We start from the raw sequence: 144,179 nt of genomic DNA on the forward strand, positions 1-144,179 counted from the left end.
CTGATGAAGAAACTGGCTCAATGAGAGAACATTTTGTCCATTAATTGAATTAGTGGCCTAGGACCTCATTATCTCAGGGTATGGCTACACTTACAGTTGTACAGTGCTGGGAGGTACAGCTGTGTAGGGAAAGCGCTGCAGTGTGGCCACACTGACAGCTTTTGCAGCGCTGTTGGGAGTGGTGCATTGTGGGCAGCTATCCCAGCATTCAAGTGGCTGCAACGTGCTTTTCAAAACAGGTGGGTGGGGTGGAGTGTGACAGGGAGTGTGGGGGGGGGGCAGAGAGAGAGAGAGTGTGTGGATTTTTGGAGCTGACACTGTTCTCAGCTCCCTGCCTTCCAGTCCTTAGAACTTGCAAGATACACAGCACCTACCTTCAATCATTTTAAAAGTTTTGACCCCTTCCCCCACCCCTCTCTTATTCACTAAATGCAAAATATGCACTCCTAAATAGCCTTCAGACCACATAAGCAGCTGCTCAACAGGGACTCCCCTCTCTCCTCAAGCAAACAGCTGAGAACATTCCAAAGCAATTCCCCTGCCGTCGCTCACTGGAGCAAAGAGCAGCTGTGTTTGTTTTTTTAGATAAGTAGCTCCGGGGAGCTTGGAGTTCAGCCATTCTTCCAGTTTGTTGTGGACAGGAATTCTGGGATACCTCCTAATACCCTGGAGGCCAATAACAGCGCTTTTGGTGGCCACACTTGTTGAGCAGCGCTGCATCACCAGCACTGCAATCATTACACCCCAAGCAGACCAGGTGTACAGCCAGCGCTGCAGCCAGGGAGTTGCAGCACTGGATGTGCCTTGCAGGTGTGATAGTTACTAAGTTGCAGCCCTGTAAACCCACCACCAGTGCTGCAACTCTCCAGTGTAGCCAAGCCCTCAGTTTCTCTCTCAGCCTAGGATCAAGTTCTTAGATCTTCAGCTCACCCTCTGTGAGGTCCTTTCTGGCAAATCTAAAACAAAGCTATCTATATAGTGTTGTAGGAAGGTGGCAGCTCAGCATTTATCTGTGAGGAGCAATTGCACACATAACCATGATTACACATGCATTTAGACACTTTAGGGTCAATTATGAGAGATATACAACACCTTGCATTTAGATAGAGTTTTTGATCCATACAAGCTGTGACAAAGTTCCTCCTCTACCTTGGTGGGTCCTGCACTTATTGGCAGATTTGCTCACCTCAGTGATCTTCCCCTCTTGTGGAACTCACAGTCTGGGTCAGCTCCAGTGTCTGATCAGGAGTTGCGAGGTTTGGGGGGAACCCGGGCCCACCCTCTACTTCGGGTGCCAGCCCAGGGCCCTGTGGATCGCAGCTGTCTATAGTGCCTCCTGTAACAGCTGCATGACAGCTACAACTCCCTGGGCTACTTCCCCATGGCTTCCTCCAAACACCTTCTTTATCCTCACCACAGGACCTTCCTCCTGGTGTCTGATAATGCTTGTCCTCCTCAATCCTCCAGCAGTTCACTCTCAGCTCTGCCGCTGCCGCCGCCTCTCCTCCTCCCTGCCTGACTGACTGGAGTGAGCTCTTTTTTAAACCCAGGTGCCCTGATTAGCCTGCCTTGATTGGCTGTAGATGTTCTAATTAAAGTAGCTATTTCCACTGCCTTCTAGAAAGATCTTAATTGGCCCCAGGTGCCTTGATTAACCTGGAGCAACTGCCATTTGGTTGCCAGGGTATTAGGGATTTGGTTAGCCTGGGGCTAACATACCTGTTTCTCAGTACTTTACTGTAGCCATCTGGCCTTGCCCCATCACATATCCCCCCCTCTTCTCAACACCATAGAGTTGGGCAACTTGGGACCCCAGGCAGTGTGCTCGGGAAAGGCCATCAGCGTTGCCGTGGTGGCATCCAGCCCTGTGCCGTATGCGGAACTGGAATGGTGGGAGGGATAAGAACTACCTGGTGACCCTAGCATTCTTTTCCTTATTTCTCTGCATCCACTGATGGGGTGCATGGTCTGTCACAAGAGTAAATCGCCGGCCTGAGAGGTAATAACGCAGTGTCTCCATGGCCCATTTGACAGCAAGGCAATCTCTCTCAACTACTGCATACTTCTGTTCTCTTGGGAGCAGCTTTCTGCTTAGGTAGAGGATCGGGTGTTGTTGTTCTCCAATCATTTGCGACAGAACCGCCCCCAACCCCACCTCGGAAGCATCTGTTTGCAAAATAAATTCCTTGGTAAAGTCCAGGGCTTTGAGTATGGGGTCATTACAGAGAGCTGTCCGAAGGTCTATGAATGCCCTCTCTGCTGTGTCGGTCCACTTCACCATGTCTGGACCTCAGGCCTTCACCAGGTCCATTAGAGGACTTGCCCTACTGGCAAAGTGAGGAATAAAACTTCGGTAGTAGCCTACCACACCCAGGAACGCACGAACCTGCTTCTTTCGGGTCGGCCGGGGCCAGTTTTGAATCGCCTCTAGCTTATTAGTTTGGGGCTTCACTATACCCCTTCCTACAATATATCCCAGGTACTTAGCCTCTGCTAGTCCTATGGCGCATTTAGCGGGATTAGCGGTGAGGCCAGCCCGCCTTAAGGTGCGTAGTACAGCCTCAATTTTCTCCAAGTGGGCTCCCCAGTCTGGCGTATGGATGATGACATCATCTAGGTATGCGGCTGCATAACTAGTATGGGGGCGCAGCAGCTTATCCATGAGGCGCTGGAATGTGGCTGGGGCCCCATGTAGCCCAAAAGGGAGGACTGTGTACTGGAATAGCCTGTCCAGGGTGGAGGACACTGTCTTTTCTTTAGCTTCTTTGGTCAGGGGAATCTGCCAATACCCTTTTGTCAGATCCAGTGTAGTCAAGAATTGGGCACTAGCCAGTCGGTCAACCAGTTTGTCGATGCGTGATGTGGGGTATGCATCAAATTGGGATACTTCATTCAGTCGGCGAAAGTCATTACAGAATCTTATGGTACCATCAGGTTTAGGCACTAGAACTATTGGACTGCACCACTGATTGTAGGATTCTTCAATAATGTCTAATTCTAACATTTTCTTTACTTCAGCCTTGATTTCCTCTCTTTTGGCTGCTGGGATTCGGTAGGGTCTCAGTGTTACCTTGGCTCCGGCGATCGTGCGGATATGGTGATAGGTCTCAGTCGTCCGCCCCGGTTTTGTAGAGAACACATCTCGATTGCCATTAATCATGTCAGCTGCCTCAACCTTTTGATTTGGCGTCAAGTCGGGTGATATCCTCACTTGCTCGTGTAAGTTATCCTTCTGGGGAAGGGTCTCCTGGGTGACTAAGCATGCCTCTCGATCATGCCAAGGTTTTAGAAGATTGATGTGGTAAATTTGCTCAGGTTTCCTGCGGCCTGGCTGCTGCACCTTATAGTTTACCTCTCCCACGGCTTCAATCACTTCGTAGGGTCCCAGCCACTGGGCCAACAGCTTGCTTTCTGCTGTGGGCACCAGGACCATTACTCGATCCCCTGGTTGGAACCGTCAAAGCTTTGCTTGGTGGTTATAATGGGTTCGTTGGGTCTCCTGTGCTTTCTCCAAGTGTTCCCATACAATGGGTGTAACTCGAGCTATCCGATCCCTCATCTGTAGTACATGCTTGACTATGTTCCTTCTGGGATTTGGCTCCTCTTCCCAGGCTTCTCTGGCTATATATATAGTAGTTCAAATGGAGAGAAACCTGTGGAGGCTTGTGGGACTTCCCGGATGGCAAACAGGAGGTAAGGCAATAGGGTATCCCAATCTTTCCCATCCTGGCTCACCGCTTTCCTGATCATGGCCTTGAGGGTCCTACTGAACCTTTTCCACAAGGCTGTCCGTCTGTGGGTGGTATACAGAGGTCAGTAGGGCTTGTACATGGAGCAATGAACAGAGATCTTTCATCAGCTTGGACACGAAAGGTGTCCCTTCATCAGTCAGTATCTCCTTGGGCAGCCCAACCCAGGAAAAGATCTGTAGTAGCTCCTTAGCTATTGTCTTGGAAGCTGTGTTGCGTAGGGGAATGGCTTCTGGGTACCGGGTTGCATAGTCTAGTACAACCAGAACATGTTGGTGGCCCCGAGCTGTCTTCTCTAGGAGCCCAATCAGATCCATGGCTATGCGTTCAAATGGTACCTCTATTATTGGAAGAGGTATCAAAGGAGCCCACAAGTGTGGGCGAGGGCTATGTAGCTGACACTCCGGACAAGAGGTGCATTATCGCCTGACATCTTCATGTACTCCTGGCCAGAAGAACCTTCGCAGGATCCTGGCCTGGGTTTTCTCTACCCCTAGATGTCCTCCAAACAGGTGACTGTGGGTGAGGCTCAATATGGCTTTTTGATGTTTTTGTGGCACCAGAAGTTGATGTATCTCCTGCTCCTGCATTTGCACCACACGGTACAGGAGATCTTTCTTCACTGTAAAGTAGGGTCCTGGACTCTGGACCTTCCCCTTCACTGGTGTCCCATCTATCTCAGCCACCTTTTTCCTGTTATCATATCTAGGGTACTCTGCCTGGTCCCTCCCGAAAGTCTCTCTCCCAGGACTAACCTGCCTGAGCTCCCAGGGGCCAGCTTCTGTTTCTTCCAATGGCTCATCACCATCATGGCTGGGGCCAGCCTCCGGCTCACCTTCCATGTTGGTAGTTTCTCTGATGGCTGCTTGTGTCCATCTGCCTACTAGCGCAATCTTCTGGCCCTGGGTCAGGATCTGAGTTCCCAAGGCCTTCGCAGCCTTCCTTTCTTTTTTTGTCTTCCAGGCCTTTTGGGGGCTGAGAATAGATCCTGAGAAAACTCTGAAAACATTGGGGGTTGACATTCCCCCAACGATGAGTCACTGCCAACAGGGTCCCCATCTCCCTCCAGCCTCTCGAGGGGGAAGTAAATTATCAAACCCTGGATAGTCCCTCCCAATGACTACAGGATATGGGAGTTTAGGAACTATGCCCACTGTCACCTCAATGGGGTTCCCCTGAACCTCTTATCTCCACTGAGATGGTGGAGTAATGGCTCACGGCCCCATGCACGCATGTCACTGCTACGCGTTTGGCTTGTAGCAGTTGGCTACTTCTTACCAGCTTGCCCGATATAAGGGTGATAGCACTCCCCGAGTCCACAAGCGCTGTAGTCTCTACTCCATTTATCTTCACTGGCCTGGTGTAGTTATGCGGGGCTAATGCGATGCCCGCAAGGTGGATAAGGGAGCATGGGACTTCCCAATCCCCCAAGTTGCATTGCATAGGCTCCTCGGTGCTGGGACACTGTGCTGCTATGTGTCCCCACTCCCCACATGCATAACATCTAAAATTGTTTCTAATCATTCCCCTATCATGTGGGTTAGGGGGTTTAGTCTCAGGGTTTCCCCCACTCAGGCCAATCCCTTCCTTCTGGGGTCTCTGCTGGTTTTCGGCCCCCCTCTTCCTCCACCTAGGACTCCCCAGGGGTTTGGCTGCCCCACCTTCCAGGGTTGGGGTTGGGTGTTTGCTATGAAAGGGGCTTTCCTTGGGTAGTCGGGTCAATTCCCTGGCTGTCATGCATCTTTCTACCAGCGTGATCATCTCATCATAGGTGGACAGATCGTTCTGGCCTACCCATTTGTGGAGATCTGGGGGCAGTGCCCTCATGTATCGGTCGATGACCAGAACTTCTAGTATCTCTTCCGGACTCCGGGACTCTGTTTGCAACCACTTTCGTGCAAGATGGATGAGGTCATACAGTTGGGACTGCGGGATTTTGTCTTCCTGGTACCTCCACTCGTGATACCGCTGGGCCCGCACTGCAGTTGTTACCCCAGATCTGGCCAGGATCTCTGCTTTCAGCTGGGGGTAGTCCGCTGCAGCCTCTTCAGGCAGATCATGGTAGGCCTTCTGGGCCTCCCCACACAGGAATGGGGCAAGGATGCTAGACCACTGATCTCTAGGCCAGGCCTCCCGTAGGGCTGTCCTCTCAAAGGCCAGAAGGTATGCCTCTACATCATCCTCCCGCGTCATTTTCTGCAGCCAATGGCTGGCCCATATGAGCCATGTCCCATCATGGCCACGGTTCAGCTCTGTAAGGGTCTTTACCTGGTTTACCAGTTCCCGCAACATAGCCCGGTCTTGAGAAGCCTGGTCCATCAGCAGGCGATTAGTCTCTTGCTGCAGCCGCACTGCCTCCTGTTGGGCGGCTGCCTGGACACGGGAAGCCTCCTGCTGCGCCGCTGTGACTTGTATCAGTGCCCGCACTATGTCATCCATTGTGGTGACATAAACTCCCCCCTTTTTTTTTAAATCACCCTCCTTTTTTCCACCATGCTGAGTACACCAAATATCCCACACCTCACACCAGTTGTGACAAAGTTCCTTCTCTACCTTGGTGGGTCCTGCGCTTATTGGCGGATTTGCTCACCTCAGTGATCTTCCCCTCTTGTGGAACCCACAGTCTGGGTCAGCTCCAGTGTCTGATCAGGAGTTGCGAGGTTTGGGGGGGAACCTGGGCCTGCCCTCTACTCCGGGTTCCAGCCCAAGGTCCTGTGGATCGCAGCTGTCTATAGTGCCTCCTGTAACAGCTGCATGACAGCTACAACTCCCTGGGCTACTTCCCCTGGGCCTCCTCCAAACACCTTTATCCTCACCACAGGACCTTCCTCCTGGTGTCTGATAATGCTTGTCCTCCTCAATCCTCCAGCAGTACACTCTCTCTCTCAGCTCCTTGCCCTCTTGCTCCCAGCTCCTCTCACACGTTCCTTCTCCTCTGGCTCCTCCCTGTCTGACTGCCTGCCTTGATTGGCTGCAGGTGTTCTAATTAAGGTAGCCATCTCCACTGCCTTCTAGAAAGATCTTAATTGGCCCCAGGTGCCTTGATTAACCTGGAGCAACTGCCATTTGGTTACCAGGGTACTAGGGATTTGTTTAGCCTGGGGCTAACATACCTGTTTCTCAGTACTTTACTGTAGCCATCTGGCCTTGCCCCATCACAAAGCCAATATGCTTTAGTGAGGTGAGTAGGCATTATTATTCCATTTTTACAGACAGAGGAAACTGAAGCACAAACAGATTAAGAAATGTGCCCAAAGTCACTCAGTGGCAAAACGGGGGCTAGAAAGCAAGTCTCCTGACTCCCCTCTGATAAAGTCTGATCCAATGAACAGACTACGCTCAGAGACATCCTAGCATGTGAATTAAAAATCACTGAACCCTATTGATATTCATTTACAAAATATAGACAAGGCATACCACAAGTTTCAATCCCTGAGAAATAGGTACTCTAGATGATGGGCACACTACTGGCTAAGCCTTAACACTTGAGAGCATCCTTACAGTGATTAGAAGAATGGTTCTGGAGAATAACTTTTTATTTTCCTGTTTCAAAAAGTTATCTAAAGTACTTGTAGACCTTTTGCAAATCAAACAAAGCACCATTCTGTCAATACTATCAATTCAGTATTGTGAAAGTCAGTACCCCCTTCTCAGAGAAGGCACCTTGTTTAATTAAAGGGCCAATATGTTTCCATTTGCAGTTACTGCTAATGTTTCAAGTGCAGTAGAGCAGACTTCTATGCAATTTGCTTTTAAAATTTCATCACTGCAAAGGAACAGATCTTTGGAAAGTTGTTCTACAAAACAAATTAACATTTCAATGCATGTAAGATTTTAATCCTAATCATTTTACCATTCCACAGTAGGATACAGTTTAGCCTTATATGGAATGTGCTAATATTTTTTTAAAATAAATAAAGAAGTTTTGAGATATTGCCATGGGGAGAGATTAACTATTTAAAGAAAGTTAAATATAGGGAATTGAAAATTCAATTTAGTATAGCAAAGATGTTAAAAGTAACAGATTGAAGTGATGTATTTTCACAGAATACTTTTGTTAAAGAATTATAACATTTTAAATATCCTTCAAAGAGATTAAGTTGTATAATGATCAATCTAACATGACCACTGTTAGAGCTTTTTGCCTAATTTGTACAGCTACAGAAGTTGGGTCTTTTGCTTGCAAAAAAGGATTCAGAAACATCAGTAGCTTTTTCTTCTCCAAAACTTTATTAGGTAGACATTATTAGATGACACTGTACGACCCTCAGCATGCAAGTAAAGAAAAACTCCACTGTGTATACCTTCACACAATCCATATGTTAACACACTCAGAGCACGGTTTCCCAAGATTAGGTCTAGAACAGGTGAAGTGCATTCAGATTCTTTTTAACATCCTCCAATTTCATCATGAGGAAATTTCCTTTCAATTCCTCATAAATAAGGGATATTAGAATATTGATGAAAGTCAAAGGGATGCATTCAAAAGCACTGAAGCACCCTAAGCTTCTGATTTATGAACTTCACCCACAGGATATACACCAGATTCACTGGACACTCTTTACTGAAAATGCCTACAGTAAGTGTGATTGGATTTAGCAAAGTGGAACAGTACAATGACATACCTATACATGAATATTAGTGAGGTACCATTTTGAAAATAAACTTAAAAATTTCACTTAATTTCAAAAGGTCCTGTCCAGCAGGATGACACTTTTCCTTGTTTCCATGTTTTTGTACATGTGCATATACAACCTGTGTTTAAATGTTTTTGAAGAACAGGATTCATTGTAATTATTAGTTATACATTCATTAGAACAAGTTTAGTCAGACACTACTATGGCAGATTGTACAGATGATGATAGAGGACAAACATTGTCTATAGGCCACCTAAAACAAAAGGCACTCAAAAGGAGAGCAAAAAATATTCGTTACAAAACATTGACACAAACTGAAGCAATCGTGGAGGAAGCATATTCAGTAATAGCCATTGATATAACTCTAAAGTATCAGTCTGGAAGGTAGATTAGTAAAAAAAATACTGCTTAAAATCATCTATTGAGATTTTTTTTTGTCAAATTACTGTAGCATAGAGATGTTTAGATTAACATTCACAAATTTAGTATAGACATAATCACTCTTGCTAAAATGTTGTCTTAAATTTTGCTGAATAATGTAATTTTCAAATAGAAACACAAGGTAAGCATTGTCCATTATCTTTCAGTATTTTGCATGGAAACAGAGAGGAATGTGCTTTTGCGGGAACAATTTGTTACACAAATACTACATGTTTCTCTTATGATAGCTGAAGTCTTATGATACATGATCTCTCATTCTGTAGGCTATAGAGTACTTAATTCTGATAAATTTAAGATAATACAAGAATAAAGCTATTGGTATGAGAGGGTATCAACAAGGGTTATGGCAATTCAATAAGTCTCACTGAAATGAGACTCAGTCAAATTCCCTGTTCTTAGTAACTTCAGAATTGTAGTGTGTCTGACTGAATCCTAGTGAAGTACTTGTATGTTTCTTTATATAAAAAGTCAAACTGCAGGTGGAATTAATAATTTCTTCAAATATTTTCCTTACTGTAATTTAAGCTAACTGCACTGAATGAAACATATTCTAGAATTCAGAAATTTCAGTAACAGGAAAGGCTCTACAAAACAAAATCCCTACAACCTTATCTTTGGTCAAACTAAACAGAGTATAGAAAACAGTTTATAAATGAAGCCTATTTATGACCATAGTTTCATGAAGAAATAATTTTCCAAAACAAGCATCAGTTTTCATCTAAAAATCAGTTTTCCTGCAGTAATTTTCTTTTGACAATTGACATTTTATTGGTCTAATTTTTATTTAGATTTTCAACCGTTCAGAAGAATCTACAAAAATTCAGAAAGAGAATATAATCCTTATTCTGACACCAGATTTGAGGAAAGAGACAAAAAAAAGGGATCAGTAACTTTTTATGGTACATATGTAAGTACTTCACGCGATCTATAATATAGTGGGTAAATCCTGGCCTTCAATGAAGTCAGTAGGAGCCAGGACTTCACCCAATATTCTCACAGAAGGAAGGAATCTCATCCTCCTTTTTGAGACAGAGGGACAACTAATGCTGCTTACTCAGTATGGCCTGTATCTGTTTCAAATTAATTCAAGTCTCTTCACACAAAACTAATAGCAGAACTAATAGAGGGGTAGGGGGCAACTGCCCCTCCCTCCCCCATGGGTCTTTAGGTGTACGTGTGGTGTCTTTTCAAGCATATTATGTAACTGACGAAAGGAGGTGTATGACAACATTTTCAGAGGGAAAAGTTTCAGCCCATCATCATGGAGGGTCAGATATTAGCCAGGATGTCTCTTCAAGCATCCTTGGATGCCACAGACACTGCAAGCGCACCCCAAACTCACCCAGCAGCATCTGATCCTGTCTCATGTGGCTGGGCCTGGCTGGCCATTTCAGGAATTGCAACATGGCACACAGGTTCAAGTGGTATAGCAACCCTGTGAGCCACATCACGACACTCATTCAAATTTGGCCTGGCTGCCCGTCTGTTGTGATGAAAAGGTGACCAGGCCAAACCTAAATGGTGCTCTGATGACCTGTGTGCTAGGTTGTAATACCCAGAGTAGAGAGCTAGGTTCGGCCCTGTGGGTCAGCAGCCACCACTGCTATGTGAGTGCGGGGCAGGCTTGCTTTCCAGCCCTCCCCCGCCCCCATCCCCAAGGCCTCCTTCCTGCATTGCGCCAGGATTAGGGTTCTGGTGCCGGGATGGAGGGTGCAGCTGCAGGAAGTAGGTACTCCCTTGGCAGGGCAAAGAGGATGCAGCTACAGAGAAGGAGTACACGCACTGAACAGGGAGTCTCCACAAATAACCTAGTGCCCTCCAAGGTTGTAAAACCTGGCTCCACCACTCTCTGAAAGGTTGTGTCAAAACTGACAGGTACTTTTATTAGAAGACAAAATGAACACTGACAACACATATTTAGATGCATTTCTGGAAGGGGGCGGGGGTGAATAGTAGTTTAAAAAAACAGAAAGACAGGATTAAGATCAAGCAAAATTAAACAGATGAGAGTACCTTTCTTGTTCCTAAAATGTATTATGTTGAAATATCCCTGTTTCAGAATAAAAGACTTTTGGCCTAAAGATGTCTATATATAGCAATCAACTTGTCAATATTTCCTATATGGCTTTTTTATAAAGGAAAACTCAACTGATTCAAGCAATAAGGCACTAACATAGGTTAATAAAAACATGCTGTCAATACACAATACACTAAATCAAAACTGAAAAGCAAGTGTTAATATTATACTCACTTTTCCAATTTGTAATGGCCTTTACGTTTCTCTCTCTGTTGACTAGCTAAGAGACATATTAGAGTCCTAGTCATGCATGCATCTTTTCATTTTAAAATTTCTAGACAATTACTTACTTGATGAATCCAAATTCCCTCTTGCCCCAGCATTCCTATCTACTTCATATGAGGGGAGAAAGATTTGTCACCGGTTTTGCTGGAAGTAGGATCAGCACCTGTGTTCTGAACCACGCTAGAAGCAGGAGTAATGTTTTTATTTTCTCACCATATATTGTACTTATCTATATCAGATAAAATAGGTTATTTTTTGTATTTCAATTATTTAATTGCCATTAAAGATAAGACGTTTGGCCCTGAACAGTTCAAGATTGGACAAAAAAAGATTTTGGGCTGTCAAATTTTGGAATTTTTTTAGAAATTTAATTTAAAATGCCAATGGAGACATTGGTAGTTTGTTTTTAAATTTTCCCAGAGAATATAATAGGTCAGATCCTCAGCTTTTATAGACCTGCCTAGCTTCACTGAAGTCTATTGAGTTACATTAATTTATACTAGCCTAAGATCATTCTCTTTTTAGGAGCCATTGCTATTAAACTGAACAATATTATATAATGATAAAATTCTTATACTATAATTCAAATGTAATACTATTTATACATGCTAAACTGCATTAGCTAATAGTAATACTGTACCAATATTGTCTCAAGTGGTCAATTTTAAATGCAGTTATTTCCTTCTTTAGCCACTTTAACAATCAATCAGTTTGTGAGCTGGGAATATGGTTAAATAAAATATATAACAACTGGCAATAAGGTAAACATTCTATTATGAGGTGGCACAAACAGAAATGTAAATTTACCTCCTTGTACTTGCAATTTCTGGATATGAAGCAGGAGAATGTAGATTGACATGAAAAATTCTTAACTGCAATTCCCATGTTAAAAAAAAAAAAAAGTGGGGAGGGGAGACATGGCTCAGGATTGAACCTGCTTGGCTTCCCCTGGAGCTTGAATCAGATATGAGCACATTTCTTGACTGCATTAGCAATTTACAAGCAGCAGTGTTAGTATTTAACAGCTTGTTTTGACTGCATGTTTTTCATTTCACCTTTTTTCCTTTGTAAAATGAGGCAATCATGGGATCACATTAGTAACTTTATGCTGAGTTAGCGACAATAAATAATTTTAAAAACTTCTAACAAAGTATTTTTGTCTCACCGTTTTCCACAAATTTCCTAATTGCTCATGCCAGGTCTTCTGTAACATTATAGTTGGAAATGCACAGGGCTGGCATGCACTGATGTTTAAAAGGATCTTGCATGTACTTTTTGTTCAATTTTTTTTATAGTGTAAAAGTGGGTCTCTCTCTAATAATTTACAAATAAACCTCTGCCATTTTGACTTTGATCCACACAATAATTTCAGATTTACTGTTCAGTTTTTCAAATGAGCCAAACAGAAAATGAAAGGTTTTCTGCTGCACTGTATGCAGTACTTTTTTTTTTTCCTAATTACTATTGAGAACAGGGCCTTTAAATTTTATATAATAAGACTTGCAATATTTTTTAAGGGGAAAGATGAGCCGTATTTACACATTCAGTTTTACTTTTCTAGGAAATAAGTAACTGTATCTTACTTACACACTCTCATATCTCAAATACATCATGCATTCTATGATCAAGTTCCTAATCTACCGTAGGTATTGGCAAGTATTTTACTGCCATATTAAAAAGAGCATTAATGATTAAATGCCTTTCACTGCTAATGTTTCCACTTTTTATAGGAAGAGAATATAGATCAGGGGTAGGCAATCTGTGGTACGCGTGCTGAAGGCGGCACGTGAGCTGATTTTCAGTGGCACTCATACTGCCTAGGTCCTGGCCACCAGTCCAGAGGGCTCTGCATTTTAATATAAATTTAAATGAAGCTTCTTAAACATTTTTAAAACCTTATTTACTTTACGGACAACAATAGTTTAGTTATATATTATAGACTTATAGAAAGAGACCTTCTAAAAACATTAAAATGTATTACTGGCACGCGAACCCTTAAATTAGAGTGAATAAATGAACAATTTTGCTAAGTTCAACTCAATGGTATGAAAACTTACAAATACAGTCACACTTTAAACTCATATTCATTCTTTTTATGTATTTTGATTTTTCTTCCCTCTTAACAAGCCAATTACTCCTATGTAAGTGTAGTCAAAATGTTGAATCATGACATCACTGTTTTCCATGTCAGGCTGGTTTCTGAATCACAAGACTACTTCACTGCAAAACAACAAATGATAAAGCTGGGTTCTGAAAAAGTTTCCCTGATGTAAATATCTCTACTACAATAGGTAAAATGCCAAAAAATATTAGCAACTCAAAAACTGCTAATTGTATATGAGTACTCTTTTTCAAGTTTGTCCCAGTGTGAAAGTCCCTCTTTAAAAACTCTGGATGTTTGCTGATTGCAGTTCCTAAAATTTACTGATGTGGGTCTGCTGAATAAGGCTGGCTTTAAAAAAATGCCTAAATTAACACTATAAACTAAGTGGTTTACTAGTATCCCAAAGAGGAAAAATGGCTATGTACTATTACAAGTCAACATTCCCTTAGCATGGGACCTTCCAGAGAAAGCAATTTGAGACCAGATCAACTCTTCTACCAGAAAAAAGTTTAGTCTCACTTCCTCGCAAAAAAAACCAACCAAACAAAAACTGGTGCTATGAGGCGCTCAGAGGTTTTGATAGAAAAGAGATGGGATGCCTTACAAGGAAGTAGAGGAGAGCACCCTTCTGAAAAATTCTGCTCTTACAGAAGACGTAAAATCCTTAAACATAATTTCATGTAACTTGGTCAAAACATTGTAGGCCAAATTTACCATGGCATAAAAATGGATGCAACTTCAGTGACTCCAATGGAGTTGTGCCTGCAGCAAAAACCAGCAGCAAATTTGGCCCACTGCAACTAAAAGGCTACTGATGAAGAAATCATGTAATTCTCTTCCAACAAAGTGATCCTTTAGGATGCTTCCCATCAGCAAAATTCAAAGTGATCTAATCTAATATAGATTTAAGTTATGATGGTCCATGGTTCACATCCACAACTTAGAACTACACAGCCATAACCATGGCCAAGAATTATAAATGGTATAAGGTACACTTTAGAAAGAAATGCCACAAGATTTAAAAGTTCAAAGTCTGGAAAAGTAATCCGTTTGGCCACTGAATTTGAACCAATTTCCCCAGATACACTTGGCAAAAGAAACTATTAAAAACTCTAAGAATCATTTCATCACTACAGATGTAGAGGACTAATAATTCTCTGCTTACAATAAACAGATACACTGTCCTGTCTTTAAAAAAAAAAAAAAATGTCCCTCTGACAGCTGTGACTCTTTGGAAAAACGGACAGCTCACTGACTAAACAAAATTCATAGTGGCAATGCAAATACTTTCAAGTATTATTGGCAATATTCACCTCACATTATAGAAAAATTAAAATGTCATGTTGTCCAACCTTCCAAAAGCAAGGTGAACAGATGCAATCAAAAAAACACCATGTCATCAAGAGCTGTGCAATAAGCAACTATTTATACAGTATCTCAAAAAATGAACTATGGATAGATCCTCAGCCCCTGCTGTCCTAAAGGGAGATCAGAGGTGATCTGAAAGTGCATTTTTAATTATTTTAAAGATATGACTATACTGTGCTATAAATAAGTGATAAAAATTGGAAACACATTGTAAATATAATTTGTGATACTGAAAAGGAAATGTTATAGTCAACTGGAGGACAGGATTGCTGTACATTGATTGACTCATAACTGTAGTCCCACCTTTCAGTTGTGTAATTCATTGCACTCTTATTGGGTAAGGTAATAGGATTTGCACAATAACTAGTTATTTTCCAAACATACAATATGCAGTTCCCTGCATAATCACTGCAGTTACACAAATACCTCCACTGTGAAAGGCTACCACACCTAGAACTCCATAACATGCCTGCCATAAATATGGTTGTCTCAGCTTCTGGTCCCCTTCCCACCCTGTAACCTCACCTAGTTGTATTAAACACAATTTAAATTACACTCAGTGAAAGAATGGAGGGGACTAAGTCTTCCCCCAAGGGGCAAAGAGCAGCATGGGAGAGAGAAATTATTGGGAAAACTACAGTTAGTTAGATTGGCAGGTAGCAGTGTTTATTGTGAACATATGGATGGGAAGTTCCTAGGGCACTAGCCATTCACAGTAAGTATATTCAGAGTAGCCAGTCAGAATGCAAGATTAAGAGGATACTTTTCAGTACAATATTAATAATTTCAGGGGGTTTTGATAGCCCAGTATATAGTTATTACAGAGTTAACTCCTCCTGAGTTTTTGCCCTCAAATGTTATTTCACGCAGGAGGGCTACTACCTTGAAGATAAGTACCTTAAAGTTACAATTTAAGTACACAGGGCCAGATTTCCTCCTCTGATAGGACAATCAGAGAGGGGACAAAGAATGAGGAAGTCTTTGAGATGTCTTGTGGGTGGTAAGTTGTTCCTCTTCATGGAAGAGGAACAAAACTGGCATCCAAAAATCACAGATTCAAGAAGATCAGCAGGAGGCCAGAGCCCTCTACACTGAAGTCCTGGACCTCTGCCCAACTTGGTTTTACCAGGTTACACAGTTGGAGCCACTATAATAGGGCTTATACAGCTGGCAGCAGATGTTGGGACCTACTTTAAAGGGAGGCTTCCAATTGCAGAGGGGTGGCTGTAGAAAAATAATTCAGGCTAAGGCTGTACAGATCTTTGTACAGGAATCTTTACAGTGGGCAGCAATCATGTCCTCAACTGGCCTGCCCCTCCCCAATTACCCTATGGAATCTCAAGCTGAATGTGTCTTTTGGTGTGAAAGAGCTCCTCAAAATGAAAAACAACCTTTTACTGTCTACTGTAGCTAATTCCCAGTGCCTACTGGATCCGTGGGTCCAGCATACAGTAACATGAAACCTGTCTTAAGAATCATTCAAATGGCAAACAACTTAGTGTTTTAATGAAAGTGGTTTACTGAAAAAGGCGGAACAGAACTGTTGTCTAGTAAAGAGTGGTGTAATATAGGTTTTATTCTAAATAATTTACAAATAAAAATATTTTGTAGGAGGATGAATGAAAAACCATTGATCAATTTCCAAATCATAGTAGCTAAATAAATTCTATTCTAGAAATGTTGGTATAGTTTGTGTGTATCAGAAATAATTTAGAAAATATTGACTTTTACTTTCAAATCAAATATTAAATTTATTTCCCAGGAAATTAAAAGACTGTTTAGAAGTCAAAATTTTATCAACAAAAAATAGTTTAACTTAAGTATAGTGTTCAAATTTTTAAGGTATTTTTTATTTAAGAAAAGTGAAGAAAAGAACTACAAAGTAGGCAAGCAATCTAGGATTGAATCTCTCTCCTTTTATACAAGAAAGCACAATCAATTGTTCCTATCATTCTTTTGGAGAGAGAGCATACAAAAGATAAGCATACTCTCTCATCTTTATAAATTAATTAGGTCAAACTTGGCTAATTTTGTTATATGTAACAAACAAAATGGAAAATCATTTCCATTTGATTTTGTCTACCTTGATTAAATTAACACCCCAGATGACACAGTATTGTAGGAATTGAGAGATGTTATTTTGTATTTTTTTTAAAACCTTAATGGCATGCTTTTTGTGTTCACAAATTTTTTTTTGATTATAATAAGAAGTGACTGGATCTAATACCTTACCCACACTGATGGCAGTAATGTGAAAATGCATGCTATTCATTCCATTCTCTTATCTTAAAATCTTACTTGCATTCCCATAAGAAGATCTGAAGTTATTACCTCAAACCTTCCATAGTGAAAAAGCTACAAAAATAGGTTACACATTGTAAGAATATTTCAAACATTTATAAAGAACCAGGAAGAATAATTGAATCATTCCACGGTGTAACCAACTACAGAAAATCTCAAGTACTAAGATATTCTTAAATGAAATAGTTGATTTGACACTGTTTTACAGACTGCACTGCAAACACCAAAACTCTCTATACATCCCTACGGTTTGAAACTTTTCTAAATAATACAGAAGTATCCCCAGAAAGTTATTTGACTTTTAAAAGAAAGGAATAAAAATCCCTGAGTAATCCAAAAACAACTGATATGTATGACCTCAGAAAACAGACTCTCTTAAAACAGACTAGTTTCAAGGCAGCTAACAACTTTCAGGTACAACCAAAATAAGGGACAGATGTATCATAGCAGATACCGTTTTAAAGCTACATAATCTATGTATTTTAATTGGAAATACTATACTTTGAAATTAGGTAACTGCCTCAGTTTTTAATATGAAACTCTTAGAAAAGGTCCTATTTCCACAATTGCAAGGTCAGCATACCTTTAAACTGAAATAGAAGATGTACTGAGAGGTGCTGTTGGAACGATCTTGGCTACTATTATATACTTGTACACAGTGTTTTGGTAAGAATAAAACCAAGCTGGCTAATGCCTGTAAATAAGCAAACACTAGCCAACTATGGTAAGCTGACATTTGTGTTGCCAGGTAAACAAAATCCACTACAATTTCTTCCACTGAGGCTTTGAAGTTGAAGTACACTCCTGCAAGGGTAAACATGGATCACTAAATGGCTACTGTTATATTCAGGTTTCAGGGTGTGTGTTTTTTTTTTTTTTTTTTAAAGGATATCAGTGCAAAATACATACTCTCAAAATTGTACGCTGTATTTGGATGCAATTTACAATACCTACAGGCTTTCAAGGAGACTAAATAAAACCGCAGCATATACAAATACCGGTCCCGCCTCTATCCAATCCCTCCTGCTTCTTTCCCCCGATGCGCCCCCCTGGGACTCCTGCCCCATCCAACCCCCCTGTTCCCTGACAGCCCCTGGAACTCTGCCACCCCATCCAACCCCCCCACTCATTCCTGACTGCCCCCTCCAGTACCCCTGCCCCCATTCAACCCCCATTCCCCGCCCTCTGGCCGCCCTAACTCCTCTCCACACCCTGGCCCCTGACCCCGAACTCCCCTGCCCTCTATCCAACCCACCCTGCTCCCTGCCCCCTTACTGCACTGCCTGGAGCACGAGTGGTTGGCGGCGCTACAGCCGTGCTGCCCAGAGCGCCAGGACAGGCAGCCGCATCACCTGGCTGGAGCCAGCCTCACCACCGCGCAGCACAGAGCACTGGGTCAGGCCGGGCTCGGGGGAGGGGGAACCACAGGGGAGGGACTAGGGGGCTAGCCTCCCGGGGCAGGAGCTCAGGGGCCAGGCAGGAGGGGCCCACGGGCCGTAGTTTGCCCACTTCTGTCTTAAAACAAAGGTACTGTTGTCATGGTACATCACCCAAACCAAGGAAGAGAAAACAAAGTGTGGAATACTAGTAGGATCGTTTCTAACTCCTTGCCTCCACTCTGTGCCTGTCCCCACCCATGAGACATTGGGTCTTTTGGGAATTGAGCAGTCTAACAACATAAACATGTGCTGTTTGGGTAAATAATATTTCATACGACTGAATCTTCACAGTGTAGCTAGTTTGTAGTGTATGTGCCAAAATACAACTGAAGATACAAGTTAGTTCTAGCTCCACCATGAAAACAGACTCTCCTACCAATTTCCCCATCTCACTTTCAGTGAGTGCCTGAAGACAGAAAGGGCCAGTCATATTTGTTTGTTTTAGCTAATGAAACATTTCTTTTTTGCTGGGAGGGGCTGAAATTCTGAACTGTCCTACAGAATTAGTCTCCCCAAAATCATTGCTTATATTCCTAACATAATTTAAATACTACAACAAAGATCAACTTGGTTCCAATAATTTTACTCCTTACTTCCCTTTGAGGCACTGATATTTTGGCAGTGGCAACCCCTGCCACATAGGTGATTAAACTCCCTAATCCGCTGGTAAAATTGGCAGACAACACAAACAGCAGTCATCTTCCAGCATCTGATTTTAGATATTGGTATGTGAGACAGAACACTGTGTGATGAAAAATATTTACAGAATTAGACTCTGAAACCAGACAAGGCTATTCAGTGTACAGTAAAAGTTCAAACACCTTTAGGTATTTCCTCTGAAAGGCCTATACAGAAGCTAAATGGAAAACATGTTACCAATGAAATGCTTTCTTCACAGGACAATCAGTAGAGTTGTGGCTACAATGCAGACTCTGATTGTCTACGAAAGAAACTTAGACCTAAAACTTTAAAATTAAAATAAAACACACATTGAAAAAGCAGCAGTTAGGGGGGCCATTTTGTTTGGAGTGCACCAGAGTAGGAGGCATTCTGGCCAGCAGTAGTGTACTGTGTGGAGGGAATATGGCAGAAAGTTCCCATTTTTCTTCCAGGACTGTGGCTTCAAAGCTGCTAACCAGTACTATATTGCTCTGTTGCACATTTTTTGTGTAGCCCTTACATGGCCAGCTCAGTTCAGGTGAGTAAGGTCCATTCTTACCAGGGCATACCTGTCCGTGACCTTTTCCTCTGCTTTTTACAAAGGCAATAGATAGGAAACACAAATAAACCTGCCAAAAAAGAACACACAAAATTAAAAGAAAATACTATATAGTTATAAATAGTAAATTGTAATTTCTCAATATGTGTGCATCTCCTCACTCACATACACCACCTAGTATCCAAATATTGCTCCACAAACTCCTGTGAAACTTAAATGGTTAAGACATTTAGACTAGCACAGAAAATACTGAACTGAAATAGTCTCTTTTTGGTAACTACACTAACATTTCTCTATCTTTCATTAATTTTGGGTTTAAAACTTATATTATACTTCGGAAATTGCAGTTTAAACTCTCACAATACCTCAAAGGACACAAATAGTACAGAACTGTTGAACCCTGGCAATCTTAACTCCACATTAAAGTTTTTTGCGGTGAAATTATAAATCATCAGGAAGTCTTCTAAAATACTTTCAGATTTATTCAAAGAAACCTTAACCCTCTGATTTTATCTGGCATAAAAATCCTGTGGTATAAAAGAAGGATGCCATTCAATTTATGGTTCACTTTTAATTTACTTGCATAACTACTGGCTCAATGATAAAACACAGTGTTTATTTTGTAATTTACATGATACAATTCCTGCTAATGCCCCTATCTCTCAGGAACAAAAATAAATGTCTATTCCATAGTGTTGATTATACAAGACATGAGAATTCCATCATAGATTTAAAGAGAATATTTTAAAAACTTACATACTTTTAAATTCACAACTAAGTTAATAAATCAGTTTTCATACAAATGTAAATCTAAAACCCCTAACACTAAGTTACACTCATTGTTAATTACTTTCAGTTCAGTTTTCTTTTCTATTTGCTCACTTTCCAGAATCCCAATTTCTGACTATAGAAAACCTTACATGGATGATATAACCTGAACTACCATGCAACATGAAAGTAATGTCTTGGGCCACAAGGATATTGTGATTTATATTATATTAAGTGGTTGTATGCAGTGTTCCTAGAGCCATGTTGGTCCCAGGATATTAGAGAGACAAGCTGTATGAGGTAATATCTTATTGGGCCAACTTCTGTTTGTGAGAGAGAAGTTTTCAAGCTCCACAGAGCTCTTCTTCAGGTCTAGGAAAGGTACTCCAAGCGTCACAGCTAAATACAAGCTGCTTTGCACAGATATTAGGACTGTTTGTATTGGCTGAGTAAAAAAATCAATTAGTTTTTACCCTCTGCTTACAGCTGTTTTTTCCCCTGGTCCCTGCCTTTTTTTGATGGAATGTAGATTTCAAGTATTACATGTCTTCCTCTATTAGTAACTTCACTTTCCTGAACATTAGGTGGAAAGGTATTTTAATGGAAAACTTATTGATTTGCTTCCTGGTTAATTAAGTTTAAAATACAATGTTTTCATTTTCCCTATGGAAAAAGTATGGTCTCTGGATCACCAGCTGTCTGCATCAAGACACAATGAGTGCACAAAACATCTGCAGTTCACTGGCTTTCCAGTGACACCATTAATTTGAAAAGTGGAGGAGAAACAGCAACACCTTTCAGCTGAATGAGGGCAATAGCCCTTTCTTCTCTTCTAAGGGATGTAGTTCATTAATATTTATAAAGCACTTTGAGTTAGTCAGAGAGAAGGTGCTACGGAAATACAAATATTACTTGGAGTGCTTTTCATGCCTTGTCTAGACTAGGATTTAAAAAAGTGTAGTGTTTGCCTGTGTTATCCAACATGTTCCAACACATTGATATTTTGCCTTAAGACATTCTAAATTGGTCAAGTTGAAGACCAGGTTCCTCACTAGGCTTTAATTCAATCAATCAGTTTAGTATGTGTTGAAGGCAGCATGTCTTGTCTTCACATCAGCAAATGTGTGCCAATATTACACTTTTGATCCTAGCCTAAGCAAGATTTGAGTTTATCTTAAAGTCTTTCTGTAAAAAGCAGACTGTTTAATAAACCTGATTGTGTTTTTTAAGTGAAAAAGAACAGTTTGTTAGAAGAGGTACTTTTCAATCCAAATTGAAAGAGTAGTCCATACAGGCTTCTTAGAAAAGATGTGCTTTTCAGAGACTAGGGCCGGCTCTGGCTTTTTTGCCACCCCAAGCAACAAAAACAAACAACAACAAAAAAACACAAACCTGCGGGGCGGCTGAAGTGGCGAAGCGGAAAAAAAAAAAAAACCACACACAACCTGTGGGGCAGCCGGAGCCAGGGTGCAAACTTTCGGCTAGTGGGACTCCGAGCTGCAGACGTGCCCCGGGCAGTGGAGTGCATGCCCCAGCTAGCAGGGGGGAGAGAGAGAGAGAGAGAAGGGGCGCGGCCAGGGCTTTCTTCAGCCAGGGTGCTCACCACTTGACCTCTCTCGCCACGCCACCTGCTGGGAGGGCTCTGCACCACTCTGGTCAATGGGGAGGGAAGGACCCAGGCTGCCAGGCAGGGCGCTCCCCTCCTCCGCACCGCCTCCCCCTACAAGGCAGCCAGAGTGGCGAACAAAAAGGAAAAGGAAAGAAAAGAAAAAGGCCGTGCCACCTTAGGATTGGGCGGAATGCTGCCCCAAGCACGAGCTTACTTGGCTGGTGCATGGAGCCGGCCCTGTCAGAAACTGTTGCTCTATCATACCATCAAGAAAACCTACTGAAGTCATTACTCCAGGCTCAGTATTTAATAATGAACTGTCAAATACAGATGGTGAAATTACTGGTGTAGAGTGGTTTACAACTACCCCATTAAGATTACTTTTACAGCAGCGTTGGTATCAGACGTTGCTATAATTACTTCAATTTCAGAGATTAACTATATATAATCAACATGTCTCTTCTAAACCGCATACACATTACTCTGCAGGATCATCTCAGTGATCTGATCATAGCTAAGGCCTAGTTTTACACTTAGAAGTTCTGCCACTATACCTATACCAGTATATTGCTATACAAACCCCGATTAGTGCAGAAAAAGTGCTTTCACCAGTATAGCTTGGTGAGCAAAATAAGCTTTACAGGCAAAAGCATTTTTATGTCAGTATTAATGCACTGACACTAGGGCTTCTGCAAGCATAGAAATGTCACAAAAAAGGTCAAAACAAAAACACCAAGCACCAAAGCACTTCTAGTGTAGGCATGGCCACAGTTATATCAGAATAAAGGTGCCTTATATCAGTATACAGCTTATTTTGCTTTCTGACCCAGGATTAAGATGTATTGGTATACACACTTTCATACTGGCATAACTACATCCACACTAATGGAGGCTTTGTTACTGTAACTATACTCATATAGTTCAGGTGGCAAAACGTTCTAGTGTATACAAGCCCGAAGTACTGACTCACTGAAAATAATTTGTTCTTTTTAAATAGCTAGTTGGCATCAATCCTGTACAGAAAAAAATAATTATAATGCATTGATATTGTCATATAGAAAGCATTATTAAAATGCAAAGTGCTTTACAAACATCAGTCACACAAAACACCCCTGTGAGGTAGGTAGGTAGATATTTGTGCCTCCATTTATCCATCTCTAAAAATGGCATTACTGAGAGACTGAACGAATTGCTCAAGATCACGTGTCACGTCAGTGGCAAAAATCAGGATTAGAACCCAGATCTGCAGCTTCTGATTCCTAGTTTTGTGTTAACCCTTCGGTATGATCACTAAGCTTCAACTGAATTATACTATCAGATTCAAGATTACTGACTACTTAGACTTAGAAATTCCATTTTTTAGCAGAATAGTCATACTGCATGAGTTCTTACCTATTACAACAGCTATAGCTCCCAGTGCCAGTCCCAATACCAGTATTAAAGGTGCAATGAGTAATTTTCCAGCTGAAAAACAAATCATTAAAAAAATTAAAACTATTTATTTTATTTCATAATCATCCTGGCTATCCAAAACCACCTTAAAATAATCTAACCTCATAGGTACTGCTGAAATAAAATTGATTTTTGGAAGTTTTACTGGAGTTCCCCTTTGTAATGATATCCTTCAACTCCAGTGAGAAGCCATTAGTGATAAGCCAATCTGTTGCTCTTCCTGCACTCTAACCACTTTTACACGCCACAATCTACCTTTGTGTATCTCAGCTTTCAAAGTGAGCTTGCATCTTTTACCAGTTCTAATTTTAAGACCTATCAGGATTAGAACAGAACAATGGGCATATATATTCAGTACTTTTAGTATCTCCTGGGGAGGCTCTAGGAGTCCTACTACATCCATCCCACTACCATCCCTAGGAAGATGTCCCACCAAAGCATCTATAATTCTTGAGATCTATGGAGTTAGGCCCAGATCCAAAAATGGGATCTCAGTTAACAGTCAGTAACAGCAGCTCAAAGAGACGTTACCAACTGATAGCTAGCTTATTTACGGTCTGATCCTTTGCCCTTTGAAGTCAATAGTAGTGCTCCCACTGACTTTCATGATGCAGGACCAATTCCTAAGAGCATGTAAGCCTGTTTCCAAAACAATACCTAAAAGAAATGGTGTGGCTCTCACAGGACTGGGTGAAAAGAGCTGTGTGGAGTAGAAGCCATAGGAACATAGTTACCCTGTATGGGTTGTTCTTTTTAGGTTTGTATTTTTTAGTTTACAGCAGAGGTATGCAACCTGCGGCACACGTGCCAAAGGCAGCATGTGAGCTGATTTTCAGAAGCACTCATACTGTCCGGGTCCTGGCCTCCGGTCCGAGGGGCTCTGCATTTTAATTTTAAATGAAGCTTCTTAAACATTTTAAAAACCTTATATACTTTTACATACAATAGTTTAGTTATATATTGTACACTTCTAGAAAGACACCTTCTAAAAATGTTGAAATGTATTACTGGCATGTGAAACCTTAAATCAGAATGAATAAAAGAAGACTCGGCACACCACTTCTGAAAGGTTGCCGACCCCTGGTTTATAGCTTGTTGAACTGCATGGAAGGACTGAGCAGCCAAAAACTTGCCAAACTGATGCCAATTTGGATTAAACTAGAACCCATGCAATACAACTACCTTGTCTTGCTAACATAGACTGAACTCTTGAAACAGGAATAGTTTCTGTCCATGTGTTTGTATAGCATGTAGCACAAAAGGGGCTCTGGTCTCAGCTGTTTGAAAGTAATTGCCAAGTATTTTGTTGTTATTAATGGTAGTTCAAATGGAGATGTGAATTTCAATAAATTAGGTTGTATCTTTAAGAGATCACCTTTGAAAAGGGAGGAAAATTAAAAATAGATACCCCAGAAATACAGACTGACTTAGATTAGGTTTTAGGGAATGATTTCATCATTCAAGAGAACAATGACGTAAGCTTCTCCAGAACCAGAGCCACTAATTTGAGCAGTTTGAAGGGAAAACAAGATGTTTCACAAACATTTACAACAGTAACTGAACTGGTCCTTTTCACACTTCTGTGTAATTAAAAAAGACTTAAAAACAGAGTGTGTTGAGTGGGAGAGAAGAGTTCTGAAATTATACTTAATTATTAAAAGAAAAGTTTATTATTTGTATTACCATAAAACCTAGATGCCTACCCATGGATCAGGATGCCCATTGTGCGAAGTGCTGTACAAAGAACAAGACAACAGTCTCTGCCCCAAATAGCTTACAATCTAACACAAGAGACAGCCGATGGATGCAAATAGACAAGTAAGGACCACAAGGAAACAAAGCAATCAAGGATAAGCATATAGATAAATAACAAAAATTGATGGTTTTTAAGTACATTTTTTAAAAGTAAAAATATTTAAAATGTTTGAAGTTATGACAACCTATATTCAGGCCTAAACTTATGAAATCTATTAAAATAATTACATTTAAAAGTACACAAGCAGTACATTTTTGCTACTGAAGTTTCAAAGAACGTCAAACCACTGAACTGGTAGAACTTGGACATCACTGGCTAAGCACCTGGAATCAGAATTTGTTGTAGTGCTAAACCAGAAGTAGCCTCTTCTACAGGTGCAGAGAGAATATTTTCTTCATTTCAGTTCAATCAACCAGTTTGTTCAAAGGTGAGAAACCAGTTGGGAGTTGAAAAAAGTAGGAAAGCTTTTTTTCCCCTCTTCTAATCTATGAATAAACACTAGCTGTGAGAGGATGAAATTTAATCGTTCTAAAATCTTGAAGGATAGTGACCAGAAACAATCAGTTCAATTCAGTAACTGCATGCAATAATTCCTTTAACATATATTTTGATAAACTTTCTTATTCTGTAACCAGCATAGTTACGGTAGTTTATTAAATAAAAACAATATTAAAATGCTGTCTGTGCATTTATAATTGAATTCCAATTACCATGCAAATATAGTTTAACACAAGTCACAAGTAAAAAAATCAATTTAGTAAAGAAATGTGTCATTCACCATTTTATAATAAAAATATAAAAATTAAGAATCTGAATAAATGTATGTTAATCTTTTGTGACAGACTGTACCCTATTGTTCACCACTTTTACAAGACTATGATACATTTTGTATTAACTGTGCATTGTGAGATACTGTTTGAAAACTCAAAATCTACTAAATATTATTGTCCTGGTAAAATGTGTCCAGCAACATCGTATGTAAAGATTTTACTGTATGACATTGCTGAGACATGCTCCAAATTAGAAAAACAGCCCAAACCAGTTCCTCAGAGACAAAAGGTTAGCCAGCACATCAGTCAGGTGTCAACATAACCAAGTGAACTATTACCAGGTTGAGAGGCCATTCTTTAACAGGAAGAAGGATGTGAGGAAGAAATTTACATTTTGGCAGTGGAACGGATGGGAGTTTCCATGTAAGCAGACCGGCTGTCACCTGAACCCCAGCTAGAGAGGATTCTCAAAGAGTAAAAGATATAAAAAGAAGGAACAGAGGACACAAATAACCTCTTTCCCCTCATCTCCACTCACAGCATCAACAATGTTTGAAAGACAAAGGATGCATCAGTGAACTAAGGGAGTGGTCCTGACTAAAGGAGTTCAGCCAGTGAAAGCATGTGGTGAAAAAAACCTTTGCTTTGAATTCATTTAGCTTCATAAGTTAGCTATTAGTTTGCGTTTACCTTTTATTTCTTTGTAACCAATTTTTATGCCTCATGACCTGTAATCACTTAAAAGGTTACCTACCTTTTCGGAACTGTTGTTCTTTGAGATGTGTTGTTCACGTCCATTCCACATTAGGTGTGCACGCACAAGCATCAGAAACTTTTCCCTTAGCGGCACCCGTCGGGCCAGCGGGACCCCCACTTAAGTGGCACCACTGCGCCGTGCATATATATCCCCGCTGGCCTGACCCCCTACAGTTCCTTCTTGCCGGCGACTCCAACAGAGGGGTAGGAGGGCGGGTGGGTGGAATGGATGTGAACAACACATCTCGAAGAACAACAGTTACGAAAAGGTAGGTAACCATTTTTTCTTCTTTTGAGTGCTTGTTCACGTCCATTCCACATTAGGTGAATTACAAGCTTACCTTTGGAGGAGGGTAGGTGTCACGGAACAATTGATCAGAGGACCGCACCGCCAACCGCCGTGTCTTCTCGGGCCTGCTGGTTGACCGCATAGTGGGTCATGAAGGTATGCACTGATGACTAGGTGGCTGCTCTGCAGATCTCCTGGATTGGGACTTGTGCCAGGAAGGCCACTGAAGCTACTTGCGCCCTGGTCAAGTGGGCCGTGACCACCAAGGCCGGAACACCTGCGAGGTCATAACACGCTCAAATGCAGTCTGTAATGCAGGAGATTCGTTGCGCTGACACCAGGAGGCCTCATCCTCTCAGCCAGGGCCACGAACAGCTGCATGGATTTATGAAAGGGCTTGGTGCGCTCCAAGTAGAACGCCATCGCTCAACGGACATCCAGGGTGTGCAGGCTGCGGTGACTTGGGTCCACGTGGGGTTTGGGGAAGAACACCAGACAACAAATGTCCTGGCCTAGATGGAATTGTGAGACCACCTTTGGGAGGAACTTGGAGTGTGGATGGAGCTGCATCTTGTCTTTATGAAACACTGTATATGGTGGCCCTCAGGTGAGTGCCCTCAGCTCAGATACCCTTCTGGCCGAGGTGATGGCCACCAGGAAAGCCACCTTCCAGGAAAGGTGGAGGAGGGAGCAGGTAGCAAGGGGCTCGAACAGGGACCCCTATGAGCTTAGAAAGAACTAAGCTGAGATTCCATGGAGGGACTAGGGGGCATGAGTAAGGGAACACCCTCTCCAGTCCTTTAAGGAACCACCCCACCATTGGGTGGGAGAACACCAAGCCCCTGAAAACCCTGGGTGGAAGGCAGAAATGGCCACCACATGCACCCTGATCGAGGATGGGGCCAGCCCCTGCTGCTGCTTGAGATGCAGTAGATACTCTAGAATGGGTGGCACTGGAGCCTGGCATGGCTAAATCTGTTACAGCCCACACCGGCATGAGAACTTTTTCCACTTGGCCAGGTAAGTCTCCCCAGTAGAGGGCTTCCTACTACCAAGTAGAACCTGCTACACAGGAAGGGAGCACTGGGTCTCCAGAGCATTCAGCCACAGAGCTTCCATGCTGTCAGATGCAGTGATTGCAGGTCAAGGTGGAGGAGCCACCCTCCATCCTGCGTGATGAGGTCCCAGTGTAGGGGCAGGGTTACCGGGGCTTCCACCGACAGCTCCAGGAGCGTGGTGAACCAGTGCTGACGGGACCAGGCCAGGGCGCTGAGGATGACCATCACCCTGTCCCTGCACACCTTGAGCAGGACTTTGTGTACCAGAGGAAGTAGGGGAAAGGCGTATTTCAATTGCTCTCCCCACGGGATCGCGAATGCGTCTCCTATTGATCCCGGGCTGAGGCCCTGGAACGAGCAGAACTGCGGGCATTGAGCATTGCCCTTGGTGGCAAACAGGTCTACCCAGGGAAACCCTCACTTGCGGAAGAGCAAAAACACGACGTCGGCTCTGAGCATCCACTCGTGCATGTGATACGACCTGCTGAGGTGGTCCACCAGTTCGTTCCGCATCCCCAGGAGGTAGGACACCTTGAGGTGGATGGTGTGGACTATGCAAAAGTTCCAGAAGAGGAAAGCCTCGTGGCAGAGTGGCGAGGAACAGGCTCCACCCTGCTTGTTTATATAAATATAGCGGTCGTGTTGTCCGTCAGAACTGTCACGCTGTGACAACTCAAAGTGGCCATGAAAGGTCTGGCAGGCTAAATGAACCACCCTGAGCTCCTTCACACAGATATGGAGCGACCGCTCTGCTCCCGACCACAAGCCTTGAGTCCCCTAGTTGAGCACCCCATCTGAGGTCTGATGCGTCCATCACAAGCATCAGGTCCGGCTGTTGTGCAGCAAAGGGGATGCCTTCACAAACCACTGTCTGGAATCGCGACCACCACAAGGAGTCTAGCACGTCCCCCGGGGCTGTCACTACCAAGTCCAGAGAGCCCCTGCCTGGGTGGTATACACGGGCAAGCCAAGCGTGCAGCGTCCTGAGTTTTAGTCTGGTGTGCTTGACCACATGCATACATGCTGCTATATGGCCCAGCAGCCTCAGGCAGCATCTGGCCATTGTAGGAGGAAACTGGCACAGGGAGTTCACTGCTTGCTGGAAGGCCAGGAATTGTGATACTGGAAGTCTCACCTTTGCCTGTACCGTATCTAGGACCGCCCCTATGAATTCCACTCTCTGCGTTGGAATGAGGGTGGATTTGGGGACGCTGACCAGGAGCCCCAGTGTGGGGAATAGGCTCAGAGCCACCTGCATGTGGGACTGAACCCCCTCTTCAGACCAGCCCGCCAGGAGCCAGTCATTGAGGTACGGGTAAACTCGAATTCTCTCCCTCCATAAGAAGGCCGCCACTACTGCCATGCATTTTGCGAACACTCGTGAGGTGGCAGCTAGGCCAAACGAGAGAACCGTGAACTGGTAATGTTCCTGGTTCACGGTGAAATGCAGGAATCGGTGACGCGCTGGATGGATGGCGATATGAAAGTACGTGTCCTTCATGTTGAGGGCAGTGTTTCAGTCCCCCGGATCCAGGGAAGGGATGATGGTGCCCAGAGAGACGATGCGGAACCAGGCCTTGACCAGGAACTTGTTGAGCCCGCGTAGGTCTAGAATGGGTCAAAGGTCTCCTTTGGCCTTGGGAATGAGGAAGTATTGGGAGTAGAACCCTTTCCCCTTTAGGTCTTTCGGTACCATCTCTACCACTCCCACATCTAGGAGTGTATGAACCTCCTTTCCCAGGAGATGCTTTTGAGAGGGGTCTCTGAAGAGGGATGGGGAAGGGGGTGGGGGGTTTGGCAGGGAGAACTGCAGCATGTATCCATTTTGCACCATGCATAACACCCAAACAATCTGATGTAATGCTGGACCACGCACAGGAGAAACGAGACAGACGGTTCAGGAAACAAGAGGACGGATCTGGTGGTTGGTCTGGTACGCTGTCCTCGAGTGCACCTTCAAAAGCCTGGTTTAGGGCCCGGCTGGGACTTAACGTTGGCCTTGGCTCTGGCCCGGCCTATTGGAGCTATTATTATTATGTCGCCTCCTGTCATCCCCGCTTCGCATGCGGTAGGGCTCGTGCCTAGGATGAAGCTGGTAGGGACACTGAGGAGGCAGCTGGGGGTCCTAGAGTGAGTTCTGGACCTCAAGTGGCAGACCTGACTCCTGAAGCCATGTCAAGTGTTGCATGACCACGCCAGACGCGACTGTCCTGGCTGCCACATCCACCGAATCCAAGGACTCCTGAAGAGAGGTCTTCGCTACGACCTTGCCTTCGTCCACCAGTGCCGTGAACTCCTGCTGGGAACCCTGTGGGATGTTGTCCTTAAAACTTCCCCACTGCCGCCCAGGAGTTGAAGTTATGCCTGTTGAGAGTGGCCTGCCGGTTAGCAATCCTCAACTGGAGGCCCCCTGAGGAATATACCTTTCTGCCAAACAGGTTCTATGCGCTTTGCTTTCTTGGCCTTGGGGGACGGGGCCTGCTGCCCATGGCTCTCTCATTTACCACTGAGATTACCAAGGAACATGGGCTTAAGTGGCAAAACAAGAAGTCATACCCCTGTGACGGGGCGAAGTACTTGCGCTTCACACCCTTGGCTGTTGGAGCGCTCGAGACCGAGGTCTGCCATATAGTCTTATAGTTCAACTGTATGGTCTTCATGAGCGGAAGCACTATTCTGGATGGACCTTCTGGGCTCAGAATGTCCACCATGGGGTCCCCCTGCTCAACCATCTACTCGGCCTGCAACCCCAAGTTATGAGCAACCTTATGCAGTAGCTCTTGATGGGCTCTGTGGTCTATTGGCAGAGGCCCTGATACCTCTGTGCCTGCCACCACTTCATCTGGGGATGACGAGGTCAGCAGCTGCTCAGCTTCCTCCTGATGGTCCCCTTGGTCTTCCGCCCCCACAGGAGGGGCTTCTGGCTCGGGCCGGGACAGCTGACCTTGGGGCAGCACCGGACTCAGTGCCAGTCTCTCCGGTCTCTCGCTCAACGAAGGTGCAGGTGGGTCTGGACACCCAGCTTCCCGCACGGAAAAGCGTTGGTGTGGGGACCAGGACCGTTGCACCAAGTAGCTGGCCTTGGAGGGAATCCCTTGCCACTGGTGGTAGACCCAAGGGGTCCAGAAGGGCCAGTGTCCTGGCGGTCCCTACTGGGTTTGCCACCCAGCCTGGTGTTCTCTGTTGTCCGGTGCGGGTAACTGTATCGGCCTGAGTCGGCAGTGAACTCCAGTGACGCCGAATGTGAAGGCCACGGCGGTGCTGTCGATCTGTGCCAGCAGGAGGTCAACAAGCTGCTTCTTGCCAGTCGGGAACGGGACTGGTACCGCTGCTAATGGGACAGGGACCGGAGCTCCCGAGATCTGGACCAGGATCAGTGACTTCTGGAAGCCTTCGGTGATGACCAGCTCACCGTCTCCTGGTGCTGGTCTTTGGGTGGTGCCGGAGAGCGTTGGGTCCCTTGCACTAAACCCGTACACTGACTTTCCTCTGGTACGAGACATCCCTCTGCGTCAGGGGTAACTGAGAACCCACAGACTCAAAGCTTGACCAGGACCAACGCCGGAAGCGATGCCGGGACGGTGACCTTGAACGGCACACCATTGCTGGCTTTCCCCTCGACAGCACCCCGGGCCTAGGTGCCGGAGGCTTATTCCTGGTCGGGAGGGGCTCACCGCCAACAACCCAATGAGGTTCTTCGCTGCCTCAAAAAGGTGTCAGGCGTGGAGGGTTGATCTATTACTCCCTCGAGCCTGTCATCCTCACTGAGTTCACCTGGGGCTAGACTCAGTGGGACTTGTGGCGCCGGCCCCACTGTTGCTGGTACAGCATCCATCATGCTCTTCCCCGTGCCCGGGCCCTTAGGTGGCGCCGGTCTCCTTAGTGGGGGAACATCCGTGCCCTTCCTTTGGTTTAGCCTTGGTGAGGATGAGCGGTGCCGGGGCCTACTTCACTCGAGGCCGACGGCTTGTGGTGCTTAGCCGGTACCAGGTCTCTTGAAGGAGGCTGAAGCCAGTGTCGGGCGCTCTAGCCCGATGGCTGAACAGCAGCCTCCATCAACAACTGCTTCAAAACGAAAGTCTCTCTTTCTTTGTTCTAGGCTTAAATGCCTTGCAAATCTTACATCTCTCTGTTTGGTGTGCTTCCCCTAGGCAACCTAGACAGGAGATGTGGGGGTCACTAACCAGCATAGGCTTGTGATACATGGCGCAAACCTTACACCCATGTGTGACGTTGCAGTCTATATAATTTTATAAAAATATGCTAATGAGTGAATATAATGTAACTGGAATATGCTTCATGCAAAAGGTCTTTTGTAAGGTATCATTACAAAGCTTATAATCTACTGAGTGTGATCATTCTATTTGTATAAATGTACCACTCTTGTACCTGAAACTAGAAATATGAAACATAACTGAGAGCCTATTGTAATTATGCAAAGTGTGGGCCATTAATGGTGGTTTGGAAACTTGATGACTCCCAGTAACCAGGACAATTGTCTGCAGATGGGTATGTTTTACATGTAAGTCTTCCTATATACGTGTGTGCTGGCAAGTGGGCAATGAAGTCTTGCAGTGACATATGATCATGTCAGCTAAACTGGAATCCATCTTTAACCTGGTGTCTTCCCATTGAGAATTAGGGGGTGGAAACCCAGAGTGGGACAAAGGATTTCCACCTTATGAAAAACATATATAAAGGGGTGGAACAGAACAGAGGGGGGAAGGAGCCATCATGAAGAATCCCCTAGCTACCACCTGAGCTGGAACAAGGGCTGTACCAGGGTAAAGAATAGAGCCCAGGCCTGGAAGGTGTCCAGTCTGAAGAAAAAACCTACTGAAGCATCTCTGAGGGTGAGATTATCTGTATTCAGTTTGATTAGACAGAGATTTGTGCATTTTATTTTATTTTGCTTGGTGACTTACTTTGTTCTGTTACTACTTGGAACCGCTTAACTCCTACTTTCTGTATTTAATAAAATCACTTTTTACTTATTAACTCAAGAGTATGTATTAATACCTGGGGGAGCAAATAACTGTGCATCTCTATCAGTGTTACAGCTTTATACAGGGTAAAATGGATTTATTGGTGTTTAAACCCATTGGGAGTTGGGAATTGGAGTGTTAAAGACAAGAACACTTCTGTTAGCCGCTTTCAGGTAAACCTGCAGCTTTGGGGCAAGTAATTCAGACTCTCAGTCTGTGTTGGAGCAGATGAGAGTGTCTGGCTCAGCAAGACAGGGTGCTGGAGTCCTGAGCTGGCAGGGAAAGCAGGGGTAGAAGTAGTCTTGGCATATCGGGTGGCAGCTCCCAAGGGGGGTTCTGTGATCTAGCCTGTCACACCTTGGGCCTGGGGCATGCCCAATGGCAGGTGCTGGAAGCCCCCAAGCACCTAATCTATTAAGTATCCACAATAAGAGAGTTCTAACAAACTGATAGCAGTTAAGTACTCTAAGGCTAAGGGATTGCTTCTCCTAAGAGGGCAAGAGGTTGTTCCAATGCCACCATGGATGGTAAGAAGGAATGGGAGGGGGGTCGGGCCAGTAGGGACATATATGCACAGCGCAGTGGTGCCACTCAGGCAGGGGCCTGGCTGGCCCGATGGGTGCCACTAAGAGAAAAGTTTCCAACGCTCGTGCATGCGGTGCGCACACACCTAATGTGGAATGGACGTGAACAGCCAGTCTAAGAACTTGTTTTATCTAAACCTGTGTGTGTTTGGATTGAAGTGCCTGGAACCTGAGATAACAGGGTTTGTGTATATCATTTTCTATTAATGAAACAATGGACTTTCTATGAGCTTGTACTGCACGGAAAGAAAAAGAGTTGGGCAGTACAAGGCACACATTTCTGGGGACAAGTCTGGGACTGAAAAAGTGCTGGTTTCACTCTGCAACATAATTTATAACTCATACAATTCCACTGGGAGTGATTTTCCATGCTAAAGGCTGTATGTGAACAGGCAAGGAGTGGCTGTTCTCACAGCAAAGCAGTGTGAAAGGCACCTGAGATTCCGGGAGGGTTGAGAGGACACAGCTGTTCAACTATGCAGATTGTCACATCTATATAGTTACTTCAAATGTGCACAGATGGAGTGTATTCTCCTAGTTAACAAAAAGTAGCAAAGGCTATATTTAATTGCAAATTAAGATTTCACTGGTTACCAACCTATCGGTATCAATCATTCTTTAGGAAATAACTAAAAGGTACAAATGCAAAACAAGATTAAAATCAGTTATTTAAATCAGCAAGCAGAAAATCTTGATTTAAATCAATTTTAATCAAGACTTCCCATTTGCTGATTTAAAATTATAATTAAAATCAGTGATTTAAATCAATCCACACCAGATGATATTGGTCGGCATGCTTGGCAGCAGGAAAAAAATAAGTTACTTTTTAACACATCACCATTCATGGGGTTTAACTGAAGAAACTATTTGTATAAAATGTATGAAATATCTAAATTAGAACACTAAAAAAAGTGACGGAAAGCAACAGAACACCTCTGTTTATCAGAAAGAATGGAACTCATTAGGGCAAGAAACTTAAGTGATGGGGGGAGGGCAGGAGGAGAATTCTCACCACCAGAGAGAAATACCTAGATTACTGCTTGTAATCTGTGCCTTCAAATTCAGTTAATAAATCCCTTGTCCTGCCAGTGCAGGACTGTCCATTTTCTACTACAGGAGTAGGCAACCTATGGCACCTGTGCCAAAGGTGGCATGCGAGCTGATTTTCAGTGGCACTCACACTGCCCGGGTCCTAGCCACCAGTCCAGGGGGCTCTGCATTTTAATTTAATTTTAAATGGAACTTCTTAAATATTTTTAAAACCTTATTTACTTTACATACAACAATAGTTTAGTTGTATATTATAGACTTATAGAAAGAGACCTTCTAAAAGCGTTAAAATGTATTACTGGCACGCGAAACCTTAAATTAGAATGAATAAATGAAGATTTGGCACACCACTTCTGAAAGGTTGCTGACCCCTGTTCTACTACTAGCTGGTATATCCACCCATCCACTTTAAGCTGAGGAGAAGCAGATATAACAGTCTACAACAGAATATTTCTGACGACTCATATGAAACTGAAGCATAAATTGTAATGAATTCCACGGCTAAAAAGGGGTCTGCCATAGCCACCACTAAAGAACTAGTTTATCATTGTAAACAGAATGCACTAATGACATTTTATAGGTATGGCCTCTACATAGAACGCACTGGGCAAGATACACAGCTGGTGTAAAGCCATTGCCTTTAGTGGAGCCTCTACCAATTTACAGCAGCTGAGAACCTAGTCCAACTAATGTACAAGGATCATGATGTTGTCAATCACTATTATAGGAAACATTAAATGCTGAGAAATACTGAAGACTAAGTAAACAACCAAACTTAAAAAGAAAAACTTTTAGAATTCTACACCTTAATTAAGTGGAAGCTAACTGCACAAGATTATCTGACAATAGGAGAATGACTTCAAGCAATTTCAGCTACAGTAGAACCTCAGAGTTAGGAACACCTTGGGAATGGAGGTTGTTCGTAACTCTGAACAAAACATAATGATTGTTCTTTCAGAAGTTTATAACCGAATATGGATTTAATACAGCCTTAAAACTTTAATATGCAGAGGAAAAATGCTGTTTTTTGACCATCTGAATTTAAATGAAACAAGCACAGAAACAGTTTCCTTACCAAATCCTTTTTTTTAGACACTTTTTTTTTTTTAGTAATTTACATTTAACACAGTACTGTGCTGTACAGTATTTGTTTGGTTTTGGGGGGAATTTTTGATCTCTGCTGCCTGATTATGTACATCCAGTTTCAAATGAGGAGTGGCTGACTGGCAGTTCATAACTAGTGTTTGTAACATGGAGGTTCTACTGTACCTTTTCATGTTATTTTGGTATATTTCATGATATTTTTCTTCAGAGTAAGAACTCGTACTCCAATTCCACCTCAAAACACTACAGATTCTCTGTTTACTCCCTCCAAGAAATCTTTTACTCTACATGTGTTATTAAAATTACACTAATTTTTTTTTTAAAAAGCTATTGTTCTATTGAGTTATTTGGACATTGAATTCAACCACTAGTTTTTGTCCATTTATGCATGAATTTCAATACACTAACTATGGAGTCACTCCAGTATCTGTATTGATAATATATATAAACACAAATACAGGCAGTTCTAGCTAATACTAGTCTCAGTTCCCATCTGGATTAAAAAAATCAGATACATATATGAGGACTCATTATCAGGCCAGTAATCAATAAGCCTGGCATCTGCATGCAGATGTCTAAGAAAGACTGGACACTGGAGACATATGCTGGTTTCTGCAGTGATTAAATTGTGTATATATCCTGCTGAATCATGCACTCAGTCTTGAGAAGGAAGGGGGGAGTAGAAGATAGAATAAACAGGCATAAAAACATACTATTTCTAAATCTTAGAACTAGAGCAAGTTTTTAAACAGTTATTTCTGATATAAAAGTTTCAGTTGTTATAATGGAATCTGTTTTATGGCTGTTTTGCCTTGCTACGTAGCATGGAATCAGTAATGCAGCACATTAAATTTACCATTTAATGCACTTAATTGGAGTCAGATGATGCTTTTATAAATTTAAACAGGCTGTGTATTTTTTTCCCCCGTTTTCAGAGACCAACGGGATTCACAATCCCTGCCATAATAAACCTTAGTTAGGCTACATCTACGCTACAAGGACTACATCTGCTGAGACATCACTGTAGCACAGCCGTGTAGATGCTTGTTATAGCGATGGAAGGGGGTTTTCCATTGCTGTAGTAAATTCACCTCATTAACAGGTGGAAGCTAGGTCAATGGAGAAATTCTTCCACTGACCTAGCAATGTCTATACTGCGGCTTAGGGTCATCTTAACTACACTCCTACATGACATAGCTAGGTCAATCTAAGTTTGAGGTATAGAGCGGGCCTTAATCTGATCATCCTGTTTTCTACAACTCAGCCAAATGAAGGCTACACAGGGTAGAGATGAAATTCTGCTCATTTTTTTGGACACCAGATGCTTAGTCTTACTGCTTTCCCTGGAAACAGTGGACAAACTCCGTTTAAAAAAAATCTGCTGGTTGAAGGCAGAGTGAAAGAGAGGGCCAAAGTGAGGAAAGGAACAATCACTTCAGCTGTATGTATTCCCACTCTCTCTGATTTCTTTTAATATTTTTTAACTAGACAGTCTGCCTATTATCACAGACACATGCAGTTTTTCCTATTGAAACATTTGCTTCTAAACAGCAAGTTTGTTAGCCTGCTGCAAAAAACTTTCCCTTTTTATTTAAACACTAAAATTGAAATCAGGTTTGCATGGTAAAAACCAAATTCAAAGCACTTTAAAGCACAGACTTAGTTATTCCTAAAAACATATTTTTGTTTAAGATAAGCATTTTCCTTCCAAAAAGAGAAATTAAAATGCTGCTGGAGATATTTCACTTTGATCACATGGCACTCCACTTCCTCACTACATCCCCCCAATTCTTTCATGAGTCCCAGACCTAAATGCCAATTCATTTTGCTATAGGGCTGACAGTCAGGAAATCCCACTTCTCTATACTAAAGGGTTGTTTTAATTTATACTATACTTCATATATGCTATTTTCCTACAAGTTACATTATGTTGTCTCCCCTTTATAGCCTTCTTCAATCCTGCTCCAAGTAGCTATTGGCCAAGAACTAGCATTATAATCTCTTCAAAATTTTCCATAGTATAATAAGTTCTGGATTCACAACTACAAGAACAAACCAAACCCTTACAGTTTTAGTTCAAGGCCAGATCCAAAACTGGAATGAAACTATTTTCAGTTCTGGTTCAGAGATACTTGAAAGTTCCCAAGAACAGACTCTCTCCACAAGACAGTGAAAAATCTTACAAGTGTAGCTTATCTCAAGATTTCCACCATACGGCAGAATTCACAAGCTGAGCTGAAATCTCGTAAATATCAGCTCAATTTCAGCATTTTCCACCTTCCTGAATGAAGGAATTATCAGGAGACAAGCTTGTAAGAAACTGATGCCGTTTAATACATAACATTCCCCTGATTCAGACAGCCAATTATACGCTAAATCTACTCTGCAGCCTAATGTTTTCTCCTCAGCAATCTTGAGTCCTAATTAGATTCAAACCATTCTAGTTTTATTTTTCAATTTTCTGCTCTGAGATTTGTTGGAATTCCATGGTATTTTGCTACCCATACATTTTTTGTTTCCACATCTTGTACTAGAGCAACACAAAAAAAGCCTGTTTCCCTTCTGCAACAGCATGGAAGATGTTAGGAACATGTATATCAATGCAGAATTCTCTGGTTGAGTCATCCTAGGTTCAGGTGCTAAAACCTCACATTAAAATTCAAGATAATTACTACTGAATTATACTGGCAAATAGCTCCAATTAGCTCCATCCATATTTAGGAGGTCAGAGTGTCACAGGGAAGTAGTGAGCTAAAACAGAGGTTGCCCCAGAGAGAAATCCTACAGTAAAATTCAGTAAGTAAACATAGGCTGAGGTTTTGCATTCTACTACTCCTATCGACTTATCAAGAAAATCCAGTCACAAGAGCACTTACAAACAAAGAAATGAAGAGTTAAGGACATCAAATCTTATACAGCCCAAACAGGGAGAAATGTATTGTCATCATAAAACAACAAATTTAACTCTGATCCAAGGATTACTGGGGCTGTATGTATTTGTTACCTCCACATCAGTATTTAAACAGTATTTCCCAAAATAAAAAAAATAGTATTTTTGGTGGTTTTTTTTTTTTGCTGTAACAATAGAAATGTTGTTTCTGGCAGATACATAACAATACAATACAAAGACTGCTGCAGCCTGGTCGATGAGCTGATGCCAACCATATCTGTAGAGGTCTGAGTCTTAGCCTGGCGTGATGCACACATAGGTACAGGACGCCATGTGACCCAGCAACCTGAGACACTGCCTCGCTGTGGTGGTGGGAAACTTCCAGAGGCTGGTAATTATGCTTGCTATAGCCAGGAGCCAGCCCTCCGGGAGGAAAGCCCTTGCTTAGGTTGCATCCCGGACTGCCCTGATGAACTCTATTGTTTGAGTAGGGGAGAGGACAGATTTTCTGGCGTTCAGCATGATGCCCAAGTGACTGAACATGTCCATGACCAGTTATACTTGAGATCGGACTTGTTGGTGAGAGCAGCCCCGTATAAGCCAGTCGTCGAGGTACAGAAAGATGTGCATGTGGTATCAGCAAAGAAAAGCTGCCACAACCGCCATGAACTTGGTAAAGATGCGAGGGGCTGTGCACAAACCGAACGGAAGGGCTGTGAACTGATAGTGCATCTTGTTCACCACGAAACGGATGACACGTCTGTGAGGCGGAGTAATAGAGATGTGAAAGTACACGTCTTTCATATCGAGGGTGACATATCAGTTTCCTGGATCCAGTGAGGGGATAACAGTGGCTAAGGAGACTATGTGGAACTTCAGGTTGACGATGTGCCTGTTGAGCTCCCTGAGGTCCAGAATGGGTCTTAGGCCACCCTTTGCCTTGGGGACAAGGAAATAACGGGAGTAGAAACCCTTGTCCAAGAGCTCCTGAGGCACTTCCTCCACTGCCCCTAAGGCAAGGAGGGATTGTACCTCCTGGGCAAGGAGCACCTCATGAGAAAGGTCCCTGAAGAGGGATGGGGAAGGAAGGTGGGAGCGGAAATGGATGTTTCCTGTGGATGTCTGTTATGTGCAGGATCTGGAGCATAACAGTGTGAGAGGGTTGGTGAGACAGAGGGCTCAGCGGTACCCCAGTTCCAGGTTTCACCCCTGGGAACCCATCACACACTGTCATCAGTTTTTAAACAGATGAAAATTAGGCAAAAAGGCCAGGTTTCCAGAAATGTGTGAGCAGTCATACTCGCAAAGTTTGTGCACACATTTTTGTGAGCCCACATTTCTAAATATGCCCTCAACAAAATGTTAATTAGAACAGGGCATTTGTCAGAAAAGTTACTTCTGTTTTGTATTACAATTGCTTTACTGTATTTTAGCACACACAGTATATACCTACACATTTGGAACCTAAAGTCTAGATTTTTCATGACTGCATGTTCTTAGACAGGTTCCTATGAATAGCTTACTTTTAGACCAAAGGACTGCATTAGTTAACCCCTCATGTCTTGCTGGGTGTTAAAGATGCTTTTTTGAGTGTAATGAATGAATGGACTGGAGAGCTGCTGCTACAGTTGGTGATGCTACCACAGAGTATATCTTCAAAAGTATATGGGCAACTCTTGATTCAGTGCAAAGCGGAGCAACAGGATCTGGTCCAAGAGGTAAGTATAGCTGAACCACTTGGTAATAGTAGCCATATGGTAAATTAAATTTAACAACCTTCTAGGGGGGTTAAAATACCAAAGAAATCCACCACAGTAGCATTTAACTTCAAAAAGGGGAACTACACAAAAATAAGAAAGCTAATTAAATGGAAATTAAAAGGAACAGTCACAAGGGTGAAATGCCTGCAAAGTACATGAAGACTATTTAAAAACACCATAATAGAGGCTTAAACTAAATATATACACCACAAAAAACCAGTAAGAGGACCAAAAAATGCCACCATAGCTGAACAGCAGAGTAAAAGAACCAGTTGGAGGTAAAAAGGCATCCTCTAAAAATTGGAAGTCAAATCCTATTGAGGAAAATAGAAAGGAGTATAGAAACTCTAGTAAGTCAAGTATAACGAGATAGAACAAGAACAAATTTGAAAAGTAACTAGTTAAGGACATAAAAACTAGCAGCATTTTTTTTTTTAAGTACATCAGACGCTTACCAAACAGTCAGTGTGGGTCACTAGACGATCAAGGTGCTAAAGAAACATTTAAAGGAGACCAGGTTGTTGCCGAGTAGCTAAATGAATTCTATGCAGTGGTCTTAACTGCAAAGGATGTTAGGGAGATTCCCACACCTGAGCCATTCTTTTTAGGTGAGGAATTGTCCCAGATTGAGATGTCACCAGAAGAGGTTTTGGAACAAATTGATAAATTAAACAGTAATAAGTCACCAAGACCAAATGGTATTCATCCAAGAGTTCTAAAGAAACCCAAATATGAAATTGCAGAACCTCTAACTGTGGTATGTAACTCCATTAAATGAATGTCTACCAGATGACTGAAGCGTAGTTAAGGTAATGATGATTTTTTAAAAAGGCTTCAGAGGTGATCCTGGCAATTACAGGTCAGTAAGCCTAACTTCAGTACCAGGCATTTGGTTGAAACTATAGTAAAGAACAAAATTATCAGACACATAGATGAACATGATATATTGGGGAAGAATCAAGATGGCTTCTGTAAAGAGAAATCATGCCTCACCAATCTATTAGAATTCTTTGAGAGTCAACAAGCATGTGGATAAGGATTATCCTGCTGATAAACTCTACTTGAACTTTCAGACAACTTTTCACAAGGTCCCTCACCAAAAGCTCTTAAGTAAACTAAGCAGTCATGGGATAAGAGGAAAGGTGTTCTTGTGGATCAGTAACCAGCTAAAAGATAGGAAACAAAGGGTAAGAATAAATGGTCAGTTTTCACAATGGATAGAAGTAAACAGCAGAATCTCCAAAGGATCTGTACTGGGACCTGTGCTATTCAACAAATTCATACATGATCTGGGAAAAGGGATGAACAGTGAGGTGGCAACATTTGCAAACACCACAAAATTACTCAAGATAGTTAAGCCCAAAGATGACAGAGAAGAGTTACAAAGAGATCTCCCTAAATTGGGTGGCTAGGCTACAAAATGGCTGATGAAATTCAATGCTGGTCAGTATAAGAACATAAGAATGGCCATACTGGGTCAGACCAAAAGTCCATCCAGCCCAGTATCCTGTCTACCGACAGTGACCAATGTCGGTGTCCCAGAGGGAGTGAACCTAACAGGTAATTATCAAGTGATCTTCTCCTGCCATCCATCTCCACCCTCTGACAAACAGAGGCTAGGGACACCATTCCTTACCCATCCTGGCTAATACCCATTAATGGAGTTATCCTCCATGAATTTATCTAGTTCTCTTTTAAACCCGGTTATAGTCCTAGCGTTCGCAACCTCCTCCACAGGTTGACTATGCCCTGTTTGAAGAAGAATGTCCTTTTATTTGTTTTAAACCTGCTGGCCATCAATTTCATTTGATGGCCCCTAGTTCTTATATTATGTGAACAAGTAAATAACTTTTCCTTATTCACTTTCTCCACACCACTCTTGATTTTATATACCTCTATCATAACCCCCCTTTGTCTCCTCTTTTCTAAGCTGAAAAGTCCTAGCCTCTTTAATCTCTCCTCATATGGGACCCGTTCCAAACCCCTAATCATTTTAATTGCCCTCTCTGAACCTTTTCTAATGCTAGTATATCTTTTTTGAGACGAGGAGACCACATCTGTACGCAGTATTCAAGGTAAGTATAAAGTAATGCACAACAGAAAACGTAATCCCAACTATAAATGCAAAATGATGAGTCTAAAATTAGCTGTTACCACTCTGGAGAGAGATCTTGGATTGTGGATAGTTCCCTGAAAACTTCTGCTCATTGTGCAGAGGCAGTCAAAAAAGATCACAGAATGTTAGGAATCATTAGGAAAGTGATAAAAGATATCATAATGCCACTATATAAAACCATGCTATCTAAATCCATGCCTACACCTTGAATACTGAGTGCAGTTCTGCTGGCCTCATCTCAAAAAAAAAATTATATATATATATATATATATTAGAATTGGAAAAGGTGCCGAGGAGGGCAACAAAGATGATTACGTGGTATGGAACAGGCTCTAGAGGAGGAAAGATTGAACAGACTGACTGTTCATCTTAGGAAAAAGAGAACTAAAAAGGGATGTAATAGAGGTGGAAGTGTTATTTACCCCTTCACATAACACAAGAAGAAGGGGTCACCCAAAGAAATTAATAGGCAACTGATTTAAAACAAACAAAAGGAAGCACTTCTTCATACAATGCAGAGCTAACCTATGGAACTCAATGCCATGGGATATTGTGAAGGCCAAAATTATACCTGGTTTCTAAAAAGAATTAGATAAGTTAATGGAAAATAGGTCCATCAAAGACTATTATCCAAAATGGTAAGGGACAATCCCATGCTCTAGGTGGCCATAAACTGCCCATTGCCAGAAGCTGGGACTGGAGAACACGATCACTCAAAATTGCCCTGTTCTGTTCATTCCCTCTGAAGCATCTGGCACTGGCCTCTGTCAAAAGACAGGATACTAGGGTTAGATGGACCACTGGCCTGACCCAATATGGCCACTCTTATGGCAAAAGCAAAGAGCACAACAGCTATCAGAAGACCCTAATATGGTTGCAGAGAGAAGGGGACAGGAAGGAAGAAGAGGATAGAGCAAAGGGAAAATAAATGTGTGGCAGGGTAGGGTGAGGGGAGAAAAAGGGCAAAAGGAAGGATGATGAGCTAAGCAAAGGGGATCAGAAGCAAGCTGAAAAAAGAAGGGAGGACAACAGTTTTCCCCAAATAAAATGTAACTCTATAAAATATATTTTGAATGGGAGTTAACAATTCACCAGCATCACATGCTAGTTAAACTATGAGTAACAAACTAGAATAAGAAAAAAAAAATAGCATTTACAACAGCATCCTCAAACTGATGCAGAAACACTAAGTAAATAATTTACTCCACCCAACAAACCTACAAGATAAAGTAACATTGTTCCCTTTTTACAGAATTGGCGAAAGAGAGACTTTAAAATAACTTGCCCAAGGCCATAAAGAAAGCAGTCAGAAGTCCTCAGATTGGAAGTTAGGAATTCCTCTCACCCAGTCTCATAACTTCCTTCTAGTCCATGTTGACTCTCAAAAGGTATTATACTGGTTTTGAAAGTTGAAGTTCAATGAGGTGGCTGGCCATGAATATGATAGCATTGATGATCAAAAACCAAAATTTTTGTCCTGAGGTACATTTTTGGTATTTTAACGTTTGCTTTCTTCCTCCTTTGGGATGAGACGTCGTAATATCAGAAATTTACCCAGAATGGGAAGTTCACAAAAATGTAAACCCAGAAGTGTTTCATTTTGCTGTTTTAAATTGAAACTATTTTGATATTCCTGAATCAAAATGTTTCACTGCTGCTTGTTTGAACTGTGTCCACCCAAGCTGCCATAGAACCTCATGTTCCTCATGCCCCCATTCTCCTCTCTCGGCCAGACAACATCTTCCATGATGCACCACGGTGGTTCAACCAAAGAGGAGATTGTGATTTAGTATGGACTGTAGAATAAGACAGGACAACTACAACTCCCATGAGGCTCCACAATAGGCACAGTTCAATGTCAAACTGACAAGAAATGAAATGTTTTAATTCAGGATGACCCAACTCAAAATATTCCATTTAGATAGCAGATCAAAAATAGACGATACAAATTTGGAAAAAAAAATATCAAAATTTTTCTGCAGAAACTGTTTTTTTCAATGGAAGAACACTGACAGAAAATTCTCAGTCAGCTGTAGATGAGCATTGTTTTGTATTAGTGCTTCAGAGGACTAAGTCTGGTAGTGAGACAAACAGAAGGGTAACATCATTGGGATGTCATGCATCTGACGAAGTTGGTATTCACCCACAAAAGCTTATGCTCCAATACATCTGTTAGTCTATCACAGGGGTAGGCAACCTACGGCACGTGTGCCAAAGGCAGCACACAAGCTGATTTTCAGTGGCACTCACACTGCCCAGGTCCTGGCCACCGGTCTGGGGAGCTCTTCATTTTAATTTAATTTTAAATGAAGATCTTAAACATTTTAAAAACCTTATTTACTTTACATATAACAATAGTTTAGTTATATATTATAGACTTATAGAAAGATCTTCTAAAAACATTAAAATGTATTACTGGCACATGAAACCTTAAATTAGAGTGAATAAATGAAGTCTTGGCACCTCACTTCTGAAAGGTTGCTGACCCCTGGTCTAAAAGGTGCCACAGGACTCTTTGCTGCTTTTTGCAGATCCAGACTAATACGGCTATTCCTCTGATACTTATCACGGGGACAGTGCCCTTGCTTACTATATAAGACCACCAATGTGGTTATCATTGCATCATCAAGAAAGTGCTGATTCTCCCACTAATCAAAACAGGTGTGTGTGTGCGCACACAGTACACAAAAATAATATGGGACCGAACGCAAAAGAGAAATATAGGATTTCAGTGTTTAAATCTGAGTATTTCATAAAATGATGTTTACCACAGCACCCTGGTTTCTCAGGATATAACATGGAACAAAGGATTCATTTAAATGCCCTAAGTCACAACAAAAGAATACTTAGAAAATGTACGCACAGGACAACTATAAGTTTATCTTTCTGGAAGTATATGCTTCAGCTCCCCATGAAAACAGTTTTATGTTAGGATGCAAAGTTTTTTCAATTTGCTTGCTACAGTAACACTCCGATTATGAAAAAGTTTCAATACAAGAGAAGTCAATTAGAAAAGTAAAAGTAAAAAAAGAGCTTATTCACCCATAACCCATTGATTAAAAATTCCAAATGCTAAATTTGTTTATATTTTTAATGAAGCATCTTGAAACAACCCAACTTCTTTATAAAGAAGCCTATGATGCATTTTGGACCAATTGTTAATTAGTTAATACTTTTACCACTCATCACTTCATAATGCAGTTCTCTGCAAGGCACATCATCCACTCACCACAGACAGAGCCTCGCACTAATCTCCTTAAATGCGGTCTCTCAGGGAGGTAGCGATATTTGCATCCAAATATACTGAGGTTTGACGTGTGATCTCCAAAGAAACGGAGCTGGCGGTATCTCTCCCCACAGCGGTAACAGAAATTAGTGTTACATTGTGAACAGGTCATGTGGTCACACCCTTCTGTTCTCTGGATGTGGATCTTTATGAGCACAAGAGGAAGAAAAAGAAAATGTTAATTTAATTAAACAAACAAACAAACAAAACCATTAAAGCAAGTACTACCTAATAATTATCTGGAACAAAGATCAGATGAAGAGTCATGATGAGTTATTCCCAGAGTAACAGTCACCCTGATACTGTCCCAGCCATTCCATCAGTAATATGATTGACTTCAATAAGTGTACAATTACATTCACACATTTGTTCATAGAGCAGCAAACCTGAATATTTCCCTTAAATTCATTTCCAGAATTCCACTTAAGGATTACCTCCCCATTTATCTCCCCTCTCCTTTTTTTAAGAAAACAATCTTTTTTGCACCCCAGATAAAATCCCAAGAGAGTTCTCCAAATAATCCAAATATCATTGCAGTTTGAAAATGATAAGAACTCTGGTGATTATTCAGATACATTATTCAGTACTGCAACTATGGTTCAATTCAAAAAGCACTGAAAAACATAACTTAGGAAGGCACCTTTCCCCACATGCTGACCTATCATGACACTCTTCCACCTTGAAAATAGAAGTGAACTCAAGCCCTCCTGGCCCCAAGCATGTTGGTCCCTAGCAACTGCTGAACTCCCCTTTTCTCCACCTTGCCATCCTTGTGTACAAGTTACAGATGTCTGCCTGAGGATCCTGCACACTGAGCGTCATGCACAGAGCCTTGCAAAATGTCAAGTTCAGATCTGGTAAAAGTATTTGTAAATTCATTTTAAAGAGTCAACTAACTGACAGAGCCACTCAGAAGCAGCTGAATAGTGCTTTACATCTCTGACCACACATATTTATGCCTCTGACTGTTGCCCCTTATACTTGGAGCAGCCTTCTGAAATGGTCCAGTCTCCACCTTTACATCACTCAAATCACTACTGAAAACCCAACTCTGCACCACTGCCCAGTTCTTGCTTTCCCCACCCTCCGCCCCTGAAGTATAGCGAAAACAAGCAACAAAAACCCATGGAAACAACAAGATATGTTCCTATCTTCACTCAAATTTTAAGTTGTATTTTGTCTCTTCCCCCTCCCCCCCCCCACACACATTGCTCTCTTCCAATTATCAGCAGTTTAAGGGAGAGACTTGTCTTCTTATGTCTGAGCAGAATCTAGCATACCTTAGACCAGCAGTTCTCAAACTGTGGGTCAGGACCATTTTAATGGTATTGCCAGGGCTGGCATTAGATAGGCTGGGGCCACCCAGGGCTCAGGCTTTGGCTTCAGCCCTGGGCAGCGGGGCTCAGGTTACAGGCCTCCTGCCCAAGGACAAAGCCCTTGGGCTTTGGGCCCCTCTGCCCAGGGTGGTGGGGTTCAGTCTTTGGCCCCCCTGCTCAGAGCAGTGGGGCTCGGGCAGGCTCAGGCTTCAGTCCCCCATCTTGGGGTCGCGTAGTAATTTTTGTTGTCAGAAGGGGGTCACAGTGCTATGAAGTTTGAGAACCCCCAATTTAGACGCTACTATAACATGAACACTAAAAACAAACCCCAACACATTTTTTTTTAAAAATTAAAGAGTAAAGTATCTCTTCTACATCCCCTTCTCTGATATGAGTTCTCACATACCATTTGTGGCCATTTTACGTCTCTTCCTCCACCCCTTCAACTTTTTCTTTATCTTGACAAGCAGGTAGCCACTGGGGCACTTTTCCTCAGAAAAAGACATGGTATCAGCTCAGAAATCCTTGTCAGTGATACTAGTACATCAGGGAGCAGAGGGTGCTGAAAATCATCATTAGCATCACATTTTCTCTACACCACCACTTTCAACCACTTACACATTAAGAGAGACCAAAGTATCACTTTTAAAGTGCACCACTCGGCAGAGCCTAGGGTCAAAGATGTCTCGCACAACAGAATGACAGGTATTTCTATCACACTACCACCATATATACCCCAATTTGTATGTAAAATTTAAAATTGTATAAAAAATACCTCACAAAAGACAAAACATTTCAAGTTCTGGATCCTAGTTCCTAGTATCTGCAGTCAGAATAGGCCTCAAACTGAAAACTGCTAAAGGATATCCCAAAAAATCTTAGCACGCAAGACTAAGGGAATTATCCCTGAAGATTCAGTCTCATATCTTTAATATCCTTCTTCAATATTAAACCCATCCTTAAATAAACCACTAAAACACACACCATGCACATACTTAAAATGAATCACTGCATGATCTTATTGCTGTCCTTGTCCTTCTCCATCCTCCTCTTCCATAAATATGCATGGAGCAGCACAGCCCCACCGTCAGGAAGGCAGCCTGTCCTGGGCACCCCCAAAGCTCAGCCCCATCATCCTAGCTGTACTCCCGGTGGTAGCCATGAAGTAGCTGCCAGTATTAGCTGGCAAGTTCTGAAGGTACATGCATCTTCAAATCGGAAATTTTTGCTACACACTACTGATGTGACTCTTTCCAAAGCAAACATATTTCAACCTTGATTATCCAAAGCACCTTTTATCAGCTATCATGACCCTGCTTTGGATGTCGAAACTCAGATAAACAGAGGAGTTCTTCGGTGTCATTCAGATGCTCAAAGCTGAACTTACTATGGCCTCTGCAGATGAACAACTAGAATATCCTCACTGAGGGGATCATAGAATTAGAGGGTTAGAAGGGACTGCAAGGGTCATCTAGTCTAACCACCTGCCAAGATGCACGGTTTCATGCATCTGAATCATCCAAACAGATGGCTATCCCACTGCCTCCTTCTGAAAACCTTGAGTGAACAAGCTTCCACAACTTCCCAAGGCATTCTGTTCCATTTTCCTACTGTTCTTAGAGTTAGGAAATTTTTCCTGAGTTTTAGTCTAAATCTGCTGTTCTGTAGTTTGAACCCATTGGCTCTTGTCCTGCCCTCTGTGGTAGCAGAGAACAACTTTTCTCCATATGTTTTATTGCAGCCTTTCAAGTATTTGAAGACCGCTATCATGATCCCCCCTTAATATCCTCTTTTCCAAACTAAACATACCCAGTTCCTTCAGCCTTTGCTCATATGGTTGGCATTCCATCCCTTTGATCATCTTTGTTGCTCACCTCTTGATCCTTTCCAGTTTCTCTATATTCTTTCTATACAGTTACCAAAATTGGACACAGTACTCCAGCTGAGGCTTAACCACCGCCACGTAGAGCAGTACTATCATCTCCCATGACTTGCATACGAGGCCTCTGTTAATGCAACCTAAAATTGCATTTGCTTTTTTTGTAACAGCATCACCTTGCTGACTCATGTTGAGGTTGTGCTCCACCACCGCTCCTTGATCCTTTACAACAGTGCTGCTGCCAAGTGCGTTATCCCCCATTCTGTATTTGTGCATTTGGTTTTTCTTCCCTAACTGTAGCACCTTACATTTGTCTTTGTTGAATTTCATTCTGTCGTCTATAGCCCAGTTCTCCAATTTATTAAGATCCCTCTGAATTTTAGCTCTGCCCACCTCTGCTTTAGAGGATAAACTATGACCCGCGGGACCATCCTGCTCAGCCCGAGCTCCCATCTGGGGAGGCTTGCCTCCAGCCCCTCCCCTGCTGTCCCGTCCCCCTGCAGTAACGGCGCAGTGGCGGCAGGGCTGCAAGTTTCTGCCACTCTGAGCAGCATGGTGGGGAGGAGGGGGTGTTGGATAAGGAGCAGAGGGTTGCGGGGGGCAGATAGGGACAGGGAGCAGGGGACAGTTGGATGGGGCAGAGGCTTGGAGGGGGCGGTCAGGGGATGAGGAACAAGGGGGATGGATAGGGGTGGGAGTCCCGGGGGGCCTGTCAGGGGGCGGAGGTATGGATAGGGGTTGGGGCAGTCAGGGAGAAGGGGGGGGTTGAATAGGGGGTGGGGTCCCGGGGGGCAGCTGGGGTAGGGGTCCCAGGAGGGGGCAGTCAGGGGACAAGGAGCAGGGGGGGTTGGATGGGTCAGAGATTCTGAGGGCAGTAGTCAGGGGACGGGAAGTGGGGGGCGGGCAGGCTGTTTGAGGAGGCACAGCCTTCCCTACCTGGCCCTTCACACAGTTTTGCAATACCAAGGTGGCCCTCAGGCCAAAAAGTTTGCTCACCCCACTCTAAAGTGTTGGCAAACCACCCCCCCCTTGCCCCCACTTTGTGGCATCTGCAAATTTGATCAGTATGCTCCCAATTCTTACATCCAGGCCATTAATAAACATGTTAAACACCACCAGACTTAGAACAGAACCCCACTTGAGACCTCCCTCCAATCTGACATTGTTCAATTAATAGTTACACTCTTTGTTTGTGGTTGTTAAACCAATTATGTATTTACTAAATGGTAGTTCCACCAAGTCCACATTTCTCCAGCTCACTTTTCAGAATGTCATGTGGGGCTGTGTCAAAAGCCTTGCTGAAGTCCAGGTATATTATATCCATTGCATTCCCCCTATCCACCAAACCAGGTACCCGGTCAAGGAAGAAAATCAAGTTGGTTTGGCATGATTCGTTCTCAGTAAATCCATGCTGGCTGCTAGTGATTACCTCTTCAGCTTCCAGGTATTTGCAAACTGAATATTTTATACACTGCTCTGGTAGTTTCCCGAGGGCTGAAGTCAGGCTGACTGGTCTACAGTTCTCTGGCTCCTCCTTTTTCCTTTTTAAAGATAGGCATTATGTTAGCCCTGCTCCAGTCTTTCAGGACCTCTCCTATCATCCATAAATTTGCAAATATCATTGCCAGTGGTGCCAAGATTTCTTCAGCTAATTCCTTCAGTACCTGGGATGAAGAGCATCAAACCATGCTGATTTGAATTCATTCAAACTGGTCAAAAGATCTCTAACATGTTCTTTATCCCAATCTACATTTCTTCCCCTTTAATGTCTATGGTAACTTCCGGTCACTTGTTAATTTTTGTGAGAAGACTGAAGCAAAGTAGGCATTGAGCAGCTCTGCCTTCCTAACATTTTCCGTTCCCAGCTCATGTTTTCCATTGAGCAGTGGACCCCCACCATTCCTGATCTTCCTTTTTTGTCTGTAGCGATCTTACAACATAAGAAGAAAACTTTCATACTATAACTGTGAGATGTGTTTTCTTATTTCTAGATAAAAGCTAAATATCTCCACATGCAATATATATACTTGTCCCTAATTTCCAAAGAAAACAGTCTGAGAAATAAACTGAGATTCCTCACTGGAAGCCAACATGGGATAAATCTGCAGAGGCCAGGGGGAACAATAACAGAAATTAAGCATTGACTGACTTCAGTTCCCCAAGTGATGGGATATTGCTCGACCACTCAAGGAACTCAGAGAACTCAACTTTTAGGTGCCACTTGCAGAGACCTGAGTGTACATCCCCAAGAATATGTACACAAGTGCCTCTGGAAGCTGGAAATTTGAAACAACTGGCTTTGCTTTTTCCTCCAGTGACTGTATTTTCAATTGTAAAACATTTTCTTCAAAATTTACCACTTAATTGTTATTCTGATTAGTTTCAAAAAATTGCCACACATCTTTAACAGTGTTCCTGGAGCTTCATATCACATGCAGAGACTAACAGTGCCAGATGAAGTCTGTATAATTCAGTCAGGATGCTTAGAAATTCAGAAATGACATTTCATTTGATAAACTTCAGCTCTGGTTCAGATGGGTATTTCTCCCTCCACCCCTCTATAATCCTACAGTGGAGATGGATCATGCAGCTAAAGGTTGAGGAAAAGTGACCGTTAACGGATCACATGTCATTTGCATGTTTCTACCCTACTGGGCAAAACAGCAGGAGTATGATATGCAATAGACACCACAAGGAATGTGCAGCCCTAGATATTCACTTTGCTATAATTAGCAAAGTACATTGCAGTTGCTTGATAAACTTCATTTCTTTGTTACAGAGGAGGACAACACAGAAATGGAGAAAGGAGAATAACCAAACAGAAGACAGTTTGAATCTCTGAAGAATCTATTATTGGCTTAACCCTGCATAGCAACGAGCACCCTTAACTCCCACTGAAGTCAAAGAACATTCTTCATATTACAGGATTAGGCCTACATAGCACTTTTATCCAAGAATCCAACAGTGCTTTACAAAAGGTGGGAAATTATACCCATTTTACAGATGGGCAAATTGCACCATAGAGCTATATGACTTGGCCAGGATGTCGCACTGAATCAGTGGCTGAGTCTGGAATAGATCTCTAAACATCTACATGGCTATTTTATAACTATGTAAAAAACAAACAAACGACTGCATATTTCTTTACAATATGTATGAGCTGGCTAACAGGGCCGACTCTAGTTGTGGGGAGGAGCTGTCCATCAAAAATGTACATTTAAATCCTTTCATATATCTGCACTAATTTGTTTCCCTCAATAAAAAGGAGCCCAGTTAGTTCCTTAAAAGATTCAGCTGGAAATACCCAACAATCAACTTTCTGGATTATTTGATGATACTCAAGTTAATTTGAATATCTGATCCACAAAAAGTGCAAGTATGTCCTGATTTGTACCAGTTTTCTTGTTCACTCAACTTCCTTCGGCTATTCAAAGTTCTACAACTGTAACTCACCAGCCTTTTTAAGTTAAGTTTTCTTCTGTCACCCTAAAATGCGTTTTCTCCTGAAATCTTTGGCATGTTCACATTTTCTACATACAGCACTTTGTTTTATTGTATAGCAAATACATTTGAGGAAGAAGGGGAATTTTGTGGGGAAGTTTTTAAACACACTATTTCAAGAAGTTTCAAAAACTTTTGGTTGAGGAAACGGGTATACTAATTATATTCCTTTTCATCGGCTATGTATACAGGAGATTTTATACTGTCCTAGACATCTCCGACTGAAATAAACCCAGGACTTTTCACCAAGAAGCAGAACTATTCAGAAAGTCACACTGCACTACATATCCCAAAACAGAAAACACAGGATCTGTTAAAAAAAGCTAACAAATTATTTAGTCATAAATCATGTAATAAAAGAACCCAAAGAAACCCCAATCCTTTCATTTTAGTTATAATTTACAAATGTTAAAAGCAAAATATAACATTGTTGTGTTTTGACAGCACACGTTTTTGCTTGCTTGTGTAAGCATATCCTGTAGGCAGCGGCTACACCTAAATAAATGTTTCAGTCAGACACAGTAAGGTAGTATTCACTTTCAAAAAATTTAAGGTGGGATTAAAGCTGTGGCCACACAATGGTGTCTTCTGCTCTGTGCACCCTTCTAGAACTTGAAATTCCAAAACATCTACCTCAAAATGTTGGAAAACAAGAAACACAGATCTCCCCAGATATTCCCGAAAGGAACATTCTTGTAACACTAAAAACACCCACAAACTTAAGAAAATCAGAAAAATGCATAAATAAGGTAACAGTTTATTGGTGATGTGTTCACTTCACGAAACGTTGCACCACAACTAACAAATCAGCTGTAATGCTCCACAAGGCTACCGAGGGTTGTGAGGTTCCTCACCACCACCTGCCCTTACCATGAGTAAATCTTGTCTGTGCCTGCTGTGTAACAGTTCCCTGAAATCAACAGCCTCTGGCAACACAAGCACTGCCTTCCAAACTTCTATGCCTCTTTCTCTCTATACAGATAATGATAGGCACACAGCAACCCCCAAATACTTGGGGCATTGCCACAGTGTCCAGAACACAGAATTATCAGACCCACTGGTAAAGGAACGGTACACATCAGCTTTTAAAATTTAACTCAGTACCAGCACTTTGCTTAAAACCACAGCGCTCTGATATATTGAGAATGAAAACAAGAATAAGTTTGCTGTCAAAGAACAGAGATTCAAGTAATAGTGAGCACGAATATTGGAAACAAATGGTTACATACAACAATATAAAGCAAAATCATAACACACTTCCTAAAAATTAAAGCTTAACAAGCTATTCACTTGTCTAAAGTTTATCTTACCCAAAGTTCTCCTCAGTGTTTTCAACCAAGGCTGGCTGAGACCCCTTTTTCCTGAAGAAAAATTGCTGTCTTTTTACTTCCTCAGAGAAAGGCGCCCAGCTGTCTTCTCTGCCTCACAAATACAGTCAAGCAAACCATTAGCGTGCACCTCTAGGTAAAGTTCTCTCCCCCCAACTCTTCTTATATTCTTGTTGTTAGCTTCGTTCTGAAATTCTGACAATCTTCATTTGCATTTAGTTCAGACTGGTGATAGGAAGACCATTGCGAATAAGACAACACGCAATCTACATATAAACTAATAGATGGATAAATCTCTCATCTGACAGAAATCCGGTTTTTCATCTTTGCCAGTGACCACTACCTGGATACAGATTTTAAGAACATTTTTAGTACGTATACAACTTCTTCCACAATATCTGTACATGCACTTCACAATGGAATTAATCCAGTGTGACACCAGTTTTCATTTGAGACCTTACATGACATTCTTTAGTGATCTAGAATGCACACACCAGAGTCATGACATTCCTGTATTCCCTCTACACATACTTTGGCAGTTTGCATTAAGAGGTTCTTGGGTCACATCAGCATTCCCCCAATACCTACCTGTTCATATAATGAGGCAGAACTTGTAAGATGGTACCCTTTGGAAGCAACCAATAATTTTACATTATGCCTTCCTGATGGGAATAACCAGCTTGTCTCTTCGGGTACATATACACTGCACTTTTTACTGTGGAGTGTAGAGTACATACAATAAGTGCCTCCCTAGCACGGGTGTAAATACCACTACAGATGGTGAGGCACTGCTTAGGCAAATACAGACAGGCCTGAACCACACAGTATGTACCCAACACAACTCTCTACATGCCCAAGCAGTGCCTTCCCAGTCTACAAAGCTATTTTTAGTAGCATAGTGTCCCACTGCCTCCCTACTGCTGGAATCTTTCCCTGATGCAAGAAAAGGCTCCAGCATCAGGAAGAGGCTCTGATAGCGGGGAGGCAGCAGGGAAAGGCTCCCTGTTGCTTCTCCTCAGGCCAGAGCCAAAGCTCCAGCAGCAGGGAGCTGCTGAAGCCTTTTCCCATTGCCTCTCCCCTGCCACAGCCTTTCACTGACACTCATACCTACACCCCGAAAGGTGGATGCAGCATGCTTTTCGCTAATGCACGTAGCTACATGATCCTTATGTGCTACCACCAGTAGTGTGCAGTTTATACATAGCCTATGTTATATCAAAAGAAGTCAAACTTACTTCCCTGCTTTGCTACAGTTTTTAGTTTCTGAACAAATGACAAACTATACTTGAGCTTAAAGCTTTAGGCAAAAAAATGTACTCTGGGTTTAAAATATATTGCCATAATGAAATACTGAAATTCAAATATTATTAATCATAAATCCATTCAAATGTCATTCCAATATAACTTGCTACAATAAGAAAATTATTGTTTAGCTTTTCTTAGTCACAACAGACCTGGTTCCCTCTCGTTCTCAACAGATCAAATATGGAGAAAGAGAGTGTAAACTAAATTTAGTTTTGAAGAAAGATGGCTCAGTCTCTTTGGTAAAGAGCAATTTTTTAGACACTTCCTAAGGTATATAAAAAAAGAACTTTTACATGTATAACTATTTGCAAAGCTATACTAGGTAGGATTCATTTAAAAGATCATCTCTTAGAAGCTGTCGCAGTTCAGGACAACTACATCTGTATTTCCCCCTCTGGTCCATCCAGGGCACCCACTCTAGCTGTCTAGTTCCCCAGCAGTTGCCTCTTGTGGGTGGAGTCTCACATCTTTCTAATTAGGGTCTTTCCAGGCTCCAGCCAATGCTGTGATATCTCCAGTAAAAGATAAGCTGGCTAAGCAGACTTCCTTTGTCTTCTCTTCAAAGATGACACACAATCTAATTGCCACAGTTATAAGTTACCACACAGCTTTTTCTAAGCAAGCACATTTTGTTCTTCAAGTAAAAGCATTACAGAGAAAACATTAAAAAACAATAAAAACTACACACATGCTAATAAATTTACCAGAGATCAACCAAACATGGACTCTGGCAGGTGAGCAGACCAAAAACCCACAAGAACCCTCACATGACACTTAGTCACTCATTTATCCAGTTTGGGCCTTTGAAGAGACCGTGAATAGATAATCAGCCAGACAATGGTTTTCTGCTCAAGGCACAGCTTCAAAAGGATGGATTCGAACCCCAAGTATTTCCTAGGAGATACATTTCACACATATTGTCCCCAAAAGTCCTTTGACGCTCATACATAAAACTCCACAATAGCACATTTGTATGTTTAATATGAGTTCCTAAAAACAACCAACCACATTTCAACAAAGTTTAACTTAATTCCATTAGTTTTGTCTTAGATATTGCAGGGTACTGTCATATTTGTACTGAAGTTACTTGTATGCAATACAAGTAATGCTGCATCCTCTTTCACATGCTCCTCTAACATTCTCCTAGGTAACAGAAGTTCTTGAGGATTTGTTCAGGAAGGATCCATTTCTGAAAGTGAAGTTCCTTTCCTGCATCATCAGTTCCTGAAGCCTCAGTTTATCCTTAGACTGGGATTCAGATCTGTCTTCAGCTTCTTGGAATATGAAAATAAAGTTTGCGTTCCATCACAACAGTATACAAATCATTTTGCACTGCTTCTTTGGTCCTAATAGAATATTCAGTCAGCATTAACATGTTCATTGTCCTTCCATATAAAAAACAAAAAACAATCTAGTAAGTGATCAAAAAAAAAAAAAAGTGTGGCCTTTTTTGTGTGTGTGTGGGGGGACACACACAGCATTTGGATTTTTTTTTGCTGGGAAAGGGAGTTGGTGGAAAACATGAAGACGCAAAACACAGCCATTCAAAAAAGATCCAATGGAAGTACAGAAAAGTATAGCTGTACTTAAAAATAAATCATATGTTCTCAGTTTAACAGATAATACTTTAAATCGTTTGCTTAAAACAAACAGTAATACTCTGCTTCTTTTAATATTTAAGCTTCACTACTTTTTGTAGTATCCTGGTTTAATGGCTGATTTTGACCTTATCACACTACAAATGCTGCTGCTTAAGAGTATTCAAGAAAGCTGTTTTAATGCAGTACCCCAAGTGAGAATGCACTGGACCTAGAACAACTTAGGATAGATCATATGGAAGCATACATCAGATGCAGATTCTTTTTTCTAATTTGCAAATAGGATCTCAATCTGCTTCAAGACATCCCACTACTTCATATACACAAAAATGTTGTAAAAAGTTACAACTGCTATTTCGTGGTGCAGCTCACCTTTCCTGAGATCTTTGTGTGCTTTGAGACCTACAAATGAAAGGTGGTAACACCAGATGGTGGTGTACTTTGTGCTACAACTGTTGAGAAAAAGCAGAAACACAGCAACCTTGCAATCCTTCTAAGCAGTTATTTTGTTATTACTTGCCAGCTGCACAGACTTGATCTTGCTTAAACAAATAATATTTTGATACAAACTGGTCAGACTGCGTAAGCTTAGATAACTCTCTTCTCCTCCAAAGATGAACGCTGAGCAACCAGAATTCCCTCTCAGATACTAATGCCACTTTGGTTTAATATTATGTAGTTAGAGGAGAAAGTCACTATCAAAATGAATTAACAAGAGTGATCGACATGAAAGACAGTACAGCCTCAAGAATTCACTTTCAAATCAGAACACAAAACATTCAGCTTTGAAGAGCTGCCACATCTATCCTCTGGCACAGTGGAAAAAAAAATGTATAAACAGTCACACTTCCTCATACACAGATTACAACGCCCAAAAATACCAAATTTCTAAAAAATGTCATTGAACTGCAGAAGGGCTTTTATTAACAAAGGTAATTTTCCACACATTGGGCTTGTCTGCATTTCAAATGCTACAGCAGTACAGCTACACTTCAGTTTAGACACTACTTATGACGACAAGAGGGGTTCTCCTGTTGGCACAGATAATCCACCTCCCTGAGAAGTGGTAACTAGGACAATGGAATAACTCTTCCGTTGACCTAGCACTGTCTGCGTTGGGGGTTAGGTAGGCTTAACTACGTTACCTCAGGGGTAGGGGTGGATTTTTCACACCCAAGTGATGTAGTTGGGTCGACCTAACTTTTTAGCATGGACCAGGCCTTTTGTTTCATAGCCCAACTCACCAAATTCAGTAGACTGAGGAGTGCAAGATTATTATTTCCTAAACATGGATCCTGAACTCTTTGACAAAGTTTTTCCATAAACAGGAGCCTTTACTTTAGGCTCCTAGATAAGTGGCCTGATTTTCAGAAGTTCTGAGCATCCAACACTTCCTATGAAAGTCAATGAGAGACGCTGGGTGCTCAGCACACTTGAAAATAAGGTTCTTTATTTAGATGCCTAGTATAGATTTAGGCAACTAACTTTAGGCTTCTATATTTCTAAAAAAATCTTGGGTTTTATGTCCAGTTGCTCAGATATTATGGTGATGTTGGCCACATAATTACCTAGATATATTGAAAGATATCAATAAGCAGAGACTTATAGCTGGTCAAAAACAAGCAGTTTGCAAGCGTTTGAAAAATTTCCAAAAAAAGTAAAATATTTCAAAAGTTTTGACCAGCTCTGAGAGACTATCATATCACATACTTGGATTTAAGAAAAACAGAGAATTTAACAAGTTCACATGCTTTAACTTTTGTTAATGGCTCCCTTTACTACAGATAAAAGATACCATGAAAATCAAAGAGAAAGCAGCACAAGTTATGAGAAGTGGAATTGCCTTTCCCTACTACAAATGAACCCATCCACTGAAAAATGACATCATGGGCATTTCCTTTCCCATAATCAGAACAAACCAGAGTGTATATTGATAAACATCCTCCTCTTATTTAAGTACTGTGCAGTTTTCTAGCCAAAGATCTGAATACTTGCCAAAAATGTGCTTTGTTGAATTGGAAGATTTACTTTAAAGTTGATGATCATTGCATAATATGACACTAATAGATGGTGATGTCGATATCACAAAGAGATTTTGGAAAAACTTTACCAAAATCAATGTGAGAAGAGATTTTAAAAACCTTAAGGAGGCCAAACTAGCACTACTGGCAAAAATCTGGGGTCTCATACAGATTTAGGAAGGCTGGTAAATAAAGCTCAGTTTTCAGTTACTTTAAACACATTTCTGATTATTATCAATTCCACAACAAAAATGTCAAGGTGGAGTTACAGTTGAAACAACATTAGTCATTCAGAGCAACACACATTAGAGATGCTGTAATTATCCCTAAACTAAGCACTATACGCCCAGGGAATTCAGAGGTAAGATTAACTTTAAAATAAATCCAAACATGATTTGGAGATACTCAGCTGGGGGATCCAAACCACCTTAACTGTGTTTGTAGTGACACCATGTAAGAAAATAGACAAAACGTTTGTACCTTTAAACATAAAATTAATCTAATCTGGGGCCCTGAACACTGAAATGCCTTCATTTTAATCACCATGTTATTGCTTGGTATCGCTACAGGGCAGAGTTAAGGTTGTTAGAACGCCTTATCTATGCATTTTCCATTACTTTAAAAGAAACCCCAACATGTTAAAGTAGGATAACGAGACATCCCAATTTTATCAAAACAGTCCTGATATTTGCTTGTTTGTCCCACGTCCCGATCGACGTTAGGTCGGGACACTGGACAAACAAGCAAAGGTTCCTGTGCACAGGCGAAACCTGGAAGGGCTCACGCCCCCCTTCCCCAACTCTGCCCCGTCCTTCCCCCATTGGATCCCTCCCCAAATCCCCACCTCTTCCCCAAGCACTGGAGGGAGGCCCGAGAGATGCAGGGGAGCACGGGGCCGGGGTGAGTGAGAGTACAGCCTGGCCTTGAGTGCAGGCAGGACTCTGGCAGAGCGGTACCTGGAGGAGGAGCAGAGAGGCGGCCCACAGGGCCAGGCTGCAGCTGTTCTCCCCACTTGGGCAGCAGGACTCAGGAGCAGCCACTGCTGCGGCTCCTACTGCCACGGCAGGAGGAAGCAGCCGCTGGCCAAGCATGTGGCACTCGGCAGCTACGGCTCTGGCACCTGGGGCGGGAACCCCCCAAGCCCAGGCCTGCTGAGGGGACCCAGCACGCACGCACGCTGCGCCCAGCCCCTGGCCAGTCGCGTCTGAGCTGGCTGCCCAGGTGGTGCAATCCCGCGGGCAGCCCTGGGGCAGAGGCAGTGGCAGCTCCATTCGTTCCCCTGCAGGAACCGAGTGGGACATGGGGGCTGGGGCCTGCTGCCCTCACTCCGGGACCACCCACGAGATTGCACCAGCTGAGGTAGGGGTAGACGCTCCGGCGGCTTTTATTTTTTTTGCCCCTCTCCTGTGTCCCAATATTTCAGTTTTGACATCTGGTCACCCTATGTTAAAGTAAGGTTAAATGCTGAATTTCAAGCTTTATAAACCAAGAGTTTAGGGACAGTTACAATATCCACATGATGCATTTTACTTTAAGGAAGTGCACTTTCTGAATTGCCTTTTCTTAATTATTAAATTTCATACATGAACAGTAAACAAGAAATAATGAAAATGTTACCATAATATTTTTCTAATCATTTGAAAATATGGAGGTATCAACTTTAATTATTTTGTATTTCACACTTTTGTGGCCAGACTATACAGCAGGGGTAGGCAACCTATGGCATGGGTGCCGAATATGGCACGTGAGCTGATTTTCAGAGGCACTCACACTGCCCAGGTCCTGGCCACCGGTGTAGGGGCTCTGCATTTTAATTTAATTTTAAATGAAACTTCTTAAACATTTTTAAAACCTTATTTACTTTACATATAATAACAGTTTAGTTATATGTTATAGACTTATAGAAAGAGACCTTCTAAAAATGTTAAAATGTTTTACCGGCATGCAAAACCTTAAAATACAGTGAATAAATGAAGACTTGGCACACCACTTCTGAAAGGTTGCCAACCCCTGCTATACAGTATGCTGTATCTACTTTATCCCACCCTAGACCACCACAAAAAGGCACCACTATATTGGGTAGTTGAACTGGGTTTACAGTTGCTTTGCATTGCGACTGGAGTGTATGTTATAATTTTACCCTTCCTCCCGCCCTGTCAAATCCCTGAGTGCACTTCTCACCTTTGCCTTATCAGTATCCCCCTTCCTCCTGTCCCCAACATACCTGTACATCCCCGCACCAGATTTCCCCCCTCCTTCCTGTACACTTCCCCATGCACAAGGTTTCCCCATCTTAGACTGCCTGGTGAGCAGATCTGGTGTCATGGGTATGTTTTTTTTAAAACGGAAATATTTAGGATAAGTGGTAATTATTACTGTTATTTTTCTTAACTGAAAGTTATGATGACAGAGACTAGTGCATAAAATCTTTGGAGAAATTCAAAGAACTGCCTACTTTCTACAAATAATCAAGGGTTGCCCTTTGGTAGGATGTCCTCTTTCAAAATAACCCCCACTTTCCATTGTCTATAAATAGGAGTAAAACCACCCTTCCCTAAGGAAAGGTCATGCATCCTATGCTACTGGAAGTAGGAGAAGAGCAATACAAAAATCAGGTGAATGAAAGCAGCAGTCATCTTTGCTAAGAACAACCTGTGGCCTCGATCCCTTCTGAACAGAGGGAAATTTGCTTAAGTAGAACATTCTTCTTAACTGAAAGCTTTTTCTTCATCAAAGACTGAAAAAGGATTATGAAAAAGTGACCATTAATCCTAAAAAAACTTCAACCACAAAAGAGAGAGTTTTAATTACAAGGGAAATATGTAGAAAGGTATTAAATTTCTTAAAAGATCTATTCTAAGAATAATTTTTACTTCATATTTACTTTTAAATTCCCAGAAATTTTATTCTCAACTCGGAGAATAAAACAATATAATTTTGCAGAAAATACACTCTCTACACATAAATTAGAGACTCAACCTTTTTGTTAAATTCAAAGCTCAATCTTATTTATGCAGCTGGAGCCCAGCACCATCTTAATATGCATCCATTATATATTTGCTGAAGTAACATTAAACAAACAGAAGCCTCAGTTTGGATAATTATTTAGATTATTCAAATACAATTCTGAAAGCTTATGTTGTGCCCTAACAGAGGATAGCTTACCTTGCATTTTGGACATTTCTGGGCATTCCTTTGCCCATGTTCAATTTCACTGGCCCAGTGACGCAACAGCTTGTCTCCCTTTTTGTATTCTTTACAGTTAACACCTTCATGCCAGGGGGAGTGGCATTTAAAACACCAGACAAATTGGCAAGTTGGACACTGGATCTGCATAAACAAAAGTGAAACAAGAAAATACCAGACAAATTTGCAAGCTGGGCACTGAATGTCTGTGGAAAAATCACCACCACCGTTATAAACACCTTTATAATTAATTTTAATTAAGATCTCAATTTTGTATGATAGTTAAGGTCAAACAAACCTAAAAGACTGATAATCTTTAAAAAAGTATAAGAAAGAACCAATTTATTTTATAATTCTATATGTAAGAAACTATATTAAGAAACGTTAAAGCTTCACAATTACTCACTCAAGATCAGAAGATGTCAAAGGCCCCAAAACATATTTGTTAGTCTCTAAGGTGCCACAAGTACTCCAGTCCTTGAACAGGGGCTTAACTTTAAGCACACGACCAATCCCATTGAATTCAATGGAATTATTCAAATGCTAAGTGTTTTGTCAAGATTGGGGCTAAAGTTAGTATTGAATGTACAATTCTTCACTCTGCCCTTTTGTGAATAAGCAGTTTGGTACAAACCTTCATTATTTGACAGACAATGTGTTTTCAGGTAATACCACAGCTTTTTCTACAAACTTTAATAAAATTTAAATGCTTTTAATTAGATGTGTAACATTTAGTATTTTTCCTTCACTATTCTGATTTGCACAATGGTGCATTCACATCTTTAATGATTTACAAGACCTCATTTTCACTGCTCTGTACCTCGTGTAGTAATTTACATCTGCACAGAGCAAATAGTTTTTGTACTGAGGTAGTACCTAGAGGCCCCAGACCTATTGTGCTAGCCCCTGTACAAACACAAAGGTCTGGTCTGCACAAAGTTGCACCCATTTAATGAGAGCTATGATTCTAAATCAATTTAACTAAACTATTGCAACTTGGTGTTTGACAATAGGTTTATCTTGCCCCTATAAATTTCCAGAGGCAAGTTCAACTAATTCAATCAGATTTAAATGTATTCAACAGTGTAATGGGGTAACACAACCACTCTAAATGAGTGTGTAGACCAACTCCCCCAAAAAGCCCTGAAGCGCTTACTCTGTCTTCCTACTGCTCTCATTTAATGGTTTTTTCATCCACTTTGGACAGGTGCACCTGACAACCGCAAAGCAAGGAGGTAGAGAATCAATGTCAGAATTCTGATGCAGGTTCTCCTCTGTAAACTATGAATTTTAATATTTTAGGCTGCCATGTATTACATATTCTAACAAGTACAGCCTTCCTTATGTGCAATTCAAAGGATGAGACAGTTAACTTTGCTGTCAAGTTAGATGGCCTATATGATACCACAATACGAAATAACTTAAATTTTGCTTTCTGTAGTAGGTTGTGTAAATGTCATTTACTTAGTAATTTTCCAGTCTTTGACCTCAGTAGTGCTACACAGTATTACGAGATGCTGCATATACACATACAACATTGTGAAAACAAAATATATTGCATTTGACAAGAAGTAGGTGATAATGTAATTAAAGGACTATTGTAGTCTTCAAGGAAGCAGCACAAAAGTTGTGAAAAAGAGTTAATATATTAATAGGAATGTTTTCATCACTATTTAGGAATAAATGAAAGCTTGTTTGCATTTAACTACTTCTCTGCAGCATTTGTAATCCAAATATTGTGGATTGTGACAGTGCATCAGAACATGAAAGTCAAACTGACTGATTTTCAATGTCCACGATAAATACAAAAAGTAAAAAGTATATTTAAAAAAAATCTGCTAGGAATTTGATGTGCTATAAGTAACTAAATTTTTGTTTCTTTAACCTCCTGCCCTAGGTAAAATTTCTAAAGTACTTACATGACAAAGGATCTTAAGTCCCATTTTTCAAAGAGACTTTGGCACTTAGTTATGGTATCGCTACACTTAAAACACTACAGTGACACAGCTGCAGCTGAACTGTTCTGATGCTTCAGTGTAGACTCACTACAGAAATGGGAGGGGTTCTACCATCACTGTAGATAAGTGACCTCCCGGAGAGGTTGACTTCCATTGCACTAGCTATTATCATCCTAGGGCTCTCTACAATGATGGTTAGGTTGGCATAGCTACGTCTCACAGGGGTGTGGATTTTTCACATCCCTCATAGATGTAACTATGCTGACTTCAGTTTTCATTGTAGACCAGCCCTCGGTCTCACTGAAAGTCAATGGATCTTTGGCTCTTCTGTCACTTAGGCACTTTTGATGATGATGATGATAATGTAATGCATAATGGAGGTAGTAATGCCATAGTGATAAGATTAGAGCTGAATGTAAAATTAGGGGGGTTTTGGTTCAGCGAATGGTGGACTTTCCAACCTGGAACTTGTGTTTTATTTTGTAAAATAAACCTAGCTAAGTTTCTAAACAAAAACACAAAACATTTTGTTTAGAAAATATTTTTTAAAAAAAAATCCGGTTACTAACCTTCCGTAACTGTTTTTCTTCAAGATGTGTTGCTCATGTCCATTTCATGTTAGGTGCGCATAGGCTAGCCCCACAGAGGGAAAAGTCTCCAGTAACTGTGCACACGGTACACAGACACCTATCATAGAACTGACATGAGCAAGCACTCAAAGAAGAACAGAATACCAAAAAAATCACATTTTTCAGCAAATAAACTATCTGTCTGAAAAATTTCATGGAGCTCTAAACAAGACCCCTTTAAAAACAACATTAAATATCCCTATTGAGAAAGTAATACCATATAAGACTGTTTCTGCAAGTACAGAAGCTGCTCCAAACAGTCACTTCCAACCCTGTCATTTCAGGATTCATCTTTGACAGACATAAAATAACCCACTTAAAGAGCACTTCCTGCCCTAAAATATTACAAAATTTTAAGAGTTAGGTGAAACCCTATCATATTTATTTGAAAGCTTGTGAAATACATTCTCCAGAGTTACAACTTCATAGAATATCCAGGTCGTGAACATAGATATGCAGGGATACAAATATGTCCTATTTTTAAAAAGGACAACAAAATTGACCCCTGTATCTCCCCTATGTTGAAAGTTGCATTTAAAGATTACATTAATCCTTCCCCTTCCAGCTGGGCTCATCTCTTCCCACTACAAACGCTCCCCGGATAAAATTCTACAGAATTAAAAATATTGAAGCCTCTGCTGGGTTTCTTGTTGGAGTCAGTCTCGTGGTGCCTGGTTTTTAAACAAGCATGCATACGTCCTATTACTCTGCCTGTCAGAAGCATTCCTGTCACCAGACTGCTTTTTAAAGATATGGAAATTTTCAGCTGTGCAAAGTGCTTGCAGAGTAGGATGCTTATTATTTTCAGTATCCTACCTTCTCAGAAGACTGATATAGGTTTGCATACGTCCCTAGAGGTCAACATACAGAGCTCGCAGCTTTAATTACTGGTCTACCAACCTAGACAGCGTCCTCCAAACTTGTTTTAAAGTCCTTAAAAACTTTCACTCATCACTGCTAATAGAAGAAGTTACAGTAACCTATGCTGAGCTGGTATTCTACAGTAGATAATGACACATTGTGCTGCGTTTGTGATCTCCACTTCACAATGAACATGTAGCCATAGTTATCGCTTCTAAAAACTGAAAACCTTCAGCAGCTGTAATAGTTATAAGGCCTTCCAAGCTTGGCCAATTGCAGCAGAGTGTTTCTCAATCTATCTGTAATGCAGTAACTTGTAAACCCCAAACCAATCAATTCCAAAATTTAAAGGAAACACATTCTAGGCACCAGCGGCCAGAACCCTATTGATTCTGAGAAAAATCAGTTAATCCTTTTTACTCCCAGCCCACTGACTGACTGGGTAATTAGACCCACACCACAAAATGAGTTTGAAACCCCTGAATTAAATTCTAAAGTTCAGGGCAGGGACTGTTCCTTAACTCTATGTTCATAGAGTGCTTACTACAATGGGGCCCTGATCTCGATTGATGCCTCTAGTAATCATTGCTAGAATACAATCAAAATTGATCTTTAGGCTTTAGTTTGTAGAAGACTCATCTGCAGCAAAGAAAATAAACAATGCTGAGATTAGTCTGAATTTAGGTTTTAGAAGGTATGTGAATAATTTGTAATGTTTTCAAACTGTATTAATTATTTTGAGTATGCTTTTTTTTTTTCCTATCTAATAAAAGTGTATTCTTGGTTTCTAAGAGATACAAAAATCCCCCCTCCCCCAAATTACTATTCAGAATAAAAATGCACTACTGATAGAGTATTTATAGACTTCAGTCCCACTGCTGATGTTCTGTAAGCCTCACACATGTAAGCTGGCTCTTCTGAAGGCAGTATATTTCCTGTTACTTATTCAATGGTGAATAGGAAGAATTTCCTCTGGTATAGTTTATAGATGGAGTGAGGAGCAGGGAAAAGAGGCATTCAGCACAGTAACAGCAGCCCAGAAGGGTAATCTTTGCGGGCACAGCCGCAGTGACTGGAGAGCTCTATGTCACACGTTTTATTGGTGATAGAGATAAATAATTCCAGAAAATCTGATGAGCAGTGATCACATTAACTGCAAACAAAGCAGCTACTCTGATATGCACTGAGGCAGATGGCAAGATCTGCAACCAGCCATTTCTCTCAAGTGCAACTAGTAGAAACAAAAGCAGGTGACCTGAATAGCTCATGTGAGCAAGCTGTCCAAAGGCTGCCATTTTCAAGTATTTCCATCTGGAAGACTGTCACAGAAAGATTACTGCTTTTTAACAAATTACACAAATGTAGGACAGCCTCAAATGAGCTCAGTTCCACAAGGACAAGTGGACAGGCATTATCTTCAGTCACTCTGAGGGAACACAATCTGGCAAGTCCAGACTTATCAAATGGATCTTAGACCAAGTCTACAAAAAAGGGACAGAACACTTATCATAAAGTTACAGTAGAACCTCAGAGTTACGGACACCTTGGGAATGGAAGTTGTCCGTAACTCTGAACAAGACATTATGGACTTCAACCATGGGGGAAGGGGGAGTGCCTTGCCTTGGGGCTGCAGCGGGGGACAGGGAGGGAGTGGTGTCAGGGCTCTGGGCAGTGGGGGGTCATGGCTTCTGACCCTCAGGAGCACCAGGGCTCAGGGCTTTAGATTGAGTGGGGGAGCACTGGGACTTGGGGCTTCTGCCCTGCAGTTCTGTTCCCGGCCTCTGGCCTGGGGGGGAAGGAGAGTGCTGGGGTTCCCCACGGCTCCGCTCCTGGTTTCAGCAGCTGAATCGTCCCTTGGGCATATGGACAGATAGCATAAAATACAACTGTTAGGCTGCTCTAATTTGTGCTCTGAAGAGGCCTGATGGCTGGAGTGCCTGAGGATTTTCAGAGGGAGGTGTAAAGATGACAAATACCTTTACACTACTCCAAACTAAGCTGGTAAGCACAGCTTGGTCACAGCCCAGGAAGCTGTCATTGTGAATTCAGCTGCCCTTGAGCGTGTGTCTATACTGCAGCTGGGAGTGAGTTTCCCAGGCCAGGTGGACAGACCCATGCTAATGGAGCTCGAGCTATCATACTAAAAATAGCAGTATGGACATTGCAGCTCAGGCTGTAAAGACCACCTGACCCCGTAGCCTTGAGAGCTCAAGCTCTAGCCTGAGCCACAATGTCCATGCTGATATATTTATCACTATAGCTAGTGCCCTGTTAGCATGAGCCTGTCCACTCCTGGCCGCAGTGTAGAACACACTCTGAGTGACCTGAAACCCAATGAGATACCAGCATATTCCACAGACTGAAAAATTTGTAACAATACTATCATTAAAGCAAAAAGCAAAAACAGTGACTGTGATAGGCAAGTTACAGTATTCTTAATCACGAGCTGGTAGTTTTCTTCCATTTACTAACAAATGTTTCCTAAATTAACTGATAAAATACACAGAAGACAAAGAATGACATCTTGAGCGTCATGCCCAGAATCATGTCACCCTTTGAAATAACTCTGCCATTTGCCACCATAGAGGGCTTTCTATCAGATGGTGGTGACTCAAGGCACAGAACATGCTACACATCTTTGCAACTTATTCAGAGGTTACCAATAATATGTAAATAGTGGTAAGTAGGCTCCAATAAAATAAACTAATAAAAACGTGGCTCAACTATATAAACAAGTGCTGTCATCTTTATTATTTTACCATAAAAAAGTCATGGAAAGGGAGAGTGAAGAAAGAGGAAATGAGTAAAATAGTTGTGGAAAATATGTAATATAACTGCCACTCTACATGTTCCTTCCTCAAAATAACAAAAAAAATCTGAAGCAACAAGATTTAAATTAAGTAAAAAAAATTTAAAAGGGAGGGGAGCAGTGTTAAAGACTAAACTAACACTATTTCTCAGATACGAATTTTTCTTCTCCTCAAAAATATTTAATGCTCAGTTGTAAACACGTTTAAAACTTAATTATCATACATGTACACTTGTACTAGATTTTCTCAAAGTTACTTAACATTCTGAGAGCAAGTGACTAAATAATGTGACTTGACAGTAGTTACCTATTACTAGTCATTTTTGCATTATGCATGCGAGTTTTAGTCAAACTGTAGGCATAGTGGATTGTACTTTGCTTTTTTGGCTATGAGCATACGTACCATCATCATCTTAATAACCAGTATATTCTCTCTCAGAAACATTATCTAAAAGTTGTATATGTTCTGGCATGACAGGAAGACAGATAAATATTTGATACATCTTTTTCACCTCTACCTTCCTTGACACTCCGGTATCATACCCTCCTCAATAGGGTAATGGAGAATTCTAAGCAACTGATAATCAGATTGCCTTTTGGGAATTTTAAAACACTTATCCATTATAAAAATAAAAAGTTGCACCTATAAGCAACTGATCACAGAGCAACATAGTAGCCCTCAGGAAAAGTGCTTCCCCAACACATAGGGCTTTATACTTTGTTAATTGTGAGAAGAGTTGTGTGGCTAAAAGCTCTGGTTAATTATGAAAGTCAATCTTAGAGCCCCCACCTCTTTTCTGTCCAAACTGGCGTTCAGTTAGTGCAGTGGAAAGTGAAGGGATCAGTCACCTTTCAAGGTACCATGAAAATTTAATGGCCAAAACTGTCCTCCTACCACAAGAAATAAACAACACGAAAAGTTCAAATAGACGACCGAACTGTTACACGACTTGACCAGTTATTCAGATGTATCATACTATAGATTCATATTCTAAATCACAGCTTACATTAGGCTCCAGTAATGGAGGAAAGCCCATTTAATGCCCACCACATGCTGTCCTACTTTTGCTGCTTACAGCTGTGTCATCTAATCCATAGGTTTGGTGAGCATGCTCACTTTGTATTTGTTCTCCAATTTCGTAGGAGTTGGAATGTGACCTCTCCTCCTGAAAGTGGTAAAGTGTTTGCATTGAGGGCATGGCTTGGTGCTGGAGTCAATACGGCTGAGTTCCAGGAAGTATTTATACTTGATGATGTCATCATGTGGCAGGTTGTAGAGGACAGTTGTTTCATCCAGGTATTCACTGCACTCTGTGATTGGACATTTTATATCTGCCTGTCCCAGCTGCACCTGCACATAAGGGTAAAAAATTACCAGGTAAAAGATCAGACAGCTGCAGAGCAAGTATTCCATGTCTACTATGCAAAAAGTAAAGCATTTCCAATGCATCTTGTGAACTGCACAAGAAAATGCATTTGTTCTGAATTCTAGCTATCTGTACACTAACAAAAACATGCCATTTTATTTTAAGTTTATTTTGAACACATTCTGGGAAATATTTTAAAATATTAAGTTTCGCTTTTCTGTCATATCCACATCTGTTATATCACATGCACAAAGCACATGCATGTGTGCCAGTGAGGCTATGTTCAAACGTTTTATCTTTTATATTGGCTACTGAGAGAGACAGTCCAGCTGTTCCTCATGTTACATCTTACTAAGATATGCAATACAAGCAGGCTAAGGGAGTATTTTTTATTTCATATAGAAATGATAAAAGCATGTACCCAAAGAGAGCCCAGTTTTTACCAGGGAAAATAGATTACACTTGCTCCAGAAGCCTTTGGCTGCCTTTGCTAGCTCATTGCTCTTGTGTGTGCTTCTTACTAGAAGTTGGCATGGGGAAAGCAAATTCTATCTGCTCCTTGAAGAGCACAGAATAAGCTGTTGCCTTCTTATTCTACACCACTCTCAATCAAATGGAAGATAGCCATGATGGTCAGTAACACAACTGCTTGCTCTGGGTATCCCTAAACCTCTGACTGGCAGAAGCTGGGACTGGAGGACAGGATGGATCATTTGATAATTGCCCTCTTCTGTTCACTCCCTCTGAAGCATCTGGCACTGGCCACTGTCAGAAGACAGGATGCTGGGCTAGATGGACCACTGGTCTGACCCACTAAGGCCATTCTTATGTTCTTAAATACAAATACTTGTTTTAAACAGAGTGCTTATAGTAGATAAATATATTTTATAGATAAAAATTCTACACACCACTTACATCATGCATTAACTGACTATGCAGTGCAGAGAGTCTTGTGCAGACAACTCCACAGTGGGGAGAATTTCACTCACACTGAAAGAATAAGAGTACCATCACTACAAAAGATAGCGAGAGCTGCAAGGAATGGAAAGGCAGTAATTTAAAATCTAGAAAGGTTAAAGTTTTGAAGTCACTTCTGTTTGGAGGTTTACCATATAATGGTGCTGCATCTCAATATGCAACCTACTCTACTCTCATGAACTGAGTATATAAATACAAATTTTATGTACAGGAATTTCTGTGGTATTCAATCACTGCAGTACCCTAGAACCACACAGTGAATTAAATCTCACAATTCCCCATTTTATAGAGGAAAAAGGCAGAGAGGTTAAAGCCACAATTTTCAAAGAAGGGGACCTAGTGTTAAGAACCAAAATGGCCTCTTTTCCACTCAGATATATCAGTTTCAAAATCAGAGCCTGATTGATTTGCCTAAGGTGACCATTTACGACTATGTAAAAATGACACCATCTTACTGAAAAAGTTTGCTGTGTATTCTGAGACTCATGCTAACTTTACTGACTAAAATAACCATTTACTGCCTTTTGCTATTATTAGGACGGCAGACAGACATGGAAAAGGGAGCAGGATTACATCTAGACTCCCGCTAGAGGAATAATTTAATTCCTATCACAGGGCCAAATTCTGTCCTCTGATACACGTGAATAAGCCATTTAAGATGTTACTGAGGAAGAAGTACTGTGGGACTGCACAAATGCAAGTGAAGGGAAAATTCTGGCCTGCAGAACTTTGAATACTGTTGAATATGGAGCTGGAAGAAATAAGTTACCTTCAAATTTCTCTTATTTTTTCTAGCATCTCTCATGAACAAAACCCCTCAAATTGTGAATCCTCTGCTCACTATAATAATCCAAAACGAAAAGATTGAAGGAAAAAAAAGCCTTTATTTTCCATTATATATTTCCCACTATTGCCAACCTCCGGAGATCAAAAACCATTAGGCAGACCTCCAGAAACATGAGGTTTTATTTTCTTTTAAAGACTATATATTGTGCTTTTTTGGTCTGTCTTTTGATTTTTTAATTCTTCCTGTCCATTGTGGGTGAAAGAGAAAAAGGAACGTGACTTTGGCCCTGTTGAAAGAGTTCTCACCTGCACATATGCCTGTCCCGAGCCCAGTAGTTAATTCATCCCCCATCCAGCTCCCACCCCGTCAGCTCAGTCCACTAAGCTGCTCTCAGTTCTGAACTCACTCATACAGCCTCACCTCTGCTTCTCCTGAGGTTCCTCATCCCAAACTGCCATGGCTTCCAGACTTTGGGGAGTGGGAGCGGGAGAGGGAGAAGACACTCCACAGGGTCTTCGCTCCCCTCCCCCGCCCCGCCCCAGGCCAGATGTTGCATTGTAGGCTGGGGCAGAGGAACCATCCTGTCCCCACGGCTCACAGAAGGGGAGGGTACAGAGCCACCTCCACTCTCTCCTCCTATGAGAATGGCTTTGGGATGCTATGGAGTTGGAGGGGTAGGGAGAGAGACATCTCTGTCTGCAGCAGCTCCGATTAGTTATTCTGCCCCAAGAGGCAGGCAAGTGGAGCAGACAGCCAATTTGCAGGCTCAAATTCACTACACAGGCAAAAGTCAGAACCAAAATCACATCACTCCCCCCCAAAATTGTGAGTTAGCACCACTAAAATTTCTTATATAACTTTTAGATTTATTTGGGTAGCTCTCAAAGACCTCAGGATCCCACCACACCAAGAACTGTGCTAACACTATCCAAGTAGACATGAAGTAACAGGTGATAAACCAGAGGAGAAAGACAGAAGACAATGGTACTATAAGAGATTGTACAATTATTTAAATTTATGTGCAACTTGTGATTCAACAGTAGAAACAGTGATTTTTATAGAATTTAGCCTCTGTTACAATTCCCCCCGACCACACACATAGTTGTACCTAAAATACTTGCTCATCTTCCATTTCTTTATACACTATATCCCTTTGTTACATTTCATTTTCACTTTTCCTTTATTAATTCTTTTCCATAGTAAATACATTAAGTTCCTTTCCCAACCTCTGCACCAGATTGTAGGATATTGTTGGTAGGAAAAAGCAGTCTTCTTAGTAGAGTCATCATGCTCCTTCCTCTCAAGAGGAAAATCTGTCCCAAGAAAACATGGGTAATTCATCCTTGGTAGAGTTTCAGGAACTGAAGATTTCTCCACACACAAACTTGCACTGCAGTAACTAACTCAGCTGTAATTTACATCTTATTTTAAAATGTGTTCTATTTTGCTTACATATGTAAAAATTCAGTGCACGCAAAATCAGAACAGGACACTTATTCCCACCTAAGCGCATCCTCAGAGACTTTCCCTGAAACCCCTCTCCTCCCCTCAGAAGATATCAGCTAGAACAGGTTTAATTACTACAGTGCAAGTTTGTATGTAGATCAATCTTGAGAGAGTTCAAGTCATGCTGCTGCCTCTCTATGAGCAAAGTCTCTCATTTCCCCTCCCAAGCTCAGACTATGCCTCTGGAAGGAATTCCAGCCCCATGTGATCCTGGAGTGGGGTGAAATAACCTAAGCCAAGAGCCTTTCTTGTTCCAGGCCTCCAGGGGTGGCATGCAGCCTTATAAGTACATAAATATGCAATATTAATTGCCCTCAGACCCTTTTGTTGATTAAAAAATAAAAAGACATAAATCACACAAAAATCCTGTTGAGGCACTTGCAGAAGAGGATTCTTGAACATTTTAGTATATAGTCTGCTTACAGCAAGGAGTAGGGAGGCAAGTAAAGAAGAAAGTGCTACATATACACCTCTGATACAAAAGTTTGACCTTTTGGACCTAACAGCATGTTTTAAATATTTTATAATGCACATTTAAGTACACTCATCAGTTTAAATTCCCAAATCTCATCTAGTTTTTATACCTTTATTTATAGTTTGAAATTTAAAATGTAAACCCAATATGCCTTACCTACCACTGCTTATAGCTCCCAAAGGAGAATTGCAGGTACCGAGTTCAGTAGGATCAGGGAAAGCATTGTTAGTACACAGGGTACTGCAGCCTGAGACCAAGTCTAAGAGTGGGAAAATCATGACTCCAGCTGGTAAAAGGAGTTGTGCAGGTTTTATGGCCCATTACAACAATTTGCAACACATCCTGCTGCCTACTAACCCTCCACTGTCCTATGACTGCAAGGATGTTAACGGTCCACTTCTTTTTAAAATGGTCTCCTACAACATTGTGCTTGATCTGTCCCATCTTGTATTTAGCCTGGACACTTTGGTTACCTTCTTTAGACTTGACAAAGAGCTCTGTGAAGCTCGTAAGCTTGTCCCTTCCACCAAGAGAAGCTGGACCCATCATGTCTCGTTCATATCCTGGGACCAACAAATCTAAAACACTGCAAACAAATGCACTGTTGGCATTTTTTCTAATGATCTTCTCTTCACCTTTCTGCCTCGATTTTTCTTTGGATTTGAGCCACAAAGCCATGATAAAGGAAGAACAGGAGAATGGGTGCACTGATCATTTTACAAATTACTTTTCAAAATTTAATTTTTTAAAATGTTTGTGTGTATATATAGATCAAACTGCTGGATGTGTAGGCTGTGGTTCATATTCTACATGCATAAAATTCAGACAGTTCAGTTATATTTCCACAGAATTCCTAAACTGGACCCCTAAAAAGTGCGTGCTACAGAACTTTGCACTAATGCATCACAGGATTCAAGGTGGCTTGATACTCAAGAATTTAGCTCCAGTTTGCTTCAGAACACTTGGAGCCTGGAACTGAAATTGACAAGCTCCAGAGAAGGGTAGGAGAGAAACAATTTAGGAGGAACATGGAGAGAGCCCCTGTTCTATGACCTATAGGTGTCTCAGAGCAGGATTCCTAATGTGCTTCAGAGTAGAAGTTCCTACTACATGCATCAAGTGTCTTTTGTTAATTAATTCCTCTATGCTCTAAAACACAGGAGTCTGCAGGGAAGGGGTTTCAAATCTCAAAGTGACTCTTTTCCACAGACTGTCAAATCCAATTCCAAAACTACCACCAAAGCTGATATGTTCTTCTCACTCCATTTAGAAATCTGACTGGTTACTGGATCAACTCAGTCTTCTTGGAGGTTAGCCAGAATCAGGTCCTGTTTAAATCTGAAAATGATAATCTCTTCATTTACAGGGCACTGTAACCCAGTTTAATTCTTTTTATACTATTTAATTTCCAAAGGCAGCATTCACAAATTGTTAGCATACTTTTGCTGCCTAGCATGATGAGGTCCTCCTGCTCCAAGACTAGGATTCCTAGGTGCTGCGGTAATACAAACACACACATCACATCCACATATTATTAAAAATAGTGTGACAATAATAAAGGCAGATAGTAACAGAATTCTTTTAAACATAAGAAACTACATGCTAATAGTGCTCAAAGCAACGTGTATCGCATATTGCCCTTGTTATCAACTAGAATATTAAAATGGTTCAACTTTAAACATTTGAATCCATTTAATTTAGGCCAGACAAACAAGACCTACTGCCTCTCTATAATACACCATTTAGAAATCTTCACAACTCCAGTGCAGTTCTGTAGCTCAAAACTGTCAATTTTAGCAGTCCACATACGAAACTGCGCTTAATTGTCATAAAACTACGTTTCTCCCTTTGGCCAGGGAAGAAGTTATCGGCTGAGGAGTCTGAGTGGATAGTTCTTATATTTAAATGTTTAGGGGCAAGTGCCATGACATTCCTATTACGTGGCTCTTAACTCTGGAATTTACTTCCTCTTTTTGATCCAATATAAGCTAAATTTAACCCTCAAAGAATGGGTCAAGTTTAGGCTTTTACCTGCGATAACCTGGTGGGGCAGGGTGTTGATTTTGAATGTGCTCCTTATTGGGGCAGTTATGCAATGGGGGAATATCTTTGGCTGCATAAAAAATGAAATTTATTGTCTTTAAAAGCAATTTTCCGAGTAAAGTAACTGTTAAAAGAACAGGGGTTTTGGTGTGTATTGTCTCAGTTAACTGCTCGGTTAAAAAGCCACCACTTTGTTTCATTTATAAACTGCCACCCTTGTGAACTCAGTCTGGAATCTCGGAACTCAGGCTGTCTTCTTTCTGGTTCACACATAGTTGCCAGGAATAATAAAGATTCTCCAGGTCAAATTCTACTCTCTCAGTTGCACATATGCAACCCCACTGTCTTTGTATTGGGTTGCACAGATATAAATGAGGGCAGAATATGTTCTTGATGTTGAAAATTAATAAATCTATTGGTGAATAAGAATATAATACAGCAAACTCTCAGCACTTCAGACTTGTCACAGACAACAGGACTAAACAGAAGTTGAAAAAGACGGTTACCTTTCGTAACTGTTGTTCGAGATGTGTTGATGTTCATTCCGTTGTAGGTGTGTGTGCTCGCCACATGCACCGATGCCGGAAGTTTTCCCCTCCGTGGTATCCATAGGGGACTAGCTCTGGCACCCTCTAGAGTGGCACATGTACGTGCTGGTATAAGGGGTGCCACTGGCTTCACCCTCCCTCAGTTCCTTCTTGCCAGAACTCCAATAGAGAGGAAGGAGGGTGGGTCATGGAATAGACATGAGCAACACATCTCGAAGACCAACACTTAAAGGTAACCATCTTTTCTTCGAGTGCTTGCTCGTGTCCATTCCATTGTAGGTGACTCACAAGCAGTCTCATCGGAGGCAGATGGTAGTTCATGGATGTGTCCATTGCAACATAGCTTTGCCAAATACAGTATCATCTCTGGCTTGCTGGGTGATGGCATAATGTGTTGTGAACGTGTGTACTGAAGACCAAGTCATGACCCTGCAGATGTCCTGGATAGGAACACGAACCAGGAGGGCTGTCAAAGATACCTGAGCCCTAGTCGAGTGAGCCTTCTCTAATCAGTGGAGGCACAGCCTGTGCCAACTCATAAGTGTGGATGCAGGTGGTGATCCAATTCGAAATCCTCTGAGAGGACACCAGAAGGCCCTTCATCCTGTCAGCTGTTGCAATAAAGAGGCAGGTCGATCTGCGAAAGGGCTTGGTGCTCTCCAGGTAGAAAGCCAGGACGCGCCTGACATCTACAGTGTGCAGCCGCCACTCCTCATTGGTCATGTGAGGCCTTGGACAGAACACCGGGAGGAAGATATCCTGGTTGACATGGAAGTGCGACACCACCTTTGGCAGGAAGGCCGGAAGGGGCTGCAGCTAGACCTTGTCCTTGTAGAATACTGTGTATGGGGGCTCCAAAGTGAGGGCTTTAAACTCGGAGACACGTCTTGCTGAGGTAATAGCTACAAGGAATGAAACCTTCCACAACAACAAGTGGGAAAGGGAACAAGAAGTCTCAGTCTCAAAGGGTGGACCCATGAGCCTGGAGAGGACCACGTTGAGGTCCCATTGAGGAACCTGGTCCCAAATCAGCAGAAAAAGTCTTCCAAGGCCTTTCAGGAACCTAATCAACATCTCATGCGTGAACACCGATCTACACTGGATGTGAGGATAGAAGGCCGATATGGCCAGATGCACTTGGACTGAAGAAGTGACGAGATCTTGGTGCTTTAAGTGAAGCAGGTAATCCAGGATGGACTGCAGAGATGACTAGGTCAATCAGATAATTCCTCTCAGACGCCCAGCAGGAGAAACACTTCCACTCTGACAGCTAAGTTGCTCTGGCTTTCTGCTCTCCAAGAGAACCTGCTGTACCTGACTAGAGCAAGCTTGTTCCTCTGGATTCAGCCACGCAGCATCCAAGCTGTGACGTGGAGAGAGGCATGGTTCGGGTGCAGGAGTCGACCGTGATCCTGCAAGAGTAGGTCCAGGCAGCTAGGAAGTGGCCATAGCGCTGGTACGGCCAGCTCCACGAACATGCTAAGCCAATGCTGGTGAAGCCATGCTGGGGTGATCATGAAGACCTGTGCCTTGTGTGTCTTGATTTTTGAGAGGACTTTTCTGATAAGCAGAATTGGCGGGAAGGTGTACATCAGGTCTCCTGACCACAACAGGAGAAAGCCTTTCTTGTTCCAGGCCTCCAGTGGAGGTAGTGTTGTCTGTCAACACCTGCACCACCCAGCTGGACAGTTGGGGAAGGAAGACACCACAAACCAGATAATGGCTCTGAGCTCCCTGATGTTTATATGCAATACGAGTGCGTTACAAGACCATAACCCTGGAGTATGCAGTGTACCAAGAAGCATTCCCCAACCAAGGTTGGACACATCTAAAATCAGGGAGACCGTAGGTCATGGGCTCTCAAACGGCACACCTTCCAACACATGGATGGGGTTGGACCACCACTGCAAAGAGGTAAGTGCCTGTGGAGGGATTGTGATGACCTTGTCCAGGTGATGTCTGGCTGGGGAGCAAACCAATGCCAGCCACATCTAGAGGGGACGCAGCCTGAGTCTCGCATGGTGGACAATGTGCATACATGCTGCCATGTGCCCCAATAGTCTGAGACAGACTCAGACCGCGGTGAGCGGATGGGCAGTGATACTGACAATCAGATCTGACATTGCTCTGAACCTGGCCTTTGGCAGAAATTCTCTCGCTTGGGTAGTGTCGAGTACCACTCCAATAAACTATCGAATATACCGGAATCAACGTTCATTTTTCTGTTTAATCAACAGGCCCAGAGCTTGACAAGTGACTTGCAAAGTCTCAACACTGTGCTGGATCTGGACCAGCCCTTGACGAGCCAGTCGTCAAGGTATAGGTAAATCTGGATACCCTGACATCTGAGGTAGGCTGCCACCACTGACATGCATTTCGTAAACACCCTTGAGAGAACACCCAAAAGGGAACACTGTGAATTGGTAGTGGGCAGTCACAACTATGAAACGTAGGAACTGTCTGTGTCCGTGAAATATCGGTGTGTGAAAATAAGTGTCTTTCAGGTTGAGTGTGACATACCAATCTCCTAAAAGCAGCAAAGAATCTTGTGGCACCTTATCCGCTATGGAAAAGGATAAATGGACACAAATCAGATATTAGGAATGGCAATATACAAAAACCTGTAGGAGAACACTTCAACCTCCCTGGCCACACTATAGCAGACCTTAAGGTGGCCATCCTGCAGCAAAAAACTTCAGGACCAGACTTCAAAGAGAAACTGCTGAGCTTCAGTTCATCTGCAAATTTGACACCATCAGCTCAGGTTTAAACAAAGACTGTGAATGGCTTGCCAATTACAAACCCAGTTTCTCCTCCCTTGGTTTTCACACCTCAACTGCTAGAACAGGGCCTCATCCTCCCTTATTAAACTACCTCATTATCTCTAGCTTGCCTGCATATATATACCTGCCCCTGGAAATTTCCACTACATGCATCTGACAAAGTGGGTATTCACCCACGAAAACTCATGCTCCAAAATGTCTGTTAGTCTATAAGGTGCCACAGGATTCTTTGCTGTTTTTACAGATCCAGACTAACACGGCTACCCCTCTGTACTTGATACCAATCTCCTGGATCCAGGGAAGGAATGATGCAGGCCAAGGAGACCATGTGGAACTTCAGCTTCTTTAGATACTTGTTGTAGCTCCGCTGGTCAAGGGGCGTAGACCCCCCTGGGCTCTGGGGATCAAAAAAATGGTAGGAGTAAAACCCTTTCCTTCTTAAGTGCAGAGGGACTTCTTCCATGGCTCCCACCCCCAGAAGGCCCGGCACCTCCTAAGTGAGCAAATGCTCAAGAGAAGGGTCTCTGAAGAGGGACAGGGAAGGAGGGTGGGGACAGAAACAAACTGGAGGGTATATCCCTCTGCTACTGTGTTGAGGACCCACTGGTCCGATGTTATAGAGGTCCAAGCAGGGAGGAAGGGGGACAAACGGTTGGAAAATAACAGGCGTGCTGGATCCAGGACACAGGCTTGAGAAAGTTTTGAGCACATCCTCAAAATGCCGGCTTGTTGCCCAGTTGGTAATGGCTAGAGCTCAAGGGAGCTGAGGGTGCCGGCTGATGGCCCTGCTGGCGCTTACAGCCCTTGCCCTTCTTGCGGAAGGGCTCTGATCGAATCTGTGTGGCTGTTGCAGCTTAAACTGCTTCCTTGCTGGTCCCAGCATGTAAGGGGCCAGGTAGCCTCCGAGTCTTTCAGGCCATGTAATTTACTGTCTGTCTGTTCCAAAATCAGTGCCAGTCCATCAGATGGGAGGTCACGCTTAAAGTGCAGTGCTGCTCCATACATCAGGAATGGGAGCGAAAAGACCAATGTCTCAGAGACCGTCAACGTGCCCGCAGTGAGCTGTACTGGCTGTATTCAACGAGCATTGGCCAGGCACCGCCTGCTGCAAGGAGTAGTGCTGCACTGATGGAGACCACTGGAAGGGTCCCAAGGCAGGCTTACCTGTCAAACAGGGCACCTCAGTGGCTGGCATGGGCGGCACCAGAAGCGAGAGTATATTGGCAATAACCCATCCACTCCCAATCTTTATTTAAGCCATTGGCCAAACCGGACAGTCTCTACGCAAAAGAATAAATGGACACAAATCAGACATCAAGAATTATAACATTCAAAAGCCAGTCAGAGAACACTTCAACCTCCCTGATCACTCAGTTACAGACCTAAAAGTCATCATTTTTCAACAAAAAAAACAGAACAGACTCCAACAAGAAACTGTAGAATTGGAATTAATTTGCAAACTTGACACCATTAAGTTGGGCTTGAATAAAGACTGGGAATGGACGGGTCATTACACAAAGTAAAATCTACTTCCCCATGCTAATTTTTCCCCTTACTGTTACTCACACCTTCTTGTAAATTGTTGGACATGGGACATCCTGATTATCACTACAAAAGTTTTTTTTTCCTCCTGCTGATAATAGCCCACCTTAACTGACTACTCTCGTTATAGTTAGTATGGGAACACCCATTTTTTCATGTCCTCTGTGTGTGTATGTGTATATATCTTCCTACTGTATTTTCCACTGCATGCATCCGATGAAGTGGGTTTTAGCCCACAAAAGCTTATGCTCAAATAAATTTGTTAGTCTCTAAGATGCCACAAATACTCCTCATTCTTTTTGCTGATACAGACTAACACAGCTACCACTCTGAAACCTGAAAGAAACAAAGATACCCTCAGGACTCCATAGGATCAGATTATATGAAGGGACCTGAACAGTCTCTGGCACACAAATTCAATTCCACAGCAAAATCCTGATTTCTGTGATATAGGGATAATTCGGAATCAGAATGAAATTTCTGCAGTAGATTAATAAAATCTTGAATTTATCTGAATTAGTTTAATTTAATATGAAAATAAAAAACAAACAACAAAACCATGGATTTTTTTCCCCATATGCGTTGCCTCCAGATTTTCATTGTTTAGTATGCTGCAAGATTTTGAATTAATGCATAAAACCTGCAGGTTTCTGTCAAGATGGGACTTTTGACAACTTGGAAAGGGCAATAGATGGCTTGGGGGTTTTTTACACCATAAGGATAGTTAAGATTTTTGGTACTTGGGAAAGTATGCATCTCGTCCTTCTGTTCCCCTTGTGAGCAGAGACCACACACACCTGATTATTCTCCAGGACAGATGAAGGAAAACTATGGGAAGTGGGCAAGGTTTTTGACTCTTTCCTTGCCACAGCAATTCAGGTCAACAGCCAGATGTCCTATTGTGGCCCCCTCTATTTCTCCACCACTACAACTAACAAGTGATGGATAAAAAACATTAGCTGGACAGTCTGCCAATACTGCCATCAGTGAAACAAGTTAACAAGATCTTAAAATTGCATGAGTGAATTTCAGACTAACATCTTATTAGGGCGAACAGGAACAAATCATACTACTCTAAAAAGCTTTCCTTTCATGCTGTCTACACAGTAAAGTACACTGCATCAATTCACATTTAGGTAATTATCTTCACAACCATAAAGAGCTAAAATCAAAGTTAAAAGAATAAATAAAATCTTAGATGTGGCAGCCAAATCCTGCTTCTAGAGTGACATTCTACAGCCAATTCCATAATGTAGGAGGAAATCGTGGGACCATGAAAATAAATACCACACACACACAGAGTCTACTTCTTGGTCACTCAATTAGTAAATGACAAACATTACAAAGCCACAAGATTACTTTTTAAACCCATGAGTCATTCCCTGCCAAGTAACATTAAGCAGCACCAAGGGAAAATTTAAGAGTGTTTTACGGAATCATTTAGATTTAAATGGAACATTTTATTAAAACAAAAATCGATCCTTTGCTGCATTCTGGTGCATGGTGTACCCTAATTATAAATCTGTTTTTAATAATAAAATCTCTGAAGTCTACTTTCCACCTCCACTGAAATCCATTTTATAGAAGTGTACTAAACATGCAAGTGCGCTAAATACTACCACAGATAGTTGTGGAGAAAGTATGAGCTGTATAATTCTACTCTAACTGGGGAAAAAAGTAGTCCTACTAAGTCAATTGGAACCTCACAGACTTTCACATATATACTATATATCGCCTTTGTTTCAAGTTTTGCACATTGAACTACGGGATACATAAGGAAAAACTTAATCTAGTTTTAAAAGATTATGTCTATAATAGCCACACCACTTCAGCTAGCTTCTAGTCATATCACTTGCTTTGTACATTGAAGCCCAGATCCTGCAAACAAACAGTTACACCAATGCCTACCTTTACACATGAGAACAGTTCCACTTACTCGTCATTTGCAGGATTGGGGCCTTACTCAAAAAGCAGGTCACCAAACATGGATATCATTCTTGGTAATTTTTGTTAATTGCTACATGTACTCCTAAAATCAGGACAGATTACCAAAGTTTATATGTACTTTTAAATATTGGATAATAAAGTCTTAGATAATTCTCTAAATGTGTGTGTGTGGGGGGGTGCTTTTAAAAAGTTACATACTACATGAGTTAAAGGCAACAGATTTTGTAGGATTCTACCCCATATAAGAGTATAAGGGCTTCCCCCCATCACAACACACTGCTTTCACTTACATTTAAGTGCGTAAAAATAAATAATATTCTAGAGATGCTGGGCCAGATTCTCTGGTCTGGAAGAATTGAACTTTAAGCACTCTTTACACTCTCTTCTTCCTTGGACCAGCCAGCTGCCTAAGTTACAGCATTCTCCAAAAGTTGGCTCTTGTGTCCAGGAGCTTATGGTCCCATTCCAGAAGCTAAGGATCAGCCTGACATGTGTTTGCGCCCAGGGGAAGGGAATAGAGGAGCGGACATCACCACCTGCACTGGAAAGGATGTAGAAAAGACACTGCTACAGCAGACTTACACCCTGTGGTGATTCCCTTACATAGGTGGAATCTTTAGGTAGTAAGTGAAGATGGCCTTCTGGCTGCTCAGGAAAACCAGAGCAGGAGACTACTTTGTGAGACATGGCATACTACATAATCTATTACAAACACACACCCCTTGTTAGAATGCTAAAATTACAAAGTCAAGCACTCAAAAATTAGGGAATGCCAGCATTAACATTGCTTATGCAGACTTAATTTAGCTCCCTTGTATGTACGCAATGATGCAGTCTCTAATTATATAATCACATTTTTCTACAGGATCCCTGCCTCATTCAGTGCTCATGATGGACCTGCTTGTCAGATCACTCAGAGCTGTGTAATAAGAGACTTTTGTCTGTAGGATCCCTGCCTCATTTGCTGCACAATTGGGAAGATGTGCAATGAATAAGGCAGGCAACTCCAAGAAGAGAAAGAATAGTCTCATGGTCATGGCACCTGAAGGCTGACCTGGAAGACTGGGAACTCTGAAGTAGAAGCAGGAATAGAATCCACGTGATGCTAGTCAATCACTTAAACCAAGCATTTCACAGGTGGTCACTGACTGAATGTTCTTCGTTTTATGGATGCTCAACTTGAGCACTCATAGCTGCAACTGAAATAACTGGGAGCTGTGCTATATGATGCTAAGTATTCTGAAAAACAGATCAGACTCTCGGACATCTCAAATAGGACACAAGATTAGCAGACAGTGTTGACCTCTCTCTTCCTTGGTTCCCTCATCCACACACCTGGAAAACCACCAACTCAGAGGAATGTTGTGAAAATAGATTCATTAATGTTCATATCCTATAGTGATTAGTGCCATGGAGGAAGTCAATTCTGTCTTCAGAGCTGAGTTTGAATAGAATGCAGTAATTAAGTCATGGGGCCACGCAGCGAACAATAATGATAAAAATACCAAGTAGTGGCTTGTTCAGTGAGTACCATTCATCCATCCTGTAAACCGAATGAGGTAGCAGTTATGTGTAGAAAATGTGATCATGTAATTAAAGACTTATCATAATGTATACACACAAGTGGGATGAATCAGGGTTGCTAGGCAATCTCAATTACTGGTATTTCCTAACTTTTCATGCTTCACTTTGCAACCTTAATGTTATTTTAACAGTTTTCCACATGTAAGATCTTTAGCTACAACTAATCAGAAAAGAGATCTTGGAGTCATCACGGATAGCTCTCTGAAGCTGTCCACGCAGAGTGCAGCAACAGTCAAAAAAGCAAACAGGATGTTAGGAATCACTAAAAAAAGGGATAGAGAATAAGACTGAGAATATCTTATTGCCCTTATATAAATCCATGGTAGGCCCACATCTTGAATATTGCGTACAGATGTGGTCTCCTCATCTCAAAAAAGATAAACCGGCATTAGAAAAGGTTTAGAGAAGGACAACTAAAAGGATTAGGGGTTTGGAACAGGTCCCATCTGAGGAGAGATTAAAGAAGCTAAGACTTTTCAGCTTGGAAAAGAGGAGACTAAGGGGGGATATGATACAGGTATATAGAATCATGAGTGGTGTGGAGAAAGTGGATAAGGAAAAGTTATTTACTGGTTCCCATAATATAAGAACTAGGGGCCACCAAATGACATTAATGGTTAGTAGGCTTAAAACAAATAAAAGGAAGTTCTTCTTCACACAGTGCAGTCAACCTCTAGAACTCCTTGCCTGAGGAGGTTGTGAAGGCTAGAACTATAACAGGGTTTAAAAGAGAACTAGATAAATTCATGGAGGTTAAGTCCATTAATGGCTAGTAGCCAGAATGGGTAAGGAATGGTGTCCCTAGCCTCTGTCTGTCAGAGGGTGGAGGTTCACTCCCTCTGGGGCACCTGGCATTGGCCACTGTCCGAAGACAGAATACTGGGCTGGATGGAGCTTTGGTCTGACCCAGTATGGCCATTCTTATGTTATGTTCTTATGGGTTTATTTGTAGGTTCTGGAGAGGAGTGGGCACAGACCTTTCTGCTCCTTCCCCCCTCCCCCTACCAAAACCTCTGCACAAGCCTGACCCGTTCTGCCCATTTCACCTCCAGCCTATCCCTGTGCCAGCCCTGTCCCTCCAGCCCCATCCCACCTCCTCATCCTAGATTCCTCATCCTATTCCCAGCCTCCTTGTCCATCAAGTTCCCTATCCCCATTCAGTTTTTGTCCCCTCTACATTTCAGTCAGGCCATTCTTCTTCCTCCTCCTCACTACCTGGAAGCCAGCAGGGGAATTATTTGGAGCACAGGAAATCCATGTCTCTCTTATTCTCTGTTCCAGTACCAGATACCACAGCAGCCTAGATCAGCAACTGAAGAGAGTCCTGCTCTATCCCTGTAGCCCTGGGCTGAAGCATATTCCATGCAGACTGAATCCTTGGAGAATTTAGATGCAAAACTAATAAGTCTTTGAGGGTGTGCTAGTGCAATTTTCCAAAGGTTTATAAACTGTTCGAGTTGGGTGGTTTTTCAAGAGGGAAGGTAAAAGGAACATGCCTGATACAAAGGCAACCCACTACCAAATTTCAAATCCCTGCTCCAAGGCAAGGAGGCACAAGTGCTTCTCAACCAAATTATTAGAGTGGTTTAAAAAAATAAAAAAATAAAAAAAAAATAACCACCAAAACATGGGCAAAAAAATCTGTTTCCCATAATCCTGTTATCAGAAATGGCTGATCCATTTTTTGCTAAAATTTCCTCCCAAAAATTCAGTCTAAAGCAGACATCCGGCATGGAAAATTTCAGCTCGAATGGTCAAGTTTGCCAAAGCTATAAGCAACTGAAAAAAAGTCTAATAATAGGAAGTGTCGAACAACCTTAAGCATAGGCTGTGCTGCGAGCGCAGACTACGCTGAAGGATCTTTTGCTTACAACAAAGCAAATATGCTTCAATTTTCCTCTGTGACAACAGCTGATGGCTCCATTGAGACAGAAGCTGGCTGATTTTTGTCCTCTGTAACTTGAACAGCTAAGAGCAGATGTGTGGTGAACAATTAATACCACAGAGCAGCAACAGGTTTTTTTGTTGTTGTTTGTTTGTTTGTTTTTTAATAAAGACACCTGACATCAACCTGACTCTGCGGCTAAATATCCCTATAGGCAGCAGATTGAAGTGCAGTACAGTGAAGTTAATTTAACACTCTGCACTAGAAACCATTCTTTTCAGGGGATCTAAATATAGAAGAGAATATAAGAAATACACTGAACATGAGTGAGAGCGTGAACATAAAACATAACTATACAGATAGAAAGATTCACAGTTTTTACATACTAAACTTCCACAGGAAAGGGAATCACAGTTCGTTTTTCATTAATCTATAGCTGCCCTAACTACAAAAAAAACGAAAAGGGAAACGGTGAAACAGCTGTTTTAACAGACGATATAAAAATGATTATGAGCAGGATGAATGAGATGTGCCCAAGATTTATATATTTTCCTCTTCAGGGAAAGTCCAGCAATACTATAATTTAGTTCTATTATAAAGCTCTGCTCATGGTTCCACAAATTTTAGATTTGCACTTATATTCAGCCACTTTATACTTAAAGAATACAACATATCCTGCCCAAAATTACAGCATTCACTTTTTGAGCACAGAATGAATTTTCTAAGATTAGCCAATTGTAAATTTCTAAAAAGAGTTAAAATTTAAAAATTGGTCTTTAAGAAATTTTCCCTTCATGGTGCTAGAAGAAAAACAAAAATTGAATGTCTTTAAGAGTCAATTTAATCTAATCTGCAGCCAAAACATTACTTTAATTGTAATTATATGATTTTTTTTCCATAGTGTCACTTTAGGACAGAGTTACGGTTGTTCGGGTGCCCTAACCATATTTTCATAACTTAACATGTTTGAATTTCTTTTAAAATTTAATCTTCACTCTGAATTTCTTGCTTTTTAACCGTTGGTATTGGTATAATTACAGCATCTCTGGGTTTTTGTTTTTAAACCCTTAATTATGTATGTGTTGTTTCATTCCATATTCTTTATGAAAATATTCTTGTAATATGAATATAACTTAACAGATGTACTTTATGCGACATGGGTCTTGTAAGATATCATTGGAAATTTACTGAATGTGATTATGCAATGTGTATGCCTGTATGATTTCTGTATCTGAAGTTAGGAGTATTGACTATGTATCTGTATTTCAATTATGCTACTTTGGATGACACCCACTGGTAACACGTCAGACACAACAATGCAAAAACCAGACAGATGGCCAATCAGCGAGCACAATGAACTGTCAAAAGGCTTGGGGACACTCCATACCGCCACTGACTCATGGATGCTGTGATACTACAGAGTCAGGTGGGTCTTGTCACTTGATACTAAACATTACCTCGGACTTCCTGTAACTTTCCACTGGATGGAAAGGGGGGGTCAAGTTTAGGAAACAAAGGATTCTCACCTTATGTAAATGCTATTTAAGTGTGGGGAGGAAGGCAAACAAAACTCCTCCTCCCTATGGTCTATCTGCCCAAGAAGAAAGACTGCTAAAGCCACCTGAAGGGAAGGCGAGGGGGCTGAGCCAGGGGTCCAGTCTGAAAAGGAATATAACAAGAACTCTGAACCACAGAAACTTTGCAACCTGTCTAAAATAACATTTAGGATAAGAAATTACATTGTGTAACCTGTTTCTTAAGTATATTGAGCTTAGCTTGCGTACTTTGGTTTATCTGCTCAGTAATCTGCTTTGTCCTGTCTGTTATCTCTTATATTCACTTAAAATTCATCTTTTTTAGTTAATAAAAACTTATTTCTTGTTTATAATATAACCCAGTTTATGTAATGTCCAGGGTGGATAAAAATCCATGATTTTTTTCAAAATCAGATTTTTGATAATAGGCTTTTTCCTCAAAAAGCATTTTTAAAGATAGCTTTAATTAAGATGCATTATAGCTCAAAGATATCTCATCATGGAATATGGATAATAAATTCTAATTCTATAGTATGAAACAATATCATCCATTTTCTGATATAGCTGTAAAACTAATCTGAAAAGTTTTCAAAATAAATCACTTAAAAATGTATAGTGTACATCTTCTAAAAATGAAACCTACATCGATCTCTGAGTTGTGAAGAATATGTATTAAGGTTATAACAACCAACAAGAATGCACTTTTATGTAGAAATCCATGATTAAATCAAGTCTTCCTAACTAGTGATTTAAATCATTTCGATTTAAATCAAATTCACCCTGGTGATTTCTAACGTGGGGGGGAAGTTGTGCATATCTCCCTCCACATTGAGGGAAGGGGCAAATTTAATAAAACCTTTGGGTTTGTACCCCTTAAAAGTAGGGGCACCAGATATTGGGGCGAGCCCCTAAGGCTGAATTTTTCCAGAGCGGATGGATCTCTGTCTCTCTGTGCAGCTGGGTGTGGCCCTGCCTGCGTGTTTGGTTGGAAGAGGCTTGTAAGCCTAGCCAAGCAAGGCCAGGTAAAGCGGACCCAGGCTGGCAGAACAGACTGACTCAGTGGCACCCCAGCACAATAGGTGACACCCCAAAGGGCCCAAACCCATTACAATGTATTATCAATCTTAACTTCTATTTAATGTAATTTTTATTTCCAGACAAAAACAAGAGCTTACAACAGTGGTGTAATACACAACACAGTACTTCCTAGTATTATTTGGTATGTTCTCCCCATGCAGCTGTCAGTCTCAGCCTCATAGGATTGCTAGTCATTCATTTACCCTGTCCTTCTCAAACTTTCCTCCTGCTTTGTCCTAAGTACACCCCCATCTGCCCCAGCCCATTGGTCACTTAATGCTTTGTAACCTAGATGATCTCCCTCCACTCCAAATCAAACTTTATGAACATCAGAATATACATTTATCTGAGCATGCTTGCCAAAATTCCATGAGTATGTTGAGTATGAAACAGCATTCCACGTAGCATGGGCCAAATGATTTAAGGGAGCTAGATTGCCAAGCCTGATTATAATTCAGACTCATCAATATTTTCTGTTAGTATTTATGGTAATTAATGCAATCATTAGGGTAATTACATAAAGAGTTCTATTAATACCTTCTGTTTTTATAAGCGCATAACTTTCAGAAACATTCTCCTTTAGGGTCAACATTTTCCAAGCCTAATCCCAAACCAGTTATTTCTCCCTTTAAAAATAAAAATGTGGAAAAATCTCTTTACATATCTGAGAGTGCTGTAAAAATACTCAACATTTGGCTTTATTTTGCATATCATTTGACTTTCAAGTTCTTGGGTTTAATCCTCAACCATGTCCAATAAGCACTGGGAACATCTATATTAACAGATCTCTTTGTGGGTTCCCAACCTTGGGATCTATTCTAAGCCACCCTCAAACCCAACATAGTTTAGAGCAGTTTCAAGACTGCTAAAACAGCTCCCAACAGCCCCCAGGACTGTTATGCCAGCCAGCAACCACTGAAGTACAGCACAGTCTGGATACATACTTTCCAGCTCCATATACAGATGAGGAAAGGGCTGTATGGATTAGATCTGGATATGCCAGCTGTACATCTGCTGATGATTTCCCCACATCAGCGTAATTCTCAGCTGTTCACACTGGGTAGCTCTGCATCCACTTTACATCACCAGAGAAGCATAAAGAGGATTTAGCACATAAGGAGTCACATCAAGCTCATGCAAGCACAACGGAGGCAGTTTTAAATCTAGTCAGTTTTAAAGATCAAGTTAGGCAATATACCTGCTCCCACCTCCCCATCAGCCCACATTGTTTTACAGTCATGTTTTCAGTTTTTCTCCTGCAGTTGTGTGAAAGACCCACATAAACAGGGGACAGACTGACTCCATAGAGGAAAAAATGAAACAAAAATTATTTTTCCTCCATTTTCTTTCACTTGAAGGATCTTTAAGGGGTCAACTTACTATATAAAAGTATTCAGAATAGAGTATGCCACTTAAGTTGACCTGACAATGTTCCTTTAACATAGGAATGAATACCACAAGCAAACTCAAAGTAAAACACATCACTAACAAATGGGGGACCAAAATCTAACTCTCAAAACTTGATGATCCACAAGTAAACAGAGCAATAAAAACAGCAAGGGTCTTGTACCACAAGATTTACTTGGTTCATTTATGAGGAAAATGATAGTATAGATTTAATTATAATACTTCACATATTTACTAGTGTACTGTACTACAATTTATAGAAATAATGAAATCTCACTGATCTCATTTTAATATTTGCTGAAAATTAGGCAATAAGACTACCAGTTGTGTGTAGTAGTTATCAAGTTTACAGATTAATGAGAAGAGAAAAGAATTAGGTTCTACTGTAAGTGTAATTCTTCACCTCAGTTTCATCCTGTTCATCCATCCAGAACAAATTTAGCCAAGATTTTGTTTTATGAATGGCTGAAGTTATTCATAAATCTTTGTATCAAATGCTTTCACTGTGTCTTGTTTTGTTTTTAAGAGGGAATTCTCAAATAAACACACACCAAATATTCACTCTGACTCAGATTTACAAACCACTAGTAGAGAGGAGGAAGTGAATCATTCATCTATCAGGCTTGTGTGTACACACAGCTTCTAAAATAAAGAAAGCTGAATGTCATGTAAGAGAAGCAGAATGAATACAATATTGAGGTTGAGAAGTCAAGTACACTAATCTCTCCCTTTTTTCCTTCGGTTCTACACTATGCAGAACAAAATTTACAGCCCAAGGGAAGGGTTGTTAACCTAGCTTTCAGCCACCTTTTGCCTCCTGGTCCTGGGGAGCAGCCCTAGGGGTAATTTAATCAGCACTAAGAAGGCTACCCATAGATCGTGCTGCCCAGAAAGAGCATTGCAGTTCCACCTCCTCACTCTCCAGTCCCACCCCAACATGCTACCTATGCTGAGGTTTGCAAGTGGTCAACTTCTTCAGCTCCCATGCCACGGAATTCCTCTGGCCAGATCCATGTTTTCTAGGGTCACCCCCACCAGGCATTGGAATCTTACTCCAATCATCTCCTTCCTATAGCCCCAATGGCTCTGTTTAAAGGCAGTAAACATGATACGGGAAACAGAAGCATTTTCTCAGGTAACCAGTTCCTAATCAACCCTAAAGGATTCCCTGAGAGGTCAGTTAAATATCATGCTCAAGTTTTGGATTGGTAAATTGAGGCAGAGAGAAGGTATGTGACTTACCAAAGGTCACATACAATAAGTCAATATCAGCACCATTATTAGAACTCTGGTCTCATCTGCTAAATTTCTAATGACTAAATCAGTCCTCACCTCACTCCCAGTAAATTAATCTCATCTCATCTTTTGGCTTTTACATCTGTAAAACAGAATACTTTGCAGTTGAAGAGTAATTTTTCCATCTGCGGAAAGTGCTCTGTCACATGCTTAAGCATTAGGTGGCACATTCCACAGACAGATTTAGGTGGAATTTGATATGTATGTGGTAAGGGGTGGCTGTGATTCTTAAGTCTTGTCCTATGCTAGCAAAATTAAACAAAGCAGAAAACAGTCATTGGCAATGAGCCAGTGAACACCATTTAACTGCAATTGTAGGAAGAAAAAACCCTGTTCAGCACCATTTCAGAAGTCATAATTAAAAACTTCTGAAAATCTATCAGCACAGGCCCCACGCTTGCTCAATAGGAAAATTATGCAGAAACTTTAATGCAATTCTGAAGTCTTTAGACCTTGACATTTCTGCTAATATGTTCTATCACCTTACAACTTCAAAGACCAGGATTTTTCCACCCATTGTCCAGGCAAGGACTTACTCAGAGGCAATCAATATCTTCTGAAGAGAAGAGCAGATTTTACCATCAGAGACTGTCATTGCCAGTGGTTCAGCTCCTGCAACAATTGGACCAAAACACTACATTTCACAGGTCTATTGTATTCTATTCTGTGTAGATTCTTAAACTGCACTCCTCACGGTAGTGATGATGTCTGTTAAGAGGCTCAAACCAAACTTGATCAAAGACATTTTCCCTTCTTGCCAGCTGTCTTTCCTTTCCCCTTGCTACATGGGGAAGTTAGAAGGAGGTTACACTATTTGAACTAATTTCCAAGACCTATTTCCACTCCATCCTGACTTCTCTTCTTTCCCAGGAATTCCTCTCACAAGAAAGTGCTATCGAGACAAAACTTTTTTCTATTCCAGATAGTCTTAGGAGAAGTCCTTTAACAGTACTTGGAAAAGGAGTACTACTTCTTATTTCCTGAGTCCCAAAAGAGGGAACTGCATCTCACTATGTTTGAGACTTTTTAACAAAATTTATCAAGCAGATGAAATTCTATATGGTGATGTTAGCATTTGAGATAACAATGTTGTATCCAGAAGACTAGTCTGAGAGTCTTGATTTGAAGATAGCAAATACTTTAGGTTTTGTGTAGCAGAGCAACACAATTGGGAGAGAAGAGGTGTTTGCCATTTGGACTCTGTATAGCCATCCCCAAGGCCCATCACAGAGCATACAGCAGTTAACAGCAGCCCTAAGGAAGCTTGTGTATGTCAATTTCTTAATGACTAGTCAATACTAGACCTCACACCTCAAAGGGCTGCACACTAGGTTCCTAAGATAATTAGCTGTTCTATTTCCTAGGCCTAAGAACCATCCCTCAAAAGCCCACCCTCCTGCAGATGGAGTAGTTAACAGGGACAGCTTCAGACTCCAGATAATGCACCTCCCACTAGACTAGTTACAGGCTATGTTCAAAGTTGCTTTAGCTCAGGACAAATCCTCAGACAACTGAGATTCTGCATCAGACTCCTCAGTCTGAAGGCTTCTTGCTCCTATAATCAAACTCTAGTTGAGATCAATGCAGGATTAACTAAAAAGAGTTCAACTGCCTCAATTTGTAATGTAGACAATCATGGCAAGCACTGAGCACCCTGCAACTTGAATCTCCATGGTTGTGGATAAAAGCACTGCACGGTTGCTGAGGAGTTCCCTTCAACCCAGCCTATCATCAACAATATATGTAATAGACACATCAGGTTTAGATTGCAAAGCTCAGCTGAAACATCTCATAATACAAGGTCTCTAGGGTTAGCAAGAGTCCAGCTGTCGTGTTCTTGATAGCTTGTCATGCTGTCTAGCCTGCCTGGCATTTTTATACTGCCTCAAAGTGTTCTTTTTCACAACTTTTAGCAATACTATTGCTGTGTGCCAAGTCAACTGTGAGGGTGGGGCTCAGCACAACTACCAAATAAGGAAGCTATGAAGAACTGGAAATTTCCACATTAAAGGCAAAGATAACATCCTGACAGATGACCTCAGCTGTAAGTACAATATCCAGCACAAGTGGCCACTGAAGAGTGCATTGGCAAACCCATGCTCTCAGATAAAAAACTTCTTCAGGTGGACCTATTTGCCGTAGAACTCAATGCAAAATGAAATTCGTTCTATTCTGAGGATAGGAAGCATCAAGGATCCTTACTGGATACATTTCTCTTAGACTGGAAACAAACATACCTATATGTGCCCCCTTCAAATTCGTTTCATTCTATCAGATGCAACGTGGAGTTTATTACCATCTGAACAAAACGACACTATTCCATAAGACATTCCACGTCTGTCTTGATTTCAGGTTTTGTTTTTCAAATGTCACTTAGCTCTAGCACATTCCAACACTAGCACAGACAAAGCAAACTGTACTTTGACACACACATTAGCTGGTCGAGTTAAAGCTTAGGAGGGAGCCTACGTTTCAACTCAACCAGCTAGAACATGAAAAAGTCTAAGTTGCCTTTTCTGTGTTAGTGTAAGAACATGTTAGTTAATAAGTTCTAAAACACAAAAAACAAAACAAAAACCAATGTCTCCACTGGGGTAAATCTCTAGACTGTTAATAGCATGGAGGGATAGTTCTAGTTGTCAGTAAACTGCCACAAACTGATATGCTATATCAGGGGTCAGCAACCTTTCATAAGTGGTGTGCCGAGTCTTCATTTATTCACTCTAATTTAAGGTTTCGCGTGCCAGTAATACATTTTAAAGTTTTAGAAGGTCTCTTTCTAGAAGTCTATAATATATAACTAAACTACGGTTGTACGTAAAGTAAATAAGGTTTTTAAAATGTTTAAAGAAGTTTCATTTAAATTTAAATTAAAATGCAGAGCCCCCCCCCACCCCAGGCAGTGTGAGTGCCATTGAGAGTGCCACTGAAAATCAGCTTGCGTGCCGCCTTCGGCACGCGTGCCATAGGTTGCCACAGCATAGATGCCTGTGCTATATGAACCAGAAAGGATTCCAGTACCAACAGGTGTTAAAAGTTCCTATTATATATCTCAGATGTTCCCATTATAGAACTACATAAACCCAATAACCGGAGTTTTATCCATACCTTTACACTCCATTACTCCCCGGATTTAGTGACTGTCTGTACTGAGGTAGACTGCATCAGTGCATGTCACAGTTTACACCACTATCTATACAAAGAGCTTGTGTTGGTGCAGCTACACCAAAGGCTAAAAACTGCATTGTAGACAAGACCTTAACCTCCAAATCAGATGCTCTCAGACTGATCGGAATAGCAGTGTCACTGTTAAATTGAGACACCTCAACATCTCCTGTGATTATTTTTTAATCACAGTGGGTATCCTAGTTACTTGCTCTTTACACAGGGCAAGAATTTTATGTTTTAAACAAGGGGAACATTTACTTACTACAGTAAATATTGTTCTTCACAATGACTGACTGCAAGGACCTGCACTCCCCGCCTTCCTTATCAGCATTATTTTAGTCTTACAATTGGTTTTTTATTAGGGCTATCAAGCAATTAAACAGATTAACTGTGCAATTAACCAATAATAGAATATGATTTATTTAAATATTTTGGGTGTTTTCAACATTTTCAAATATATTGATTTCAATTATAACAGAATACAAAGTGTACAGTGCTCAATTTACAGTGCAAATACTTGTAATAAAAAACAAAAGAAATTGTATTTTTCAATTCACCGCATAAAAGTCCTGTAGTGAATCTCTTTATCATGAAAGTTGAACTTACAAATGTAGAATTATGTACAAAAAACTGCATTCAAAAATAAAACGATGTAAAATTTTAGAGCCTGCAAGTCCACTCAATCCTACTTCTTGTTCAGCCAATCGCTCGGTCAAACAAGTTTGCAGGAGATGATGCTGCCCGCTTCTTGTTCACAATGTCACCTGAAAGTGAGAACAGGTGTCCACATGGCACTGTTGAAGCCGGCATTGCAAAATATTTACATGCCAGATGCGCTAAAGATTCACATGTCCCTTCATGCTTCAACCACAGAGGACATGCGTCCATGCTGATGATGGGTTCTGCTCACTAACTATCCAAAGCAGTGCAGAACAATGCATGTTCATTTTCATCACCTGAGTCAGATGCCACCAGCAGAAGGTTGATTCTCTTTTTTGGTGGTTTAGGTTCTGTAGTTTCTGCATCAGAGTGATGCTCTTCTAAGACTTCTGAAAGCATGCTCCACACCTCATCCCTCTCAGATTTTGGAAGACACTTCAGATTCTTAAATCTTGGGTTGAGTGCTGTAACTATCTTTAGAAATGTTACGTTGGTACCTTCTTTGCGTTTTGTCAAATCTGCAGCTAAAGTGTTCTTAAAATGAACAATATGTGCCGAGTCATCATCTGAGATTACTATAACATGAAATATATGGCAGAATGCAGGTAAAATAGAGCCAGAGACATACAATTCTCCCCTAATAAGTTCAGTCACAAATTTAATGAAAGCATTATTTTTTAACGAGCGTCATTAGCATGGAAGCATATCCTCTGGAATGATGGCCAAAGCATGAAGGGGTATACAAATGTTTAGCATAGCTAGCATGTAAATACCTTGCAATTAGGGATGTAAAATGTTAACTGGTTAACCAGTAAGCATTAGTCTTACTGGTTAATCTGCCTTAACCACTAACCTCATGGCTTGGTTGCCCACCGACCCCAATGGCGCTGTGCCGACCAGAGCAGCCTCAGTCATGCTGCCCGGCCGGAGCAATGCTGCTCGACCTGTGCAGCCCCAGCCATGCCAGCAGGCCCTTTAATTGGTTCACCACTTAAACAAAATATTTTTTAATCATTTAAATGATTAACTTTTTAAATAGTATTTAAATCCTTACTTGCAATGCGAACTACTAAAATCTCATGCAAACGCCTGTTCTCACTTTCTGGTGACACTGTAAATAAGAAGTGGGCAGCATTATCTCCCGTAAGTGTAAGGAAACTTGTATGTCATAGTGATTGGCTGAATGAAAAGTAGGACTGAGTGGACTTGTAGGCTCTAAAGTTTTGCATTGTTCCGTTTTTGAGTGCAGCTATGTAACAAAAAAAAAAATCTACCTTCGTAAGTTGCACTTTCACAATAGAGACTGCACTACAGTACTTGTATGAGGTGAATTGAAAAATACTGTTTGTTTATCATTTCTACAGTGCAAATATTTGTAATAAAACATAATATAAAGTGAGCAGTGGACACTTTGTATTCTGTGTTGTAACTGAAATCAATATATTTGAAAACATAGAAAACATCCAAAAATATTTAATAAATTTCATTTAGTATTCTGTTTAACAATGCAATTAAAAACTGTGATTAATCACAATATTTTAATCACAGAGTTAATTGCGCAAGTTAACTATGATTAATTGACAGCCCTAATTTTTATTTAATAGAAGGAATTGTGCTGTAGTTTGTGTTACAAACACTTTTATATCCACTAATGGGAGCGCAGTGCTGTTGACTGTAAGGGTCTGCAGGATGAGAACCAAAGTCTGGAACTCATGCCTCAGAGCATGTCTGTCAGGCAGTCATCTCAAAGAAAAAACCCTATAGTTACTAAGCTAGTTAGCAAGTCTGTTAGTTTTAAGGGAAAGTGTTGGGGGAGATTAAGTCAATCATGTCACAGTAAGCAATTTAAATTATAAAGTAACATACTTTTTTTTTTAAATTCAGATTGGGAGGCAACAATATGAACATGTAAAAATGGAGAAAGATGGTGTAAGCTCACTAAAATGTGAAGCATGATAAAGCATGTGGTTGTGCATGATACTTCAGCATTTAAGTAATAAACAGTTACTAAAATAAGCCAATAGCTCTCAGATATTAGTAAAAAAATCATCAAATTTGGAAGCAGTTTGGTAAATACCTTTGTTTGAACAAGGTGGTACAAAGTGTTTCTATACTGGGCTATAAGGCTTCACCTTAGTTTTAAGTAATTTACTGAAAAATTAACCCTGGTGTGCAATTCAACAGTTATCTGCAGTATGCTGTATGAAATAAACCTGATAAATCTACTAGTATTGCTGATACATACAGACTAGTTTTAAATCCAGCTATGGAGATTCTTTCTGCCATTAGATTAGGATAGGAAAATAGTTTTAAATTATATTTTGATCTAAATACATAAGAACGGCATACTGGGTTAGACCAAGGGTCCATCCAGCCCAGCATCCTGTCTGCCGGCAGTGGCCAATTCCAGGTGCCCCAAAGGGAGTGAACCTAACAAACAATGATCAAGTGATCTCTCTCATGTCATCCATCTTCTTCTAACGGCTTGGCTACACTTGATACTTCAAAGCGCTGCCGCGGGAGCAGCAGCGCTTTGAAGTGTGTGTGTGGTCGCGGCGCCAGCGCTTCTCCCAGCACTGCATGTACTCCACCTCCTCATGGGGATTAGCTTGCAGCGCTGGGAGCCGCGCTCCCAGCGCTGGGGCACTGTTTACATTGGCGCTTTACAGCGCTGTATCTTGCAGCACTGGGGGGGGGGGTGTTTTTTTCACACTCCTGAGCGAGAAAGTTGCAGCGCTGTAAAGTGCCAGTGTAGCCAAGGCCTAAGTGAGATTGGCAGAGTGAGAAGTTTCCTTTCCCATTTAAGCCTAGCCCAGTTCCACTAGTCACTGAAAAAAGTCACAGGGTTCATACAAAATGACTAATGTACTAGCCAGTGCTGAGTGGAAAGTTTTCATTGGCCTCTGGCAACAGCAGCAAGAGTGAACCAGTCTCTTTCATGTTTTACTGACCTGCTGATATCATCAGGCTGGGATAATTCAAAAGAAAATGAGTTTAAACTTTAGAGCATCTTCAACCTACACACACAAATCCTTTGGCCACTGAGGGGAAAGTGTGTGCACACCTCCAGAATGTCCAGCGCCAGTGAACAGCAAGTCCTGCTACACATGAGAGAGGGAGCAGCCCTGTACCCAGTCACTTCAGAAAAAAATACTAAGTTTTAACTATGTTTGGGATCTAAGAAATGGGATAGGAAAGTGGGCGTGAAGCTTGCCCTAATGGCAGGGCTCTCGCAACTAGGCTGACAGCTTGGATGCTCAGGAGGGGAAGGAAATGTACCTGGGAGCCAAGACGGGATGGGGCAGGGCCATCCATCGAAAGGGTGAGGAGAGCCGAGGTGTCTACCTGGGTGCTGGGTGGGTTGGGTCGGGTCAGGGTTCTCCACAGAGGGGGTGAGGCGGGCCGGGGCATTTACCTGGGCGCTCAGGTAGCGCTTCAGGCACTCCTCGCACACCGCCTTCTTGCAGCAGGGCAGGGGCTTGACGGGCTTCTCCTCCAGGCACACCCGGCAGCAGAGGACCAGCAGGGGCCCGAAGTAGGGCTCGGGCAGCAGATAAAAGTCCACCTCGATGCTGCCCCCCGACGTCAAGGGGTCTCCGAGGGAGGCGCGGCGCGCGGGCAGGGCCCCGGGGGCTGTGGCGGGCGGGGGTCCCGGCCCGGCCCCAGCCCGGTCGTTCTCCACGCAGTACACGGTGCAATACACGTGCCGCCGCGGGGGGATGCGGCAGCGGCTGCTGCCCCAGTCCCGCCCCGGCCCCTCCTCGGGGGGCGCCCCGGGCTCCCCGCCAACCCCCGGCTCCTCCGCGGGAGGCTCAGGGGGCGGCGGCGACTCCTCGCTGCGCTCTGGACTCCCCGGGGCCCCGGCGGGAAGCGGCTCCTGCTCCGCGCTCCGCCGCCTGCTACCGGGCTCCGGCTCCCCCGGCTCCGCCGCCTCCCGCCCTGGCTCCCTGGCCCTGCCGGCCGGGAACGGCGCCTCGGCGGCGGCCGCCCGCAGGGTGCTCAGCGAGCTCTGCTGCTCCCCCATCCCCGCCGCTTCCCATCCAGTCGCCTCCGGCCCCGCTTCTGCTTCCGGGTCCCGGGCCCCGCCGCTCCGCGACCCAGCGGGGAACCGCCGCCGCCTCCCCGGGGCAAGCGGCCGCCGCTCGCCGCCGGGGCTGCGCAGGTCAAGGCCGCCCGGGGGCTCCGCCGGGCCCCGCTCCCATCCCGCAGCCCCGGTCGGCCCTACGGCCCCCGGAGAGTCACACAGCGGGGCTCGGACTGCCCGGCGCCGCCCAGCCCCAGCCTCAGCGCAGACCCCCAGGAGCCGCACCGGCCCCTGCCCCCCTCTCACATGTGGCCGGGCCGGGCCACTCCCCGCCCCTTCCTGCCCACACGAGGGACCCGCCCAGCCCCTCACGTACACACAACCTCCTGCACCTCTTAACCCTGCCCCTTTCTCACACTCCCCTCTGGGGCTTTGCCTGCTCCTCCCTTACACAACGCCGCCCTCCCACCTCTAACGCTGCTCCTCTCTCACTCACCTACCAATCAACCGCTCTTCCTCGCCTGCATGAATTAGGGTCACTAGATAGTAAGTGTGAAATATCAGAACTTGGGGGGGGGGGCAGGGTATAGTTGCATATATAAGACAATGCCCCTAATATCAGGAAGGTCCCTATAATATTGGGATATCAGGTCACCCTACTTTACACACATCCCTGTGTACTCACCCACCTTTCACCTTTGCCCCTCACAAACACCCCCCCTTCTGTCTCACATATATCTACTTACCCCTTTATCCTGCCACACACTCACACACACAAACTCCTACCTACTGCTTAATCCTGCCCCTCTTTCACACACACACATACACTGACCCCTTAACATTGCCTCTTTCTCATACCTACTCCTCTTAATTCTGCCCCCCCAACACACCCTCACACACCCATTAAAAGTGCCCTTCTCATTCACTCACACATACAATCACACTAGCTTTTCTGGCTCCCCACCACATACTCGAAGTATAGCAAGAGCACGCTATAAGGACTTTAAACAATCTTTGACATGAACATTGAGGTTTCTTCAGAGTAGTTTCAGCATTTAAATAAAAAGGAAGTGCTCCTTTTGTGTATTTACAGTTTTGTTCACTAAGTTTTCACAAGAGAGAGAGTTTGTCATTAAGGTTCTTCACAAGATAGTATTTCCATATTCTTACTCCAGCATATCTGTGTAAATCTAATTTACAGAAAAATCAGATGACCACCTCCACACCTTTCCATTAAAAAAGTCTCATTTTAGAAAGATGTGATGATCTCACTCTAAAAAGCAATAGTCACCTATGCACTAGCACACCCCCCAACCCCCAGGTTAACGGATACACTGGTAGAGAAAGTTAGCACGCTCATAGGAAGCAAGTACCCTTTTTAATTTCAATGTGATATAAAAATACTTTGAAGGTGATATATTTTGAATAAAAATCCAACGTCCAATTAAAAATTACTCCCAAAGAAAACAAACAGTAAAAAATAGAATCATCATCTTTATCCTCTTAGTGTCATAGGAATTTAGGTTTATGGTTGGCACACCAAATCTGAACAATACTATGACATCTTGAAAAGTAATTTAAATAATTAAAATCAGACAAATTGATAAACACACATCCAGTGTGTCTGGTCATTTGCAAGTAAGAGGATTGAAGAAAAAATGCCTGTGCATTATGTTTACAAAGGCTGTCGAAAAGGAAGGAAAAATATCTTTCAGAACTCAGCATGAACACTGATACAGCAGATAACATAAAGCCCATTCTAGGACACCTGCAGTGTTGGCAGGACCGGCGCTAGAGTTTTTCGCCCCCTAGGCGCATGGCCATTTCGCCACCCCGCGCGCCGCTCCCGCGGCTCCGGTGGACCTGCCGCAGCCATTTCTGCGGAAGGTCCGTTGGTCCGTGCTGGAGGTCCACCGGAGCCGCCTGCTGCCGCCCCCCCCCGGCAAAATGCCGCCCCCTGAAAATCCTGGCGCCCTAGGCGATTGCCTAGTTCTCCTCAATGAAAGCGCCGACCCTGAGTGTTGGTAGTGGCAAGTACAGCAGGCATTTAATAAAAGGTGCTTATTCTTCCTCTTATATCTTGTCTACGCTAGCGGTTTTGGTCCATTGCCCCAGGTGGCTCCTAACTTTCTATTGAAATCAATGGAATTTAGGAGCCTAAATACCTTTGAGGATCTGGGCCACTGTAATTTCAATTAATTGATTTTGCAATCAACTCAAATTAACTAAGAGAGTCTTTTAGCGATATCTACACAAAAATTGGTAAAAGGGTGTGATGCAGGGCCAATGGATTCTTCCTAAAAGTTGGGGCATCCACACTCCAAACCCTTTGGCCCCAGCCCGGAGTCCCTTCCTGCACCCCAAACCCTTCATCTCCAGCCCTCCACCCCAAAGCCTGCACCCCAAGTCAGAGCCCTCGCCCTCTCCCGCACCCCAACCTCCTGCCCCAGCCTGGTGTAAATGAGCGAGTGAGCAAGAGTTGGGGAGAGTGAGCAATGGAGGGAGGGGGCCTGGAGTGAGCAGGGCCGGGGCCTCAGAGAAGGGGCAGGGCCATGGGGAGGGGGGTGGGGCAAGGGGGTTTGGTTTTCTATGATTAGAAAGTTTGCAACCCTAGTGAAAGAGACACCTGGGCCGCTGTGTGGAGCTGCAGACCCTCCACACCCCAGGCTGCTCTTACCTGGGCCAAGCTCCAGCTTCCAGGCTGGCCAGGAAGAGAAGGGGCAGGGGTCCGGGTCCATGGTGAAAAGCGGACAGGCCTGACCTGTCTACTTTAAAAAATGTGAGGGCCATGGTGCTTTGGCCCTCCCTGTTCTGGGGTCTCTAATGTGAAAGGATCCCTGGAGTACAGCCTGGAACTGTGGAACCGCTATGCCACCTTAATGCTCCAGCCTGGGTTGTCTCACACAATGCTATGCCCTCTAGGTGCTATGATCACTCAGCCATCAGCATGTAGAGCCCCACACCCACCTAAATTGCATGAATGCTCCCAAAGCCACTCATAAGTCATACAGAAAGAGGCACCAGCCAATCACCTCAATCCCCAGCTTTGCTCGCCAGAAATATACTGTCTTATGCTGCTCAAGACTCCCTTGGATAGTGCAAGTTCATCAGTTGATCACTACTTCTTCAAAGGAAAGTGGACATGCCCCAGCCTTTGTAATCTGAGATAAGATTCCCCAAGCACTTCAACCAAATATAAAACAGATTTATTAACTACAGAAAGATTTTAAGTGATTATTAGTAGCAGGTATAGAGATCAAAATTGGTTACTTAAAAATAGAAACACAGTCTAAATTCTAACTTTAACGGATTAAGCAGCATTTGAATGAAGCAGTCTCTCACCATAGTAGATATTACTGGCAGTTCATAGTTCTCAGTACACTGACTGGACTCCCTTCCAGCTTGGACCAATCTCCCAAGTCAAAGTCTTTGTGTTCCAGGTGAGCTTCCAGGTGTTGAGATAGGGTGTGGAGGAGAGAATGGCCAAGTGATAATGTCACTGTCCCTCTTTTTTATACTTTCTTCCAACTGCTAGAAAAATCCTTGATGTGATGCGGGGGTCAGGCAGCCCCCACTGGTGCATGCCCTCTATGGATAGTGGATTCTTCCTGATGTGCCATTAATACCTGTCTGGCCGGTGGTAGTTGCTCCTTTGTCCCCACTGAAAGGGCAGATGTGAGCACCTCACAACCTCACAACATATTTCAGTAGCACATATAGCAATACTTCATAACTTCACATACAATGATAGTCCATAGAATCCAACAGGATATTAAGGTTCAACAGATCAAGTCTTTTTAAATGATACTTCACAAGGCATACTTTGTTTAAAACATATAATAATCATATGAGACTGGTGAATATGGGGGTTCCATGGTGCTACTTTGAGGTACAGATTGTCACAAAGGGGTATCCTGAATAGATCTGGTGCAACAGGTAGTTTTTAAATATATATATATATATATATATATATATATATATATACACACATACATAAACTTCCAGCTATAACCTAAAAAACAGCTAAAAATGATCCTGAATCCTATTTTATATGTATATACATAATAGAAAGTTTATGTGCTCTGCACATAAATTTCATTAATAGAAAATAGGTGCACTTAAATATGATTGCCAGATGCGGGCTGGACATAAAAGCTTCTGTCAGGAGCTACACTTTTCTATCATATTTTATCCTACACAGAGTTCATGAGCAACTGCTGGAACATGAGAGTTGATGCACAGCTGCTGACAAATAAGATAATCTCCCCATTAGCAGTTGCACCTTTAACTCTACAGTTCCACCCCTCCCCATTCTATGTTTTCCAATCTTTCTTGTGAAGCAGTTAGGCTTGCTACATGCACAATACCTCACAAATATACATAAGAAAGGAAATTAAAAGTAAAGGTAACTAACAGTATATGTATAACATTTTGGGGACCACCCAGACTAATAAGGCATTCTGTCACTGCCTGCCCTCTAGCCTTGGGGGCCTTTGTATTGTGTAGCTGTGGTTCAGATCCCTGACACCAGTAGCCAGCCCACAAGCATAGGGTCTCATGCTGGCTTTCATCAGCTCAGTTACTCTTTGTATGGTGACACCAATAGCCCTTCCAGTCCCAAGTCTCTCCAAACATGTCCTCTCCTAGTTCTAAACTATCAGATCCTCAGACCCTTCCCTTCTGGTTTGTCACTCCTGAAGGCATGAAACCAGACCCTCCAGTTATCATCTCACTTTGCCATACACTCCACACAGTTTGCACACTAGAGACTTTCTTGGGATAAAAATAAACAAAAATCGTATTTCATAGAAAAAACACAGGTTTAAAGAGGAAATAGTGAGGGAAAGCAAACAAATATAAGTTACGCAGAAAATACACATAAAAATACCACCTCAGGCTTTACACTTTCATATTATATAAAATATCTTAAATCAACATACCCCCTACCTGTAAGGACAGCATTCAGGGACAGGTAACCGCCTTAAAAGTGTCCCCCAAGTTCTGGATTTTAAAAAAAAAATCACTTCCAAGCCTGTTTATAAAAGGCTTTTTTTTCTGTTTATTTTCCCTTAGTCCCTGGTGACTTATGGTTACTCAGAGTTAGGAAACTCCTTCCCAACTCCATGTTTGAGAGCTGGGATGCTCTTTTCAATTTTGAGTTGTCTGAATGAGACCTGGTCCACACTACAGAGTAAGGTCATAAGGCAGCTTACATCTACCTAACTGTGTAAGTGTCTACACTACAATGTTCCTCCCACTGATTTTACTTGCCTACTATGCCAACCTAATAACTCCATCTCTGTAAGAGGAGTAGCATTTAGGTCAATGTAGTTAGGTCGATGCAGTGTCTGTGGAGACCCCGTGTTGCTTACATCACCTGTTGCTGCCTTTGACAGCTCAAGCTCCGCTGCCTCAGGGCTGACAGGGTGCTCATGTAGTTTCAGTTCTAAGCTTTGAGTTTTTGGAGCTGAGAGAAGCAGAACAGTTCAAGGAGTCTCCGATTAACTCCCCTCCTCACAAAGGGAGTCTTTGATCTGCTGTGGGAGTAGAGCATGAGTCAGACAGTTCTAGCCCTGTAGAGCCCATCGTCCAGACTGGCAAAGAGCCAGCCGAGACCTGCACAAGACTCCAGACCAAGGGAGCCAGAAGAGGACCTTGTAGATTCCCATTGACTGATATGGAAGTTGATCCCATAAATTAAAAAATCACAACATCACAAAAGTACTGGCTTTAAATATCTTGGACCATGCCTTCTGCAAGAGACTTAAAAAGAAGGAAAACTGATGGACTTTGCAGCACGCATGGAAGGTTAATGAATCTGGGCTCTGGTGGACCATGTTGGAAAGCGAATTCTGAAACTGAGGACCTCTCACAAAGAACGCTCTGCCAGCAGCTCACTCACATTTATATTGAGGGAGCTCTAACTGATATACCTGCGCTGATCTCAACTGTGGCAATATATCAGCAGGAGAGAGGTGATTTCTCAAGTAACAAGATACGTTTAATTAGAACATATGAATAACTAACATTTATGCTTCAGTGCATAAGTTGATTGGCCTTAGGAATTCAGATACAAATCATTTTTCCACATACAACACTGCATAATTGTCATTGCTGTGCTTACCCATAGCGTGTAGAACTCACTTCAGCTGAGATTCTCTCTACTTCCAGTGATTTTAGTATTTGTACTGAAAATACATGGGTGATAGAGTAGATAAAACAAATAATTAAATTGTGAAATACTTCACAGAATACTAATTATTTTGTGCAGTAGCCTTCATTGAATGTTTGTTTCTTGGTTTTTGAAATAGAAACTGTAAAACTGGTTTTGATTTGTCACCATAGAGGAATAACGTTTTCCATATGATTTATCATACAAACACCACACACAAAAACACACAGTATTTCTTATTCACACTTGAGTTATACTCTCACTTTTCACTATCACTACGTTGCATCAGAGCAAATATATTCAACAGCCAAGACACTTTCAACATAGAATCATAGAATATCAGGGGTGGAAGGGACCTCAGGAGGTCATCTAGTCTAAACCCCTGCTCAAAGCAGAACCAATCCACAACTAAATCATCCCAGCCAGGGCTTTGTCAAGCCTGACCTTAAAAACACCTAAGGAAGGAGATTCCATCCACCTCCCTAGGTAACCCATTCCAGTGCTTCACCACCCTCCTAGTGAAAAAGTTTTTCCTAATATTCAACTTAAACCACCCTCACTGCAACTTGAGACCATTACTCCTTCTTCTTTCATCTGCTACCACTGAGAACAGTCTAGATCCATCCTCTTCGGAACCCCCTTTCAAGTAGTTGAAAGCAGCTATCAAATCCCCCCTCATTCTTCTCTTCTGTAGACTGAACAATTCCAGTTCCCTCAGCCTCTTCTCATAAGTTATGTGCTCCAGCCCCCTAATCATTTTTGTTGCCCTCTGCTGGACTCTCTCCAGTCCTTCCACATCTGTCTTATATTGCGAGGCCCAAAACTGGACACAGTACTCCAGATGAGGCCTCACCCATGTTGAATAGAGGGGAATGATCATGTTCCTCGATATGCTGGCAATGCCCCTACTTATACAGCCCAAAATGTCATTAGCCTTCTTGGCAACAAGGGCACACTATTGACTCATATCCAGCTTCTCGTCCACTGTAATCCTTAGGTCCTTTTCTGCAGACCTGCTGCCTGGCCATTCGGTCCCTAATCTGTAGCAGTGCATGGGATTCTTCTGTCCTAAGTTCAGGACTCTGCACTTGTCCTTGTTGAACCTCATCAGATTTCTTTTGGCCCAACCCTCTAATTTGTCTAGGTCCCTCTGTATCCTATCCCTACCCTCCAGCGTATCTACCACTCCTCCCAGTTTGGTGTCATCTGCAAACTTGCTAAGACTGCAGTCCACACCATCTTCCAGATCATTAATAAAGATATTGAACAAAACTGGCCCCAAGACCGACCCTTGGGCCACTCCACTTGATACCAGCTGCCAACTAGACATGGAGCCATTGAGCACTACCCATTGAGCCAGACGATCTAGCCAGCTTTCTATCCATCTTATAGTCCATTCATCCAGCCCATACTTCTTTAACTTGCTGGCAAGAGTACTGTGGGAGACCGTATCAAATGCTTTGCTAAAGTCAAGGAATAACACATCCACTGCTTTCCCCTCATCCACAGAGCCAGTTATCTCCTCAGAGAAGGCAATTAGGCTAGTCAGGCATGACTTGCCCTTGGTGAACCCATGCTGACTGTTCCTGATCACTTTCCTCTCCTCTAAGTGCTTCAGAATTGATTCCTTGAGGACCTGTTCCATGATTTGTCCAGGTAATGAGGTGAGGCTGACTGGCATGTAGTTCCCCGGATCCTCCTTCTTCCCTTTTAAAAAGATGGGCACTACATTAGCCTTTTTCCAGTCATCCGGGACCTCCCTCAATTGCCATGAGTTTTCAGAAATAATGGCCAATGGCTCTGCAATCACATCCACCAACTCCTTTAGGAACCTTGGATGCAGCACATCTGGCCCCATGGCCTTGTGCTCGTCCAGCTTTTCTAAATAGTCCTGAACCACTTCTTTCTCCACCTCCTCTCCATGCTGTGCTGCCCAATGCAGTAGTCGGAGCTCTACAAAGTGCAAGCTGGTCTCCATATTGGAAGAGAAGATTCAAGGTCTGGAGAAACAAGTATCAACCCTGCATTGCATAAGATAAAATGAAGATTTCCTGGACAGATGTCAGGATATGCTTCTACAGGCACAACGTTCTGAAGAATCAGAACAGGCTGCACAGAGGGAACAGAGGGACGGTGAAGAAATTTGGCAGCATGTGACCTCCAGAAGAAGAAAGAGGAGCGCCCATGTACCAGCAATGCAGATACAGGTGAGCAACTGTTTTCATGTTCTCTCCACAGGTACTAATGCGGAGAGTGGACTAGATGATACATCTGAGTGAAGGGAGCAGAAGGAGACTCCACCGATTGGAGGGCATGAGATGCACTGTCCTAGAGAGGGGGTTCCACGACCACTGCTCCCAAGAGAAGGAGGCAGGTAGTAGTGGCTGGGGACTCCCTCCTCAAGGGGACTGAGTCATCTATCTGCCGTCCTAACTGGGAACACTGAGAAGAGTGCTGCTTGCCAGGAGCTAGGATTCATGATGTGACGGAGAATCTGCCAAGACTCACCAAGCCCTCGGATTGCTACCCCTTCCTGCTTCTCCATGTGGGCACCAATGATACTGCAAAGGATAACCTTGAGCGGATCACTGCAGACTACATGGCTCTGGGAAGAAGGATAAAGGAGTTTAAGGCACAAGTGATGTTCTCGTCCATCCTGCCCATGGAAGGAAAAGGTCCGGGTAGAGACTGTCAAAGAAGAAGGAGTGCTAGGCAGAGATGCGCTCCACCTAATGAAGAGAGAGAAGAGCATCTTCGCAAGCCGGCTGGCTAACCTAGTGAAGAGGGCTTTAAACTAGGTTGACTGGGGGAAGAATACCAAAGCCCTGAGATAAGTGGGGAAATAGGATACCGGGAGGAAGCACAAGCAGGAGAGCGCAAGAGAGGAGGACTCCTGCCTCATACTGAGAAAGCAGGACGATCAGCGAGTTATCTTAAGTGCCTATACGCAAATGCAAGAAGCCTGGGAAACAAGCAGGGAGAGCTGGAAGTCCTGGCACAGTCAAGGAATTATGATGTGATTGGAATAACAGAGAGTTGGTAGGATAACTCACATGACTGGAGTTCTGTCATGGATGGATATAAACTGTTCAGGAAGGATAGGCAGGGCAGAAAAGGTGGGGGAGTTGCATTGTATGTAAGAGAGCAGTATGACTGATCAGAGCTCTGGTATGAAACTGCAGAAAAACCTGAGCATCTCCATAATTCTCTGTCTCACATTCTCTATGTGTTGTTGAGAAAGAAGAATATGCTTCATTGATAGCACATAAATCTTTGGGCACAGTCTTATTTTTCAGATGTTATGAACTGACTCCACGGTGAATTTCCTCCTGCAATGATTTATTAGTTCATTACACAATTTGATAGTTTTCAGCAAGAGAATATTAATATTCTTCTGCGAGGAAAACTCACAGTGATAATACTATCATGATCGTCTGGGATCATCCAATGAGAACAGAACTCTTAAAAGCTGTCCTTTTTCTACATTCATGAGTTTGGATGGATTGGATATTGTTTATTTTACGAAAGATTAAAAAAAGAGTTTAAATCAAGCCTTTAGTGAATTTAGTCATACCTCATTTCTTCATAACTTCATTTGACAAGAAAATTCTCATAGCATTTAAATTAGAGTAGGTGAAAAATTATTCTTAACAGTATACGGCTTTAAAGATTACATGATACACATTTGCAGCTGGAAGTTAGTTTCTTGCAGGCTCAATTCTTTGAATTTCTGTTGTTTCCTTTCATGGGGTGAAAGAACAACATTAATGCCACATGAGATGTGGAATAAGAAAAACAAGTGTAAATTAGAGTAATTTCTTATGATAATGTCTTAATACAGTGCCTTTTAAAATTAATCAGGGATGATTAATGGAAGTCTAGTTTAATTGTTGCAGAAATTATTTTGACCCTACACTATGACAATATTTCTATCTATTAAACCAGTCTTCAAAATGCATCATTTTGACCTGAATCCTAAAAAGATCTCAACCAGTGCCACAGAGCACCATCTTTTCAGCTTCTAGTAGTCTTCATGCAGGTGCCATCATTGATACTTCCCTGAAATTACAAGTATCAGAGGGGTAGCCGTGTTAGTCTGGATCTGTAAAAGCAGCAAGAATCCTGTGGCACCTTATAGACTAACAGACGTTTTGGAGCATGAGCTTTCGTGGGTGAATACTCACTTCTTCAGATGCATGTGGTGGAAATTTCCAGGGGCAGGTATATATATGCTAGCAAGCAAGCTAGAGATAACAAGGTCAGTTCAATCAGGGAGGATGAGGCCCTGTTCTAGCAGTTGAGGTGTGAAAACCAAGAGAGGAGAAAACTGGTTCTGTAGTTGGCAAGCCATTCACAGTCTTTGTTCAATCCTGAGCTGATGGTGTCAAATTTGTAGATGAACTGAAGCTCAGCAGTTCTCTTTGAAGTCTGGTCCTGAAGTTTTTTTTGCTGCAGGATGGCCACCTTAAGGTCTGCAATAGTGTGGCCAGGGAGGTTGAAGTGCTCTCCTACAGGTTTTTGTATATTGCCATTCCTAATGTCTGATTTGTGTCCATTTATCCTTTTCCGTAGAGACTGTCCAGTTTGGCCGATGCACACAGCAGAGGGGCATCGCTGGCACACGACGGCGCACACTACATTGGTGGATGTGCAGGTGAATGAACCAGTGATGGTGTGGCTGATCTGGTTAGGTCCTGTGATGGTGTCGCTGGTGTAGATATGTGGGCAGAGTTGGCATCAAGGTTTGTAGCATGGATTGGTTCCTGAGCTAGAGTTATTATGGTGCGGTGTGCAGTTACTGGTGAGAATATGTTTCAGGTTGGCAGGTTGTCTGTGGGCAAGGACTGGCCTGCCACCCAAGGCCTGTGAAAGTGTGGGATCATTGTCCAGGATGGGTTGTAGATCCTTGATGATGCGTTGGAGGGGTTTTAGCTGGGGGCTGTATGTGATGGCCAGTGGAGTCCTGTTGGTTTCTTTCTTGGGTTTGTCTTGCAGTAGGAGGCTTCTGGGTACACGTCTGGCTCTGTTGATCTGTTTCCTTATTTCCTCATGCGGGTATTGTAGTTTTGAGAATGCTTGGTGGAGATTTTGTAGGTGTTGGTCTCTGTCTGAGGGGCTAGAGCAGATGTGGTTGTACCTCAGTGCTTGGCTGTAGACAATGGATTGTGTGATGTGTCCGGGATGGAAGCTGGAGGCATGAAGGTAGGCATAGCGGTCGGCTGGTTTTCAATATAGGGTGGTGTTAATGTGACCATCTCTTATTTGCACCGTGGTGTCAAGAAAGTGGACCTCCCGTATAGATTGGTCCAGGCTGAGGTTGATGGTGGGGTGGAAGCTGTTGAAATCGTGGTGGAATTTTTCCAGAGTCTCCTTCCCATGGGTCCAGATGATGAAGATGTCATCAATGTAGCGTAGGTAGAGAAGAGGCATGAGTGGACGAGAGCTGAGGAAGTGTTGTTCCAGGTCGGCCATAAAGATATTGGCATATTGTGGGGCCATGCGGGTGCCCATAGCAGTGCCACTGATCTGGAGATATATATTGTCATCAAATTTGAAATAGTTGTGTGTAAGTATAAAGGCACAGAGCTCAGCAGCCAGTTGTGCTGTGGCATCATCAGGGATAGTGTTCCTGACAGCTTGTATTCCATCTGTGTGTGGGATGTTTGTGTAGAGAGCCTCTACATCCATGGTGGCTAGGATGGTGTTTTCTGGGAGGTGACCAATGCATTGTAGTTTCCTCAGGAAATCAGTGGTGTCACGGAGATAGCTGGGAGTGCTGGTGGCATAGGGTCTGAGTAGAGAGTCCATATATCCAGACAGTCCTTCAGTGAGAGTGCCAATGTCCGAGATGATGGGGAGTCCAGGATTTCCGGGTTTGTGGATCTTGGGTAGTAGATAGAATAACCCTGGTCGGGGCTCTAGGGGTATGCTACAAACCTCGATGCCAACTCTGCCCACATATCTACACCAGCGACACCATCACAGGACCTAACCAGATCAGCCACACCATTACTGGTTCATTCACCTGCACATCCACTAATGTAGTGTGCACCGTCGTGTGCCAGCGATGCCCCTCTGCTGTGTGCATCGGCCAAACTGGACAGTCTCTACGGAAAAGGATAAATGGACACAAATCAGACATTAGGAATGGCAATATACAAAAACCTGTAGGAGAGCACTTCAACCTCCCTGGCCACACTGTTGCAGACCTTAAGGTGGCCATCCTGCAGCAAAAAAACTTCAGGACCAGACTTCAAAGAGAAACTGCTGAGCTTTAGTTCATCTACAAATTTGACACCATCAGCTCAGGACTGAACAAAGACTGTGAATGGCTTGCCAACTACAGAACCAGTTTCTCCTCTCTTGGTTTCACACCTCAACTGCTAGAACAGGGCCTCATCCTCCCTGATTGAACTGACCTCGTTATCTCTAGCTTGCTTGCTAGCATATATATATACCTGCCCCTGGAAATTTCCACCACATGCATCTGAAAAAGTGGGTATTCACCCACGAAAGCTCATGCTCCAAAACGTCTGTTAGTCTATAAGGTGCCACAGGATTCTTTGCTGAAATTACAAGGTAACTCTAGTGATATTAGTGCAATGTCACTGAGAACCAAGCATGGCCCAAATCAGTGAAAACACGGATCCTACACATTTACAAACCATACATAGGTTTGTGGGATGAAATATTCTTCTGAAAAATTTGGATGACCCTTCTTAATCTATCTCACCAGGATCTATCCTCTTGACTCCACTGAAAACAGCGTTCATTGAGATCTCTACTTTTCTCTTTATGGCCAAATCTTAGAGTCTATACTTCATATTCATCCTCTTTAACACTTCTGCTGATTTTGATATGGTCAGTCATAATTATCTTCTCAAAATCTTGTCCTCCCTTAATTTTTGTGACACCAACCTCTCCTGGTTCTCCACCTAACCCTCTGTATATATCTTCAGTATCTCTTTCTGTGGGTCCTCCTCCCATTTCCTCCTCGTCATGACAGTACCACAAGACTCATCCTTGGCTTGCACTCGCAAACATAGTTGTGGCTACCATCTTTACACTAATGGCTCACAAATTTATTTTTCCATTCTTGACCTGCTTTTCTCAATCCAATCCCATTTTTCAATCAGTCTCTCTGGCATCTCCTGTTATCTCACCATGAGCTTAACATAATGAAAACTATATAATTTTTTTCTACTCCAACCCTCTCCACTCCCCACAATCTCTCTCATTTGGGCACCATTACCATACTTCTAATCATTGGGGCCCATAGTTTAAGAGTTAACTCCACCGCATACACAGGCAGAGCTTCAGAGTCTCAATGCATGGATGAGACGATGATGTAGAGAGTAGGGGTTTACATTCATTAGGAACTGGGGAAACTTTGGGGATGGGGGGAGCCTATACAGGAGAGATGGGCTCCACCTAAACCAAAGTGGAATCATTCTGCTGGCATTAAACATTAAAAGGTTGTAGAGCAGTTTTTAAACTAAGAGAAGCAGGAAAGCCAACTGCTGCAGAGGATCATGTGGATCAGACACAGACTTCTCTTAGGGGAGAGTCTAATGATATAGAATCTCCAGGTTATAGTCAGGAGCAGAGGATGGAAGAGGATAATGTAAGGGCCAGATCAGATGATAAACATTCACATAAAAAAGATTCTGACACATCAGAAAAGGGTAGACAAACAAACAGAGACAAGTTTTTAAAGTACTTGTACACAAATGCTAGAAGTCTAAATAATAAGATGGGTGAACTAGAATGCCTTGTGATAAAGGAGGATATTGATATAATAGGCATCACAGAAACCTGGTGGACTGAGAGCAATCAATGGGACACAATCATTCGGGGGTACAAAATATATTGGAATGACAGAACAGGTTGTGCGGGGCGGGAGGAGTGGCACTATACGTGAAAGAAAATGTAGAATCAAATGAAGTAAAAATCTTAAGTGAATCCACATGTTCCATAGAATCTCTGTGGATAGAAATTTCATGCTCTAATAAGAACATAACATTAGGGATCTGTTATTGACCACGTGAGCAGGGCAGCGATAGTGCTGATGAAATGCTAAGGGAAATTAGAGAGGCTATCAAAATTAACAACTCAATAATAGTGGGGGATTTCAATTATCCCCATATTGACTGGGAACATTTCACTTCAGGACGAAATGCAGAGATAAAATTTATCGATACTTTAAATGACTGCTTCATGGAGCAGCTGGTATGGGAACCCACAAGGGGAGAGGCAACTCTAGATTTAGTCCTGAGTGGAGCGCAGGACCTGGTCCAAGAGGTAACTGTAACAGGATCGCTTGGAAATAGTGACCATAATACAATAACATTCAACATCCCTGTGGTGGGAAGAACATCCCAACAGCCCAACACTGTGGCATTTAATTTCAAAAGGGGGAACTATGCAAAAATGAAGGGGTTAGTTAAACAGAAGCTAAAAAGTACAGTGACTAAAGTGAAATTCCTGCAAGCTGCATGGGCGCTTTTTATAGACACCATAATAGAGACCCAACTTGAATGTATACCCCAAATTAAGAAACACAGTAAAAGAACTAAAAAAGAGCCACCGTGACTTAACAACCATGTAAAAGAAGCAGTGAGAGATAAAAAGACTTCCTTTAAAAAGTGGAAGTCAAATCCTAGTGAGGCAAATAGAAAGGAGCATAAACGCTGCCAAATTAAGTGCAAGAATGTAATAAGAAAAGCCAAAGAGGAGTTTGAAAAACGGCTAGCCAAAAACTCCAAAGGTAATAACAAAATGTTTTTAAGTACATCAGAAGCAGGAAGCCTGCTAAACAACCAATGGGGCCCCTTGATGATCGAGATACAAAAGGAGCGCTTAAAGATGATAAAGTCATTCCGGAGAAACTAAATGGATTCTTTGATTCAGTCTTCACAGCTGAGGATGTTAGGGAGATACCCAAACCTGAGCCGGCTTTTGTAGGTGACAAATCTGAGGAACTGTCACAGATTGAAGTGTCACTAGAGGAGGTTTTGGAATTAATTGATAAACTTAACATTAACAAGTCACCAGGACCAGATGGCATTCACCCAAGAGTTCTGAAAGAACTCAAATGTGAAGTTGCGGAACTATTAACTAAGGTTTGTAACCTGTCCTTTAAATCGGCTTCTGTACCCAATGACTGGAAGCTAGCTAATGTAACATCAATATTTAAAAAGGGCTCCAGAGGTGATGCCGCCAATTACAGACCGGTAAGTCTAATGTCGGTACCGGGCAAATTAGTCGAAACAATAGTTAAGAATAAAATTGTCAGTCACATAGAAAAACATAAACTGTTGAGCAATAGTCAACATGGTTTCTGTAAAGGGAAATCATGTCTTACTAATCTATTAGAGTTCTTTGAAGGGGTCAACAAACATGTGAACAAGGGGGATCCAGTGGACATAGTGTACTTAGATTTCCAGAAAGCCTTTGACAAGGTCCCTCACCAAAGGCTCTTATGTAAATTAAGCTGTCATGGGATAAAAGGGAAGGTCCTTTCATGGACTGAGAACTGGTTAAAAGACAGGGAATAAAGGGTAGCAATAAATAGTAAATTTTCAGAATGGAGAGGGGTAACTAGTGGTGTTCCCCAAGGGTCAATCCTAGGACCAATCCTATTCAACTTATTCATAAATGATCTGGAGAAAGGGGTAAACAGTGAGGTGGCAAAGTTTGCAGATGATACTGAACTGCTCAAGATAGTTAAGACCAAAGCAGACTGTGAAGAACTTCAAGAAGATCTCACAAAACTAAGTGATTGGGCAACAAAATGGCAAATGTGGATAAATGTAAAGTAATGCACATTGGAAAAAATAACCCCAACTATACATACAAATATGATAGGGGCTAATTTAGCTGTAACAAGTCAGGAAAAAGATCTTGGATCATTGTGGATAGTTCTCTGAAGACATCTACGCAATGTGCAGAGGTGGTCAAAAAACCAAACGGGATATTAGGAATCATTAAAAAGGGGATGGAGAATAAGACTGAGAATATATTATTGCCCTTATATAAATCCATGGTATGCCCACATCTCGAATACTGCATACAGATGTGGTCTCCTCATCTCAAAAAAGATATACTGGCATTAGAAAAGTTTCAGAAAAGGGCAACTAAAATGATTAGGGGGGTTGGAATGGGTCCCATATGAGGAGAGATTAAAGAGGCTAGGACTCTTCAGCTTGGAAAAGAGGAGACTAAGGGGGGATATGGTAGAGGTATATAAAATCATGAGTGATGTGGAGAAAGTGGATAAGGAAAAGTTATTTACTTATTCTCATAATACAAGAACTAGGGGTCACCAAATGAAATTAATAGGCAGCAGGTTTAAAACAAATACAAGAAAGTTCTTCTTCACGCAGCGCACAATCAACTTGTGGAACTCCTTACCTGAGGAGGTTGTGAAGGCTAAGACTATGACAGTGTTTAAAAGAGAACTGGATAAATTCATGGTGGTTAAGTCCATTAATGGCTATTAGCCAGGATGGGTAAGGAATGTGTCCCTAGCCTCTGTTTGTCAGAGGATGGAGATGGATGGCAGGAGAGAGATCACTTGATCGTTGCCTGTTAGGTCCACTCCCTCTGGGGCACCTGGCATTGGCCACTGTCAGTAGACAGGATACTGGGCTAGATGGACCTTTGGTCTGACCTGGTACTGCCGTTCTTATGTTCTTATGATTGAATTAAGTTCTGTAGACATTAAGCTAATTGTAGGGTTCCAGTTTGCCCAATAGTGCTGTTGTGTACAATTCTATGGTTTATGGAGTTTAAACTCAGAGTTGGGGATTAAAACACAACTAAAGATAGCTGTGTTTAAACAGCTTGCTCAAACATATCCCTATCAGCTTCAAGGTTAAGTATTAAAGAGACGATCAAATATGCAATTCGATCCTGAGACTGTGACAAAAAATGCACTGAAGAAAACATACCATACCACCCTAAAATAAAGTCTCTTATATCTTTTCTAATAGAAACTCTAAGAATTAAATGTTTTTAGGCAGTGATATTGTTCTCTATAATTTCTGTTGGTCTCTGAGTTAGCCCTTTATTTTATAACTGCTAAACTGGAGATTCTCCAGTTGCTGAAAAGTATGGATTGCTTCTTTTAGTTTTTCTAACAGCTATTCAATCCAGTCACACATTCATCTAAACAACTGATTTTAGTCAATAAAATAGATGCAATATTTCTAATACAAAACTGCCATAAGTGGTTCAATCTGCAGGGGATCACAGACCAGATTTTCAAAGATCAATTTTTAAACTGAAATCAATGAGTAGGTTAGTTTTGAAAATCGCCCTAGGCTCCTATCTGCATGTTTAGGCACATAAATACCTTTTCAAATCTGGCCCACAAGGCTAACCCCATCCATCACTACAACTTTATGCTGAGGGCACATGCATATTCCAAGCACAGGAATTACACAGATAGCCTACTCCAAGGAGCACAGTTATTGTTATTTCAAGATCCTTCTGACAATCCATAATCCATAAAAAAATCAAGGGATGTTTCCTGCATCCAAAAATGATTAGTTTCCCATGTAATCATTCAAAAGGAAATGCATACCTATGTAATTTTGCTAATGAATGTTAATCATGAATGGAATGCCTAGGTCCACAGCATGTTTTTGGTAGATTTTCTTTTGGGAATCTGAAGTTATGATCCATTGAAAACAACTGTTATAGAAATATGAGAACATTCTAAACCTTACCACTATTTCTAGATTCTCCTAAAGAGGGAATCCCTTATTTTTATATCATTTCAGGTAACATGCTCTTGAACTAATCTTTAAAATAAAAGTTCTCCATAGAATTACCTGACAAATAGCATGGTACAAATACATTGTGCTAAGGAGCAAATAAATTTTTACAGAGATTATTACATTAATCAGCAATTCCTAATAATACACAAAGAGAATGTTTTGTCAGAGTAAGACTAATCAGCTATATTTTCAAAAATATAACATGTAATTCTCTGATGTGTAAATACCTATTGCTATCTTTCCACTGGAAACTTGAAAAGCAGCTGAACATTTGTTAAAACAATTGTCTACCCATATTATAGGATTATCAAATTATACTTTTACACTTTGGTGCTTGAGGGTTGTTACAATGTTAATAATTTAGAAGGATTTCAGAATATAATTAAATTATGCACTTAACTTGATCAGACGATGGAAATACATAAAGCTACTCAAATTAGCTGCTTAATTATAGTTCTTTATTTCTTAAAGAAAAATTTTGGAATGATTTTGGAGACCTTCTTACGCTCATGTCTGTCACTGAACTAAATCTGCTGTCATGAACAGAAGCTAATTTTACTTGATGATTGACCCCCATTGAGATTTATTATTTCTGCAAAGGGCCACGATATTTACTTTAACAAATATATTAGAAATAGGTAGTGTAACCTACTGGTTAGGGCACTTGACTGGGAGTTGTGTGACCTAGTTTCTAATCTCATCCTAATGATGACTTGCTCTGTGACCTAGGGCAAATTATTCTACCTCTCTGTGACTCTGTTTCCCCTCTCACTCTTTGCCTGTCTTCTCTATTTGTACTGTAAGCTATCTGGGGACAGAGATTGTTTATATACATACAGAACTTAGTACAATGAGGCCCTGATCTTGGCCGAGATCTCTAGATACTACTGGAATACAAATAATATATAACCACTATCACCTCAGGTCATAGCGCTACTATGCTGTCTAAAATAAATTAGATAATTTATAATGGTTAGGTTGAGGGAGAGATGGACATAGTCCTCTTTATAATTTTATATAAATTTACTTTTATTATAAATATGTTTCCACACACCTCACACCTTTAACTTGTTAATTTTACTGGGCATGGGACAGTCTGGAAAACCTCTCAGTTGGTCCCAGACCACTACTAAATAATAATGGTGCATGTTGTAAGGAATTAAACCATACTCTTGGGTATCTAGCATAAAAACATGAAAGTCAACCAACCCTCAACCCACCCCTACTCCTCTGTCCTTGTACAGAAGGAGGAAACACAACATTTTCACTTGCCTATGTAACACTTCTACTTGTCAGACTTCTGAGCAATAGAATTTTTCACAGCCTGCTAAAAGCAGAATTGGCCCAATAAAAAGAACTTAATTGACAATTATTTTGATGCTGCACAAACCAGATTATAATCCAGCTCACTTTCCCATAACAATGTTCACTTTCCAGGGCTAACAAGTAAAATGTCATAATCCACCTCCCCCTCACCTCTCTTCACACACCTTATATCAGTCACTGAAGTAAAAACACGTGACTGACTATATACAGGAAATCATTCTGCTAAGTAAGAGGATGTGAGAGACAAGGTGGATGAGGTAATATCTTTTATTGGACTAGCTTCTGTTGGGGAAAGAGACAAGTTTTTGAGCTACACAGTTCTCTTCTTCAGGGACCAACATGGCTATAACAACACTGTAAACAATGAGTAAGAAGATGACAGTTTTACATGGTCGCTTTTCAGAGAAGACCTTTGTAGTCTTTGGCACTGTGATGTGTGAGATGATTAGGACTCTTGTACAGTTCTGCAGTGTTTCTCAAACTGAGAGAGAGGCTTTACTGGAGAGGCGCGATACTTTTCAAAGAGAGTCTCAGAAAACCAACGATAAATGAAGAAAAATGCAAACAAACAAAAACAACCCCCCCAAAAGAATTTCTTTCTGTCTTAATAATTTGTGACTTGGCAAAAGCAGAACAACTGTTTATTGATTATTCTATAGATAGTTCTGCTTTTGATGCATCCTAGCAGAAATCAAGAAAAATTAGTAAGCAGGAACAGGAAGCAAATGGTCTGACCACATGTTTAACAGTCTGTCTGATGCAATACATATCCAGCATATGATGCAAAATGCACACAATGACAGATGGTATATCTCTTGTAAGTGCTACTAAGATTTTAAATAATGACAAACTCTGTCATTGCACATGACAACAACAATCAACAGGGAACAAAGTTAAAATAAATTACCAAAAAGCAATTTTTTTTATTAAGCAAGATGATGCAGTGTTTTGTCAGCAGCTGAAAGTCTGGTTCTCAAATGATCAGGTGCTAAAGTCCAAACAAAAATCTACGTGCAAATTACCCCCAGTTTGTGTGTGTAGCTCCTGTGATTGCACATACAAATCAGACATTTGTGCATATGAAAATGGGGAGTTAATCAACTGTTCATTTGTACTTGCAACAGCGTTAATTATGCATGTAACTGCACCTGCATTTTTGCATACAGCCCTGGCCATCCTTTTAAAAATAATCATTCCAATAAAGTATTTTTCCAATACTTACTGAATGAAAATATCCTGTATTAATAGAGAACAAAAATCTTAATACTAAAAAATGACCCAGACAGCCTGCAACATGTGGAATCCAAACACAAGACTCAAAAGTTGGCTTTTGATTGTAGGGATAGTAAGCAAAGCGATTAATGTAAATGGGGAGAGATTGTACTGCAAGGACAGTAGTGATTTCTGTAGTCATTTTGACAGTAAAATTAATGTAAAACTCTTCCACAGAGACAGTTGCTCAGTTTCCACAATGTCAGGGCATTGATGGAATCTGAAGAGGAAAAATAAAAAAAGAACAAGAGATATTGAAAGTGCACAATAGATACCTTGCCCTAGGGAAAAATAGGGAGCAGTAGAACAAAGAAAGAATACAGAATATAGCAAATGAGAAACACACAATCATGTGTTTGTAATCAGATTTATCTTTTGTTTTAAATTCTTATTGTCTATGCACTTTTCACACCTAAAAAGATTTAATGGTGGGAATGTGCTAGCCAAGTATTTCAGATGTGATACAACTGTATGCTACTATGTGGTGATACTGCTAACCAGGCCATTAATTCACTGAGTAGCACTGGGAACCTTTTTTGTTTGTTTGTTTGTTTTTAAATTGGAGAGGGGGCATCCCAGAGCCACAAAAGTGATTCGGTGGCTGGAAAAAATATCTTACAGTAATAGACTTACAGAACTCAATATGGTTACTCACCCAAAAGACCACTGAGAGGTGACTTGTTTACAGTGTATAAGTACCTTCATGGGAGGAAAATATCAGATACTAGTAAATTAATGGCTCTTAATCTAGCAGAGGAAGGTGTAGCAAAAACCAGTGGCTGGGAGCTGAAGCCAAACAAATTCACATTAGAAGTAAGGCACACATTTTTAACAGTGAGGATAATTAACCATTAGAACAAACTCCCAAGGAAAGTGATGGATTCGCTACCTGTTGGTGTCTTCATATCAAGACTGGATGCCTCCCTGAAAGATATGTTTTAGTCAGACACAAGTTATGCTTTAGTGAAACACATTTTATTGGGCTCAAGACAGGTGTAAATGGGTGGAATTTATTGGCTTATGATGTACAGGAGGTCAGATTAAAACAGGGGTCAGCAACCTTTCAGAATTAGTGTGCGGAGTCTTCATTTATTCACTCTAATTTAAAGTTTTGCATGCCAGTAATACATTTTAACATTTTTAGAAGATCTTTTTCTATGTCTATAATATATAACTAAACAATTGTTATATGTAAAGTAAATAAGGTTTTGTAAATGTTTAAGAAGCTTCATTTAAAATTAAATTAAAATACAGAGCCCTCCGGACTGGTGGCCAGGACCTGGGCAGTGTGAAAATCAGAAAATCAGCTTGCATGCCACCTTTGGCACACATGCCATAGGTTGCCTACCCCTGGATTAGAAGATCCAATAGTCCCTTCTTGCATTTAACTCTGTGAAATCACACCTTTAGTTAAATCAGTGCAACTTGTATGTTTAGGCCAGGCCTAAGAAAAACAGTTAAGTTGGTTCAACTTGTATGTTTAGACAAGGTCCTAGTGAAAGGAAACGAGGCATTTTTTTGAGAGTGTAATTAGAACGGGCAGTAGTCACAGCTCTCCCAATGCACTGAGGGTATGTCTACATCTACAATTTTGCAGCGCTGGTTGTTACAGCTGTATTAGTACAGCTGTATAGGGCCAGCGCTGCAGAGTGGCCACACTTACAGCAACCAGCGCTGCAAGTGGTGTTAGATGTGGCCACACTGCAGCGCTGTTGGGCGGCTTCAAGGGGAGGTTCGGGGAAGCGCTGAGAGCAAACCGGGGAAGGAGACCAGCTTGCCCGCGGTTTGCTCTCGCGTTCCCCGAACCCCCGAGCAAGCAGGTCTCCTTCCCTGCGGTTTGCAGGGGGGTTCGGGGAACGCGAGAGCAAACCGGGGAAGGAGACCAGCTTCGCCGCGGTTTGCTCTCGCGTTCCCCGAACCCCCCTGCAAACCGCAGGGAAGGAGGAACCTGCTTGCTCGGGGTTCGGGGAACGCGAGAGCAAACCGGGGAAGGAGACCAGCTTGATTACCAGAGGCTTCCTCAGGTATGCTGGATACCTGCTTATTCCACGGAGGTCAAGAAAAGCGCTGGTAAGTGTCTACACTTGATTACCAGCGCTGGATCACCAGCGCTGGATCCTCTACACCCGAGACAAAACGGGAGTACGGCCAGCGCTGCAAACAGGGAGTTGCAGCGCTGGTGATGCCCTGCAGATGTGTACACCTCCTAAGTTGCAGCGCTGTAACCCCCTCACCAGCGCTGCAACTTTGTGATGTAGACAAGCCCTGAGTGACAAATTAAAGCTGTGGGGGAGAATCGCAGGTACTTCTGCAAGTAGCCCATTAACAGCTAGTCACAGAGAAATGATGAAATCTTGGTCTACATGCAAATTTTGTACCAGCATAACTATTTTGGTTAGGGGAGTTTTTAACCAAACTCTTTTTACCAGTACAATGCCTAATATGGGATGTAATTATACCAGGAGAAAAGTGGTATATAGCCTGTTCCCCTCCCATACAGGAATAAGCTACACTGCTATAAGCATAGATAGTTAAAGCAGTACAACTTGTGTGTGTAGACAAGGCTCAAGTCTCCGCAGACTGCTAAAAATGAAGACTACACTCAGCAGTGGGCTGAAAAGATGAAAGAGTCTCTGACAATAGTGAAGTTCAGAAAGATATAGTTGACCAAAGCCTCATCTACACACAAAAATTGCACTCCTTAAATTATACCACAATGTATGTATGTACCACTAACCCCTTAGTATGGAAGCACGTCTAGCAGCCTTATATTAGTATAGTTATTCTCATAGGGAAGAGGAATAAGCTTTAGAGTAATAAAATACCTTTATACTGGTATAACACTGTCTACTAAAGGGTTGTACCAATTTAGCTATTTTGATAGGAAAAAAACAACACCCCTAACTGAAGAAGTTAAACGATAGAAGCAGTGTGTGTAGACTAGGTCTGAAAGTTTGAAAAGTAATAAAAAATAGATTGGATTTCTAAAACTTTCTTTAAAAAAATTAACTTACCCCACGATGGCAGTAACTCCATGATTACAGTGTGCATCTACATTGGAGGAGCCAATGGCAACAGGACATAGGAACCAGCCATGCTGTAAAGGGAAAGAACAGTTGGAGGGCAAATAAAAAGAAAACTGCTCCATGGCTTTGAATGGGATATGTACACGGTATGTGTGCAGGCCTGTATTTCACATGAACATCTAGTCTAAGCAGCCCTATCCGCTTCCCACTAGGCTATCATCCCCACATTACTCAGTGTGTGAGAGTGGGCGTGTGAAAGAAAAAGATTTCTCACTTCATCTTCCTGCCAAGGTGGCTGCCATCTCAGATAGTGGGACTGAAGGAAGTATTTTTGGATGTGATGGTGGAAGAGTCTGTCTGGTTGGAGACTGATACAGAAGTTACTGTGCATGGCCTGGTGGATTCTGAAGTGCTGTCAGCTGATGTTCTGAGCCCTATTCCTGTGGTACTGCTGGGAGTTGTGCACTGTAACAGAGCAGGCTCCTCTCCTGTCTTGAGATCCCACCCAAACAGCCTTGGATGCTTTCTGTTTGCTAGCACCTCCGTGTGTTTTATTTATATTATCTCCCCCAAACAACCATCAAAATGCCATGCAGCAGTTCTATTTATAGTTTTCTCTAGTCTCCAGCTCTTTCTTGAGGAAGAGATCTTACCACTCTGAGATCTTATTTCCTCTAGACATCCTTCCAGTGCTATTTAACTACCCTCTCAGCTAATGGAATAATTAACTTCTTAGCTCATCAGCCTTCCCCCCAAGTCTCATTATTTAACTAAGTTCTCCACTCCTTCATCAGGCTTTTTTTTCTGGGGGAACCTATTAATGCTTACGTGATCAGAGCACTAGTTCAGCCTGGGGGAGGAGCCTTCAGATGTGGGTGGGCTTGTGCCCCCTCATCTCCCAGAACTCAATAGGTACTGGCTCTCAGCACTCTATCATATGCCTCCAGGTTGAAAGTAGCTGTGGGAAGTTGACTTGGGAACTGTGCTTGGGGGAGGATTTGGGGGAGAGGGCACAGAAAATCAGAGTACATATTGAAAAGGAAAAAGAGTTTGCTTTGTGGCCCCCTGCTGTTGGGGAGCAGCTGCCAGAAGGAGACCAGGGTATGGACGGGGTGGAACTCATAGACTTTAAAGGTCGGAAGGTACCATCATGACCATCTAGTCTGACCTCCTGCACATTGTGGGCCACAGAACCTTCCCCACCCACTTCTGAAATAGACCCCAACCTCTGGCTGAGTTACTGAAGTCTTCAAATCATGATTTAAAGACGTCAAGTTACAGAGAATTCATCATTTACACTAGTTTAAACCTGCATGTGACCCATGCCCCTGGAAAACTGCACATCAGATTGATAAAATGATTTTTTCCAGATGGTCTGGGGGCAATAAATGTAACATAGTGAAGAGAAGCATGGTCTACCCGCCAGTTAAAGAAGGGGCTTTCGGAATGGTATGTGCTGAAGCTTTCTAACTGGTGGGTTGTTTTTTTAAAATTTTCATAGGAGTCACAGAACTGGGGGCAAGGGATGGCCACTCATTTTCCACTGTTACTGGGAAATGTCACAGGGGAAGATGTGGAGTAACTAGTGGGAAAAAGCCCCAAGAAAGGGTTTTTCCTCCCTGCAACAGCCAGGCAGGCTCCTTCTTACATACAAGTTGTTGTAAGATGGCAGATTCATGCAACAGAATCCCAGCACAGTGACTCACAGGTTAGGAGAATGCTATAGCAGAGGGTGCTTAAGGAATATTGTTTCAGAACACCATTTAGCCATACAGAAGATTGTCTCAGGGAGGCTTTGTTGTACCTTTGAAATAATATAGTTCCCTGTAAGTATAGTGCTATTTGGTGGTGAGTATTTCATAGTAAATTGCATGTTAGAACATAAGCTATGAGGGAAGCACATTGAAGATAAAGGCTGTCCTTGAGAAGCCTAGTCTGGATCAGGGGAGACAATGGAGCACTTTTTATTATTCTGCTCCCTTAATGTCTGCATTTGGGATTTGTTGGCTTCAAAACTGAGAGTCGCACTGTTCTATTGCCACACTTACCTTTTTAAGTTTTTGCATGAATGTGGTGATGTGCTGACAGCTTTGGAACCTGAGACCTCCACCCCCAGAACTGGGGAAGCTTGGGTATTATCAGCAGGACAAGCTTCAGCAATGGTCCCTTGTACCTATTGGGTTTCTGGGAACTGGGCGGGCGAAAGCCCGCCCAATGCAAAAGGATCCCCCCCAGCCTAAGGGGAGGATCTACAGGACCTCAGAAACCCACTGATTCCGGGGGACAGCTAATTAAAGAACAGGGACAGGCCACACTTACGCAAGACAATTGGCTTCTAGACTCTTTCAGATACCAGAGAACTCAGCATCTGCCTTGATAAGGAAAGACAGACATTTGCCGCATATTTTCCTTGAGACTGGAAGTTGTTAACATAGTGGGTTTATATTGCCTATAGCAGAGTTGCAGTTTGGCCTGTCTTCAGGCACAGAACGATGTATCAGAAACTCTAGTTCACACTATTTGTGCAGTCGGTAACGTGCAATGGTGGAGAAAAAAAAAAACTGAGGTCAGTGGAATGGGAGAAGGGGACAAAGAGTCTGGAGGGTGGGATGTTTTATTTTTGTATCTGTGGTTCATCCAGATTTAGACTGTAATTTCTTGGTTTTGTTTTGAAGATTTTATTTCAAAAAACAAGAACAGAGAGGGAAATGGAGGGTGGGGAACGCCTGTAGGACTGTGTTAAGGTACTTGTCCCTTTTTAAAAGACCTTTTTTCTTTTTCCATGTTTCTGTTTTGTTTTGAGAGTGGGAACAATTGGGCCCATAATCTTTATACCCTGAGTGGGCAAACTCAGAGAGGGAACTTTTAAAATCAAGCTACAGGTAGATACTGAATTTCTACTTACTAGCTTGGTACATGGACATCTTGAGATACGTTAATTTCTGCATTGTGCCTCAATGAAAAATGTAAAATAAAGGTGTTTTTTTAAAATTAAGAACTCTCTATGATTCAGGGGGGAAAAAGTGTGTGTGCGATAAAAGAGGATTACAGAGCAGCAACAACATTTTCTCCATAATCTTTAGCCTTTTCCTGAGTCAGTGCTATCTGCTGATACAAATCCCCAAGATCCTGACCTCTCTTTTGGCTTCCCTTCCCTGTAAGCATTAGAAAGGAAATGATTCCTGCCACTGAGCCAAAGGGGCCATATTTACATGGCTCCTCATGATGTGAGAAGGAAATCCTGTTGTAGAGAATGCAGAGGGAAAACAAGTACTGTATGTTGTCTATTCATTTATTTTTTTAGACTCCCTTCCCTCACCCCTTAACATACCTACTTCCTGAATCACCATTTTTGTGGTAGGAGGTGTTAATACAGATTTCTTTGTCTCTGAATTTTCCTCTTCTGTTCTTGAAAGCAGAGATTCCAGGGACATTATTCTCATTCCTGACTCCATGCAATTTACTTAATTAGGTTGTGGTCTGCTGCACATTCCTGCTTTGTAAATTTCACTTGTGGTGGCCACACTCTTCTTGCTCTCCAGCTGATTGTCTTTAAGCTCTGTATCAAAATAAAGAAGTGACATGAGCTTTTTGATCCCAGTTCAGGAGAGAGGGAACAGGAGGCTTCACTGCAGAGAAGAGGGTACTGCCATTTCAGATCCTAAAGCAGCTTCAGCAGCTGTCTTAGGAAAACAAAACAAAGGGGAGTATGGGGCTCCCTTTCAGGATATATCTACGCTACACACCACAGGCAGCAGTGTGTAGGGTATGTGCAAACTGAATCAATGCTTCAGCGTGTAGCTAATGTCTCAGGGTATGGCTACACTTACATTTGTGCAGCGCTGGGAATTACAGCTGTGTTCGTACAGCTGTGTAGGGCCAGTGCTGCAGTGTGGCCACACTGACAGCTACCAGCGCTGCAGTGTGGCCACATTTGCAGCATTTGCAGCACTGTTGGGAGTGGTGCATTGTGGGCAGTTATCCCACAGAGCACCTTGTCCCATTTTGGCGCTGTGGCTTGTGGGAAGGGGAAGGAAGGGTGCAGGTCTTTCCGCTTCCTGTTCCAACGCCCCGTGGTGCTTTGCTACACATTCCAAGCGGTTTGGCGCCATTGTGAGTCTGCAGCGCGATTTCTGTTACAAATGGAGCCCGAGCTGCTGAGGACCTTGCTGATGAATTTTGCCAGCACATCACGCATGGCAGTGGGGCTATTCCTTCAGCTCCAAAGTGACAGTGAGGAGTCAGATGATGATATTGATTCGCCTGACGCGCAAGACAAGGGCTATAAGAGGGGCTCAATGGGGAGCAATTCAGCTCAGGAAGACTTTGAAGGAGCATTTTACCAATGAGCCACAGTAATGCGTGTTGCTGTAATGTGTTGAGCCTGGCATTGTTTTTTTCCCTCTGTGCTATGAATGATTGCAGTGTGTGCACTACTATAACAATGCAAATGCACCTATTGCCTTTGTCTGTGAATGATATCAGTCACCATATTTTGGGGAATAAATAGATATTTATTCCACAGCCATGCAAACATAATGCTGAGGTAAATTTAATTCATATGTGGTAAAGTATCTTTAAAGGGGAAGGAACAGAGAATTCACAAGCACATACAACAACAAGGCTCTCACATCTGGGTGTATGTGGGGCAGTTAATGTATTTAATCTCCCAGGTGGTGGAGTGCCTTGGGTACTGCTGCAGTCCTGGAAGATACAACGAATGTGTATGTGTGTGTGTGGTGGGGTGGAGTATAGGGAGGTCCTAGAATGCAGTACCTTATAGGCTGTAAGGGGAGGGAAGCGTGGATGTGTTCAGCCTGAAGTTGAATCAGAGACTGCAGCATGTCTCTTTGCTTCCCAAGCAGCATTATCATCTCCCGCTGCCTGTTTTTTCTGTCCTCGCTATCCCTCTGCATTTTGTCATTGATCGCTACCCTCCAAGCTCTCTGCTCGCAATCTGACGCACCAGAGGCTTGCAGCATCTCCTGGAACATGTCTTCTTTATTCCTCTTCTTTGTCTTCCTTATTGGGGTGAGTTGCTCCACCAGTGTGCCGGATAAGACCCTCCAGGCCACATCTGCTGCTGCTGCTAAAGAAACAATGGACAGAGGTTCCATTGTCAGGGCACTTACACTCCTTGAGCCAAATTACAAACACAACTTTTTCACTTTCCTTTGGGAGACATAGAGCAGGGTGATAGCCCCAGTGAGCACAGCCCATCGGGGGAGGGGGAAGATGGGACAATAAGAGGGAGTAGGCCTGATGTATCAGTACAAGTGGATAGGACTATTGTGCTGAATACTGGCACCATTTTCCACAGGTGAGAGTGACTGTAGCTGATATCTTACTCCATGGGTAACCGAGGCTGTAAGGGAGCCACTCTTGACTGTGTCAGGCTGCAGACCAGGTCTGTATGCTGCTCGCCCAAATGGTGCCTGCTGAACGTATTGCTGGCATGGGAAAGTGTTCTACTGCAGGGGAAGAAACAAGGCATCCCTCCCAAGAAACCTTTGGCAAAGGATTAAAGACTACCCCTAGGAAAGTTTCCTACGGATCTCAATGGAGGATTCACGGGACATCCTGATGTATCCCCTGTGCCTAGCTGTACAGGGGTATAAGGAGCAGATAGCAACTCTACCTGTATTAGTTATTTCACAACCTTTTCTAGCCTGATTAATAAAGTAATACATGTGCAGATATGTCCATTCAGTATTGAAGCAAAATGAGTACTTACCAGAGGTTCCCTCTTCTGCATCAGCCTCAGCACAGCTGAACTGCTGGGAGTGGTTAGAAGCTCAGGAGTCAAAAAGAGGTCCTGGCTCACCATGCCATTGGATTTCCCTGTTGCCTGTCCCCCATGTGCCTTCTCCTACACTTCTACATCCAGCACGTCATCCTCAGGATTCAGTCGGGTGCTCTGTGACTCCATCTTGCCCCAAGTATCCACGGGGCACTTAACAGTGGAGGTGGGGCTGTTGCTGAGAATGGCATGGAGTTCCTTGTAGAAGCGACATGTCTGTGGCTCTGCACCAGAGCAACTACTTGCCTATTTGGCTACTGGTACACCTGCTGCAGCTCCTTGTTTTTACACAACACTGCTGTGTGTCTCTGCTGTAGCCCTTCTCCACCATGCCCCCGCAGATGTCAAAGTTTCTGCTGCTGGAACAGAGCTGTAGCTGCACAGTCCCCTCTCCCCATAAACCGAGGAGATCCACCACCTCTGGTGCACTTCAGACAGGAGCACATTTGCTGCCTGGAACTGGCACAGTTAACTGGGCAGTAGTTATGTTAGCTCTCCATGCTGAGCAAACAGGAAGAACAATTTCAAAACTTCCTGGGCCTTTGAAAGGGAAGGAGCACATACCTATGTAACATGCTGCAGGGCAGTGAAATTCAAAACGGTGACCAGAGTGGTCACGGTGGGCATTGTGGGACACCACCTGGAAGCCACTTAGTTGACGTAAGCAACTCAGTGTTTACACTGATGTAAGCAGAGTCAGGATAAGCTCTACCCTGACATCTGGTGGAAAGAATTTCAGAGAGTGTATTTGCATAGGCACACCTACCCTATCCCAGACTGCCGAGCTGTGGGACTGCTTGGTGACAAATGACTCACCCTCAGTTGGGTGGTACTTGCTAGACAAGGGACATGGGTTCCAAAACCCAGTGACTTGAGAGAGGCTGGGGACAGGTATCTGTGCCTGGTGGTGCAGTCGCCTTGTGGCGCCAGAAGCACCAATTCCACCCTGTCCTCTCTCCACTGTGGAATGTCAGAATTGATTTTTTTATTCCTTCAAGAATCTAAATACAGGTTACTGAGCTGAACTCACTTTGGGTTAATGGTGCACTAGCACTGGGGCTCCCCTGCTAAGAGCTGAGATCACTAAGAGTTGAAATCACTAAAGAGCTGAAATTACTGAGCTGAGAGCACTGAGTACTGTGCTAACTAGTGGGGGAGCCTGAAGCTATACTGTGGAACAGAGCAGCTGGCGAAGTGGAGCAGTTGTGGGGACGGCTGGAGTGGATCACGGGACAGCTGGTGGCAGCGGAGCCGCTGGCAGAGCGGAGTAGCTGTGGGACGGGTGGAGCAGCCCACAGAGCGAGCGGAGCCGAGCAGTTGCAGAGAGAACTGGAGCAGCTCATGGAGCAGAGCAGCTGGTGGAGCGGAGCAGTTTCTGAGGACGGCTGGAGAAGCAGCGTGGAGCAGCTGGTAAAGCGGAGCAGTTCATGGAGAAGGCGGAAGCAGAACCCACGGAGAGGCAGGGCAGTTGGCCCCAAACCACGTAAGGTGCCCCTTTCTACCCAGGCTGGGGGGAGGGACCTCTACAGATAAACTCTCGAACTCTGGGGTGGCATTGACCAGAGACTTTTGGGTTGTTGGACTTTGGGGGTGATTGGACTTAAAACCCTAAGGGGAAAAAGGACAGTGCCAAACGTACTTGGAGGTGGGTTTTTGTTTATGGTTTGTGTTATAACCCTGTTAGTGGTGTTTCTCCAATGGGATGCTGCATTGATTCCTTCTTTTATTAAAAAGATTTTGCTACACTCAAACTCTGTGCTTGCGAGAGGGGAAGTATTGCCTCCTAGAGGCGCCCAGGGGGGTGTGGTATGTGAGTGTCCCAGGTCACTGGGTGGAGGCTCGAGCCGGTTATGCATTGTATTATTGAAACGGAACCAGGACCATCCTTAGGATTTATGGGGCCCTACGCAGTATTATTAAACTGGTGCCTCTATGCCGGATGGCAGCCCAAGCTCACAGCCTGGTGGGGGAGGGGGAGGAGGGACTTGACAGCAAAGGATAATGAGATGCCCAGCCTGCCTCATGGTGGCGGAGAGTCACAGTTCCCCGCAGAGATCTCCATGCACTCTCCCTCATGCAGAATGGACATGAAGAAAGTACCTAATTAAAAGCACTAAAATTTGGGAATAAAAAATATCAGTCACAGGTTTTTTGATATGCCCTGAAGTTTGTCAGAGATTTATTTGCAAAAACTTCATAGTAAGGGTGAGTCAGCTGTCCTGCTGAATACAACATTACATATAATGGAATACATGATGCAGCTCTTCTCTGTTTTACATTTTCTTCATCAGTATTTCTAAGTTGAATTATATTTTAAATGTACTCAAATCTTAAACCAACATTCCAGATTACTACATATTTAACTCACTGAAACAAAGACATTCTTTTAAATTAATCAGAGAGTTTTAGTGTGTTCATAACAATGTTCATTACTTTTAGAAAAAGGGAACAGTAATTTACTTTGTGTGATCTCCATAACAAGAGACATGGTTATGAAATTTCACCAACTTTAAAAAAATATGTTTCCAAAAATTTTAGATATAACAAGGATTTTGTCTTACTAAGGTACTGATTTTGCTGGAGGGTTCTTTTAAAACTAGTTTGTTGGATAGTCAGAAGTAAAGAAAGGGAAACTCTTTGTCCAGCTATCTGGAAGGGAAGGACTGTTGTCCCTTTAAGGGCTCTCTTCAGTGGGGAGTGGGGGGAGAGGTGGTGAAAGGATGGACAGAAAGGACAGGAAGACTTGGAAGCACTTTTTTTTTAACTATAGTAATTAAAATGTGTATTTTAGATAAGGGAAGTCTTTTGAAGGATTTATTTAAAAAAACTATGTCTGAAGATCCACACATTGAAGGCTAAAGATGATTGTGCATCTAAAACTCTATGCAAGCATTTTTTAGAAATGTGATTTTATAATCTTCATCAGCTCACTAATGGAATATTTTTAAAGCAAATTTTAAACTAAGGTCCTGTAGACTGACATGTTCTGTGTAAATATTACATTAATGCACAACTGTTTTTGTCAGTAAAGTCAGAAACTGACAGTATAAAAATTTATTTGGGCATAAGCTTTCGTGGACATCTGATGAAATGGGTTCTAGTCCACAAAAGCTTATGCCCAAATAATTTGTTAGTCTTTGAGGTGACACAAGGACTCGTCCTTGTTTACAGACTAACAGGACTACCACTCTGAAACCTGTCAGTATATGTTACCTTGGGGTTGACAAATGCCTGTTAAATGGCTTTATTACCCCTTGAATGTCTCTTTAACAGTTTCAATGTTGTGCTAATAGGTCTGGCAGGCTAGAGGTTTTTTCACTTTTAACTACTAGATTCCCTCCCAAGGAAGACTCACCAGGCTAGAGCAGCCATCTGTGGGAGCCTGCAGGAAGGGTCAGAACAGGGATAGGAAAACCAGAGGGTGGACACTAAGACCTAGTGGTGCCCCAAATTTTCAGGTGCCCTACGCAGCTGCCTATGTTGCCTATGCCTAAGGACGGCCCTGAACGGAACCCCTGCATACTGAACCCGGCCCTTGTTGCTGCCAACTCAGAAGGGTAGAAGGGTTACACTGGCACTGCATTGATCTAAGCGCCATGTCTTTCACCGAGGTGCTTTTATTATGTCGGCGTAGCAGGCAAGTTACAGAGGTGGGAGGAGCACTGTAGTGTGTACACATCTGTAGTTAGATCGAAGGTGCCTTATGTCGACTTGCTGTAGACAAGGCCTTAGTGTCTCCCTCTGCTAATGAAGCATAAGTGACTTGTTTGCCTGTGGCTTTGCACTGGGCTGGTGGGTTCAATCATTTTTTTTCCAGCTAGAGCATTTGTAATATAATTTACTTCACTGTGTGTTTTTTAAAGGAGAATTCAGGAAGATGGAGTTCTCGATAGTCTGATATTTTGATGGGCTTCAATTCTTCTTCTTCAATACATCCTCACCCCTAATCATTTTCCTGCACTCTTGATTTTTCATTTATATATTCAATTTAGTATCCTCAAAAGCATACCCAAGTGTAAAGTCTTAATGACTCTTGTCACAGTGGTTTTAAAAGATTTCTCTTTTTTGAAAGCAGCAGCTGCCTCCAGGGATAAAGTAAACAATTCCATTTGGTATAACTGGTTGAGTAACATTCCAAGCATATTAACGTCATTGGGAGTCCCCAGTGACTTTAAAACTTCAAAAAGGTTGGCTCCCTCTAAAGTTTATTCAGTGACACAGAATGTAGAGATTGAGGAGGAAATAACTGGCTTTGCCAAAACCATTGGCAGAGACTCTGATGAATGCAGTTTGAATTTTCTGCCATAAAGCATATATTTGATTTCTTGTTCAGCGTGAATGCTGTCTCTGGTATTAAAATAGCATGTACAGTGACACTGATCTGTATCTCATTTAAAAAGGAATTCTAAACAGAGAATAAGTGGAATAATCCAGTTTGCAATGAAAATACCTGGATGTGTGCCAAGTATATGGTATACAGGGGAGAGAGTGCATTGCTGTTTACCTTTTATTTTTCATCATTGCCAGGTAAAAAATGTTCTAGTCTGATATCCATCAAGGAAGGAACATAATGTTCAGAATAGGAACATTTCAGAGAAACGTTGTTTACCCACTACAATTATAACAGTAAAATAATCCAGATTGATAATCTATTCCAAGATCTAAAATCATCCCAGATTAAAATTAGCAATGGAGTTATATCAGGGATGAATTTGGCCCTAGACATAATAGTTTTTGCTTAAATATACAGTATAAAATATTTTAAAAATTGTTTTGTAATCTGAAAGTTGTAACAACTATTTAACTATACAGTAGAACCTCAGAGTTACATACACCTCAGGAATGGAAGTTGTTCATAACTCTGAACAAAATGTTATAGTTGTTCTTTCAGAAGTTTACAACTGAACATTGACTTATACAGCTTTGAAAGTTTATTATGCAGAAGAAAAATGCTGCTTTTAGCTATCTGAATTTAAATGAAGCAAGCACAGAAACAGTTTCCTTACCTTGTCTTTAGTTTTGCAACAAGGTATCCATCCCTCTCAGTATCTACCAAAAAACCTCACAGTGATGGTGAAAGCCTAAAAGACTTTTCGGAATGAATTTATATTTCTGCACAGCCCTCAACATCTTGCTACTCTAGAAATCAAAGGAACATAAACTATGAAGGAGCAGTATTAAGGCTACTGAGTAACATTTATGGACAAGACATTTTCACCTTTTTTCTGATTAAATGTTAGTGGTATGTCAAAGAAATTCTATATACTAAAAATGAACATTGTCAATTTTCCAAAAATAGTTCTGGGTGCTATGGATCTAAGAGAAGTAAAGAAATCAAACTAGCTTCACGTAATAGAAATACAGCAATATGGTGGAGCATGGCCTCTGGACCAGAAACCTGGGACACCACCCATGAAATCTTAGTGTAGTTGAACAATCTGTACCTAAGTAAAACAGAGTACACAGTATAGGAAAAATAAAATGCCCCACAAGGGTTATACTATGCCACCACACATGACACTCCAGGCTTTCCAGAAAGACACCACAATTGTCACTATGAGAGGCTGCTGACAAGTTTAGTATTGGTAGTTAGAAGACAACCCAATCTTGTAATAAGAAAATGGTCACTGACTTTGCATAAAAGGCCTTATCTTGTTTCTACTGAAGTCAATGGCAAAATGTCTTATGATTTACATGGGAATAGATCCTTAATTTTGTAAGGTTATCAGCACTGAAAATGTAGCTTTACTCTAATACTTAGATGCCTCTGCCACTGACTGTTTGCATGTTTCTTCATGATAATGACCTAAACTGGTGAATTTGAAATACAGTTAAAAGTGGGTCAGGTCTACACTAAAAAGTTAGGCTAAACCAACTATGCTGGTCAGGGGTATGAAAAATCCACACCCCACTGAATGTGGTAGTTAAGCCAACCTAAACACTGGTATAGACAGTGGAAAGAACTCTTCCATCAACCTAGCTACCATCTCTCAGGAATTAAGGTGGATTGACAACAGTGACAGGAAAACCCCTCCTGTCAGCATAGGTGGTGTCTACACTGAAGTGCTAAAGTGCCACTGTAGCATTTTAAGCGTAGACATAGTCATTAGACAATGATTTAAATCAAATTTCCTGAGAGCATCTCAGTTTACTGCCTAAGGCCCCAGACAAGCAATGCGCCAGGCCAGAGATAAACATTTTACTTCAGTAATTCTCAACCTATTTACCATTGTGGCTGCATATGCAACTCTGTGTGTGTTACGTGGGCTGCATTCACACAATATATATACACTACCTGTCTGCAGGGCTGGATTAATCTTTTGTGGGCCTGGCACCAAACATATTTGTGGGCCCCCATATAGTCGTTATGAGCCCCTTCCTAGTGTAGGCTCGGTGCAATAGCACCTTTGGTGCCATAGTAAACCTGATACTGCTGGAATGGGGATGAAAACATTTATTCAAAAACAAAATAAGATATTTGAAGCCACACTTGACTGAGACCTCCACTTAGCCCATAGAGAACAAACTGGGCTAGCATCAATATAGTCAGAATACTCTTGAATTTGGTTTACTTGTGTGGGAAGGGGTTGTTAGTTTTGTCTTCTTTGTTTAAACACTCAGGACCTGCTTGGGGACCTGAACACAACTGGCAAATTGGCACATTTATGGGCCACGTTAAGCCCAGATGTGGCAATCAGTGGAGTTGCACCTGCATCTCCCCACCACCGCCTCCTCCATCCAAAGTTATGTTTTATAAATACATTTTTTTGAAAGCTAGATTTTCTACTTTTCTACATTTTAAAATCTTTTCTTTTTTTTTTGAATTAGTTTATTTAGCCTATTTCTCCCTTTGCCTCACCACCGCTCATGACTTCAAGTGAAAAAGAAAAATTACTGGGGTGAAGTGTGGGGAGGAAAATTGTTGGTGCCTGTCTTTTGCAGGGAGAAAAGGCCACTGAGACACACATGCACACACATTTTACCGCTACAATCCAGCCTCAGACCCATCTCCCCCACCTTCACATAAGGGCTCTCCCCAATTGCCCTTGCCTTCCCTCCATTTTCACCCCAGGGCTGTTAGCTCTCTCCCGTCTCTTCTACTGCCCCCCTCCCCACAGAGCCAATCCCCCCTTCTACCCAGACTCCCCTCCTTCCCTCTGCCCTCTTGCCCCCACATAACTCCCACCCCACCCAGCTTCTCCTACCTCTTCCCCCACCACAGAGTCACCGCTAGCTACCCTGTTGCACCTGGACTTGCCCCACAACTGCCCCTTCTCCCCAAACCACGCTCTATCCCTTCTCCTCCCCAGAGTGTGTGAGAGTGTGTGTGTGTGAAAGAGAGAGTTTCTGGGCATTCTCACTGGCGGTGGGGGTGGCAGCCAGCCCCACTGTCATCACATGTCCTGCCCTGGCCCTGAGGCCTACAGACAACCAGCCTTCCCTGTGTTGCCCCCGATGGCAGCTGAGGGGACACACACACACACACACCCCGGCACAAAGCTACAGGGCCAACATGGTGCCCAGGAGCCTGCAGCCAGGCATCAGGGTCGCCAGGAGGCTGCACATCGGCAGTCACAGCACTGCTGCTGCCCCAGGAGAGGAGGGGAGACTCAGGAGCAGAGGGGCACAAGCCAGGAGCCCCTACCCTGTGCCCCATGGGGAGAGCAGCATGGTGGGAACCCTCTCCTTGCACCATTTCCCTTTTTTTTGGTCCACTCAACTGCTACCCACTTCAACTGGGGCAGCTCACAGCCTGATGCGGGGCATTCTGGAACTAGTAGTGTAGCTGGCAGTGCAGGACCAAGGGCTCTGGTGGAAGGCAGCGATGCATGAACTACAACTCCTAGCACACCTTGTATCACATTGCTTGGCTGTGGCCAGGGCTGGATTAACACTTTGTAGGCCTCCAAGTAGTTATTATGGGCCCCTTCGAAATGTGGGACTGGCACTTGTAAACCCGGTACTGCCTGTCTGGCCCCGAGGATGTCACATAGGCCACAGCTTTGTGCTGATTGGGCCAGAGGCAGCCCACATGCCATAGGTTGAGAATCACTGCTTTACTCATTCAAGCGCCTCCAACACTGAAAAACAACAACGATAGGTGCCTCTCTTATACCATCAGACATTATTTAATCCAGCAGGTTTATGAAACAGGGTCCAGGAATATGTCAGGAGCACACTCTATTGCTACAACAGTAAACAAGCTGGTCCGTCCCTTGCTTCAGGATGGTCCTTCAAGTAGTCTCAGATCATCATGGGAGTGAATGGTCAGTCAGACTTTGGCTTGTACAGGGAAAAGTAGGGCTAAGAAACTAAACATCAAGACAAAGAATAAAGTGTTTCAGCTGCATTGGATTCTTTTCTTAGTTCTTTCATGCTTGAAGTAGCTGCCTTCGATTTTCCTAGATAACCCAAACGTTCTTCCTGCTTCAAGTCCTGTGAAGTAGTATGCATTCCTTTCAGAAAAATATTCTGACATAAATTAGACTAATTTTTATTTCCTTTTTATAGCCATCTACAGCTAGAAGGGCTTCCATCTAACATTTGTAGTTTGGATAATTTGTTGTTTTAGATAGATTTTTCCGTCCTTGGGCCCAGTCTTTTAACCTGTTTGGTGTGGGATGTGTATGTCCTATCGCAGGAACAGTTCATTAAAGCCAATTTTTATGAAGACCAAATAGATTCATAGAAGTGTTATATCGGATTGATAAATACTCACATGTGACCCAAATTAGCTAGGAGTTTAATCAAGTAATCAAACCACAATAACCAGTTCAGTGATACCTATCCAAAAGTCATGGGGAGGAAATAACCTTTGCCGGTGCATGATTTACAAATTAAGTTAAAAATGTAAAGAGAAGCAACGTGTACAGGCCCACGTACATGTCAAAGTTATGGTAACAGAAGAACTAAATGTGGGAAATTCTTTTACTTGTAAACTAAGCTTCAGAATTCAAAGAGTTTAAGGTTCTACTGAATGCTCTCCAATTCCTATTCTTTCATTCTGACCTGTCCCATCTGTTCCTGGACCCTTATTCTCCATTGTCTTACCCCTTTGGTAGTTATTGACACCTGTGCAAAGATAGTGTAAAACAAAGCCTATCCGATCTGGCAACATTTGCATCCATTTTACAATGTTGCATCAATTTCACTGCAAGGTAGTAGAGAATCTTAATATACCACTAAAAAAATTAAAATTAAGTATTTCTGAAATTGTGATACATTGATAAACCAGAGAGTGCATTGACCAATATGACCCTACTTCCCTCTGTGTGATTTGTTTTCACTTATAGCAAACTGATGCTAGGTGAACAGTACATAAACCTAAAACAGTATTGGCTGACACAAGATTTTTTTTTGGTTCTGTTTTCCTTTGTTTATCCAAGTATTCCATTTTTCCAGATCTGGTCCATCAATAGTTTATTAATTGAAAAATCATGCTGGTCTTAGAGCTCCCTCTTCTGTTTATGTATCGTAAGCACAAGAAATTGAAGAATCAGCTCAGCTCCATAATATTAGTTAATTTCAGTTGCTTACATAGCTATCACTGTTAGATCTGAGCATCTCATAGGCATGAATAAGTTTATCCTCATCACTATTTTGTTTTACAGATATGGAGATGAGGCACAGGGGACCAATTTTTCAAAAGAATTTAGGCTCCTAAAGATGCAGTTTGGTGCACAGTGGAATTTTCAAAAGGGCTTAAGTAGGTTGGATGCCTAACTCCCAATGGTAGTTAGGTGCTTTTGGAAAAAATAAAAAATGAAAATCACACTAGACACCTATGTGCATCATTAAATACTTTTGAAAATCTGTCTCTGAGAGGCTACAGGGGAGAGCCAGGCTGTACTGAAGTCAATGGGAATTTCCTATTGACTTCAATAGGCTAGGATTTCACTCTAAGGCCTGGGCTACTCTAGCAGAGGGGTTCAAACTAAGATACGCAACTATTCGCACAGCTGAAGTCAAAGTATCTTAGTTCGACTTACCTGGCCGTCCTCACGGTGGCAAATCGACTGCCGCGGCTCCCCTGTCAACTTCGCTTACTCCTCCTGCCGAGGTGAAGTATGGGCATCGATTAGTGGATTAATTTATCACATCCAGATGAGATGCAATAAATCGATCCCCGATACATCGAACACTACCCGCTGATCCTGCAGGTAGTATAGTCATACCCTAAGTATCTTGCCCAAGATCACACAGGAAGTGCATGGCAGAGCCAGGAATTGACAGACTTTCTCAAGATCCAGTCCTGTGCCTTAACCACAAGACCATCCTTTCTTGGGTGGAAGTTGAAGATAACCTAGTGACTATATTTATGGTTGGTGACTAAAACTCTATGAAACATTCAGCTTGTTGTTGAGGGAAAAGAGAGAATGTGAGCACGTAACTGTATACACTAAGAATCTGAAGCATAAGCAGAGCATGCTGGGCAACAGTAATGTTCAGGAAAAACATGTGAGTTAAAAAATACACTATCCTCTACAGGATGTCCTAGCCAGCATGGAATTTATTTCAAAGTTTCTCTCTTTTGACAGTTGTCAGATACAGAGTTATTTCACCATCTAGGGTAATAACATTTGAATCAGAGGTCAAATCAAAGGGTCAGTTACTCTGGGGATGTTTAGGTCCAGATGTGACTGTAGGGTAGGGGTAGGTAACCTAAGGCACACAAGCCAAAGGCGGCACATGAGCTGATTTTCAGTGGCACTCACACTGCCCGGGTCCTGGCCACCGGTCCAGGGGGCTCTGCATTTTAATTTAATTTTAAATGAAGCTTCTTAAACATTTTAAAAACCTTATTTACTTTACATACAATAATAGTTTAGTTCTATATTATAGACTTATAGAAAGAGACCTTCTGCAAACATTAAAATGTATTGCTGGCACATGAAACCTTAAATTAGAGTGAATAAATGAAGACTTGGCACACCACTTCTGAAAGGTTGCCGACCCATGCTGTAGGGGGTCAGGTTTCCAGAGGTACCAATGGCAGTTAAACTGTCTCAATCCATAAGTGAACTGCTATTCAATATTTCTTTTGTCCTCCTCAGTCAGTGTGTGGCCCCAGGCACAGCATTCAAAACCTGCTTTGAATACAGAATTATCAGTGTCCTCATTGGTTTTTCTATGGTGCTTTCACCATAGTATCTGAGTGCTTCACAAACAGTAATGAAATAATCTTCACACCTGAGAATAGGGGGTATTGTTATCCTCATTTTACAGCTGGGGGACAGAGGCAGGTGGAGATTAAGGCCAAAAGTATCCACTAATTTTCGGTGCTCCATTTGAAACACCCAGGGCTTATTTTCCCAGAGTACTGTAATTAGCATTTTATAGCACTTTGTATGTTCAAAGCACAGCTCCAATCTGCTGTTAGGAGCACTCAGCACTTCTGCAAATCTGACCCCCATTGTCTCATGTTTGGTATCCAGAAAATGGCGCCCATCATTAATAGTCATTTTGAACATTTTGGTTTAAGTGACTTGTCCAGCATCACCCAGAAACTCTGGCGAAGGCAAGGATCAAAGCCAGTTCTCCAGGGCAGCCTTCAACTGCCTTAACCATGAGACAATTATTCCTCTTCCTGCAATCTCCTGCCTCCTTCATTACACACCTTCCAACTTCCATGACAAATGTACACGCTAGGGACTCCTAGGCTCAATTCCAGGTTCTGTAGGAGAGTGTGCTCTAAAGACTAGAAACCTTTCTATCTCTGTATTCCTAGTTTGTCTCTGTCCCTCTCTGTTCCTATTCACCCTCCACCAGCTTCTCTCCCGACTCCCTCTGTTCCTTTCCAACTGCTCATTCATCCCTGGCTCCTGCCCCACCTTCTCCTCTCAATCACCCACACAGCCTTCAGTCCTCATCCCCCTTTGCTCCCCCCACACTTCTGGCACCTGCAGCTCTCTCTTCCCCTGTCCCTCTCCCACATTTCTCAGCCCTCTGCATGATTAGAATAATAGAATATCAGGGTTGGAAGAGATCTCAGTAGGTCATCTAGTCCACCCCATGCTCAAAGCAGGACCAATACCAACTAAATCATTCCAGCCAGGGCTTTGTCAAGCCTCACCTTAAAAACCTCTAAGGAAGGAGATTCCACCACCTCTCTAGGTAACCCATTCCAGTGCTTCACCACCTACCTTCCTAGTGAAAAAGATTTTCCTAATATCCAACCTAAACCTCCCCTGTCATAAACAGATAGCTAAGGGTTAATGTCTCTTTCACCTGAAGCACCTGACCAGAGGACCAATCAGGAAACCGGATTTTTTCAACTTTGGGTGGAGGGAATTGTGTGTCTGAGTCTTTGTTTTTTCTGGCTGCCTGCTTTCTCTGAGCTTTGGAGAAGTAGTTCTACTTTCTAATCTTCTGTTTCTAAGTGTAAGGACAAAGAGATCAGATAGTAAGTTATATGGTTTCTTTTCTTTGGTATTTGCAGGAATATAAGTGCTGGAGTGCTTTGATTTGTATTCTTTTTGAATAAGGCTGTTTATTCAATATTCTTTTAAGCAATTGACCCTGTGTTGTACCATCTTAATACAGAGAGAACATTTGTATGTATTTTTCTTTCTTTTTACATAAAGCTTTCTTTTAAGACCTGTTGGAGTTTTCTTTACTTCAGGGAAATTGAGTCTGTACTCACCAGGGAATTGGTGGGAGGAAGAAGTCAAGGGGAGATCTGTGTGTTGGATTGCTAGCCTAATTTTGCATTCCCTCTGGGGGAATAGGAAAGTACTTTTTGTTTCCAGGATTGGGAACAGAGAGGGAGATTCACTCTGTTTGGATTCACAGAGCTTGTGTCTGTGTATCTCTCCAGGAGCACCTGGAGGGGGGAAGGGAAAAAGGATTATTTCCCTTTGTTGTGAGACTCAAGGGATTTGGGTCTTGGGGTCCCCAGGAAAGATTTTTCAGGGGGACCAGAGTGCCCCAAAACACTCTAATTTTTTGGGTGGTGGCAGCAGGTACCAGGTCCAAGCAGGTAACTAAGCTTGGAGGATTTCATGCTAACCCCCATATTTTGGACGCTAAGGTCCAAATCTGGGACTAAGGTTATTACATCCCCCACTGCAACTTGTTCTGTCATGCAGCTTGAGACCATTACTCCTTATTATGCAAGTCAGCTGTTTCCTCCTTCTCCTCAATGCGGAGGCACCAGCAGGAGAAGAGGGGGACATTGAGAGCAGAGGAGAGAGTGAGTTTCCCTGCTCTCAGTCTGGTGCCTGGTGCCACAGTGGCCCCTCCAGCTATTGGGACAAGCAGTTGCAAAGGAAGTCATGCTCAGCCGCTGGATAGAACATACTCAGTCACAAGTGAGGATGGTGCATGCACAGTCTGATCACATGTAGGAACTGGAAGTGGTGAGGGAAAGGGAAGGGGACAGCATGTCCAGTACAAAAATCTTCAGAAAAAGTAGCTGCCAAACTCCGAACACACTTGAGCATATGAGAACCAAGCTTTTTCAGAGGCTTAAAATTTAGTGAAATTTGAGCTAATTTCACAGGGACAACAAAAGGCCCAGTTTCAAATCCCTGATCTAAAGGCAGTGCTGGAGTTTCTCAATGAAATGATTGGAAGAATTTTTCTAACACTGACAAAACATATTTCCCCCTAATTTTGTTTGAGCCATTTTTGCTGAAACTTAAAACAAAAAAAATTCTATATAATATGGTTCCAGGAATGTCACCTGTCTGTGTCACTCCGAAGCCTAGAATGTCTGTTGAGTCGGTGTGAAGTCATGGAAACAGCTACAAGCATGGTTGAAAGCTCTATTTGTTCAGAAGATCACCAGGTTGATTTCTTACTGGGTTTTGCAATCTGTTAATGTCTAGTTTTCAAGTTCTTGACCATTTTGACTTTACAAGTCATACCAATATGATGCACAGTTACAGTAGGGCATATATCTATGCCACACCAAGATTCGTAGACCATTGTGATATCAGAGATAACGCAACCAATCACCACTCATATTCTACAGCATGGGTTTTCATCTACTAGTAAATAAATAAAATTCAGCGTGAGGTAGACACCCAGAATGGAAAATTTTAAGCCATAAAATTAAAGTTTGGCAAAGACATAAGCAACTGAAAACAGAATTTTTGTAATGGTATGTGTTGGGCAATCTTAATACATTGTGCTACCAGCTCCACCTATGATACTTTACTACTCAGCCAACAAACTGCATCAACTGAGCTGCAAACTTTTATTTATAGATTGCTGAATATAATGTATTTTCCAGAATGAACTGAAGACTGTTGATCAAGCTATATATGAGTGCTAACGCACGTACATACTTTTCCTGCACATTTCCTCCAGAACAGCATGTACTGGAGAGAGATTCTTGTATTAAAATACTAGGTTTCCTCTTGTAGGTCAGATTACACACTTTGTAATTCAAGTAACCCGGACTTTCATGAGCAGCTCTGAGTAACACATTGAGACTGTATAACCGCATTTGTACTAAAATTTAGAACAAGTGAACCATAAACTTGTTTATATACAATTCTTGCTAGAAATGTCTTTTTTTAAAACTGAAAAACTAGGCCTACATTAGCAATATTTTCTTCAGCTTTCTGGTTGTTGCACTAGCACCAGTGCAGCTGTGACCATGGGAGACCATACATATTTTTATCATTGAATCACATTGACCTGTACTGAGCAGGATTGGAGACAGTGGTACAAACACCAATGTCCAGTCTACACAAGCATTCCCAGTGTTGCTATTGCAGGGGAGTCTGCATCTGTGGTAGAGTGATAATAGATTATTCAGAAAAGTGCCAAGTTAGATAAAGGAAATAGCAGCATTTCAGTAGGCCACTGTCAGCAATTGGCTAGCTTCACTGGTGTTGGCCATAATCTAGCTCAAAGTGTAGTCAAGGACAAATTATGGTTAGCAATGGCACAGCTAAACAGATGCTGGCAGCCTGAAAGAGGGCCCCACAATCAGAAAGTCTGCCACGGAGAGATTGCAGTGGAAAATGACCCTAATCTTCACAGTCCCTAGAAGTCCACAGATGAAAAGTGTAGCCTAAAAGATGGGCAGCACTAGAAGGGAAGGGGGCATTGACAGAACTGCTCAGAGGGTATAGATTGAACACAAAACCTCAACAGGCTTTACCAGCAGGCTCCTATGGAGTCCCAGACAAAAATCTAAAGCCTCTTCTTCTGGTGGAAAAAACAAGGGAGCATGGTTGCAGTATCACCATCTGCCATCCCTTTAGGGAAAGCCCACCAATCTTGGGTCAGACAGGGGGCTAAGATGGCACAGAAGCATGGAATGTCTGTCTGTCTTCCTATGTGAGTTTCAGAGAATCTGGCACTTCCTTCCTTAGAAGAGCAAACAAATGACTATATCTTAAAAAGAGCAAGGGGGGAAAACCCACTCAATTTTAAGAGAAAAATACTTTCACTTTTAAAAGGGCTGGCTCTAAAACTCTCCCTATCAGGCTGTCAGACCTGTTGCTACTGCTATTGCAGTAGCGCCTAGAGGCTGCAACCAGGAATCAAGACTCCACTATGGTAGGTGCTGTACAAGCACACAACAAATAGAATGTCCTTGCCCTGGAGTGCTTACAATCTGGCTAAAGGCCTGGAAGCCTCACCACCATACTCCAAAAGTGAAATATTTTACCAACTGGAATATTTTACCACCAATTGAAAATTATCTTTACAAGCACGAGGGCTAGAGACTTAATTCCTTTAATATAAGCTAGGATTCTAGAGCAGTAGGCGCTGCCAACAGGGAAATAGCACCAGTTTGCTGAGCTGCCATTCCCAAGCCATGTCAACTCCTGCTTTATTTTTTAAAATTATTTTCTTGATGAGTTTTCCTATGGGTGTCATCACTGTACATACGACTCCTGTTCAGATGTTGAATTTACCCTCATGACAGCCCTATGAGGTAGAAAAATTTCCTGTTTTCAACTGGCAAGCTGAGGCACAGAGAGCTTAAACAGGTAATTTTCAAAAGGCACTAAGAACTTAAGGCTGTGGGAATGGTGGGTGCC

General features: G+C 42.2%; 1 protein-coding gene across 1 annotated transcript; it reads right to left on the reverse strand.

Annotated features, from left to right (window-relative positions):
- Positions 1-18,134: 18,134 nt before the first annotated feature.
- On the reverse strand, positions 18,135-98,796 carry RNF217 (ring finger protein 217). The gene is made up of 6 exons (XM_050949756.1): positions 98,188-98,796; positions 69,302-69,535; positions 61,907-62,071; positions 45,737-45,938; positions 23,330-23,401; positions 18,135-19,630 (listed from the first exon to the last, which is right to left on the reverse strand). The coding sequence occupies exons 1-6, from the start codon at positions 98,794-98,796 to the stop codon at positions 19,557-19,559; spliced, it is 1,356 nt and encodes a 451-aa protein (XP_050805713.1). The 3' UTR covers positions 18,135-19,556.
- Positions 98,797-144,179: the final 45,383 nt, after the last annotated feature.

Source organism: Gopherus flavomarginatus, chromosome 4 (genome assembly GCF_025201925.1).
Source record: "Gopherus flavomarginatus isolate rGopFla2 chromosome 4, rGopFla2.mat.asm, whole genome shotgun sequence".
Taxonomy (NCBI): Eukaryota; Metazoa; Chordata; order Testudines; family Testudinidae; genus Gopherus; species Gopherus flavomarginatus.

Coding starts and splice junctions, on each gene's coding strand:
- RNF217 (XM_050949756.1), bottom strand. CDS start 98,796: ATGGGGGAGCAGCAGAGCTCGCTGAGCACCCTGCGGGCGGCCGCCGCC. Junction 45,939..61,906: donor AGAAATGTCCAAAATGCAAG/GTAAGCTATCCT, acceptor GTGCTCATAAAG/ATCCACATCCAGAGAACAGA. Junction 19,631..23,329: donor AGCTATAGCTGTTGTAATAG/GTAAGAACTCAT, acceptor CTTTTTTGGCAG/GTTTATTTGTGTTTCCTATC.